This window comes from Ylistrum balloti, unplaced genomic scaffold (genome assembly GCF_031769215.1).
Source record: "Ylistrum balloti isolate Yb309-2 unplaced genomic scaffold, AGI_CSIRO_Ybal_v1 Utg369668, whole genome shotgun sequence".
Taxonomy (NCBI): Eukaryota; Metazoa; Mollusca; class Bivalvia; order Pectinida; family Pectinidae; genus Ylistrum; species Ylistrum balloti.
The window spans coordinates 331,048-465,447 of record NW_026781915.1 but is presented as its reverse complement, the minus strand read 5'-3'; the positions used below and the strand labels follow the sequence as shown (position 1 = coordinate 465,447).

Sequence of the window (134,400 nt, the reverse complement as noted above, 5' to 3'; positions counted from 1 at the left end):
TTTAAAAACTGTGTAAGACAGATAACTTCGTTTTTTTTCACAGCGTGCGAAATCAAGAAAAAAACAGCACGAGAAATCGACAATACATGCACGAGAAATCGACAATACATGTAGGTTTTAAATAACGCGTTTAGGGAACGTTCATGTGACTGTTGCCATTGTACAGCACGTATTCAATTAATATAGTTAATTGGAAGTAATATCAAAATTTTGGAAATAGGATACCACAAAACTGAGTTATCTCCCTTCCAATGCACAACAGGATAAACAAACATTTATGTATTTAATAGTCATTGAAGTAACATCCATAACTGACTTCGGTAACTATTTGGAAATACAACATGCTAACAGAACAATACTTGTCGAAGCTTGACAATATACTTGCTTCCCTTGAAACCGACAATGATATATTTTTATTTAAAACTGAAACACATACATTGTATATAAGGCGCCTCCCCATTTAAAACACGAAGTTGAAAATGTTATGATGGGATGGGATAATGTAGGATAGATTAAGTTTTTAAAGAGTAAGAATCCATACACGGGTAAGATGGTTGGGTTATAATTTAGGCTAAGTGTTTATAGGGAATGATGTGTTAATTCTAATTTGTTATATGCTGAGAAAAAAAAATAGAGAGAAATTAATTTGTCTATTCTATCATCTATACAATTATGTACATTTTGTTTTATCACGATATTGGAGTATAGAGTTAGGTGAGAGATGGTACAGAGAATGGTGTGTGTGTGGCTAGAGATGTTACTTTTTTTTTATCTGACAACGCTCACACCACATTTAAAGTCATATATAAGGTGTTAATAACGAGTACAATCTGTGATCACTAGATCGGTATTATGTCAGTATCTGTGGTTCATTGGACTTGTGAGGGATTTCAATAATGTTTCTCTAACTTTAAATATCATGATGTTTGGTTGTTGAACAAGTGAATCTCAAACAAGAATCCGACTAAATGATCAGTCCATTTCCGTTGGACCAAGAGGATTCTGATTGGACACATACATAACATTGTTGGAGAGTACTGTCTGACAGATATTTCCGTCGACGGAATTTCGCTGCAGTGAATGTACATCTCTGGCAACTGAATAGCGGTCACTAGAAGTAACCGGCTCTATTTGTAATTGTATGTTTTCATTTATCTGGTTTGTATTTATTTACTTATTTATTTGGAATTTGGATTTGTTTTTATTATTTGTAACTTATCTTGCCTTAGCCTTTTGTGACCGTTCATTTAAATCACATATAAGATTAATACAATTTGTATGAAGTTTGACTCTAATTGTCCAAAGAAAACTCAAGTAATCACACCAATCCAATCCCAAGCAAGTACCTTTGGTGAGGTCATTGTACGAAAACAAATCATCTATTTATAGTAACAGTGACATTGACCTTAGATCTTCAAACCTGAACAGCAGTCCCAAGCAAGTCCCTTTGGTAAGTAAGCACTGCATGATGTTTGATTGTAATTGTTTAAATAAAACTCAAGTTGTCGCATGAAAACCAATCTCCTATATATGGTAACACTAACCTTGACCTTTGACCTTCAAACCTCAAAAGTAATCAATAGGAAGTACTTATGGTAAGGAAGTACTGCAGTTTGATGTTGATCGATCAAAAGGAACTTAAGTTATAATGAAAAAAAAACAATTTCCTATTTATAGTAACGGGGACCTTGACCTGTGACCTTTGGACCTGAAAAGCACTCCAAAGCAAGAAATTCTAATTAGAAAGCACTGTAACAAGTTTGAGATAGCTTGATCATAGTGTACTCAAGTTTTTTTTTTGCCAAAGAAATATTTATCTTAACATTGACCTTAATTTTGACTTTCGGAGCTGAAAAGCAATTCAAAGCAAACACTTTTGGTAAGAAAGCGCTGTGTGAAGTTTGAGGTTGATCGGTCAAAGGGAACTCAAGTTATCGCGAAAAAACCTTTGTGTGGACGACGGCGCCAACGACATCGTAATACTAATATGTCGCCTTTGGCAGACGACACAAAAATTCAGCCGAACAGGTACATGAAACTGATGTGGAATAGGTTATCAGAAGAACCATTACGAATATCTGACGCTAAACTTTAAATAAAAGTAATGTAATTTGCTACAGATTTGCAGAATATAAATTGATAAAGTTAAACAATACAAATAAAAACTATCAAATTAATCAAAATGTGAGATCACGATGATTTTTATCAAAATAGATTTGTTTTCTGTGTTTTGATATCTGATTGAGCCCTTGCAAATGTTGTCGTCTGCGACAATTTTTTAACCTTCCAATGCATGATAAAAAATTAAAGCAATTCATTCAACATGCACAAGTTCTTGAAAATGCAGACTTGGATTCCATGGGGCAATGAACTGATTTGCTCTGGAGATAGATTCATGCACTGCTTCAATGCTTAACTAAACATAGTCTGGCGGACGGGACTTTAAACGGTAGCCCATGTGAGGACTGTCCATCTTTGCACGATAGAGACCCCTCTGTAGGGAAGAAGAGCGGGCGTTATAACGCTGACCCAGAAATTTAGAGAATAGGGTTAAGATAAAATACATAATTCATTGAAGTATTCGATGGACATTACATAATACTCAATAAAAGCTGCATAGGCCCCATCCAACCATATACACCATTGACAGGTTATGACACTATTAGGACTAGGAGCCGTCTTTTTTACTGACAGACAGACGGTTCTGGTCCATTAAGGGGATGCAGGTCGCCAGTCACGTCGCAAGAATATCGCCATTCGTCGTCAAGGCAACGCCTAGAGATAAGGCGAGTCATGTAACCAAGCAAGCAATTAAAATGAAACCAGTGAAATCCACAGCTGGCCGTGAGAAATCAACATTACATCAATAAAAATTAAAATGCTTCTAAAATTCAATATTTATCCCGCTTAAAATTCAACGACATTACAAATCGTTAACGAATGACGTCAAAATTTCATCACTGTTTTAGTAATTCTCAACCACTTACAGTGACAATTGCAGCATCAAGCAGATTGATCGAAACACAAACTGAATCAAAGTTGTATCAAAATTAATTAAGCTCGGAAGATATAGTGAAAGAAAAATCAGCAAGGCCTCATCAGTGACCAGTGAAAAATCTCTAAGCATGGCCTCATCAGGAACCAGTGAAAACTGTCTCAGTATGGCCTCATCAGGAACCAGTGAAAACTGTCTCAGTATGGCCTCATCAGGAACCAGTGAAAACTGTCTCAGCATGGCCTCATCAGGAACCAGTGAAAACTGTCTCAGTATGGCCTCATCAGTAACCAGTGAAAACTGTCTCAGCATGGCCTCATCAGTAACCAGTGAAAACTGTCTCAGCATGGCCTCATCAGGAACCAGTGAAAACTGTCTCAGCATGGCCTCATCAGGAACCAGTGAAAACTGTCTCAGCAAGGCCTCATCAGGAACCAGTGAAAACTGTCTCAGTATGGCCTCATCAGGAACCAGTGAAAACTGTCTCAGTATGGCCTCATCAGTAACCAGTGAAAACTGTCTCAGCATGGCCTCATCAGGAACCAGTGAAAATTGTCTCAGTATGGCCTCATCAGGAACCAGTGAAAACTGTCTCAGTATGGCCTCATCAGGAACCAGTGAAAACTGTCTCAGTATGGCCTCATCAGTAACCAGTGAAAACTGTCTCAGCATGGCCTCATCAGGAACCAGTGAAAACTGTCTCAGCATGGCCTCATCAGGAACCAGTGAAAACTGTCTCAGCATGGCCTCATCAGGAACCAGTGAAAACTGTCTCAGCATGGCCTCATCAGGAACCAGTGAAAACTGTCTCAGTATGGCCTCATCAGTAACTAGTGAAAACTATCTCAGCATGGCCTCATCAGGAACCAGTGAAAACTGTCTCAGTATGGCCTCATCAGTAACTAGTGAAAACTATCTCAGCATGGCCTCATCAGGAACCAGTGAAAACTGTCTCAGTATGGCCTCATCAGTAACCAGTGAAAACTGTCTCAGTATGGCCTCATCAGTAACCAGTGAAAACTGTCTCAGTATGGCTTATGCGTAATCATGCAACTTAGAATTTGTCCATCAATGATTTATAGTTTTCATACAAATGCAAATAATTAGGGAATTGTTCCCGCAGTAATATCCGCTGACACTTGTCTATTAATCTTTTAACATATTTCTGATATGTAACTAGAGAAACATTTAACATTGGCGAATCACTACTGTCATGTAGTAGATTGACAACGATAAATCAGATACACATATTTCACTAACCCAGTATTATCATATTATATAGAGCTAAAGAGAAAACAATCTCCCGTTTCCTTAGCCATGGTAACAAAGGAAGGCAGATAACTTCATATATCTTTTACGACTTTTGCAAAATCTTTGATTTATTGCATGAAACAGAGGATATTTCATTCTCGAATGTCTCTCTGGATTCATAAGTATTAACAAACATACTGCACTTTGTATTGATCCTGTGATTTATCCTTGTTCTAACTGTACGGAAACGCCTGGGTTAAGCATGCGAGGGTCTCCGGCCATAAATCTCCCGCACTTCCGGACCTCACCGATGGGAGTCGTCTATGTTACTGGCTAATTCTGAGTTGGAGATGTATATATGAGTGTGCGTTAATCAATTGATGGGCATCTCCAGTGTTTTTATTCAGGATCTGTGAACATATGCGTTATTACTAGATCAGTGTCGTGGGAGTACATTTATTTCTTAAGAATGCGTCAGAATTTTTGGATCGTTTTGTAGTTAATCCCACTCGTGGTCTTTGTCAAGCTTAACTGGTTTAGTGTGAGTTTATTACCAAAGGTCAGGAGTTGGCAAATAAAATTGAAATTTGAGACGTTCTTCAACGGAAGCAAGTTTAATAGGTAATGCGAGTAAATGCTTTGGGATTACGAAGTGATAAGCTCATTTTCCGTACACATATTTCTTAAAACAGACTGTCATGGGAGGAGCGGTGTACTGATGATCGGCATGTATTTTCATATGACATATAAAGACATATCGGCATTCATACTCAACTATCAGCAAAAAAACCGTCACTGTCTAGGCATTGGGTAAGACACTTATGGGACTGGGGGGATATGTTTATCTTGCTTGCTGACATCCCCGTCTGTAACTGGCACTCGTTTGATTGCTGGGTCAGAACGTGTTGTCTACTTGGTGCCGTGGGGAGCAAACGTATTCATGACGTTGATTTGTCTAAAACAATGGCGTCAGTTCATTTTCTTCTTGCGTAACAAGACGATAATGTTTTGGAAGGTACTCAGCCACAAGGGACAAGTTGCTATAAAGCCTGATTACTTTTCTGATGACTTATTCAACTTAATTTTCAATTTTAATCTTCCTCTTAAATATGGAGTATAAATGGAACTTTTTTTTGTATCTTTGAGCGTTGATTTAATATCACCGCACTTATTAATTTAGTTTCGATGTTGAATTACTATGCAAATATTATTGATCCTCATTCATATAAAAAGAGCCTGATGGAGCATACATAGTTTCTATCCTAATACTGGCGATTTATACAAAAGCATGTTTGTACCTCCCTTATTAGTGAAAATGTTGATTTGAATTCATTTTAACATTTTTAAGCATTTTGATTTACGAATAAAAAAACAGAGAGGATTCGTTTCACACAAACTGATTTGAATGGCGTCTTCGAATCAAGGAACGTCTTGTATAACCGATGACATTTTTTGTTCTTTTTCAAATGTTGTCATGACAATACATTTTTAAAAGTTGCACGCGTATTCAAGCCCATTTGTTACTATAACATACTATACTATATACTTGTCATTCTTTAGATCGCACGCCAACTAACATTCTGTAAGGGTTTCTTTATTGCACTGCAGGGAGTGTTTTAGAAATTCACACAGCTTATCTTGTAAATATACGATTCAGCGTAGAGAAATCTCACCACAAGCAGAAAATTGAATAGCAAAGAGATTTAGAAATAGTATGAAATCTTCAACTCTAATTGAAATTTAATGTCTTGCCAGTGTAAAATAAAACCAGTTAAACAAGACCAGGTTGGATAACTTATCGTGTCAACATAAACATGTCTTATATCAGCACAACCCAAAATACTGGAAAATAGAAATATGTCATCATTATTTGTAATACCTAACCTTAGCTATTTATAGCACTAAAGACATGCCAAACAAGGACTGCAACACGTTTGTATTCCGCTCGTGCCATATTAAACTTTAACGGGCCTATTCTGAAATACAAACTCATGTCATTCAATTAATTCTTTATCGCAGTGAAATATTGATTTGAAAGTCATCTGCCTTTTTTAACGTAAAGAAAATTTGAAGATTTGACGTCTAAAATTGATTTTATGATTCCGAATAGCTAGCGAGGGACCCGTGGAAGTTCGCTATCAGTACACGATAACACGATGTTTTGGGACACTTTATAGAAGATGAAAGATAGGGTTCTCCCTGAAACTGTTATCGATCCCTTTGTGTTCCTTACTAGGTGGCATTGGACTCTTTCAGTAGTAACCTCAATAACACTACCAGAGTTTACTCTAAATTTCGTTTACTACCGACTAAATTAAAGACATGACGATACCATTATTACGGAATAAAGGATGATGATGATGTAAAATCGTAGGCTTCCGAACATCATAAGTGTTACTTTATGGTTTGAGTGTGCAACACAACGTCAGCGTTAAAATGAGATGTTTTGCTGGTATTTTAGTTTTAAAACTGCTTAAATTAGCAAGCATTCAGAGTTCATATATTCATTTTAATGCGAAATTGGAAGTTTCACTTGGATTATCAGTACAAACACCAAACCTGGATTTAGGTTGATAACGTTCAGGTGTTTTGACCAGTATATGTCAAACATCAGCTGACCTCCGAATTATTATCACTGTATCTACAAATAAATCAACCACTGAAGACTTTAATCTGGAGCTACCGCACTTATAAGGCCAATTCACCCTCTCATCTAGATTTCGACAAATAGTTCGATCAAATTTTGACTGTTCTCAGTCGTCTCCTAGGTTTTGACAGTGCCCCGAAAAACGAAACAGCAGTATACTTTAGTACTGATATGCGTGTCTTTTGTATAATAATCATTATCAGCTATAAATACAAAAATATTGTTTCTATATATATCCAGTTAAAGAAACATTTATAGAAAGACACTGAAAAGCGGGCGTAAGCATGTAGTGGTAAATACAAAGCTTTATTTCCACCATCAGAAGACTTCAATAAATTAATCATTTGTGGTTTGCTCGTCTTCTTTTCATTCTGAACTGTTTACTCTGTCTACACAAGACGCAATTATATGCGAAATTTTCTACAAAATCCTAATTGTAATCATCCTTACTGCTACACTACATGTGGTCATGCAAATAGAGACTTGTGATTCCACATGCAAATCCTACATCATTACAGGGTATAGAACGAGTCAGGACTTGGTACCAGTCGGAATGTAATCAAAGATTGATCGCAAATCCTTCTCCACTACAGCTTTCCCGTATCTTGACAAACTGAATTGGCGCATGCCTTATATTAGTTGCGCTGGTAAACACCCTCAAAATGTCAATTCATTTTCTATGCCATGCTTTTCGTAATTGTTCGTCCATAGTGTAATCGAAAATATAACGGTATCATAGGGCAGAAAAAATGTCCTATTACAAAAGTATATTTAACGGATGCTTTCTACCTTTGGAGGCTTGTGTTTCTTATTGAAACGGATGGGTGTGTGTGCTACCGCGATTGTGACCTTGGGCAAGGGCAAGACACTTTACCTACGTGATCTGAATGACATGAGATGTGCCTCCCGCATGTTGCTCAGTGAGGTAGTCACCAGTGAGTACAAGGAGAACCCGACTCAAAATGACCGTGACTGTTAACGGGCCGATAAAACAAGCAGACAATCTTTCACGCGTTTGTCTCCTTTAACATCATTGAAGTGTCGTAGCGAAAGGTCGCAAGCTGCATCTAAGTACATAAAAGGCTTACATAAAAGGTTAGACACATAAATCAAGAAGTCATTTACAGGATGTACGCGTGAAATAATAAACAAAAAACACAACCATGACTATTACAGCCCCCTTCCGAAACGACCTGTCGCTAATTCCTAGCAAGTCTCTGGTTACCTCATGAAAGATAGATAATAGAATGATGAGTTTGATGGCACGTGTGCAACACTGTCACACGTGAATAGCACGACACGAGTCGCGGAAAGAGGCGAAGAAACGCCTCACAAGCCTTTCCTACACCCTGCTCGATCTGTAACTAACACAATCAATATACCAATCATATTTTTTGTCTGACAGACATAAATAAGGACAGTCTCTGGTGTTGTTATTTTGTCGTCGCATAACATTCCTGTGTAGCACTAACAGGAAGAAACAGGAAAAAAGAAAGTCGATAATTGTCATGTTTTGGATCGGTAGACTGTCATTGTAATCAGACTTACATGTTTACAATAAAGTATTACAGCGTGGGCGACATCACGTGTAACTACGCAAGCTCAAAATTCACGTGTTTGGCTTACTGGAAATGTCATATGAACATTTTACAACAAGGATGCTGCTTAAATTAGTTTATTTATCTTAGAAACAAAAGATCCTGTATGTCTCGCAAACGTTTTTATACAATAGTCTCACTGGAAACATAGATTGTAACACCAAGTTATATAATGATAGAAAAATTTTCAGTGCTGCAGTGAGTGACATCGAATATCGTCAGAAATTTTTGCGATTTTCGTTTCAAGGATTTCCGAGTACATGTGTCCTTTGTTTACACACTCACGTCTTTAAATCAGTTGTGGATTTTCTTTATTAACATGCCAGTGATCTCAGTAATGTCTTTGTTATGGTAGCGGAACAAAATAAGATGGAAAACCATCTTCCAAATATCCCCCTTGAGTCCTTGCTATATAAAACCACTGGCTTGTAAATCCAAGCAAGTAACAGCAGGTTGAGAACGAGGTAAACAGTAATGGAGCCACCAAGCATACTAAAGAGCATAAAATACGTCAAACTACAAAACGCACAATTTTGACGCCGTACAGCTTCCCCGTCATTTTCTTCAACCAGCATCTTCTGAAACCCCGAGTTTTTCTATCAGTTGCCGACATCTTGTACGAAAATCGCGATATTGGAAACAAGTCGTTGGATATCGAACAGCGACATGTAAACACTATCGGTTGGGAATCCACACCAAGGAAATTGAAATCACCACACAAACAAATTATCCTGGACATTTATATTCGTGGATAAATATAGCTCAATAAATCAACTTTAACAGTTCGTAGACAAATAAATAAGATTACCAACGTAATCACCGAAAATGAATCCCCACGAAAATTAATGATTTTATAGCAACTTTTCGGTTAATGTTAAATTGACCAGTTTAAATATGTGGCTAACTGAACCATATTATATGAAAGGATAAATTAGAACACGTCGATGGAGAAGCCACTCCTCTGTCAGCTATATTCATGTTGTAGCAGTGGTTGCTTGCAATTTGGAAGCAACGAGCTCGGAGAAAACGATAGGGGTATTTCTGTAAAGGAGGAATGTGTGATATTAGCTTCTGTTGTAAAATAATTCCACTCTTTGTTGGCAGGTTCGACTTTCATTAACTGTCGAGTTGTTATGCTGCTGTGGCTATTTCTGTTCTGACTGAAGCCTCAGAACCAGTTTCCAAAGGAAACGAAGGTTTGAGTTGACTCTACCGGAAGTTTTCAGGGCCCGAGGAAGCGAATATAATGTACAGCGCAATAGAAATGAACCTTGTTTTCTAGGCAAATATTCACAGTCAAGTTTATCATTAAGTTCAATATTTCAAGCCTAATGTGTGTTGTTTAATTATCATGTATTTTCTGTCAATTACCTTCTGTAAACTTATATTGTCAGGCACTATTTAGATAATAATTATCCTGCTTTCATGCTTTTGTACTCTTATGTGCACTGAGCTGTCCGTCAGTCTGTCTTTTTTTCCCGTCTTGTACAATGCGAGTTAATTTTCAGATCATATCTGAATTTGTAGTATGTGTTATAATAGCCTTATATTGTGCATGTATATTGTATCCTTATGTATTTAAGTGTTAGACTTATTAGCTGTTAGGCATTAAGTGAACAATACAATAAATACAATACAATACAATACAAGACAATACAATACAATATGGTAGCAGTACACAGTTTCTCGGTGTGGCCATGGGTGATTTTTTTGCTCATTAGATTACCCCATTATAAAGGTTTTAATTAAAAATGAAAAAAAAAAATCCTTGCTAAAATTGGTCCTATCATGTTAAAGTGGACAATGTGGGGTTTCATAGGATAATATTTTAGCTTTGTGTTGGAGATTACTATTTGGGCAGTCTGGAAAAACTAGCTTTACAGGAAGTGAAATTTTCATAGTGTTTACATGTGGTCATGTTATGAAGAATTTCCGAGTTGGAATTTGCTGAAATGTAAGTACTTTGTTACCATGACAGTGTTGTTGATTGTAAGATAGGTGTTTAGAATTAAATTTCTCCTAGAAAGTTGTAGTGTTGGATTGGAATTAGAAGTATTTTTGCATTTTTAGCATTTTTTCAGTAGGTAACCATGTCAATCAAATGTCAGAAATCAGAGGAATTTTTTTTTTACACAAATTTCATCTCTCTACTGTTAATGTAATTGTTATACAGTTTATAAATATATATACATGTAATGATGTATTTTTCATAACCAATCTGCTATACCTGTATATCTCAAACATGACAAATAATTTCAGGAAAAATGCAAATTAACTGTTTACTGCTACCTATAGTTCGAGCATGGTAGACCCCTATCTGAACAGTGTATCCGGTAGGTTTTTGTAATGCCGCTGTCCTCAGTTTCGATTACGCCATCTTTCAAGGAGTAAGTAAAGTTACATCCTGGAATCAACAAATTTCCAACAGAGACAGACAAGGCCCTGTTATGGAGATAAGATGATAACTGAACAACATGTGTGAGAGAAGACAGATCGATGCCTGTTTTAGGCTTATCTCTAACTTAAAACATGGACTTCCATTGTACTTATATAAAACATTTTCATTTTAGATAAAAAAATGAATAAAATCATTACCCTAAACTTCATCTGAGACAATAAGCTTAAATCCATCATTGTACAATTTACCTGTGTGCGTTCAACCAAATCAATATTATTCATCACATATCACAAAGGTAACAGCATGCCCGCAACTGCTGTTACCATTTGTTGTGTTATATGAGATGAATAACAGTCATATTGTAAAGTACATAGAGGATGCTTTTGGCTTGCTTAGTTCACCTCTGAGAATGTATTTTCACCGTGTTCTCCCACAATGAATCATGACATTTCTTCCCCTGTCTATATGTTTCAGCTAATGGATTTGAATGATAAAAATAGTTTTTGAAGCGATGTTTTATCAATATTGTAAGAAGTTAGGATGTGGTAATATGTGGCAAAAGAGATGTATTTCTCCATTGAAAGGTGTTCTTAAATCAATTTTAATCAAGAAATGTGATGGTGAAGTAATCGCGAAAAGAAGGACTTATCTATAGAACAGGATATCGTATTCCAAGTCAACATATAAGTGTGTTCTACATATCGGATCAATATTCTTTCTAATTGGAAATGTCTTTCTCATCACCCACGCGTGGAATTCGTAAAAGTGCGCTGAATGTTTAATGAACTAAAGTGTCTTTATTTAACATGAAGTAGCACCACCATCTTCAAAACAGAGCAAGTGTATGTTGTATCAGCTAGCATTACTACTTTTCTGTTCTTGAAATAAATTAAGTTAAATATTTTTATTAGTTTTGTTTTTGTTTTGACCGTATAAAGTTTTAATTGAAACAGGACTATCTACTATATACTGCATTTTTCTATTAGGACAGTAATAGGTAACATGTTAAACAGTTACTGGTAACATATAAAACAGTTACAGGAAACTTATAGAACAGTTCAATGTAACATATAGAGCAGTTACAGGTAACATATAGAACATTTAGAAGTAACATGTTAAACAGTTACAGGTAACATTTAGGACAGATACAGGTAACATATAGAACAGTTACAGGTAACATTAGGATAGAACAGTAACATATAGAACAGTTACAGGTAACATATAGAACAGTACACATGTAGGACAGATACAGGTAACATATAGAACAGTTACAGGTAACATATAGAACAGTTACAGGTAACATGTAGGACAGATACATGTAACATATAGAACAGTTACAGGTAACATTTAGAACAGTTACAGGTAACATGTAGGACAGATACATGTAACATATAGAACAGATACAGGTAACATTTAGAACAGTTAAATGTAACATATAGACCAGTTACTGGTAACATTTAGAACAGTTACAGGTAACATGTAGGACAGATACATGTAACATATAGAACAGATACAGGTAACATATAGAACAGTTACAGGTAACATATAGAACAGTTACAGGTAACATTTAGAACAGTTACAGGTAACATATAGCATATAGAACGGTTACCAGTAACATGTAAAATACTAACATGTAACATGTAGAACAGTTACAGGTAACATAAAGAACAGTTACAGGTAAAATATAGAACAGTTACAGGTAACATATAGAACAGTTGCAGGTAACATGTAGAACAGTTACAGGTAACATATAGAACGGTTACCAGTAACATGTAAAATACTAACATGTAACATGTACAACAGTTACAGGTAACATATAGAACAGTTACAGGTAACACATAGAACAGTTACAGGTAACATGTAGGACAGATACAGGTAACATATAGAACAGTTACAGGTAACATATAGAACAGTTACAGGTAACATGTAGGACAGATACATGTAACATATAGAACAGTTACAGGTAACATTTAGAACAGTTACAGGTAACATGTAGGACAGATACATGTAACATATAGAACAGATACAGGTAACATTTAGAACAGTTAAATGTAACATATAGACCAGTTACAGGTAACATGTAGGACAGATACAGGTAACATATATAACAGATACAGGTAATATTTAGAACAGTTACAGGTATCAAATAGAACAGTTACAGGTAGCATTTAGAACAGTTACAGGTAACATATAGAACGGTTACCAGTAACATGTAAAATACTAACATGTAACATGTAGAACAGTTACAGGTAAAATATAGAACAGTTACAGGTAACATATAGAACAGTTGCAGGTAACATGTAGAACAGTTACAGGTAACATTTAGAACAGTTACAGGTAACATATAGAACGGTTACCAGTAACATGTAAAATACTAACATGTAACATGTACAACAGTTACAGGTAACATATAGAACAGTTACAGGTAACATATAGAACAGTTACAGGTATTATATACAACGGTTACCAGTAACATGTAAAATACTAACATGTAACATGTAGAACAGTTACAGGTAACATAAAGAACAGTTACAGGTAAAATATAAAACAGTTACAGGTAACATGCGCGGCTAGAGTATAAAAACAACAATGGATGGCATCACAGCCATGTTTCATATTGATTATAATGATAATTCATCTGGACATGCAACATTGTTATTGATAATACTGTCAAGGTATTTCTCATTTATCATTTTACAAGTTTGACGTCTGATCGTTGGGTGCCGTCTTGATCCCTGTTTGTGTGACAGAAGCCACTCCATATTGTAGTAGATGTCCGCTAACCTGTTGTAAACATCATTCAGTTATTCGGCATTCTACAAGTTGAATCTAGACATCATCTTCAATGCTTTCTATAATGCCTAATATCTTTGTGTTTGAATCAATCGCCAGAACAATCCTGAATATTTCTACTTTCAGACCGTAATTGCATACCTGGCCTTGTCTTCCCAGTTTCTCTAATTACCTATGTTTTTATTTAGTTTAGACAATAATTTACTAAATATTCAACAATATAACACGTACATGTTTTACATATGGTATAAGATAACAAGCTTTGACCTTGTATTACATCCTTTACGTTGTTTCTGTTGTAGTTAATTTCAGATTAAACATGATCTTGTCCTTCCTTTGACTGTGCATGGTTTCCCTATTCATCTATGGTGTTGTTGAGTTGATTTGAAACAAGTTACACATCAGCTGGTTTTCCTCAGTTTTAGTGTGATTCATTCTCCATTATCAGTTATTCAAGTTTCGTCTTCTACATTTCTTTGGTGGTATTGTTACTGTCATCTAGTGTATTTACCCAGAAAGTCTCCGGGGGTGTTGGTAGAAATGTCACTGCTGTATTTACCCAGGGGGTCTCCGGGAGTGTTGGTAGAAATGTCACTGCTGTATTTACCCAGGAGGATCTCCGGGAGTGTTGGTAGAAATGTCACTGCTGTATTTATCCAGGGGGGTCTCTGGGAGTGTTGGTAGAAATGTCACTGCTGTATTTACCCAGGGGGTCTCCGGGAGTGTTGGTAGAAATGTCACTGCTGTATTTACCCAGGGGTCTCCGGGAGTGTTGGTAGAAATGTTACTGCTGTATTTACCCAGGGGATCTCCGGGAGTGTTGGTAGAAATGTCACTGCTGTATTTACCCAGGAGGTCTCCGGGAGTGTTGGTAGAAATCTCACTGCTGTATTTACCCAGGAGGTCTCTGGGAGTGTTGGTAGAAATTTCACTGCTGTATTTACCCAAGTGGTCTCCAGGAGTGTTGGTAGAAATGTCACTGCTGTATTTACCCAGGGGGTCTCCGGAAGTGTTGGTAGAAATGTCACTGCTGTATTTACCCAGGGGGTCTCCGGGGGTGTTGGTAGAAATGTCACTGCTGTATTTACCTAGGGGGTCTCCGGAAGTGTTGGTAGAAATGTCACTGCTGTATTTACCTAGGGGGTCTCCGGAAGTGTTGGTAGAAATGTCACTGCTGTATTTACCTAGGGGGTCTCCGGAAGTGTTGGTAGAAATGTCACTGCTGTATTTACCTAGGGGGTCTCCGGAAGTGTTGGTAGAAATGTCACTGCTGTATTTACCTAGGGGGTCTCCGGAAGTGTTGGTAGAAATGTCACTGCTGTATTTACCTAGGGGGTCTCCGGAAGTGTTGGTAGAAATGTCACTGCTGTATTTACCTAGGGGGTCTCCGGAAGTGTTGGTAGAAATGTCACTGCTGTATTTACCTAGGGGGTCTCCGGAGGTGTTGGTAGAAATGTCACTGCTGTATTTACCCAGGGGGTCTCCGGAAGTGTTGGTAGAAATGTCACTGCTGTATTTACCTAGGGGGTCTCCGGGGGTGTTGGTAGAAATGTCACTGCTGTATTTACCTAGGGGGTCTCCGGAAGTGTTGGTAGAAATGTCACTGCTGTATTTACCTAGGGGGTCTCCGGAAGTGTTGGTAGAAATGTCACTGCTGTATTTACCTAGGGGGTCTCCGGAAGTGTTGGTAGAAATGTCACTGCTGTATTTACCTAGGGGGTCTCCGGAAGTGTTGGTAGAAATGTCACTGCTGTATTTACCTAGGGGGTCTCCGGAAGTGTTGGTAGAAATGTCACTGCTGTATTTACCTAGGGGGTCTCCGGAAGTGTTGGTAGAAATGTCACTGCTGTATTTACCCAGGGGGTCTCCGGGAGTGTTGGTAGAAATGTCACTGCTGTATTTACCCAGGGGGTCTCCGGGAGAGTTGGTAGAAATGTCACTGCTGTATTTACCCAGGGGATCTCCGGGAGTGTTGGTAGAAATGTCACTGCTGTATTTACCCAGGAGGTCTCCGGGAGTGTTGGTAGAAATCTCACTGCTGTATTTACCCAGGGGGTCTCCGGGAGTGTTGGTAGAAATGTCACTGCTGTATTTACCCAGGGGATCTCCGGGAGTGTTGGTAGAAATGTCACTGCTGTATTTACCCAGGAGGTCTCTGGGAGTGTTGGTAGAAATTTCACTGCTGTATTTACCCAAGTGGTCTCCAGGAGTGTTGGTAGAAATGTCACTGCTGTATTTACCCAGGGGGTCTCCGGAGGTGTTGGTAGAAATGTCACTGCTGTATTTACCCAGGGGGTCTCCGGGAGTGTTGGTAGAAATGTCACTGCTGTATTTACCTAGGGGGTCTCCGGAGGTGTTGGTAGAAATGTCGCTGCTGTATTTACCTAGGGGGTCTCCGGAGGTGTTGGTAGAAATGTCACTGCTGTATTTACCTAGGGGGTCTCCGGAGGTGTTGGTAGAAATGTCACTGCTGTATTTACCTAGGGGGTCTCCGGAGGTGTTGGTAGAAATGTCACTGCTGTATTTACCTAGGGGGTCTCCGGAGGTGTTGGTAGAAATGTCACTGCTGTATTTACCTAGGGGGTCTCCGGAGGTGTTGGTAGAAATGTCACTGCTGTATTTACCTAGGGGGTCTCCGGAGGTGTTGGTAGAAATGTCACTGCTGTATTTACCTAGGGGGTCTCCGGAGGTGTTGGTAGAAATGTCACTGCTGTATTTACCTAGGGGGTCTCCGGGAGTGTTGGTAGAAATGTCACTGCTGTATTTACCCAGGGGGTCTCCGGGAGTGTTGGTAGAAATGTCGGGGTTAAAAAAATACACTTGTACTTATTCTTAGATTATCTAATGTATGAAAATTACGAAGTTTATCTAATTTTGAGACTGCTGCACCTCCCTGTCTAGATCTTCTTTTGATCACTTTGGATTTTCCTTAGTCGCCTCCCAGGCTTCAAAATTTATTCCCTTGGCATCACTGAAAAGTCCTACAAGGACAAAACAGCTGTATGATGCAGTTTAATTCATTTTTTGGCTCTACTATATATCACTATTGATTATGAAAAGGTGCTCGTCATTTGTGTGCCTTTTGTACAATCTCTATCAAGTTGGGATAGCCGTAGCATATTTGTAAAATTCTTGATTGCAAGGGTATTGGCGATCACGCGTCTTGGTGATAGACAGAAATCGACACTAGTTTTAATGGAAATAACGCATGCATTTGTACAGTCACGATATATTGACGGATTTTTAATATGTATTTGGGGATTAGGTAAGGTGCCCTAACCGTGATCTCTCTTCGTTTTAATACGGCTATGTATATTCAATACAAAACATTTTACAATTAAAGAAGTTGCGTTTCTTTATACTTTCAGTATATTTTTCTCATAATCGAATTGAAAGTAGTTTGTTATTTTGGATCTTGTTTGTACTTCAAACTTCAAACAGACCTGTTCCTACCAAACCTGTTCGTGGTGGATGGAAATATTGGAACGGTTGATTCATGCCGAAACAACTGAAGCATTTCACTATTGAAAGCAGTAAGACAACGTTTTTTTGATTTGCATTGCCTTAAACAAAATGGCCTTACAGATTTTTTTCCTTTGACGAAGACGTCAGTAAAGCAAATATATGATTCAAGATTGTACAAATGACCATAACTCGTATATATTTGGGGATTCAATTTTGTTGTGTCTTAATCTACCCTCCTTAGACAAGGAACTGATGCTTCGGACAAACGTTAGTATTCAATATGAAAAACGGACATGACTTTGTGTAAAGTACGACATTGGATCCGATTTATGTACCTGATATTTTGCTTTACCGGGACGTTGAATCATTCAGTAAATGTATGTGATATGCACTGGGGACATGCGTTATTACCAGAATGAACAAAGGGTCATAACTCTGTTTAAAATGGAACCAGTGACTTGACTTCAGTGGCACTCGGAAGTGTAGACGAGTAGCAACTTCAGCTTAATACACGTTCCAACTTAGAATAGTGCTTTTGTTATACTACAACAAAATTTGAATTATGAAATCGATAGAATAAGAGAGAATGTGCCCTGTTTGAATGATGAAGGCACTTCACTGTGTGTAGAGATCACCGAGTGTACGAATCTACGTTCAAATCGCTTTGTTTCGTGAATTCTTCTTTCCGATTTAAAACGCTCCTCTCATAAAGACGTCTTTCACGAGTCCATTTTTATGATTTTAATTACGGTTCATCACCGAAATTGTTCACGCACTTGTAATTATGAATATCAGAATTCACATATTTAATGGTAACTGCCGAGTGGTCGGTAACAGGGGCGGTGAGTACAGTGTGTAATATGCACACAATTAAATCTGCCAAACCTACGTTTTCACTATCGATAGCTACAAAAACATCACTTTAATCTCTCAGAGTAAACCATGAAGGAGGATTAGATGTCAACTCCTCAAAACTGGTGTATGTTCATCCGATAAGCGGCGCTTGACTGCCTTTCGTACCCGTACATGTGTATTGTTCAAAGAGAAAAAATAAATATTTGAATGGCCATTAATCAAACGACCCAGCGATTTAAAGCTATAGATCTTACACCAGGATGATCAGATATGACTGGGGCGTGTGTTATCTCCCGTGACCTCGATATCAACCTAAGCCTTGCTTTCTCAAAAATGCAATAAATCATCTGAACCACGGTGCACATGTAAGTACTTACCCAAAAATCAATCGTATAAGCATGGGTTAGAATAACGATTACAATTTGTGATGTCAGTTCTGACCTCGCAATATCGATTTTTGATAACATGCTCGATTCCGTTATCTCGATATGTTATGGTGCCGCTTACCTCTGCATAACGATGTGTGACAGTTTTCATGACATCGATCTCGATGTCTGATATCACCCCTAACTTCGACATATCGAGATGTGGTATCATGGCTTGTCTATCTCGGTTTGTCATTGCAATCCGGACTTCGACATAATCTAGTTATAAGACAATCTCTAATTTCACTTCAGACTTCGTCACGTGAAGGATCCTCGTTCACGAGATGAAATAAGACATCTAATTTTCATTTAATTGATTTTCATATAAGTATATGTGACATTTTTCTGGCATAGCTATGTATATAGACGTCTGATATAAACCCATACTTTGACCCGTATATTTGCTGTTTTATATATGACCAAGACATCTCAGTTTTGGCCAACTTGATAACACCAGTCAATATTAAAATCTTAGGGGGGGGGGTGTGTATTTATTAACCAAGATATAAATATTAACTAGCCATATTTCTTAGTTCCAGGGATAAATGCTAACAAGTTATTATCCCAATTTGTTATTTCTATCCAGGGATAAATGCTAACTAGTTATTATCCCAATTTGTTAGTTCTATCCAGGGATAAATGCTAACAAGTTATTATCCCAATTTGTTATTTCTATCCAGGGATAAATGCTAACTAGTTATTATCCCAATTTGTTAGTTCTATCCGGGAATAAATGCTAACTAGTTATTATCCCAATTTGTTAGTTCTATCCAGGGATAAATGCTAACTAGTTATTATCCCAATTTGTTAGTTCTATCCGGGAATAAATGCTAACTAGTTATTATCCCAATTTGTTAGTTCTATCCGGGGATAAATGCTAACAAGTTATTATCCCAATTTGTTAGTTCTATCCAGGGATAAATGCTAACAAGTTATTATCCCAATTTGTTAGTTCTATCCGGGAATAAATGCTAACTAGTTATTATCCCAATTTGTTAGTTCTATCCAGGGATAAATGCAAACAAGTTATTATCCCAATTTGTTAGTTCTATCCAGGGGATTGATTATAACTAGTTACTAGCCCGATTTGTTAGTTATATTACTACTAAACTTCTTATCATTCAGATTCTGAATTTTGTTCAGTCCCTAGTTGTGTTTTGCATGGGCTTATTAACATTTGTCGTTTATTATAATAGTTCACAACTGTTTAAGTAAATTAGAAAGATAGATACGGAGAGTACATTTAAGAAAATAACTTCCAAGATTAAGCACTGTGACTTCTATATCTTCCATTTTTTTTATTCTAGATACGCCAGGGATTACGATCACTTTCGTTCTCTGCACCCATGAAACATGTCGTGGCAAAATTGAAGGTGAAAACGAAGTAATGTGATTGGTTCCAGGAGAAAAAAACCTGACCAATCACAGGCTGATAACCTCCTTTTGAAGATAACAATGTCGCGACACCAAACTCCAAAGCCATTTCTGTATACCGTCATGCAACCTCGAGATTCGTTTGATAATTGTACATCAAAGGATAATACTGGTCTTTTCGTCTTGTCCTCAAGGTGTCACACATGGAACCTACAATTTTGCCATGACATGTTCCAGGGGTGCAGAAAACGAAGCTCACGGTGATCGTAACCCCTCGATTATCGAGGATGACTCTGTTATAAATTCATATTGACTCCAGACAGTGTGTTTGTGATACCTTCATTGTGATACAATATACGGATCTGATTAAAAAGAGATTACGGTTTTTATAAAAGTATCCCAAACATTTTTTCCTGTTACATTTGAGTCCAACACAGCTTTGCTGAATATCAGTTTCGTTATAAAACTATAAACTGTGACACTAGCTCCACACGCAATCAATACCCAACTAATCCTATCTAATGTAGGTTCGAACAGCCCGTATAATGTATAACGGAGTAATGCTCAGAGATCAATGAGAAAGATAAACAATGTCCCTTCAGTCCACGTAACAACATCGATCTATACAGATTATCTTCCAGCCTTACATAAACCGTCCCATCACATATATGTTCTCTTCGTGTAGGTTACCTTGTCATGCTCCTCCCACATTCCCTTGTCACAATCTTCTTGTACTCCCTAGTCATACTCTCTGGTCAAATTCCCTCGTCACAGCCCTGTCACATTCCCTCAAAACACTTGTTACCACACGTCACACTAGCTGTTGTCACACTCCGTCAAAGTCCCTTATCATACTCTTCTGCCACGCATTATCACATTCCCTCGCCATTTTCCCCCGTCACACTCCTGCCAGTTTTTCTCGTCACATTCAATCGTCACATCATGATATATTCTATAGTCACACTGTTGTCAAGCTCTTACGTCATCCTCCTTCGTCACACTTATGTTACACTTCCCTTCAAAATCCTGCCACAGTCCCTCACAATAATACCCTGTTACACTCTTGCCACAGTCCCTCACCATAATACCCCGTCACTCTATTGCCACAGTCCCTCACCATAATACCCCGTCACACTCCTGCCACAGTCCCTCACCATAATACCCCGTCACTCTATTGCCACAGTACCTCACCATAATACCCCGTCACTCTATTGCCACAGTCCCTCACCATAATACCCCGTCACACTCCTGCCACAGTACCTCACCATAATACCCCGTCACTCTACTGCCACAGTATCTCACCATAATACCCCGTCACTCTATTGCCACAGTCCCTCACCATAATACCCCGTCACTCTACTGCCACAGTATCTCACCATAATACCCTGTCGCACTCCTGCCACAGTCCCTTACCATAATACTCCGTCACTCTACTGCCACAATCCCTCAGCATAATACCCAGTCACACTCTTTTCCAAATCCCTCGTCACTCTTTCTCATCATACACCCTTCTAATTCTCCCTCACGCTTCCTTGTCATTTAACCCCTCAAACTCCTTTTACGTTACTCGTCACGTGACGAGTACGACATACATAATTGTCTCGCGTTCATATTGACTCTTCCTCACAGGGTTACCACCGACCATTTCAGATAAAACTCGACGACAGAGATATATCATTGTAAGTAAACATTGTCATATCTTTCACATGCACGTGTCCACTTTTTCTCAACTCTAAGATTTGTCCGGAGCGACACGAAAATCTTGTCAACTAAACAGAAACACAATGCACTTATTGTTCAGTGCTTAGTGATAAGATATGTGAGAGACGACCGAATCTAATCTACAAGAGAACGTGTTATTGGTGACGATAATAAACCAATGGCGTGTTTATCTACACACGAGTCCGGCCACATTATCATAGAGCACGGCGCCAAGCTTTATAATATCTAGTTTATCAGATTCCATAAGTTGTATGGTAGATCTACAATATACAGTGGCCATATCCCCAACATATATATATATAGATCGGACTTACACCCTTCCCTCTCGACCCCCACCCCTCCTCAACAGGCCCTCCTAAACCTTGAAAATATTTTGTTATGGGCACCGTGTGCTGCAGATTTTCTATATAAAATACAAGACAACCAGAACATCCGTGTCTAAGACACATCGTGTAAACCTTTTCAGTACACGTGGGGTCCGTTCTCGGGGTTCCACGTGCTACACTCCATGGGTACCATAGGTACGTACCTCTTATCACGACAATGTTCTGATCTGGTTTTGACAAATTGGTACTTATTCGTGAAAATATGTGTTAACGATAACAGATTTATAGACTTGTTTGATCTCCAGAACATATAGAGAGACTGCTACTATCGGTGTTGAGGAGCACAAATGTCAATCAAATTTTCAAAAAAAAAAAAAAAAAAATTTCTACACGGAAGTTTTTATATTATTTACCATTATAAACGATGGGTTCCCCTCAGGAACCCCCTGTCAATCGAACTATAAGATTACTACCCGAAGAAATTGATAATGGATTTTTTCTTCGTCCGTTTTCGTTCATTTGTGTAATACATTGAGTGGCGATTAAGCAAATGAACACTATTATGGAAAGTTTATAAGATAACATACGACGGAGATCCAGTGCGGTAAATCCATGTGAAACTCGGTGGTAATCTCAGGAATGCCTTTAATAGCAACACGTTAATGTTTAAACATGACAATAAATCAATTTTGTAACCTGTTGTTGTAACGTCAATCCTAGTAATTAACTCGTTAATGGCGAGGATTGAGTCGTTGTTCGGAATCTGCATCATGACCATTTACAATAAACAATTACTTTTTATATAACAGAGTGGGAAAAACAGATGATCGACGTGTGAAGCACGACGGGAGACGTTTCAGAACTTTCTCATTTCTTTTTCAGAATGAACCACCAAGAAGACCTCGGTTTTTATCAGTGTGTTGACATGTTCATACAAACGTGTACATCTAACCGAACCAAAATGTCACTTTGATAAATTATTTGTGATACTAATTCCTTACTGTTATACATATATTGATGTCACATGGTCTAATCTCCATCAAAATGTACTCACCATTACTTCAAGAATAAAAGGGAAGTAAACTAATTTCAGACAGAAGATGTAACTCCGTTTCGGAATATTTCTACCAATAACACAAACTATAACGCAGAGTATATAGACAGAAATCGGCATGTTATTTTTCTATTTTGTCTCAAGCGTTTCGAAAAATATACATCAAATTTGAAATAAAGAAGTGATTTTCAAAATAAAAAAAAATAACCATTATTTTAATACTGACCGTCATACATACACATACATGAAAACTTCTACACAAATTGTCAAATCGTCATTAATTCGTTAATAAATTTAATTCAAAATTCGTTCAGAATTTATCATTTATTTATTTCCGGTTAATTAAGTTGAAATGTCTTTGGCGATAATTAATTTGGATCATATCTGATCATTTATAGAAGGGTATTGTGAATCACCGTCTGTTGATTAAGTAGCCTGTCCTTTTTAATGGTTAGGTAAGCCGACTGAACAATGTCCAGTAAAGGTAGACGTTTTGGGTATAATTTTCTGTAACAAAATATAATTTTCTGTTTTACTATTTAATGTTTCCTATAATACCACTGTCTACTATTGATACGTGTACTTTTTAATTCTGGAATTTGTCAACATAACTTAATCCGAATTATTTTTGGTATCATTGGTAACTAAACACAACACCGTCATTGCAGAGTTTTAGAACCCATCCATCTAAGGACGTGTCAACGGCTATAATTACCCAGAATACCCCTGTAAATCCATCTAAGGACGTGTCAACGAATATAATTGAACCGAATACCACTGTAAATCCATCTAAGGACGTGTCAACGGCTATAATTACTCAGAATACCCCTGTAAATCCATCTAAGGACGTGTCAACGACTATAATTACCCAGAATACCACAGTAAATCCATCTAAGGTAGTGTCAATGGTTATAATTTCACAGAATACCACAGTAAATCCATCTTACGACGTGTCAACGGCTATAATTACCCAGAATACCACAGTAAATCCATCTAAGGACGTGTCAACGGCTATAATTTCCCAGAATACCCCTTTAAATCCATCTAAGGTAGTGTCAATGGTTATAATTACCCAGAATACCACAGTAAATCCATCTTACGACGTGTCAACGGCTATAATTATCCAGAATACCCATGTAAATCCATCTAAGGACGTGTCAACGACTATAATTTCCCAGAATACCCCTCTAAATCCATCTAAGGTAGTGTCAGTGATTATAATTACCCAGAATACCACAGTAAATCCATCTTACGACGTATCAACGGCTATAATTACCCACAATACCACAGTAAATCCATCTAAGAACGTGTCGGCGGCTATAATTACCCAGAATACCACTAAGAACGTGTCAACAGCTGTGATTTTTTTTTCAGAATACCACTTCCTAATATTAAAATCTATACATCAATTCACTTGTTGGCGATGTAAGTATCTTAATAGCAAGCATAGATTTGTTGGTGGCAGCTATTTTTCGCTGTGTCCGTGTATTTGTGAATTTGCCACTCTGAGGTGGCAGAAAACGAAAAGGTTACTTGGTTTCAACTCCCACACAAAACATACCCCCAGACACAAGATCATAAACGTAATGAGCTTCACCTCTCGTCACTGGTTGTGAAATTATAGTTAATTAAATCTCACTCCGTTATACCTTTCAGCATCACAAAATCACACGTCCCAGAACCGCAGACAATCAGACATTAAACTGACTTCAGTATCACACGACGAAACTGTATGGCATAATGTCACACCATGGAGTAATTGGTATTCGGTTTTCTTCTTCAGCACGCCTGATTTAACGCCATGTTTTCATCCGCTTGATTTGACATCTCCTGCAATCATGTCTCATTACCCACCATTAGCCTTCATGTAATTAGTCTTCATCTCGGGCGTTGTTTTCCTGCCTAGACCAACCGGGCGTGATGTCAAACGCTCAACTAATGTTGTGTAATTACCTCCACCTACAGTCTATAAAGGCATTGGGTTTACGTGAATAAATAGTTTGTAAAATGGTTTCCAGGATTTTCTTGATATAGTCGAAGGAATACCTGGTCGAAGCTATATCGAGGAACACTGGTTCGTCATGTAGCCTCCTGAAAATAGTGATCCATTACCAAGTTTCCGGGAACATTCGATCCAACACATCTTCTCGAGAAACACTTATTCAAAGACAAAGTTTCTGGGAACTTTTGCTATCCGACCTAGTTTTTTGGGAACTATAGGTCCATGGCAGCCTCCGGTTAAACACTACCAGTCATGGTCATGATTTGGTTCCCATTGTCATTTGCTGGCTGTCTTCGGGAATCTCTGACCTGATACAAAGCAGTGTTATTGGTACCTTAGCTATTTGGTATGTCATTGTTTTAAGATATCATCCCTGTGTACAGCTATCTTACTGGTGTTTTCAATAGTTGTCAATAGCCCTGATCCTTCAGGTAGTCTCCAACTTTGACCAACATGCTGTAGCACCCACCCGGGTGGCCTGATTCCTCATAAACACCTATAAGGAGACATGACTTACACTTATAGATGACACAGCCAAACCCTGTTGCACTGTCCCGACCTACCATCACCGTGCTGTCTTGACGGGTACATGTGTACCGTTTGTTGCTTAGACTAATCCCTAACGCCCGTATGGAAGAGGGATCCACGAACCCGTCCAGAATAGCCTGAATCTCCGAGGATGTGACATCAAATGCTGGTGATGCCGCCCAACGTCGGCCGTCCTGTCCTACAATAGCCGCCCTGTTGACATGTCCGCTCTCCAGGAAAACGTTAGCCACATATTCCCGCCACGAACACGGCATCTTTGGAGTGGGAGCACAATCACGGCCAAACAACGAACATGGAAAGAAAAGATTGAAACCCTGTTAGTAATGGCAAAATATTTATGTAAATCAATAGAGCGTTACTAGAAAAGCCCCTTTCAGATACAAATTGATTGTCGATATTATGAGTGACACCTACAGCTCGACTATTGTCAGTGTGCCCAATAAACATTCTCCGGTAACACGCAAGGTATTCACCCACTCAACATATATCTGCCATTAAGCATGCCGTGGCCGTTGGGAAAGCAAACACCACCGACACAATACGTATACATTACTTACATTAGTGGATACGGGAGAAAGGGGACGTAACTCCGCCTTCATAAGCCGCGCTCTGTTGGTTCCGTACATAATTTCACTTGTTGGATAAGTCGTGAATTTCACCAATTATTTCATTATATACACAAACACAGACCGCAAGGTAAATGAAGTACATATTACAACAATGAGGTTTTTGTGCGGATTCATTTCTGAAGATTTGACTGATATAAGATTTTTTGAATATCAATGAAGGCTATTGTATTGCGGGGTTATTGTCATTATCCGCATTATGTGCCGTTTTTATGTCTAGTTGAACATCTGATCGCGCTGGCATATTTGCATGCATACTTAATCAGCCATTAAACTGTATATTTGTTCTAGAATGGACTACAAAAGGACCTACAAAATGTGACAAAACACAGCTGAACACACCAATGTTTGGTATGTTTAAGTTACAATCACAGAGAACATCTGCATTTATACACGTGTATGCCTTTGAAATCATAAATCGGTAGATATACACATTGCAACATATTGTGTACATTATAATGTTATACCTGATAAGGATTGTAGCAATAGCAAACACGTCTTTCACTCTATCATCAAAAAATACTCTGTCACCAGGTATAGACGGTATTGAGAGTTCAAACCCTGTAACAGACTACCAACGAAGGACAGGTGTGTTTCATATATATATATATACACACACACATGTAAAACCATATTACTTGTGAAATCAGTTGATATTATCTGTAAACAAATTAAACCGATTAGTGTACATCTGAACAGTGGTGTAAGCACACATACATATATATATATACACACAATCGGTGTTTAATCATACCTTTGATTAAATATAGAACCCAATTATACGGTTCTGATTAATTATTCGTGGTCAATTATTCCCTCGATCAGTTGTCAGTGGCGACGTCTGACTAAGATTCAAGTTCAATTTTATTTCATTCCGTATGCAAAAGCACATAAGATTGACAATACACATACAAATCCAACATGCTGTGTTAAAATGTTTACATTTTACACGCATGAGTAACCAATCCATTTACGCAGTCATCCATATCACCGTTAGAAGCCGAGAGCATTAAATATATTTTTATGTTTAGTGTATGGGATGACGCAACACGTCTCAAAGTAAACACAATAAAAGTATTTACATGGCACCTCAGTACTTGCCTGCTTACAGAAACAAAATGGATTGTACCATATTACTCAATCAGTATTATCTTGCAGAAATCTCTATGTACAGTGTTAGTTTCTAAGGAATTCTATGATTCACTTTTTTCTTTTCTATATTTTAGAATTATTTTTTAAAAAATTCAGCATGACAGTGTTAAATAACAATGTTGTTAACGAGATAATACTCTAACTCATAACATGCTTGAAATCTGTGCTGTTACTGTGAATTATATCAAAATGTGAGCCCCTGAAATCCGAAACTTCACCTGACACTTTATTAGACAATGGTGAATTAGCAAATGATTGGAATTTGTCGTCTACATCCCAATAGTTATTAATGTATTTACAACACAATCGATTTCTACCTGTCCTATTGTGACAAACTATTTTCATGGTTAGATCTGGCGCATAAAATTTTCATGTTGACGGAACTTGTTTCTGATAAATTGTCTTCACAAAAAAATAAAAACTGCAGTATGAATCATGTCTATCTCATTACAGTGACCTATAGGGCTTGTTAATTCACTCACCGTAACACTGCTTTGTAATGAGTAATTTCCTTTACTATTTGAAAACGCTTTCCCTTCGTCCTGATCCTATCAATACAGTTCCTGACAAATAGTCTTATTGGTTATTTAACTTTATGTTATGTTGCTATGGACAACATACATGTAGCTCTTGGTGTAATAGCTATTCAAAGACTGGAGTTTATTAGAGTTTTTGTGTTGTTTTTAAGTAAGCTCTAATTACAAGTGTTTATTTCAACTTTCACCCCGGGTTGTTGTTTGTTGTAAGTCAACCATAACACCTTGAAAACATTAGTTCAGTCCTCAATGTTTCGTTGCCATTATCGTGTTTTTTTCATATTTGGCGAATATCCGTCCCTCTGCACACTTGTATCATTGTCGACCAGTAGGTTTTACCTAACATCCAGGGTACATTTTACCTAACAATGATGTTTTACTCTACGACAAGGATACAAATTATCTAATTACCTGGTGGCGTATTTACTTTTCAGTTGACGACCGTAATTTTTCCTGGCGGCTATGATGTGTCCCAACACTTGAATTATACCTGACAAAAAGGGTGATTTCATCATCTCGGAATATGTTGAAAGAATTATATCTGACAACCAGGGTGATTTTACCATCTCGGAATATGACGTATCAATTATATCTGACAACCAGGGTGATTTTACTATCTCGGAATATGTTATATGAATTATACCTGACAACCAGGGTGATTTTACCATCTCAGAATATGATGTATCAATTATATCTGACAACCAGGGTGATTTTATCAACTCGGAATATGTTGTATGAATTATATCTGACAACCAGGGTGATTTTATCAACTCGGAATATGATGTATTAATTATATCTGACGACCAGGGTGATTTTACCATCTCGGGACTCCTCATACTTATCATCAGGGATTTTTACCTGATAACTAGAATACCTATTACCAAATAACCATTGTCCCTTTTACCTACAATTCGGCTTCGCTGGAAACAGGAATGTTCTTATCTCACCACTTATGTATACCCAACATTTAGGATACTTTATACCTGACGTCATAGACTCACCTCAAGACCTTCGTACTAAATTTACCTGATAACCAAATTGCATGACGCACAGATCTGATCTGATAAGCAGGTTATCACCTGATAACAACGAAGTCTACATAACTCCTCGGTCTGGTACATTTTACATTTGTTGTATGAAGTGTAAACAGGAGCATCACTTGGTATGTAATGATATGTATCATATAAGTCACACACAATCTAACCAGACCACACACCAGGATATTATAATTCATTATCGGTAAATCAAGTCTCAAATGTGTTAATTAAAACCCTATTATAACGCATGACCAGGGTTAGTGCGACTTATAGTTTAAAGGTATCTTATTGTATTGAGAATCATATTAATAATCATACCGGCCTCCGGGCCATCAGTTAAATAGAATCACTTAAGCAATTATTTGGTTTGTATAGAAAATGACGATGAAAGGGAACGCACAATAGGAAGTGTGCAGACTGTATCATCAGACACTAGACTGCTTGTAAACCATTTTTCGTAAACACAGGGTTAATCGGAGAGAAGAGGTGATGCACAAGAGATCAATGTAAGTGCTGGATGTACATGAGATAAATCTGAGTGCTGGTGTACACGAGATAAATCTGAGTGCTGGTGTACACGAGATAAATCTGAGTGCTGGTGTACACGAGATAAATCTAAGTGATAGATGAACACGAAATAAATCTGAGTGATAGATGAACACGAGATAAATCTGGGTGATAGATGAACACGAGATAAATCTGAGTGCTGGTGTACACGAGATAAATCTGAGTGCTGGTGTACACGAGATAAATCTAAGTGATAAATGAACACGAAATAAATCTGAGTGATAGATGAACACGAAATAAATCTGGGTGATAGATGAACACGAGATAAATCTGAGTGGTGGATGAACACGAGATAAATCTGAGTGATAAATGAACACGAAATAAATCTGAGTGATAAATGAACACGAGATAAATCTGAGTGATAAATGAACACGAAATAAATCTGAGTGGTGGATGTACACGAGATAAATCTGAGTGCTGGTGTACACGAGATAAATCTGAGTGATAGATGAACACGAGATAAATCTGAGTGGTGGATGTACACGAGATAAATCTGAGTGATAGATGAACACGAAATAAATCTGAGTGATAGATGAACACGAGATAAATCTGAGTGATAGATGTACACGAGATAAATCTGAGTGATAGATGAACACGAAATAAATCTGAGTGATAGATGAACACGAGATAAATCTGGGTGATAGATGTACACGAGATAAATCTGGGTGATAGATGTACACGAGATAAATCTGAGTGATAGATGAACACGAGATAAATCTGAGTGATAGATGTACACGAGATAAATCTGAGTGATAGATGAACACGAAATAAATCTGAGTGATAGATGAACACGAGATAAATCTGGGTGATAGATGTACACGAGATAAATCTGGGTGATAGATGTACACGAGATAAATCTGAGTGGTGGATGAACACGAGATAAATCTGAGTGATAGATGTACACGAGATAAATCTGTGTGATAGATGTACACAAGATAAATCTGAGTGGTGGATGTACACGAGATAAATCTGGGTGATAGATGTACACAAGATAAATCTGAGTGGTGGACGAACGTGAGATAAATCTGAGTGGTATATGTACACGAGATAAATCTGGGTGATAGATGTACACAAGATAAATCTGAGTGGTGGATGAACGTGAGATAAATCTGAGTGGTATATGTACACGAGATAAATCTGGGTGATAGATGTACACGAGATAAATCTGAGTGGTGGATGTACACGAGATAAATCTGAGTGGTGGATGTACACGAGATAAATCTGAGTGGTGGATATACCCATGATACACGGAATTATATAAATGATCCAAATATCAAAGTGTGAAAAAGTGCGGGAAACATGAGCATAGTGTTTGACGTAGGGTAGTTACAGTATGACGTTACGCTTGACAACAAGCAAGTGGCATTTTGAATTTGACGAGATACGCAACATTTAATCTTTTTAGCTGTTTACTGCGAATAATCGCGAAAAAGGATGTGTTCACACCGAAGATTTGCTGCAGGTTATGGTTTGTTTTATTACCGTTTAAAAATACACGATTTAAATCATATACAACTCTAGGACAGAGTCAGCATCCATGATTAATTTATTGAATTTTGAGTCATTATTATGAGAATACTGTATTATAATGTTCGTTAGTACTTTGTTTGCTTTAGAAACAGCAGTGTCTTGTTTTTCTATACTGAGGAAATAACAGTGAACACAAACGTTCAACAGAAAATAGTATCGTATGTTTGTATGCAGTACAATGATAGTTCTACCGGAAACGATGATCCGATAATAAATAAATAAAAAAAACAGACTCCATTTTTACCTTTTCGACCTCCTTTGAACCCGTGGGGCGTCACCAATCTCTTAACCAGTTTGATATCAGCACTACTTTGTAAATTGGCGAGCTCTGCGCCGTTAGAATAAACGTCTCCGTGACCCGGATTGTGTCTCATGTCGCTGTCTGGCGCGACCCTCTGTCCCGGGGCCAGTGTCGCCCCGTGACGACAGAAGACAGGTCTTGTAGGGACAAACCCACATATCACACCGCCAACACAAGGTTACCCTATCTTCTGTGTCATCCATATTTCATGTACCTACATTGACTTGGTTTTTTGTTGAGAATCGTGTGGAACAATACACGATTAAAATCATTCATAAGTTTTGTTTATTACTGGTAAATTTGAACGGCTCGTTAGGCAATCTGCAACCTGACGATTACTTGATTCAAATGCCATGTGCCGTGTTTTACTGTATAACGGATGAAAGACTGCCACATATACATACAGTTGTCGGGAGTGTGGGGATTTGTTTGACAAGCGGTGATTGATTTGTCTGAACACACAGTTATATAACTGTCAGATTCTGTCTACAGCAGATGGGGACAGTCCTGTCTTTACCAAGGAAAGAAACTTGCCTACATGTATCATGGCAAAGGTGACCTTCAACAAACGGCAATTCAATATTTTTTTCAACTCGCATCACTCAAACTTATATATATATATTATATATACAAATCGTAACCTGGTTCCTGACACTGATTTCGTTTCTCATAGAATACACGACAGTATATTACAGGACTAAAGATACGCAGATGCTTCACAAGGGAAGACGTACTTGCTGATGAACACCCGAGAACGACACTTAAGAATATTTACGAGCACAATTTATATCTCAAAGCTTATCCGAACGAGATTTCCTCGCCAGAGTTAATGTTTTATCATAACACGACTGGTAGAAATCAATTTTCTACGGGCCACGCAACATATTGGGGCTCCGAAACGTTTTTACTCCGTGACGAACAAATAACAGATAAAATAATAAAAATAGAAATAAAATAGATAAATACAGATAAAGAAAACTACAAATCCATACTGATGTTTATTGTCATTGTTATCTATGTAATCTTCCCAAATCTCGTGCAAGTCTCGCCAACCGAGAATCTTATTTTATTAGTTTATTTCTGTTCTGTTCGGGATGGGGTGCATACATGTGTCTGGTAAAAATGGTATTAATCTCCTGTTTATGGCTATTCTGTTCGGGATGGGGTACATACATGTTGTCTGGTAAGAATTGATATGAATTTCCTGTTTATGTCTGTTCTGTTAGGGATTGTGTACGGACTTTTAAAAGAAATGTTTCTTAGCTTTTTCCGGAGAGTCGACAAGGAAATGACATATCCTACATTCGTATATCCACGCACGTGACCCTTAGATGTGTCGCTCTAAATAGATTTGTTCCTGATCCGACCGTTACGAAACTCTATTATGTCTATAAGATGTCGCGTGTAGGCTGGATCACTGTTACATCTATTCAATACTCGTCCCATTGTGCTATAATTCAGGTATTCGTGTTTCAATCTTCTGAGGTCAAACTTAAACGACACATGTTTATAAATAGTCTCCTGTTATAGAAGAAGGAAGGAGACACTTTAAAATGTAGCTGGTCTATTTGTGCTCAAGACAATACGATAAAGAGCAATGATATTTACAGTCTGATAGCTTCTGTCTGGTAGCTTTAAATGTGGGAATTCGCACATGAATGTAAATATATAAAACAATGTTATTCCAAGCCCGAGCCATTGTCCCAGGCCCGAATTCGTACAACTTAGAACTTCTTCCTTATAAAACAAAACTTGTCCTTAGTAATTGTGGACGTTGAAAAGTAAAACGACTGGTCATGCCACATGTGGTATGGTTCTGATTCACTCGATAACCTGTTGTCACGCCATTGTTACACACTGTGGTCTACATTGATAAGCAAATTCAAGGAAATGCAGGAAACAAGGGAAACGAGGTGATTACTGGGCAGGTTTCTTAGACTGGTAACCATCACGGAACCAACATATCAAAAACTGTACAATTCGCGACAGCCTAGCAATCCATGCCATTTACTGGTAAATAGACAGAGACCATTCTCAGACATCTACTCACTCATTTAGAATCCCTAGAGAAGCAAAAATTTATGCTAGGCAGTGACATAACTTTTCAGAGAAAACGCCATTCTTGTTCATAAAAAAGATCACGGTACAAATATTTCATTTTTTTACGTTTTCCAGGTCCCATTTTATGGATTCATGAAACGGTGTTTTTTAGAAGCATGCGATACGATATTTAAATGACAACACAGCTAGAATATTGTAATAGTCAATACTTTGTCCTGCTCCCAGTAAGTATGCGCTCATAAAAGCCAGATTGTTGCAAGATGTGTCTAAATCTTGACGGAAGAAGGAAACTCATAGCAACTAGTTCCTGTCTGTATCATTTAAAATGTCGGAAGATACATGTCTCGCATCTAAAATACTCTAAGGTAAATAAAATCATCCAGGAATCGTCGACAAAAGAATAGGCTAAAGTTGTTGACTTTGAAATGTGATGAAAATAAAATATCAGAATTAAATAAATATAATAGTACGTTGCTATTTCTATGTGACAAAGCAGCGGTCTACATTGTCAGGCGCTTACACCGTAGTGTAAGCCCTTAGCTCAAGGAGTGGAGGGTATGAAATTGGAGTTAAAAACCTAATAATGATGGGAGTCCCCTGTGGTTTATTCCCGCCCTGCCTGTACCATTGACGGTAAATATAGTCAACCAAATGTACGTTTATATCATACGTAGGCATGGATAAGAGAAAACAGTAGAAAAAGGGAATACTGGTCACTGTACCCGATATCCCTGGTCACTGTACCCGATATTCCTGGTCACTGTACGCGATATCCCAAGCCACTGAACCCGATATCCCTGGTCACTGTACCCGATATCCCTGGTCACTGTACCCGACATCCCTGGTCGCTGGACCCGACATCCTGGTCACTGTACCCGATATCCCTGGTCACTGTACCCTATACCCCTGGTCACTGTACCCGATATCCCTGGTCACTGTACCCGTCATCCTGGTCACTATACCCGATATCCCTGGTCACTGTTCCCCGACATCCCTGGTCACTGTACCCGATATCCTTGGTCACTGTACCCGATATCCCTGGTCACTGTACCCTATATCCCTGGTCACTGTACCCGATATCCCTGGTCACTGTACCCGACATCCTGGTCACTATACCCGTTATCCCTGGTCACTGTTCCCCGACATCCCTGGTCACTATGCCCGATATCCCTAGTCACTGTACCCGATATCCTTGGTCACTGTACCCGATATCCCTGGTCACTGTACCCTATATCCCTGGTCACTGGACCCGACATCCTGGTCACTGTACTCGATATCCCTGGTCACTGTACCCGACATCCCTGGTCACTATGCCCGATATCCCTGGTCACTGTACCCGATATCCCTGCTCACTGTACCCGATATCCTTGGTCACTGTACCCGATATCCCTGGTCACTGTACCCTATATCCCTGGTCACTGGACCCGACATCCCTGGTCACTGTACTCCGCCATCCATGGTCATTGTACCTCGATATCTTTGACCTCTCTACTCCGACATTCTCTCATACCTTGGTCACTGTACTCGGACACCCATTGAACATGCCCTGGTCACTATACTCTGCCATCCCTGGTCACTGGTCCCTGACATATTTTGCCTCTCTACCCCGACATTCTCTCATACCTTGGTCACTGTACTCGGACACCCATTGAACATGCCCTGGTCACTATACTCTGCCATCCCTGGTCACTGGTCCCTGACATATTTTGCCTCTCTACCCCGACATTCTCTCATACCTTGGTCACTGTACTCGGACACCCATTGAACATGCCCTGGTCACTATACTCTGCCATCCCTGGTCACTGGACCCGACATCCCTGGTCACTGTACTCCGCCATCCATGGTCATTGTACCTCGATATCTTTGACCTCTCTACCCCGACATTCTCTCACGCCTTGGTCACTCTACCCCGACATCTTTGACCTCTCTACCCCGACATTCTCTCATGCCCTTGTCACTGTACCCCGACATCTTTGACCTCTCTACCCCGACATTCTCTCACGCCTTGGTCACTCTACCCCGACATCTTTGACCTCTCTACCCCGACATTCTCATGCCCTGGTCACTGTACCCCGACATCTTTGACCTCTCTACCCCGACATTCTCTCATGCCCTTGTCACTATACCCCGACATTTTTGACCTCTCTACCCCGGCATTCTCTAACGCCCTGTACTCCGACACCTCCCTGAACATGAACCCTGGTTACTATACAAGCGAGATACTTACGTCCAAAATGCTGTCAACAGTTTCTGGTGTCGCCATTGTTTCTCAGTTGATTTAGAGTTGGTGTAAGCTTCAGACGTCTGCGTGCCTTGACAGCCAAAACTTCTCTTCTACATATTCCTCATAGATAATTGCCATTCACATTTACTTTCTTTCTTGTTCGAAAAAAGCATATTTGACGACAAAGAAAACGTTGGGGACACTGTACGTGCTTATAAACATCTGTTGGCGATTCTTGACTTACTTGTATGTCTGACATGCAACTAATGTTGTTTAAACGACAACACAGCAGGCGTGTGTACGGTTAACACATAAGGCCCTGGCATCTACATAATGACTCCCCTGATATAATTAAGTATTTCTCTTTTGAAAAGTCGATAATCACCCGCATACAAATTTATTTTAAAGTTAAATACGTTGAGAGGGAGAAGTGTTTACATTGCTTGTAAAGAACTTGAGACACAAATGGGTCTATGATTGAATATCAATCATGCTAGCGCCGTGGCGGTTTACCTCCCTCTCCACAACCTAATCCAATTGGAGAACGATGCCAAACGATCGGGACCTGAACTATTTACTGTAGAGTTGGTAAACTGTAGGATATCAACCAGGTATGACAATATCGATCTGCCGTTAACAGGTAAATATCAGAAAAAAATAAATATAAAAAGTCAATGCCAAAAATATATTCGTGCATTTGTAATTTAAATGCATATATTGACAGCTTCTAAAAAGAGATACATTGATCCACGACTGAATAGCTGTGGATGTTTGTGATTATGTGAGTGGGACACCAGTTTGTGTACTAGTCATTTAATTATATCGATTTATCATGATTTAAGTTAGTATAAAACGCACTGTTAAGATAGAGAACATTAGACGGTTTGGTGAATTCGGTATATAATTAACTGATGTGCCGGTGTGTAAGATGGTCGGTATATAATAGACTGTTGTGTCGGTGCGTAAGATGGTCGGTATATAATTGACTGACGTGTCGGTGTGTAAGATGGTCGGTATATAATTGACTGACGTGTCGATGTGTAAGAGGGTCGGTATATAATTGACTGACGTGTCGGTGTGTAAGAGGGTCGGTATATAATTGACTGACGTGTCGGTGTGTAAGATGGTCGGTATATAATTGACTGACGTGTCGGTATGTAAGATGGTCGGTATATAATTGACTGTTGTGTCGGTGTGTAAGAGGATCGGTATATAATTGACTGACGTGTCGGTGTGTAAGAGGGTCGGTATATAATTGACTGACGTGTCGGTGTGTAAGAGGATCGGTATATAATTGACTGACGTGTCGGTGTGTAAGAGGGTCGGTATATAATTGACTGACGTGTCGGTATGTAAGACGGTCGGTATATAATTGACTGTTGTGTCGGTATGTAAGAGGGTCGGTATATAATTGACTGACGTGTCGGTATGTAAGAGGATCGGTATATAATTGACTGACGTGTCGGTGTGTAAGAGGATCGGTATATAATTGACTGACGTGTCGGTATGTAAGAGGGTCGGTATATAATTGACTGACGTGTCGGTATGTAAGAGGGTCGGTATATAATTGACTGACGTGTCGGTATGTAAGAGGGTCGGTATATAATTGACAGACGTGTCGGTATGTAAGAGGGTCGGTATATAATTGACTGACGTGTCGGTATGTAAGAGGGTCGGTATATAATTGACTGACGTGTCGGTATGTAAGAGGGTCGGTATATAATTGACTGACGTGTCGGTGTGTGTATATAATTGACTGACGTGTCGGTATGTATATATAATTGACTGACGTGTCGGTATGTAAGATGGTCGGTATATAATTGACTGACGTGTCGGTGTGTAAGAGGGTCGGTATATAATTGACTGACGTGTCGGTGTGTAAGATGGTCGGTATATAATTGATTGACGTGTCGGTGTGTAAGATGGTCGGTATATAATTGACTGACGTGTCGGTATGTAAGAGGATCGGTATATAATTGATTGACGTGTCGGTGTGTAAGATGGTCGGTATATAATTGACTGACGTGTCGGTGTGTAAGATCGTAGGTTTATAATTGACTGACGTGTCGATGGGTAAGAGGGTCGGTATATAATTGACTGACGTGTCGATGGGTAAGAGGGTCGGTATATAATTGACTGACGTGTCGGTATGTAAGAGGATCGGTATATAATTGACTGACGTGTCGGTGTGTAAGATCGTCGGTTTATAATTGACTGACGTGTCGATGGGTAAGAGGGTCGGTATATAATTGACTGACGTGTCGGTGTGTAAGAGGATCGGTATATAATTGACTGACGTGTCGGTATGTAAGATGGTCGGTATATAATTGACTGACGTGTCGGTATGTAAGATGGTCGGTATATAATTGACTGACGTGTCGGTATGTAAGATGGTCGGTATATAATTGACTGACGTGTCGGTATGTAAGAGGGTCGGTATATAATTGACTGACGTGTCGGTATGTAAGATGGTCGGTATATAATTGACTGACGTGTCGGTATGTAAGAGGGTCGGTATATAATTGACTGACGTGTCGGTATGTAAGACGGTCGGTATATAATTGACTGACGTGTCGGTATGTAAGAGGGTCGGTATATAATTGACTGACGTGTCGGTATGTAAGAGGGTCGGTATATAATTGACTGACGTGTCGGTATGTAAGACGGTCGGTATATAATTGACTGTTGTGTCGGTATGTAAGAGGGTCGGTATATAATTGACTGACGTGTCGGTATGTAAGAGGGTCGGTATATAATTGACTGACGTGTCGGTGTGTAAGATCGTCGGTATATAATTGACTGATGTGTCGGTGTGTAAGATGGTCGGTATATAATTGACTGACGTGTCGGTGTGTAAGATCGTCGGTTTATAATTGACTGACGTGTCGATGTGTAAGAGGGTCGGTATATAATTGACTGACGTGTCGGTATGTAAGAGGGTCGGTATATAATTGACTGACGTGTCGGTGTGTAAGATCGTCGGTATATAATTGACTGACGTGTCGGTGTGTAAGAGGGTCGGTATATAATTGACTGACGTGTCGGTATGTAAGATGGTCGGTATATAATTGACTGACGTGTCGGTATGTAAGAGGGTCGGTATATAATTGACTGACGTGTCGGTGTGTAAGATGGTCGCTATATAATTGACTGACGTGTCGGTATGTAAGATGGTCGGTAGATTGATTTGTTGGTATGTAATAATCACTATTGAAGAACACTCATCAACCAACGCTTTGAATGAAAGAAAACCAGGACTCTTAATGGATATTCTCAACATTCATAGTTTTATCGGGTGGAACTCTTTTATGTCCAGTGTCAGCATTCTACCCGTTTTGTCCAGTTAAGACAAGGAAATCCGAGATATGAAATTCATTCAAAAAAGGCTTTATTATGAGAGATATGAAAACATTACAGTTTTTCTATTTCCGTTTGTCTTATTCCTAGGCCCACTCCTGTAAGACTTGGTGACGCAAGAGTCGAGTGATTGGTAGAACTAATTGATTACGTCATGGGATGTATCTCCCACGTATACCTTACATAAAAACTAACCTCTAGAGTCGGTGTGCTGGTCGATCGAGCTATTTTTAGACCATTAACAGCTTAATCGTTTGTTACATAAAAAGACAAAATGGTAGAGTACACTCCCATGACAGCATCGCAACCACAACTCCTACTTCTAGCATCACAGATGCCATAAGCCTTAGCAACACAGATAACATAAGGCTTATACCACAACATGACATGACAACAACAACTCCTACTTCTAGCATCACAGATACCATAAACCTTATACTACAGCATGACAACAACTCCTACTTCTAGCATCACAGATACCATAAGCATTATACTACAGCATGACATGACAACAACAACTCCTACTTCTAGCATCACAGATACCATAAACATTATGTTACAGCATGACAACAACTCCTACTTCTAGCATCACAGATAGTATAAGCATTATGCTACAGCATGACATGACAACAACAACTCCTATTTCTAGCATCACAGATACCATAAGCATTATGCTACAGCATGACATGACAACAACAACTCCTATTCTAGCATCACAGATACCATAAGCATTATGCTACAGCATGACATGACAACAACAACAACTACTTCTAGCATCACAGATACCATAAGCATTATGCTACAGCAGATAACAACAACTCCTACTTCTAGCAACACAGATATCGTAAGCCTTATACTACAGCATGACGTGACGACCACAACTCCTACTTCTAGCATCACAGATACCATAAGCATTTTACTACAGCATGACATGACAACCACAACTCCTACTTCTAGCATCACAGATGCCATAAGCCCTTGCAACACAGATAACATAAGGCTTATACCACAACATGACATGACAACAACAACTCCTACTTCTAGCATCACAGATGACATAAGCCTTAGCAACACAGATAACATAAGGCTTATACCACAACATGACATGACAACAACAACTCATACTTCTAGCATCACAGATAGCATAAGCATGACAACAACTCCTACTTCTAGCATCACAGATACCATAAGCATTATGCTACAGCATGACAACAACTCCTACTTCTAGCATCACAAATACCATAAGCATTATACTACAGCATGACATGACAACAACAACTCCTACTTCTAGCATCACAGATACCATAAGCATTATGTTACAGCATGACAACAACTCCTACTTCTAGCATCACAGATAGCAGCAGCATGGCAACAACTCCTACTTCTAGCATCACAGATACCATAAGCATTATACTACAGCATGACATGACAACAACAACTCCTACTTCTAGCATCACAGATAGCATAAGCATTATACTACAGCATGACAACAACTCCTACCTCTAACATCACAGATATCATAAGCCTTATACCACAACATGACGTGACAACAGTAACTCCTACCTCTAACATCACAGATACCATAAGCCTTATGCCACAACATGACAACAACTCCTACTTCTAGCAACACAGATATCGTAAGCCTTATACTACAGCATGACGTGACGACCACAACTCCTACTTCTAGCATCACAGATACCATCAGCCTTATACTACAGCATGACATGACAACCACAGCTCCTACTTCTAGCATCACAGATGACATAAGCCTTAGCAACACAGATAACATAAGGCTTATACCACAACATGACATGACAACAACTCCTACTTCTAGCATCACAGATACCATAAGCATTATGCTACAGCATGACAACAACTCCTACTTCTAGCATCACAGATACCATAAGCATTATACTACAGCATGACATGACAACAACAACTCCTACTTCTAGCATCACAGATACCATAAGGATTATGTTACAGCATGACAACTACTCCTACTTCTAGCATCACAGATACCATAAGCATTATACTACAGCATGACATGACAACAACAACTCCTACTTCTAGCATCACAGATAGCATAAGCATTATACTACAGCATGACAACAACTCCTACCTCTAACATCACAGATATCATAAGCCTTATACCACAACATGACGTGACAACAGTAACTCCTACCTCTAACATCACAGATACCATAAGCCTTATGCCAAAACATGACAACAACTCCTACTTCTAGCATCATAGATACCATCAGCCTTATACTACAGCATGACATGACAACAACAACTCCTACTTCTAGCATCACAGATACCATAAGCATTATGTTACAGCATGACAACAACTCCTACTTCTAGCATCACAGATAGCATAAGCATGGCAACAACTCCTACTTCTAGCATCACAGATACCATAAGCATTATATTACAGCATGACATGACAACAACAACTCCTACTTCTAGCATCACAGATAGCATAAGCATTATACTACAGCATGACAAAAACTCCTACTTCTAGCATCACAGATACCATAAGCATGGCAACAACTCCTACTTCTACCATCACAGACACCATAAGCATTATACTACAGCATGACATGACAACAACAACTCCTACTTCTAGCATCACAGATACCATAAGCATTATCTTACACCATGACAACAACTCCTACTTCTAGCATCACCGATAGCATAAGCATGGCAACAACTCCTACTTCTAGCATCACAGATACCATAAGCATTATACTACAGCATGACATGACAACAACAACTCCTACTTCTAGCATCACAGATAGCATAAGTATTATACTACAGCAGGACAACAACTCCTACTTCTAGCATCACAGATAGCATAAGCATGACAACAACTCCTACTTCTAGCAAAATAGATATCATAAGACAACAACTCCTACTTCTAGCATCACAGATACCATAAGCATTATACTACAGCATGACATGACAACAACAACTCCTACTTCTAGCATCACAGATAGCATAAGCATTATACTACAGCATGACAACAACTCCTACCTCTAACATCACAGATATCATAAGCCTTATACCACAACATGACGTGACAACAGTAACTCCTACCTCTAACATCACAGATACCATAAGCCTTATGCCACAACATGACAACAACTCCTACTTCTAGCAACACAGATATCGTAAGCCTTATACTACAGCATGACGTGACGACCACAACTCCTAATTCTAGCATCACAGATACCATCAGCCTTATACTACAGCATGACATGACAACCACAACTCCTACTTCTAGCATCACAGATGACATCAGCCTTAGCAACACAGATAACATAAGGCTTATACCACAACATGACATGACAACAACAACTCCTACTTCTAGCATCACAGATACCATAAGCATTATGCTACAGCATGATAACAACTCCTACTTCTAGCATCACAGATACCATAAGCATTATACTACAGCATGACATGACAACAACAACTCCTACTTCTAGCATCACAGATAGCATAAGCATTATACTACAGCATGACAACAACTCCTACTTCTAACATCAGAGATATCATAAGCCTTATACCACAACATGACGTGACAACAGTAACTCCTACCTCTAACATCACAGATACCATAAGCCTTATGCCACAACATGACAACAACTCCTACTTCTAGCATCACAGATACCATAAGCATTATACTACAGCATGACATGACAACAACAACTCCTACTTTTAGCATCACAGATACCATAAGCATTATGTTACAGCATGACAACAACTCCTACTTCTAGCATCACAGATAGCAGCAGCATGGCAACAACTCCTACTTCTAGCATCACAGATACCATAAGCATTATACTACAGCATGACATGACAACAACAACTCCTACTTCTAGCATCACAGATAGCATAAGCATTATACTACAGCATGACAACAACTCCTACCTCTAACATCACAGATATCATAAGCCTTATACCACAACATGACGTGACAACAGTAACTCCTACCTCTAACATCACAGATACCATAAGCCTTATGCCACAACATGACAACAACTCCTACTTCTAGCAACACAGATATCGTAAGCCTTATACTACAGCATGACGTGACGACCACAACTCCTACTTCTAGCATCACAGATACCATCAGCCTTATACTACAGCATGACATGACAACCACAGCTCCTACTTCTAGCATCACAGATGACATAAGCCTTAGCAACACAGATAACATAAGGCTTATACCACAACATGACATGACAACAACAACTCCTACTTCTAGCATCACAGATACCATAAGCATTATGCTACAGCATGACAACAACTCCTACTTCTAGCATCACAGATACCATAAGCATTATACTACAGCATGCCATGACAACAACAACTCCTACTTCTAGCATCACAGATACCATAAACATTATGTTACAGCATGACAACTACTCCTACTTCTAGCATCACAGATACCATAAGCATTATACTACAGCATGACATGACAACAACAACTCCTACTTCTAGCATCACAGATAGCATAAGCATTATACTACAGCATGACAACAGTAACTCCTACCTCTAACATCACAGATATCATAAGCCTTATACCACAACATGACGTGACAACAGTAACTCCTACCTCTAACATCACATATACCATAAGCCTTATGCCACAACATGACAACAACTCCTACTTCTAGCAACACAGATATCGTAAGCCTTATACTACAGCATGACGTGACGACCACAACTCCTACTTCTAGCATCACAGATATCATAAGCATGACAACAACTCCTACTTCTAGCATCACAGATACCATAAGCATTATGCTACAATATGACATGACAACAACAACTCCTACTTCTAGCATCACAGATAGCATAAGCATTATACTACAGCATGACAACAACTCCTACCTCTAACATCACAGATATCATAAGCCTTATACCACAACATGACGTGACAACAGTAACTCCTACCTCTAACATCACAGATACCATAAGCCTTATGCCACAACATGACAACAACTCCTACTTCTAGCAACACAGATATCGTAAGCCTTATACTACAGCATGACGTGACGACCACAACTCCTACTTCTAGCATCACAGATACCATCAGCCTTATACTACAGCATGACATGACAACCACAGCTCCTACTTCTAGCATCACAGATGACATAAGCCTTAGCAACACAGATAACATAAGGCTTATACCACAACATGACATGACAACAACAACTCCTACTTCTAGCATCACAGATACCATAAGCATTATGCTACAGCATGACAACAACTCCTACTTCTAGCATCACAGATACCATAAGCATTATACTACAGCATGACATGACAACAACAACTCCTACTTCTAGCATCACAGATACCATAAGGATTATGTTACAGCATGACAACTACTCCTACTTCTAGCATCACAGATACCATAAGCATTATACTACAGCATGACATGACAACAACAACTCCTACTTCTAGCATCACAGATACCATAAGCATTATACTACAGCATGACAACAACTCCTACCTCTAACATCACAGATATCATAAGCCTTATACCACAACATGCCGTGACAACAGTAACTCCTACCTCTAACATCACAGATACCATAAGCCTTATGCCACAACATGACAACAACTCCTACTTCTAACAACACAGATATCATAAGCCTTATACTACAGCATGACGTGACGACCACAACTCCTACTTCTAGCATCAGAGATATCATAAGCCTTATACCATAACATGACGTGACAACAGTAACTCCTACCTCTAACATCACAGATACCATAAGCCTTATGCCACAACATGACAACAACTCCTACTTCTAGCAATATAGATATCATAAGACAACAACTCCTAATTCTAGCATCACAGATACCATAAGCATTATGCTACAATATGACATGACAACAACAACTCCTACTTCTAGCATCACAGACACCATCAGCCTTATACTACAGCATGACAACAACTCCTACTTCTAGCACAGATGACATAAGCCTTAGCAACACAGATAACATAAGGCTTATACCACAACATGACATGACAACAACAACTCCTACTTCTAGCATCACAGATACCATAAGCATTATGCAACAGCATGACAACAACTCCTACTTCTAGCATCACAGACACCATAAGCATTATACTACAGCATGACATGACAACAACAACTCCTACTTCTAGCATCACAGATACCATAAGCATTATCTTACAGCATGACAGCAACTCCTACTTCTAGCATCACCGATAGCATAAGCATGGCAACAACTCCTACTTCTAGCATCACAGATAGCATAAGTATTATACTACAGCAGGACAACAACTCCTACTTCAAGCATCACAGATAGCATAAGCATGACAACAACTCCTACTTCTAGCAACATAGATATCATAAGACAACAACTCCTACTTCTAGCATCACAGATACCATAAGCATTATACTACAGCATGACATGACAACAACAACTCCTACTTCTAGCATCACAGATAGCATAAGCATTATACTACAGCATGACAACAACTCCTACCTCTAACATCACAGATATCATAAGCCTTATACCACAACATGACGTGACAACAGTAACTCCTACCTCTAACATCACAGATACCATAAGCCTTATGCCACAACATGACAACAACTCCTACTTCTAGCAACACAGATATCGTAAGCCTTATACTACAGCATGACGTGACGACCACAACTCCTAATTCTAGCATCACAGATACCATCAGCCTTACACTACAGCATGACATGACAACCACAACTCCTACTTCTAGCATCACAGATGACATCAGCCTTAGCAACACAGATAACATCAGGCTTATACCACAACATGACATGACAACAACAACTCCTACTTCTAGCATCACAGATACCATAAGCATTATGCTACAGCATGACAACAAATCCTACTTCTAGCATCACAGATACCATAAGCATTATACTACAGCATGACATGACAACAACAACTCCTACTTCTAGCATCACAGATACCATAAGCATTATGTTACAGCATGACAACAACTCCTACTTCTAGCATCACAGATAGCATAAGCATGGCAACAACTCCTACTTCTAGCATCACAGATACCATAAGCATTATACTACAGCATGACATGACAACAACAACTCCTACTTCTAGCATCACAGATACCATAAGCATTATACTACAGCATGACAACAACTCCTACCTCTAACATCACAGATATCATAAGCCTTATACCACAACATGACGTGACAACAGTAACTCCTACCTCTAACATCACAGATACCATAAGCCTTATGCCACAACATGACAACAACTCCTACTTCTAGCAACACAGATATCGTAAGCCTTATACTACAGCATGACGTGACGACCACAACTCCTACTTCTAGCATCACAGATACCATCAGCCTTATACTACAGCATGACATGACAACCACAGCTCCTACTTCTAGCATCACAGATGACATAAGCCTTAGCAACACAGATAACATAAGGCTTATACCACAACATGACATGACAACAACAACTCCTACTTCTAGCATCACAGATACCATAAGCATTATGCTACAGCATGACAACAACTCCTACTTCTAGCATCACAGATACCATAAGCATTATACTACAGCATGACATGACAACAACAACTCCTACTTCTAGCATCACAGATACCATAAGGATTATGTTACAGCATGACAACTCCTCCTACTTCTAGCATCACAGATATCATAAGCATTATACTACAGCATGACATGACAACAACAACTCCTACTTCTAGCATCACAAATAGCATAAGCATTATACTACAGCATGACAACAACTCCTACCTCTAACATCACAGATATCATAAGCCTTATACCACAACATGACGTGACAACAGTAACTCCTACCTCTAACATCACAGATACCATAAGCCTTATGCCACAACATGACAACAACTCCTACTTCTAGCAACACAGATATCGTAAGCCTTATACTACAGCATGACGTGACGACCACAACTCCTACTTCTAGCATCACAGATACCATAAGCATTATGTTACAGCATGACAACAACTCCTACTTCTAGCATCACAGATATCATAAGCATGACAACAACTCCTACTTCTAGCATCACAGATACCATAAGCATTATGCTACAATATGACATGACAACAACAACTCCTACTTCTAGCATCACAGACACCATCAGCCTTATACTACAGCATGACATGACAACAACAACTCCTACTTCTAGCATCACAGATACCATAAGCATTATGTTACAGCATGACAACAACTCCTACTTCTAGCATCACAGATAGCATAAGCATGACAACAACTCCTACTTCTAGCATCACAGATACCATAAGCATTATATTACAGCATGACATGACAACAACAACTCCTACTTCTAGCATCACAGATAGCATAAGCATTATACTACAGCATGACAACAACTCCTACTTCTAGCATCACAGATACCATAAGCATGGCAACAACTCCTACTTCTTGCATCACAGATACCATAAGCATTATACTACAGCATGACATGACAACAACAACTCCTACTTCTAGCATCACAGATAGCATAAGCATTATACTACAGCATGACAACAACTCCTACTTCTAGCATCACAGATACCATAAGCATGGCAACAACTCCTACTTCTAGCATCACAGATACCATAAGCATTATACTACAGCATGACATGACAACAACAACTCCTACATGACAACAACAACTTCTAGCATCACAGATAGCATAAGCATTATACTACAGCATGACAACAACTCCTACTTCTAGCATCACAGATACCATAAGCATGGCAACAACTCCTACTTCTAGCATCACAGATACCATAAGCATTATACTACAGCATGACATGACAACAACAACTCCTACTTCTAGCATCACAGATACCATAAGCATTATACTACAGCATGACAACAACTCCTACCTCTAACATCACAGATATCATAAGCCTTATACCACAACATGACGTGACAACAGTAACTCCTACCTCTAACATCACAGATACCATAAGCCTTATGCCACAACATGACAACAACTCCTACTTCTAGCAACACAGATATCGTAAGCCTTATACTACAGCATGACGTGACGACCACAACTCCTACTTCTAGCATCACAGATATCATAAGCATGACAACAACTCCTACTTCTAGCATCACAGATACCATAAGCATTATGCTACAATATGACATGACAACAACAACTCCTACTTCTAGCATCACAGACACCATCAGCCTTATACTACAGCATGACATGACAACAACAACTCCTACTTCTAGCATCACAGATACCATAAGCATTATGTTACAGCATGACAACAACTCCTACTTCTAGCATCACAGATACCATAAGCATGACAACAACTCCTACTTATAGTATCACAGATACCATAAGCATTATACTACAGCATGACAACAACTCCTACCTCAAACATCACAGATATCATAAGCCTTATACCACAACATGACGTGACAACAGTAACTCCTACCTCTAACATCACAGATACCATAAGCCTTATGCCACAACATGACAACAACTCCTACTTCTAGCAATATAGATATCATAAGACAACAACTCCTAATTCTAGCATCACAGATACCATAAGCATTATGCTACAATATGACATGACAACAACAACTCCTACTTCCAGCATCACAGACACCATCAGCCTTATACTACAGCATGACATGACAACCACAACTCCTACTTCTAGCATCACAGATGACATCAGCCTTAGCAACACAGATAACATAAGGCTTATACCACAACATGACATGACAACAACAACTCCTACTTCTAGCATCACAGATACCATAAGCATGGCAACAACTCCTACTTCTAGCATCACAGATACCATAAGCATTATACTACAGCATGACATGACAACAACAACTCCTACTTCTAGCATCACAGATACCATAAGCATTATGTTACAGCATGACAACAACTCCTACTTCTAGCATCACAGATAGCATAAGCATGGCAACAACTCCTACTTCTAGCATCACAGATACCATAAGCATTATACTACAGCATGACATGACAACAACAACTCCTACTTCTAGCATCACAGATAGCATAAGCATTATACTACAGCATGACAACAACTCCTACCTCTAACATCACAGATATCATAAGCCTTATACCACAACATGACGTGACAACAGTAACTCCTACCTCTAACATCACATATACCATAAGCCTTATGCCACAACATGACAACAACTCCTACTTCTAGCATCACAGATACCATCAGCCTTATACTACAGCATGACATGACAACCACAGCTCCTACTTCTAGCATCACAGATGACATAAGCCTTAGCAACACAGATAACATAAGGCTTATACCACAACATGACATGACAACAACAACTCCTACTTCTAGCATCACAGATACCATAAGCATTATGCTACAGCATGACAACAACTCCTACTTCTAGCATCACAGATACCATAAGCATTATACTACAGCATGACATGACAACAACAACTCCTACTTCTAGCATCACAGATACCATAAGGATTATGTTACAGCATGACAACTACTCCTACTTCTAGCATCACAGATATCATAAGCATTATACTACAGCATGACATGACAACAACAACTCCTACTTCTAGCATCACAAATAGCATAAGCATTATACTACAGCATGACAACAACTCCTACCTCTAACATCACAGATATCATAAGCCTTATACCACAACATGACGTGACAACAGTAACTCCTACCTCTAACATCACAGATACCATAAGCCTTATGCCACAACATGACAACAACTCCTACTTCTAGCAACACAGATATCGTAAGCCTTATACTACAGCATGACGTGACGACCACAACTCCTACTTCTAGCATCACAGATACCATAAGCATTATGTTACAGCATGCCAACAACTCCTACTTCTAGCATCACAGATATCATAAGCATGACAACAACTCCTACTTCTAGCATCACAGATACCATAAGCATTATGCTACAATATGACATGACAACAACAACTCCTACTTCTAGCATCACAGACACCATCAGCCTTATACTACAGCATGACATGACAACAACAACTCCTACTTCTAGCATCACAGATACCATAAGCATTATGTTACAGCATGACAACAACTCCTACTTCTAGCATCACAGATAGCATAAGCATGACAACAACTCCTACTTCTAGCATCACAGATACCATAAGCATTATATTACAGCATGACATGACAACAACAACTCCTACTTCTAGCATCACAGATAGCATAAGCATTATACTACAGCATGACAACAACTCCTACTTCTAGCATCACAGATACCATAAGCATGGCAACAACTCCTACTTCTTGCATCACAGATACCATAAGCATTATACTACAGCATGACATGACAACAACAACTCCTACTTCTAGCATCACAGATAGCATAAGCATTATACTACAGCATGACAACAACTCCTACTTCTAGCATCACAGATACCATAAGCATGGCAACAACTCCTACTTCTAGCATCACAGATACCATAAGCATTATACTACAGCATGACATGACAACAACAACTCCTACTTCTAGCATCACAGATAGCATAAGCATTATACTACAGCATGACAACAACTCCTACTTCTAGCATCACAGATACCATAAGCATGGCAACAACTCCTACTTCTAGCATCACAGATACCATAAGCATTATACTACAGCATGACATGACAACAACAACTCCTACTTCTAGCATCACAGATAGCATAAGCATTATACTACAGCATGACAACAACTCCTACCTCTAACATCACAGATATCATAAGCCTTATACCACAACATGACGTGACAACAGTAACTCCTACCTCTAACATCACAGATACCATAAGCCTTATGCCACAACATGACAACAACTCCTACTTCTAGCATCATAGATACCATCAGCCTTATACTACAACATGACATGACAACAACAACTCCTACTTCTAGCATCACAGATACCATAAGCATTATGTTACAGCATGACAACAACTCCTACTTCTAGCATCACAGATAGCATAAGCATGGCAACAACTCCTACTTCTAGCATCACAGATACCATAAGCATTATATTACAGCATGACATGACAACAACAACTCCTACTTCTAGCATCACAGATAGCATAAGCATTATACTACAGCATGACAACAACTCCTACTTCTAGCATCACAGATACCATAAGCATGGCAACAACTCCTACTTCTAGCATCACAGATACCATAAGCATTATACTACAGCATGACATGACAACAACAACTCCTACTTCTAGCAGCACAGATAGCATAAGCATTATACTACAGCATGACAACAACTCCTACTTCTAGCATCACAGATACCATAAGCATGGCAACAACTCCTACTTCTAGCATCACAGATACCATAAGCATTATACTACAGCATGACATGACAACAACAACTCCTACTTCTAGCATCACAGATAGCATAAGCATTATACTACAGCATGACAACAACTCCTACCTCTAACATCACAGATATCATAAGCCTTATACCACAACATGACGTGACAATAGTAACTCCTACCTCTAACATCACAGATACCATAAGCCTTATGCCACAACATGACAACAACTCCTACTTCTAGCATCATAGATACCATAAGCATTATACTACAGCATGACATGACAACAACAACTTCTACTTCTAGCATCACAGATAGATTAAGCATTATACAACAGCATGACAACAACTCCTACTTCTAGCATCACAGATAGCATAAGCATTATACTACAGCATGACAACAACTCCTACTTCTAGCATCACAGATAGCATAAGCATTATACTACAGCATGACAACAACTCCTACTTCTAGCATCACAGATACCATAAGCATGGCAACAACTCCTACTTCTAGCATCACAGATACCATAAGCATTATACTACAGCATGACATGACAACAACAACTCCTACTTCTAGCATCACAGATAGCATAAGCATTATACTACAGCATGACAACAACTCCTACCTCTAACATCACAGATATCATAAGCCTTATACCACAACATGACGTGACAATAGTAACTCCTACCTCTAACATCACAGATACCATAAGCCTTATGCCACAACATGACAACAATTCCTACTTCTAGCATCATAGATACCATAAGCATTATACTACAGCATGACATGACAACAACAACTTCTACTTCTAGCATCACAGATAGATTAAGCATTATACAACAGCATGACAACAACTCCTACTTCTAGCATCACAGATAGCATAAGCATTATACTACAGCATGACAACAACTCCTACTTCTAGCATCACAGATAGCATAAGCATTATACTACAGCATGACAACAACTCCTACTTCTAGCATCACAGATACCATAAGTCTAATACTACAGCATGACATGACAACAGGAATTTAAACTTTAATTCCAGTAAAACAGACATCATGGGCTTCGTACTAAAGTATAATGTGACAACAGGCATTCGAATTTTAAGTCCGGTATCGCACGTTTTAATTAAAAAGAAAACAAGTGAATGCATTCCGATAAATCTTATTGCTGTTTCGGTGGACTGATGTCAAACGAATACGCTTCACTCAAACAAGATAGCATTGACCAAATTACCGTTTTAATTACTTCCCTCAGCCATCAGATGTTCACATTATGTATTTTTTTGTGTTATTTCAAAAGGACAAAGTAAAAACACGCATACATACCGTTTTATTCATCATATCCAACTTGAGTATAACAATTTTGGGTAAATCGACAAAATCGATTACTGTTGATGGAACTACACCGGTTCATACAGCTACTTTGGTGCGACCATACCAAGAACTCTTTCTCGAGAAAAAAGCTGTTCATTCTCAGATATCACTCCCATGTCAAAAATTCGAAACATATTTTTCTGATGTTGCAGGACTTAAAAGGTAAAATAAAAGCAAATAATAATGTAGCTTTACGCAATAATTCCTTTTTTTTTAACGTACATGAGTTCTTAACACAAAATTTCTCGGTAACTCTACTCTGAAAACTCTACTAAAGGTCCTCATTCCGACATTTCAGGACATTGTAGAAGTCTTGCATATATTGTATATCTGTCTTCCCTATAGATCCTCGAACAATGTCAAGGAAAAATGACCTGATTGCTGAAGAGAATAAAAAGCTGAGCGATTGCTAAGATGAAATCTGACTATTGAAAATATATACAGGTGAATTTTTTTTATCTGGATGCCGTTATGGGCTTATTTCATTTTATTTGAAGAGATCACAGATATCCCTGATGTTTTAATTCTTGTGTACTTGTATCATCCACAAGATGGCGCGTATATTGCTTTCTATTTTAAAGACAAATGTATCTGATTTGAATATGTGGATATGCAATACAACTGGTGTAGATTTGTATTTTTAAGGACGTGAACGGTCGAACCTGACATTCTTTGTCTTTTTAAACTTTAACCTGATAGAGGAGATGTCAATTTGTTGGAGGGTTAAGTTCCAGCATATGTCATTATTTGAAACGAAGCCATTATTAGAATCTTGATCAGATTTAAGCAGGAGTATGGTTTCATAAAGATGGGTTCACATTAATATCTAAACACATAACACCCCCTCACACATGCTGGTAGGCTAAACAGTACTCGTCTCTGGTAGCTGATCTGATGAAAAATGCTCTCAATTTCGATTTCCTATTCGGTATTTTGAAGCAGCACTTTAAAACAGCTACAAGTTGTTGAAATATTCATGATTGGGGAAACCATGTCTGACAATCGAGCAGAGAGATAAAGGCAAATTTGTGGTTTTTTAAATGTATTACAAATACATGGTGTTATATTCTAATTGAAAAAAGCGTACGTTCATAAGGTCTGTGCATTTGATCTAATTTACCTCAAAAGGTTCGGTATCTGTATCGCCAGTAGATAAACTCTCTGTAAAGTACGTGTTGAGGTGCTCACCATTGGAATATAATGTCCATGCTAACAGGCACGCTCACTTCACGGTGGACACAGAACAAAATATATCGGCTATGAAATAAAACGACTATGCTTACACAGTTAGAAGAGATGTTGATAGATAAAGTTGGAGTAGATCAGCTATGCTGATATGAAACAGATTTGCTAATAGACAAAGTTGGAATATATCGGCTATGCTAATATAAGATGGCTATGCTGTTAAACACAGTTAAAAGAGATGCTTATAGATATAGTTGGAATAGATCAGCTATGATAATATAAAACAACGATGTTTTTAGATACAGATGGAATAGATCGGCTATAGTATTGTAATATCAAACGACTATGCTTATAGATACAATTGGAATAGATCGGCTATGCTGGTAGAGACGATGGAACTGATCGGTCATTATTATGTTGTGGTTGGTCGGCGCATTGGTAACGCATTCGTTTTTTACCCTTGTGTCCGTGGTTCATTTCCCGGAACGAGAAGATATGGGGTCAACTGCCCGACCACGTGGGTATTCCCGGGGTACTGCGGTTTCCTCTGATAGTAAGACCCCTCGAGCGCTTCCATCCGGGCCAACAATAGAAGTTGATATAAGCGGACAGCTTATTTCACATTTCTTGTAAAATGATTGAAGTTTATATGATATAAGATATCTTAACACGTAGATCTAGCATTGGAACGATATTCATAGAATATTGGAAGTAGATTACAAAATTTATAATGATACTTTTATAAAGCACACGTCTGACCGGAGTGGATGGTCTACAGGTTATGTCAGACTAGCGAGCTATCTATGTCTTCGATCATTAAACAGGATAAGTCTGATACCATCTAGTCTTTAATTAGAAATCAATTCTACCCCTCTTAATCACCAGACATTTTTTCTTTTTTTTTTTTTACTGCAAAGAAACCAGGGTAACGATAGGATTATTCTGCGAAATCAATTCCTAGCCTGGTAACGCTAACAGCCTGTCTTTCAGTCGTTGATAATGAATCTTTGTCTCATCGTTACGCTCGTGCTAGCTATACAGAGTCTTGATCGTTAAAGTTTTCTTAGCAGTTTTGGACCTTGTGTTGTCGTCAGTGTTAATTTTGTGTAGTTGAAAGCTCTCACAAAAGATGGGACGATTTTTACGTTGCATTTGAATGTTACGTATACGAAGCGATCATTTATTGACTTTCAGACAAAAACCAACAACATTAATTCTACAAGAGTAGAAGACACAGGCCTAGATATTTGGTATTGGTATAATGTCACCAAAGCGATGCATGATTTTGGGAAGCAACAAATTGAGAAAAGAAAAAAAAGAAGCCAATCAAATCCCTAATCCTTTGAAACAGACACGAAACAATGCCCCACAACTAGATAACTACTGTATTTTCTATGTTTTCATCTGAGAGATCTCGCGAGTTCAAAAGAGGAATGATGTTTTCATCATGGCTGTCAAGTTAAGTGTTGTCTCCACGTTAATTCATTAAACTTAACAATATTTTAGTTACGTAAACACTGCAGGTTGCCTGTTTGAAAATTGGGCCCCGTTACCTCAAGGGATTGGTTCGTTTAATAGGTATGTAACGAGTTTAACTCCTGGCCAGAAAATAAAGGAGTTAGGATAACGATATAGAGGATCTGGCCCCACTTGTATAAAACATCTCAACTTGAGATATCCTCAAGTCGAGATTTTCCTCAGCTGATATCTCCTCAAAAACGGCTTGTATAAAATTTTCTCTAGGAACAGGAGGAAGCCATCGGCTAGGATGTCCTGAAATTCCTTGAGGAATTTTCATACAAGATATCTTCAAGGAGAGATATTAGCTGAGGAAAATCTGGGCTTGATGAAATCTGAAATTGAGATATTTTATACAAGTGGGGCCTGAAGTGGTAAGTCAATATATCAAAAAGCTTTTATAATGAAAGGTGAATCTGTATATTCAACATTGAGTTGAATTGATATACATGTATTCATCTTGAAAAGGATTCTTCGTGGGTACGTGTCATAACCAATTCGATAGCTCTTTCGCACTACCTGGAAACGATTACGAAATAATGTATACCTGTGATATCTTTGATGATAAAAAAGAAATTGCGAGAGTGCTTCAAGGTCAACATTACGCTTATCTTCTCCGAGTAAAAAATGTCATCATTGCGGTCGACCAAGCTCTAAATATGGAATCCATTGTATTGGCTTCTCTATTTCTTATATATTCGGTGGAACCCTCGGTTCTTGAAAAAATTAACTTTTTATATGTCTTTGAACTTTTTAAACTCAATTTTTGGGCTACTCATTCATGCCATTATTGTTATCATTTTATTACAAAATAGAAAATAGAAGATCTTTAATGACTCTGTGATCTGTAATGAAGTGTTGTGACTATCCCGATACCAGGAGAGCGATTTTGTATTAAACGTTATAAAAAGAACGAAGTAAAAGGTTATTCCCTTCCCTACACCCTCCTTTAAATTCATTCTATTTCCTCATTTTACTTTCTTTGTCCGCCGAAAAGCCATAATAGTGGACGTTAAGTCATGACAACATAATGTTTATCATTTAACATGGTAATTTTTCTTAAATTGGAGATCGTTAAAGTTTGTAATTTATGATTAAAACAGTTACCCGTCATCACGCTGTTAAACAATAGACCTGGTCAAATCAGGGCAATGATAAAGGATAACCTTTAACCGTCTTATAAAAACGCCAATTAGAATAACAATTTGCCAGCAGAATCATAATCCAAACTCAAATCTTGGCCAATCTAAGTAAGATATCTTACATTCCCAAATGAACATACACTTAACACTAAGCTAAAGAGCATCAATTACGTCCCACTTATATCACACGATGAGATAATTTTAACGACCATTAAGCATTCCATCAACATGTATCTCTAGAAACCATGTGATATTTGTCGACATCTTGTACGGAATTCGTGACATTGAGAATAAGCCCCTTGATATTGAATCAAAAGCGACATGTCAAACACATAGGTTTGGAATGGAAGAATGTTGCTCTGAAGAAAATGGAATATTTATGATACCGCTGATCACATCAAACTAGAATAAGGGGAGGTATGTTCTGTCAACCATCTTACAACTGATCAGACTAAAACTGTTAGAGTTTTACACCAGCAAAGAATAAAACTAGACAGGAAAGTTAGGTTTTGAGCAGATCAGATCAGACGAAATCTAAGGGAAGTGACCTCTGTTTACTACCTCACTAAAAAGACTAAGATATACAGATCAGACAGATCAACCTTGACGTTCAATGGCATTTATGTTCATATGAAATTTCGGAATACCGCGATTTTGCTTCTTAATTTAACGACATGGATCAACACCATTAATAATTACATATAATGCGAGTGTCACCAGTCCGCTTGTCGCGGACGCTGCACTCCCAGATTTGGCGGCAAAACAATTTGCAGATTGGATGGTCCACACCACCACCACACTCGTGTTTCCATGACGGCAGGCGATCGATCACGAGCAACTTCCCGCGCTGGATTCGTAGGCCGCCAGACGGGAGAGGGATCCGTCTTTGTGCAGGTATTCGGTAGCCGTCTGCTCTATCAGCCATTTTCTGCATTGTCCGTGATGTGACGACAGGATTAGTTCTAAGGAATAACATTTTATTGTTACCAACGACCATGGAACAGGTAAGAGAGTTTGAGTTCGATCACAGACTGCATTCACAGAGAGATGACATGTGGCTTCTAAATGTTGATACAAACTGTAAACAACTCTGTCGGATATACCGATTATTTTTGTAGAGAAAAATCAATAGGTATATAGAAAGATCACCAAAAGACCGTACCTGTACAAAGGTAACCAAGGGGAATGTTGCCTTCTGTTACAGCAGATACTTAGCGAGTGTCTATTAGATGTGTTTTGAACTCTGCTTAGACAAGGATGAGATTTAATATAAATCGTTTGCGAACGACAGATTATGTTTCAGTTCTGTGAATATACTGACTTTAAATAGCGCTTTGTTCTTATTTCGTGAAATTATGCTCGCATGGTCTGGAATGCTATCCTGTTCAATTTGAAATGGCCGTACACGTTTTAACGTAGTGACATGCTGACTTTCAGATCAGAAGTCGCTGTTTCGTAAATTATTCATCTGCTGTCCAACAGATGGCAGACTTCACTTCGTATACTCGCTACTATCAATTGTCCAATGCAAGTAAGTTGTAGCGGCAGGTGTATTGAATATTCAGACTTCCGGTTTAACGATAAAACTCACGACAGGTCGTGCGCTGATCTCTCACCTATCCTATCTTGTCAAATTTGACATCGATAAGATGTCATCATGAAAAAAAATAAACTTAATACGATAGGTTGAACAGAAACATTCCGCTTTTTTAAAATGATATCTCTAACCAGATTCATGATGCACACAGATTTCCGACCAACACCTATACGGAGCACGGTGTGGGGATCTGTACTCGTCAGGTATCACCTTCACCAACATGCTTTGTCAACCAATGCATTATGTTTACACAATGTAACCACCACACGTGGGATTTAATATCACTTATATCTTGATACGTAGAGGAATCGCAAATTTGTTCTTCAGATTATAACACATGAACAAGGTTCATGATTGATTTGATTGTAGAAGTGAATGTTCACGGAAACATGCTGTATTGACCAGGACATAGATCATGATATGTGACTAGAATGAAGAGGATGGTGTGTAAATAGAAATGAGAGGAGGGTGTGTAAATAGAAATGAGAGGATGGTGTGTGAATAGAATGAAGAAGATGGTGTGTGACTAGAATGGAGAAGCTGGTGTGTGACTAGAATATAAAAGATGGTGTGTGACTAGAATGGAGAAGATGGTGTGTGACTAGAATGGAGAAGATGGTGTGTCACTAGAATGGAGAAGATGGTGTGTCACTAGAATGGATATGGTGGTGTGTGACCAGAATGGAGAAGATGGTGTGTGAATAGAATGAAGAAGATGATGTGTGAATAGAATGAAGAAGATGGTGTGTGACTAGAATGGAGAAGATGGTGTGTGACTAGAATGGAGAAGATGGTGTGTGACTAGAATGGAGAAGATGGTGTGTCACTAGAATGGATATGGTGGTGTGTGACCAGAATGGAGAAGATGGTGTGTGACTAGAATGGAGATGGTGGTGTGTGAATAGAATGGCGATGGTGGTGTGTGAATAGAATGGAGATGGTGGTGTGTGACTAGAATGGAGATGGTGGTGTGTGACTAGAATGGAGAAGATGGTGTGTGACTAGAATGGAGATGGTGGTGTGTGAATAGAATGGAGATGGTGGTGTGTGACTAGAATGGAGATGGTGGTGTGTGAATAGAATGGAGATGGTGGTGTGTGACTATAATGGAGATGGTGGTGTGTGACTAGAAGTGAGATGGTGGTGTGTGAATAGAATGGAGAAGATTGTGTGACTAGAATGGAGATGGTGGTGTGTTGATAGAATGGAGATGGTGGTGTGTGACTAGAATGGAGATGGTGGTGTGTGACTAGAATGGAGATGGTGGTATGTTGATAGAATGGAGATGGTGGTGTGTGACTAGAATGGAGATGGTGGTGTGTTGATAGAATGGAGATGGTAGTGTGTGACTAGAATGGAGATGGTGGTGTGTTGATAGAATGGAGATGGTAGTGTGTGACTAGAATGGAGATGGTGGTGTGTTGATAGAATGGAGATGGTAGTGTGTGACTAGAATGGAGATGGTGGTGTGTGACTAGAATGGAGATGGTAGTGTGTGACTAGAATGGTGATGATGGTGTGTGACTAGAATGGAGAAGATGGTGTGTGACTGGAATGGTGATGATGGTGTGTTACTAGAATGGAGAAGATGGTGTGTGACTAGAATGGAAAAGATGGTGTGTGACTAGAATGGTGATGATGGTGTGTGACTAGAATGGAGAAGATGGTGTGTGACTAGAATGGTGATGATGGTGTGTTACTAGAATGGAGAAGATGGTGTGTGACTAGAATGGAAAAGATGGTGTGTCACTAGAATGGTGATGATGGTGTGTGACTAGAATGGTGATGATGGTGTGTGACTAGAATGGAAAAGATGGTGTGTGACTAGAATGGAGAAGATGATGTGTGACTAGAATGGCGATGATGGTGTGTGACTAGAATGGAGAAGATGGTGTGTGAATAGAATGTAGATGAAGACCTTTGACTACGATGGAGATGACGTTGTGTGACTGGAATCATTAAGATCGTTGTATAAGGTATGGTGATGATTTGATATTAGGGAAACATCTAAGTGTGATTTACGACAAGATTTTACTTCATGTGACTTGTTTGTGAGCTTTGACAAAATGCATGTTGCTAAGGTAGTAAAATATATGCCAGTGGACCAGAAAGAAACGTCATCCTCCGGGTTTGTTTGACTTGATCTTGTAACTAATAGGATCTTTATCCTGATCCCCTTGTCTTTATAGTTATTCGTATCAAATTAGCATCTCACATTTTCCGCCAGTAGAGTTTCCACTCAACATATCAGGATTTGTGTGATAAAGCTTGTTGGAGACTCGCCTGCAGTAAACACTGGGATTTGTCACCTCTGTGATAGCATCAGGCTAAGTTACCACGAGTCTCACTCCATGTCTTAGTGATAGAAATTCGATTAACTGATGCCATGCTATGTCTGATTATTCAATATCACAACTGATAATGGTGCTTTAGAACCACTACAAACTAGTTACATACTGTGTTCTGTATAGAGTTTAAGTAATATCTTTGATGTAACACTAAGTGTAATTTTTATGACCGATGGTGTTTTGCCATCATATCAATATTTTGATAAGTAATAGTCTATTTCCTAATATCTAAAGGTTATATGATATATTCGACATTTATTTGCAATTTTATCACTCTTGTCTTCTTCATGGTTTCATTCCAGAACCTTTGATAAAAAGATATTTCCTTTGCCTGATATTCTTGTCCAAATAACCACAGAAATATCCCCGTTGTCTGGTATTATTTCTAAATTGTCACAGAAATATCCCCGTTGTCTGGTATTATTCCTAAATTGTCACAGAAATATCCCCGTTGTCTGGTATTATTCCTAAATTGTCACAGAAATATCCCCGTTGTCTGGTATAATTCCTAAATTATCACAGAAATATCCCCGTTGTCTGGTATTATTCCTAAATCATCACAGAAATATTCCCGTTGTCTGGTATTATTCCTTAATTATCACAGAAATATCCCCGTTGTCTGGTATTATTCCTTAATTATCACAGAAATATCCCCGTTGTCTGGTATTATTCCTTAATAGTCACAGAAATATCCCCGTTGTCTGGTATTATTCCTAAATTATCACAGAAATATCCCCGTTGTCTGGTATTATTCCTTAATTATCACAGAAATATCCCCGTTGTCTGGTATAATTCCTAAATTATCACAGAAATATCCCCGTTGTCTGGTATTATTCCTTAATAGTCACAGAAGTATCCCCGTTGTCTGTTATTATTCCTAAATTATCACAGAAATATCCCCGTTGTCTGGTATAATTCCTAAATTATCACAGAAATATCCCCGTTGTCTGGTATAATTCCTAAATTATCACAGAAATATCCCCGTTGTCTGGTATTATTCCTAAATTATCACAGAAATATCCCCGTTGTCTGGTATTATTCCTAAATTATCACAGAAATATCCCCGTTGTCTGGTATTATTCCTAAATTATCACAGAAATATCCCCGTTGTCTGGTATTATTCCTAAATCATCACAGAAATATCCCCGTTTTCTGGTATTATTCCTTAATTATCACAGAAATATCCCCGTTGTCTGGTATTATTCCTTAATAGTCACAGAAATATCCCCGTTGTCTGGTATTATTCCTTTATAGTCACAGAAATATCCCCGTTGTCTGGTATTATTCCTTTATAGTCACAGAAATATCCCCGTTGTCTGGTATTATTCCTAAATTATCACAGAAATATCCCCGTTGTCTGGTATTATTCCTTTATAGTCACAGAAATATCCCCGTTGTCTGGTATTATTCCTAAATAGTCACAGAAATATCCCCGTTGTCTGGTATTATTCCTTTATAGTCACAGAAATATCCCCGTTGTCTGGTATTATTCCTTAATTATCACAGAAATATCCCCGTTGTCTGGTATTATTCCTTTATAGTCACAGAAATATCCCCGTTGTCTGGTATTATTCCTTTATAGTCACAGAAATATCCCTGTTGTCTGGTATTATTCCTAAATTATCACAGAAATACCCCCGTTGTCTGGTATTATTCCTTAATTATCACAGAAATATCCCTGTTGTCTGGTATTATTCCTTTATAGTCACAGAAATATCCCCGTTGTCTGGTATTATTCCTTTATAGTCACAGAAATATCCCCGTTGTCTGGTATTATTCCTAAATAATAACAGAGATATCTCTGTTGTCTCGTATTATTCCTGAACAATCACATAAATATCTCTGTTGTCTGGTATTTTTCCTAAACAATAACAAAGGTATCTAACTATAAACGATTGGTAATAACCCTATACCATGCTAAACGTGAGATGCCTCGTTTTGCACATGTTTGTTGATGTAGTTCTGTATTGGATTCTCCATCAGATAACCACCTCGGTTGTTTAATATCATCAGTAGTTGTAGATTAGTGGTAATAACACTACACCAGACACCTCCCCGAGGGCACTGAGGAACGCTCGCTAAACTTTATTTTGCGATGGTAAAGATTGTGGTGTGCAGAAGACATGCAATTATTGGCCATGACATCATGCAAGAAAATGACCTTTACTCAAGGACGTGCCGGTCGAAGATATAAAGCTTGCGGAGTTTATTAATAATAAACAACTAGTTTCCATAACAACAAGGATTTACAATACAATAAGTTCTAATTACTCGAGATAAGCGAAGGATCTTTTTAGGAGTGGTTAGTTTATCTATTTACAACCTATGTGCCAGAAGCCATCAACTATTAAAAGCTCCCTTTTCAAGTAATTATCGTTGCATAGCGTATTCAAAGCTGATAGTGAATGTTATTTAACACAACTGCTGGGCGGTATTCATTAACAAATTTTACTACCTCATCGAGATAACGAAGTTCATTTTTGTTTGTCAACCATGGCATGTTAAGGAAGAAACTTGGCAAACGACATTCGTGAAAACACACATTACGCTGTCTCTAACTGTAATCCAATAAGTAGGCAACACTACCTTTCAATGAGAACACATGTCGTTACATTTGACAAAGTAGAAGAGAAATTTATCGCATTATTGTTTTATTATCGGCGTTAGAACTTGGTTGCCTGCTGGAAATATTAAATAGGAAATCCTCCTGATGTTTCTAAACAGTGAAGGTGAAATGGTAATGTATTTGATTACTTTCTAATAGGTCTGGATTAGAGAAACGTTTTACTGATAGTCTAGCTCTGTACTTGTGGGCGATTTGATGATACTTATCTAAATCAAGTCGATAATTCTGGACTTGATGGTCATTTGTTTGTTGTTAGCTGAAGTGCCAGTGAGGTTATCGTATAAAGGATACGTCGTCTATCCGTCAAATTATTGAAAATTGTAAGCAACGGAGTACGTTCGTTGGCATACAAGGTCACAGGGGATAAATACGTTAAAAAGTATCAGAGTCTTTACATTTTGCCAATAGGTACCTGAGAGGAATGCTAGTAAACAAACTCATATAGATCACCTCGAGATCTTTCCGAGGTTACAGGGGTAAAGAGGTTAAAAACCTTTAAGATTGATCTTAGGTTCCAAAGTTTCTTCTTGAAAAATACAATAAATGAATAAAAATGCCTTGACATATTTCCAATGTCACAGGGGTCAAACAGGTTGAAAACTTAATAATATTCATCTCTTGTTCCTTATGATCAAGATTCAAGGTCACAGACATAAGTGATGATAGAAATATTTTAGAAACAGGCTTGGGGTTCAAGTTGCAAGTAGGTACCTGAGATGGAGAGCAACATATTTTCCTTAAGTAAATGACCTACTAGTTCACAGAGGTGTGCACAATATGACATATAGGTATCACTGTCATTTGAAATGTACATTGACACCTTTCAAAAGCGTTAGGAAACACATAATGATAATTTTGACATTCTTCGTTTAAAAATCGCAGCGAGAGATACAGGACCTCTTGGCCTCATGTTGTTAGAAAACACACTGATGTATCAAATAAGTAATGATACTGATTAAGCTGGACTGCAAGACCATTAAATGGTTCTTGCTGGCGTTTTGGACTATAACGCAAACCCAGGACTGGCCTACAGACATTTTTAAATCAAAGTTTAAAATCAAATGTAAATGATCTAGATATAATGATGATGGCGTTAGATCGGAAGGACAAGTAATGGTTCGTTACTTTTAACTTATGTTGATATTTCGGCCTGGAAACTAACGGATAACATGGCGCTTGACAGGAAGTCCATTTAATGTTTCGTAACTCCTGAAGAATTGTTGGTGTTTAGACTAGAAGCAAACGAAAATTGACTGCCCTAATGACGGTTCGTAGAACAGAAATTGTACTGATCAAACGTGACTGGAGGGTCTTCTATGATTATAAAAATTAATATCCGCTGTAACCAACCGATCGAAGTCACTGTACACTTAACTAATCTGGCCACTTACTGACATATGCCATATCACACAGAAAATGTTTTGTGAGAAATACATGTCTTTTTCAAACCATTCTAGGTTGTTAGGCGCCATTAGGTTGCCAGTAAGTTATAGATTTTTTTGAAAGCTGAAGTTTTAGCTTGAGCCTGGAGGTTTTTTTAAAAAAATGAATGTCTTTGTAATAGCAACGTTGTCAGACAAAATAAGACATCACTCTTCCTACTGTAGATGTACGTAATATCAGGTGTAAGTTAGTTTCACAGTCAAGGGCACTTAGATTTTACTTTAAGTATAACGTAATCATATTGGTCCAAACAAGTTCTACGTTTTATCGTAAAAGTGGAGTTAAGAAAACAGGTTCGAAACAATTCCATTTTATGTCAATATCATGTCAACGAAGATTAGCCCCAGCGCCAAATTATTATTATAAATAAGCTTTACAAACTCATCTCTTCTGGAGAACCAACAAATATTATCGAACCAATCTGATTCTATTGCGTCTGTGAAACTTTGTTAATTAGGTATTGGTGCGTTTTGCTGCCTTATTCTGCTACACGTGCATTAAAACAAATCACTCTCTCACTATATCCGTTTTCTATGGTTTCTGTATGATTATCAACGGCACTTAATTTGATTTTAAAACGTCGGTAACCACCGACTGATAAATATAAGGCTTCTTCATCTTGTTCCAACATGATTAACTCGCACAATAAAATGATTACGTAACGCGTCACTTTCAAGTTAGGAGCTGTTTGAATATAAACTTACGTCATTATCCTATTACTAACACGTCTCTATACCGATATCAGGCTACAATAGATTTTAAATATTAAGTACCAGTCATAATTGTAGACTTCTCGTTTAAGATGAAATATATTTTTCTTTTATTGTATACGTCCAAATTATTTTGACAGTTCATTGACAACAACGAACATTACTGTATTCAGAAATAATTTTATTGTATACTAATATACGTAATACTTATAGGGCTATTTATAGTTATTCGTTACACAGAGTTGTCGGTCCTTATCCTTATCTCAGAACAAGAATAATTTAAAATAAGTAATATATATATGTGTGTGTGTAATTTTGATGATTTTATACAGATTTAAGGATAAAAGTGTCGATTTATCTACAAGGATGGGCCAGACTCGTCTAGGCCATAATGAAACAACAGCAGAAAGGAAGACAAATGTGTCAGTAGAGTAGATTTCCATGAGATGAATTTAGAACCTCGTTTTAGTACATTATAATCAAACATTGTGTCGTTAATCATGTTTGTCTGGCATGTGATTTCAAACCTTTGGCATTTGTCTAGACTCGGCATTTATCGGAGAATTAACGCCGTCGATGTTGTTCCCCGGAAGTCTATAGATAATTAAATAATTTGTAAACAGCACTGACTGCGAATTGAAGGAGAAAGTCACTCTTCGGCAAAATGAATTGATCGTTCATATGAAAATCATTAGTTTGATATCTGAGGAATTATTTTGACATTTAAGGCTTGATGGATTGAAAATGTCCAAACTGGCAGTCAACCAGAAGCAGATTGAATAGTGACTTAATACTCATCCAGATAATTCTATTTTGCGTGTTGAAGTGTTGAAAATGTCCTTCTATTGCCTGTCTCTCTTCTACAGCCCCATACTGTAACAGACAGGCTTCCGATCAATTGTACTGTATACCAAGCGATAAGGGAGAGATGGCCCCACATACTTAAGTTTTACTCTCCGTTTTAGTCTGCTGTCTGATCAGGAACTATCGGGACAACATGCAATAAGTTATAGACACATCATACCACCGATCAAACATAAAGGAATGAAATGTTTTCATATCAATTGGCACAGTTCCCGAGTGGCATATGTACAACCGACCTTCCTACCCCCAACAATACCACATGCCGGTACGCATGAACATCATGGACTATATTTCATTGAATTTCGACAAGTGCTTTTTGTCATGGAAACGTTGATGTTTGGATAAGTCATAAGTCATTTTTAACGATTCTCTTTTATGTTATGATTTAGGTTTGCAGTCAAACGTGGCCAGCGACACTTGTGGAAATTTCTACATAATTACATACCTATGTAAAGTTGCGTTAATACTTGATCAACACTTCTTTTATTAGGTATAGTGACAATGCGCGATCGTTTGTGCCACCTTTCAGTATCGCAGCTGATATGAACTCCAAAGCCACTCCAAAGAAGACACTAATGTCTACTCTCCGGGCTTGTTGGTGGTATGAAGTGAAGTTCGTTAACGTACGGATAAGGTATACACACCAGATTCCCTATCAACATCCGGTCACTAGGACTGGCGAGAACAACCACAATAACAACAATGGCATGCAAATATGACAAATGAATGGCGTGAGGGAAGATACCGGAGGCCATTGTTATAAGGTCCTTGCCTCTTTTCACCGTGCCTCTCCCTTGGTGTACTCTGATTGGTCTGAAAACCACAGATATCCGTTTCATGGAACGGTATATGCAATGAAACCGCCAAAAGACGTTCAGGCGAATAGCACCTTTCACAGCTGTTCTGGTCTTGTATGACCCGTCAGAATAATCCATATATGTGCGTGAAGTGAAGGAAGCAACATAGAAAATAAATTTAATTTTAAATACAGGACAAATTAAAAAAAAAACAAAAAAATGTACATTTGATTGAATTATAACGTTGCATGCAGAGCTACAGCAAAGACAAAACATTTATTTTTTTCTGTTTTAACCAATTAAATTACCAAGTTAACTTGTCCGATGCTTAGACGTCAAGAAAATGAATAATGAAATTGTTTAAAGGCCAAGTTCCTATTACGTATAAAAGTAATGCTCTTTCCGACCCACACATTGTTCCTTTGTTTCCTGGCATAAATAATGTTACCAACTCCAATCTATCTTGTTTACACAATAAGTCGTTTCTTGCGAAATCGGAAACGTGAAGCTTTCAGGAAAATAACAAGCCTAGCAATAGCACAAACACAAGAAATAAATCCCTATCAGAACATCAGGTGCCGAAGAAGGATCTCACTTAATATAGAAACGATAGTTAAGGGGATATGGGGAACTTGATTCCCATGGAGTTGGAGGACTGGTGAGTTCGGTAAAAGTAATCTTGTAGAGAAGCACTGTAGATGTTAACTACATATTACAATATATACATGTATATAGGAGAAGCTTTTGAATTAAAGATAATTCTAAATCTCCTTTTTCTAATTTTATTCCAACTTTGATTACAGATCTTGAAGAGGCACTATCTACACATAAAGTAACACTGAGCAAGGAACGAGCTGAGGGAGACAAGATGTAACGAATTTCTACAACACTGTTTTTACCTGGAATAGAAACATGACGGAGACAAGGTTTTATGTAATCACGAAATACTATACAAAGTGACTTTGGTAAAGGTTCCATTACATAACCGAAACCTCACTGACTAAAGCATCATCAGTGCTATGTTTGCTGTTTGGTACATTTAATACCGGTTAATAACTGCAAGATGGGAGAGTTTCTTGGCATTAAATGGAATCTTTGTTCATTTTTTGTGATCGAAATGTATACCATTTACTAGTGGTGATTGACTGCAAAATAGAGAAGAGTTTCTTAGCTTTTATTGCAGTCTTGATGCATGTTTTGTGTTTTGAAATTTACAACGTAAATCTCTGACCAACTATGTCCAGCAGAGATGATTCCATGCATGGTGATCCTGACCACTCATCCACGGTGCTCCTTCCCCCGGATAGAGTGGACAGATCAGACGCTGTTCCTATGTTAACTTGTGACGCAGAAGACGATCGTGACGGAGACCGGAAGTCGGAAGGATTTCTAACTATTACCCGGAAGTACGTACCGACGATGAAGCTGCAGAAGCCAGCATGTAGCACGGTGCGCAAATTTCTGCTATTGATTGTGGGATGTGTGCTCGTCGGGCTGTCGTTAATCCTTATGGTCACCGGAACCATCAGATTCCACCAGTGCCAGAATCACAAGGTAATTCAATTTTGTCGCGTTGTGATTAATTCCACGAGGCATTCAAAAGAAAATGACACCAGTAATTGGCACTTTATAAAGACCTCGAGTCCAAATTGTGTTTAACACTGCGTTGGTGAGATATCAATGAAGATTTAGATCCATATAGTAGAATCCATCATGGTATATCAAGCAAAGTCGAGAATTTTCTAGAGCTTTTCTTCGACGGTAGAAAGGCCATGGTAAGAGTACAATTTAGCGGCGTATGTGTATTTGTTCTCATTTTGAAGTTGTATTACTTTTAAAAGTTAGGCATGTGTTAGCCATATGGTCCGTTTAGGTGATCGTACAAACGAACGTAACGCCATGCTCTTTGATTTCAAATCACAATATTGATTCATGTTTGGCACAGGTGCATCATATTGATATAAATTTAGACACTGGCTAATAGAATTGTGAGGAGTTGATGTTGTCTATGTTATTGTGTAATACACCCGTATGTTTATGGAAAAATCATTGTGATCGATATACTGAGTGAGTGTGCTTTCCATACACATATTATCTTCACGATTCTTGATTGAGATCTGTCCTGTTTTAGATTTAGACGTGTCAGTGACGCCATTTGGATTGATAACCTGTCCTTGTTTTATCAGAAACCCCGTCCCATATCTGTATACATAATTAATACCTCTATCACATCATATACCATCACCTCAATTCTGTTCTTAAGATGAAATTATTACTAAACTCTTCATTTTTATCGCGATTCCTCTTCCGTGCCATCCTGTCCTGTCGACGTTAGCTCTTCATGGACTCCGACCTTTGATCCATCCCAAAGGTTGTCCTTCCATAACTACACTGAACAGCCTGCTTAAGTATCCTTGTTTACCTCATATTCTTCATATTCTTGATACACTTAACTTTTAACAACACAAACATCAGGGACCTTCTCAAACTGAATTCACCAGGATACACTTAACTTTTAACAACTCAAACATCAGGGACCTTCTAAAACTGAATTCACCAGGATACACTTAACTTTTAACAACTCAAACATCAGGGACCTTCTAAAACTGAATTCACCAGGATACACTTAACTTTTAACAACTCAAACATCATGGACCTTCTCAAACTGAATTCACCAGGATACACTTAACTTTTAACAACTCTAAAATCAGGGACCTTCTCAAACTGAATTCACCAGGATACACTTAACTTTTAACAACTCAAACATCACGGACCTTCTCAAACTGAATTCACCAGGATACACTTAATTTTTAACAACTCAAAAATCAGGGACCTTCTCAAACTGAATTCACCTAACGCAAAGGAACATCGCTTGACAAAGAAGCAACTCTGGCTACAGACACTTCATTCACTTACTGACAAAACCAAAATATAACACAACTACGTTTTAATACTAATGAAATCCTCAATTTCACATTCTAAGGTTTAACTATGAGGACTCAAAAGAATATAAGCATCTCGTTTGGGAGGGCTGTTTCGTGGTGATCCAGAGAATGTGTCGTGTGTTATTTGTTGGTTACATATAGACTGTAGGGGCAGGGAGAATTCCAGAAGAACTGTGTGCACAATTACGTGTCTGTAGAGTATCCGAACTTCTAGACTCTTTGGCAACGCATCAGTTTACAATATATCAGCAGATCTTGCTTGTTCAGTTTCCCTTCAGCGTCCTCTGATCCGATTGGTCCAATAGCTACGCATGAAGTGAAAGCATGTTAACTTTCTTTGTAACGTTATGTTTTCTATTTAACAAACACAATTAAGTACCCCCAATAGACCATTGCCCTTCTCTTGTTACGTTGTCCATAGAAAAATAGCCGTTTCATTGTCCAAAGAAATGAGATCAAACTAAAATAAATTTGGTCAAAGCGGTGGGTACTTTGTGGGAATAAATGGATTTCCCAGTAGCAACACGCGAGTAAGTAACAGACAGTGGAAGTAATAATAATGTTAAAACGAAAGGCACATAGCCTAATAGTGGTTTATTACAAGCATGGATCAAATGAATCGCTTCTTTGTGAACAGACTAAAAAAAAAAAAAAAAAAACCGAAAGGACATGCGCGGTGTCGAAAAAGATAATGTACGATGTAAACAGAACGCAATAAGAAGTATCTATATGTACAGCAAATGTATTGGTATGTCAAACCCTATTACCCAACAAATATACCAGACTTATAGGAATCTTTGGTGTCGTGTTAGATTAATTTTATAAGCAAAAGCGTACTAAAGAAACCGAAATCCTGACTTGGCTTTTATCGGCATGAATGACCTAGCCATTTTACTTCACAGTTCAATCCAAATTATTTACATTACATTTTAACACAGGCAACCAGCTGTCTCAGAAATGGTATACAATGACGATGCCAATGACAACTGCTTTATTCTCATAAACGTTTAAATGTGAGAATACATATAAACAAGTCGTTGACAATAATACATGGCTGGACATGATAGACAGGATAAATAATGTCATTGTTATCCACAATGGATTTAGCCAATGGTACCAGCTCACGTTGTGTTACATAATTGAATAATGTATAAGAATTAATTGCACTTGGCCTTTTATAACGATACCTGGATATATTTTCTATTATTTTATATATTGACTGTCGAGTACCATTAGACAAATAATGAACTTCGTCGCCAATTTCTCTTAGATAACACAAATTACAAGATCTATTTTCTCTTGGTACATTGGACCATCTACCACATTCAATTGGTAGCTTTGTATGACATGTTCTAAATCTACAATAAGATCTGGCTAATTTTGGAGGGAGAAGAAGTAAATACTTTACTATACAAACTTCATTTTTATACATTCTGTAATTAATTCCTTTCAGGGAAGTAAAACAATAATTTCTCCAGTTTGATATGAACTCTTCTAGTTTATATAATATGGTACTCTTTAGCCGATATACACTTGAACACACTTGACTGCTGTATGTGTGTATCAAACTGCATTCGGTAATAAATATACTTTTCACATACTTTACCAATGAAAGTTCATAGTGAGATAAAATTGCTAACAGATCGTTACTGAAATAATTCTGGTCATTTTTGTCATTTTTAGCCCCAAATCCGGCCATTCTTACTTTAACATTGATATCGAGCGAGAACCTACCAAATTCTTGGTATATCATAAAATTTGAGGTAGACGTTTTAACTTTAAGTATGTGTTTGCAAAATTTTAAATGTAAATCTTCAATAAGTTCATTATTACAGAGAATCCATACTTAACATCACATATGATACGCAGAATGCAATGTTGGAAAACACACGTCGGAGCATACAACACACATCGCAAACTACGTTTTGAAATTAAACAAGCACGTCAATCAAGTAGATTTCTCACAAAGGAAAAGATTACCAAGACAACGATCTCATAAAAATTACAATAATCCTAAAACAGGTGTCACGCTAATATTCATTCATCCTGACAAAAAAATCCTTCTCGGCATCGTTACACAAATAAAAGCCAAAACTGGATACACTTTATGGCAAATTCCTTATTTTATTTTGAAAGCGTATGCTGTATATTCAATCAGAACTGTAGGATTCCTAAGTAGTTTGAAAACAAAGTAGGTTCACGTAAAGTACATGTTCATCATGTCTTTCCAAATGGGATCCACACGACATCAACCAGATTAACCAAACTGATAACATACAATACAGGGAAGCTTCCGGATTACCCACGTACTTGCAGCGTTAGTGAGATTTGTTGATGTTCGTTAGGAAGCATTGAGCATGGTAAACCTTTTACATATGTAAAAGCTTTTGTTTAAAGAGATCTTTCTATACCAGCATTATCGTGTTCATGTCTCTGGCGAAGCGACGTGTTTCTGAATGAAAGCAATTTCGCTATGATGTTACCAAAATGTCTAGTGTCGATAACGCGCTATATTTCCATTTTTTTTTTCATAATGTTGGAAAAGACTGGTTTGTCAAATCGGATATGATCATATTTAGATAAAGTTCCAAATGAGTCAATCACAATAAGATTATTTCGTTTGTTAATGTCTTTTTTTAAGAATAATAAATTTCGAACATTGAATTACATTCATTCATTTATTCAGACAGACAGACATAGTCTTGCGGTTGAAGGGTTTCGTACACATACCTAGGGTTGAGTAAGAGTATCATTTAATGAATAGATATAAATGACAGATTTGTGGAACATAGTGCTGACGATATTTCTGTTTAGCTGCCTGATGAGCTGAGACCACGTGATTCCATCGACGAAGTAATGGTTTAAAAACTCATGGGAGAACGTGCACCACACGTCCTTCATGATTTACTGGCAGCTTTGTCTCAAGAAATAGCTACTTTCTGATTTAATTGCCAGCTAGGGATAAGAGGCACATGTATTTTTCAATTTAATGTATAGATTGAAAAGTCGTTGATGGCAGGTTTTGACGACTATGCAGAGCTGTATAGCTATAATTGTCATCGATCACGAATACACAAGCTTCTCTATGTCAGAGGTGTTGTGTACTGTTAATGGTGAATATTTCACGTCAGGTAAAGGTTATAGTATAGTTAGGGTTGAGCACTTTACCTGCAGTAAGGTTAGTGGTGAATTCCTAACGTCAGGGAAAGGTTATAGTATCGTTAGGGGTGAACACGTAACCTGTAGTAAAGTTAGTGGTGGAAACCGAACGTCAGGGGAAAAGTTATAGTATAGTTAGGGGTGAACACGTAACCTGTATTAGGTTAGTTGTGAATTCCTAACGTCAGGGAAAGGTCATAGTATTGTTAGGGGTGAACACTTTACCTGCAGTTAAGTTAGTGGTGAATACCTTGGTAAAGGTTATAGTTAGTTGGGGGTGGGTACTTAATGTCAGGTGAAGGTCAAAGTATTGTTAGGGGTGAACATTTTACCTGAGGTAAAGTATTGCGGAAAATGGTCATTGATAAAAAGCTAACTGGTCCTTCTATGATATCAAACGGTCACTAGGAAGTACCTATCATTAGTTGGAAAAGTAATGCACTGTCTTTAGGAAATACATAGATAACAATAGTCAACGTCCTTAGTGAATAACGTTTATGTATCTTGATATCACTATCTTACTTTATACGTGTTTTAAGTGAAACGTAATATTTTGTATGCAAGATAATGTGTTCTTTCCATGGTGCTCATGTGTTCCCGGCCAAGTGTTAAAGTGAACTTTACTGATACTGGGAATTAGACATAAATTTACCATCACGAAATGTGTTTTGAAATATTTACCACTTGGAGGGAAATTTTAATACTGTAGAATATTAATATTTTCTATTTTTTCAGAAATCTTGCTCATAGCCATTATTTTTTATTACAGGGATCTTCCGTCTGGGATAACCAGTTCCTTGGAACTCACTTTGGTAAGTACGTGTATCGTCTGTGAACTCGGTTTGTATATCAGTATCTCCCGTCCTGTAGGGAATCTTAAGTGTGCAGGAATCGGTTCCTCCGGTAACACTTTGGTAAGAACATCAGTGGTCCCTAGTCAATTGAGGTCTGTAGTCGGTTTCAGTCACATCCTTTGAACTCATTTAGATAAATAATGACATGTATATATTGGAACATGATATTTTGCTCTCAAAAACTTGAATTTATCTTTGATGTTACTCATTGGAGAACTAAACCGTGCATCAATCACATCTTATTTAAGGGAATACAGTGTTGTTGAACTTAACGGTATCGTCTCTGGATTTGGTATATAATACTTCCGTTCTACTTTGTTTCTATGTGGTATGGGAGAAGGCCGTGCCAAACTGATTCAAATTTACACAAAATCATAAAAATAGACCACCTCCATGTGTAACCATTATTGCTTTGGTAATTTCTGATTTTAATTCTGTAGTGGACCTGGTGTCGCTCAACAATTTTGCTCTGGAGAAGGTCACCGCTCAGACATCGACCAACATTGCGGCATCTGATGGGGATTCCAAGTTTGCCGTAGATGGCGATATCAACACGTGTTCAGAAACAGGTAAATGTTCACTGCTTCAGAAATAACATACATTTCTCATGCTGGATGTTAAATGTCTTTCATGACGATGTTCAGATGTGTTGCTCAGTTTACTGAGGATGTTGTAATTGCCGACGGCTTTTCTCATTGTAGACGAGGAAATTCATCCTATCTGGGAGGTTGATCTTGGCACCGTTCGACCCGTTGGTGACGTCATGATCCACGGCCGTGTAGGATTCGGTAAAACTCGTTTTATGATACTTGATTATTAAACATTCGCCATTAAAACTTCAGATGGAATGACGACGTTTATGAGAGATTCATGAAGAAATCATATAATGACCTTTTTTTCGTTGTAGATTTCCACGATATGTTCGTGTACATCAGAAACACCAATTCCAGCGGTGATCGTCAGGTGTGCTTCAGTCATCCCGAACCGCTTAACAGTCACGTGCTCGTCACTAACTGTCGTCAGGACCTTAGTGGCAGGTATGTATGGTAGACAGTCATCATTTTCGATATTCTATATAATATTCCTTTCAACAGCAACATGTAGTCCAGAAATGGTGTTGATAGCGGAAACGTTCCTATTCCTTCAACAAATATCCGATATATTATGTCGCATTAAGTGACCAAATCGCCGCCATTTTGTTATAGATATTTTATTTGTATTTTAGATACGTAACGGTGGAAATGACTTCAAAAGACCGTACTCCTAACGTACGCCTGGTGCTGTGTGAGGTCATCATCACACAAAGGTAGTGTGTGCGCATGTGGCAATGGCGCTGAAAAACCGGATGACGTCAGAGGTGTGATTTGTGAAAAGTGTTTTTGAAAGTGTGTTCATTAATACGCACAAATTAATGCAGTTGGAACTAATTTCATTTGTATTGCCAAAATATTGACCAGGTGTTAAGTCCAGTAGAGCATTGATTAAGACACGGCAGCACTATTTGGACTGAAAGGACGCGGATGATGTGATATTACAGAGAATATAACTGAAGGACACTCATCATTAGAGAGATGGTTGTCTAAGAAATCTCTGGTTGATGTACTTTTATCGACTAGACTAGAGTGTTTAGTCCAGTTTTGTATTTTGTACGAATTAGATACGTATGCGCTGGACAATCATTTGCTGTGTATTGTTTGTATACGTCCACCATTTTGGTTGAACCATTGTTTTTTACTGTGCATACGTATTCCGCAAAAAGCACGCTTCATCAATCCTACCCCTCGCCAAGAGACAGGGTGTGTTCAGACACAGGACTGCGAGTCTCTTCCATACGGAAATTTTACCACCACAAATGGTAAACATGATCAAATTTGTCAGTATTGTGGTATGTACAATGACATTTGATGTCGGGAACAGAATGATTGGATAAAACCTAATCTAAAATATCAGCGGTTACAGGTGGAATGATGGTGTTGTGTTTGGTTAACAGCTCATTATTTTTAATCATCTTTTGAATGGGAAATAAAGCTATATTTACACAGATCATACGTCTTTATTTGTCAGGTATTACAATGATACAGTAACAATGTTTAAGTACATTGGTATACAGTAACAATGTTTAAGTACATTGGTATACAGTAACAATGTTTAAGTATATTGATATACAGTAACAATGTTTAAGTATTTTGATAAACAGTAACAATGTTTAAGTATATCAGTAGTCTGTCGGCGAAGACAGCTCTAAGTTTTGGCCGAGATATCTTAATATGCCATGGTTGTCTGTTGGTCGAGATATTTCAACATATATTGGTTTGACTTCGGAGGAGATATCCCTTGTCTGTGGGTCGAAATATCTCAATATCCCTGGTTGCCTTGGGTAGATATGTCTCAATATCCCTGGTTGTCTTGGGCCGAAATATCTCAATATCGGTGTTTTGTCTGTCGGTCGAAATATCTCAATATAGAAATGATGCGGACTTTCTTTTTATAGAGGTGTACTCTGCCCTACGTCAGACATCTTGCTACCAAAATGTCGGAAGTCTTGTGTTGTGGTCACTACAGACAACAGCTATACTTTCCCATGGGCAGGTTGACCAACGTATTTGGTATGCATCATGAGTAATTTGGTTCGCACTTTCAAATATTGCAACAATTGTCCGCCTCAGGGGAAATTGAATCATCCGATCCTCTTGTCAGGACAATATTCTGTACCGTATATCTTCTCAGTTATGCAGATAACTTAAACTATATATACGTAGTTTTGACACGGAAAACAGCATTTTACTTTATCTATCATCCAGTATGATAGTTTAAAGTAGAACAAAAATCAATTGTACACAAATACATCAAATTTTACTTCTACATCAATATATATTGAATTGCCTCTTATCGTAAATCGTCGTAAATTTACACCATGTAAAACCAAATGCATTGAATTGGTAAGCTTTACTTTTATTACTTTTATTTCAACCACCGCTTCTTGACACTGTTTATTTATTCACTTTCATTAAAAACAAAACAATAAAAAAAAATTTAACCCGCGGAAGATCAAGATCAGAACTGAGTGTCCGATCACATAGTGTTGCGCCTCCGCAGCAGAAGAGTTCCATCTTTACTTTGATGACTTTAGTAATTTCTTGGTGCCATACTATTTCTGATATATACGCCCGTTTGTTAGTGTTGCTTGCTACCATGACAACGACAATGTCGGCGGTCTATCTTGACGCTTAAACGGCCGATTTGCACAGACTTGGTCCACTCCAAGCAAATGTCGAAAATTAAACACCTAAAGTATTAAAACATTAAAGGAATGGTTGTAACAATTTTGTTGGCAATTGTACCATTTTCACGTTCACCACTGATAACAGTGGTAGACATCGAGTGCAATTGTAGAAAACTCTACCGACCGATGCTACTAACGAAAATAGCACAGAAGGCGATGGACAATCCCAGTATATTTATCAATTAAGCTCCTAAATTGATCCACTAATTGATATCTCCAACCTATTGTAACCCAAACTGTTGTTGGAATCAGAAATCTGGGATAGATCTGTTTGGGTTTCTTCATTGAGATACTTTCTGTACATAAAAGGAATTGATAATATCATTCAGCACATACCAATCCTGATGGTATATTTGAATTTTACCAATCTGGCGCACACCAACAAACCAAATTTTAGGGCTGACGAAGGGTATGTCAGGAGCAAAAATCTAGATATATATATTAATGCAGAAACACCATTATGTTGATAATAGTATAGCTGTGTGTGATATTGGTTAAAACAGCACTCAAGTAATCTTGTAAAATATCTGTGGCTTTAATGAGAATATATAATCTAAATCCAGAACACAGCTCTCTTATATCAAGATAATCTTAAGAAATTATGAAATGTTTGATTTTTTACTCACTACTTGCCTCCGAAAGGGACAATCACCGCGTATATTTGTATATGCAGACTGAATTACGATGGAAATCACACATATACAGTAGGTGATTTGTACTGTTTCTGGAAAATCCGGTTCATAAAAAGACAATAGGAGGCAAAATTATAGCTTCAGTTTGTATAGCTGTGCAGTTATACTTATCAAACGTGTAAGTTTTCGGTATCTCTCCATAACACTTATAAGAACATATAACATCTTATGAAACTCACGTCACAAAAATTATTGTGCGTGTCAATCCTAATAAATGTATAATATGTTTACATAACACAATGTATATTAAATTATTCAACAATATCACACATAAATTAAAACAATATTGACATTGTAGGGAACAATCAAGTTTATTAACCTGATTGCAAATTGCAGGTTTATTGACATTTAACAATTGAATTTTACGGTGATTAAAAATATTTCCCATTTAAATTTACATGATCTGTTAACGAGTTCTCGCGGTACGGCAGATATATATATATATAGCAAATGAAAGTTTTCTTTTCGTGAATATATTTGGCGTGCTCTATCCTGGTATGGTATGATTAGCCCGTAATGACGAGACTGTGATGGCAGATCCTGTTTATCCTGTACTCGCGAGACAACAAAGACACGCGACAAATAACATACAGAGTTGCTACGTTTGTTGATCTCAACATCACACCACGTAGATTTCGTATCGATCGAGAATGATTTCTTTAGTTTTTTTAACTGTCGATGCGGTGCACTACCAGCAGTAAAACTCATTTAGAATTTACAGGGACAGTGACACTGACGACAAGACTGATATTTTGCTATTTTCTTTGACAACGTATTGGCTTTGGAATTGGTTTCGAAAAAAATTTGAATACATCGAACTAATTTTCTTAAGATCTATAAACTGGTCGTGTTTTCGTTTCCCGTCAGTCCGCTGGGAAGGCGCCACCGTGTAGTATTTCGCCATTGGTTATTTTGCGGTTCACCATGGCAACCAATCCTGAACATACATAGGACAAAACCTAACAATTTTTTTTTGGTTTCAAGTTCTAGACAATACCTTGATATAGTGCTCTTAACTTAGAGCTCGTTTGAAATCCAGTATGGCGGTTACAGATACGTTCTTGCAAATTTATTTTTAACTTGCGATCGGATTTTATTGATTATCCTAGACTTCTATTTATATAGTATCTATACATACATGTTAGTGTTTGGTGCTGAATCTCCCCCTTTTCATCTTTGTTTTAAATATTTTCAGGTAAAATTAAGAAAACATCCTATAAAGCCAAAATTATTGTCATCTTTAAAAATTAATATTTCTGGGGTATAAATCCATTATCGCCACCTTTTTATATCACATCAAGATTTAATATGACTACGTTATAATACCAACAGGTCAGGAAATAGTAATGATGTGATTGACTTATAAGATGGCAATAAAAATGAGCCAACATACATTGACATCTATACTGTCTAAAATGGCACATATTGAGTAAACGCACAAATAATATCGTCAAATACACACTAAGTAAATTTCATATGAATATACAAGTACAGAATGAGTTCACGTGCATTGAAATACAGTGACACTTTCATATGGAACGTGTCAAAATGCAGTGATATGTATGATGACAAACAGGTAGGCTGAAAAGGCATAAAGAGAAAACGAAATTAACTTTCATGGCAATAAGGTAAACCTTTTGGCTTCAATGTCGTGTGGCTTAGGAGAAATCTGGGATCAAACCAAAGTAAAGAAATCTCGTTAGCCTTAACTTTTTAAGGAATCATATTGAAACAAAACTGTTAGATTTACGTCTTGTATTTGAGTATAAAAAATCAGGCAAATTAATGCAGCGAGAAAAATAGCATCAGTTGTCCGAATTATACAAAGGATCGTTTTCTTACATGTGATGATCGTGTGAAATTTTTCCTAAGGGTATCAGCATATCCATCTTGTAGTGTCTGTCTCCTATACAGCATTTTGGGGAATTAACGTTAATATCTAGTTGATGGACAACTAAACAGCTTAGAACTAGAACCAGGAATGTTCATTCCAAATGCTTTAAGGTTAGCCCTGATCTGACGACTATGCTGATTGGTCCAATAATTTTAAAGCAATCAGAGAAGCTGTCTCATCGATGGTAGTAATAAACAATACTCAACACCATGGTGATGCGTCGTTTGACAGAGAGCCGCTGTTCAATGACTACAATGCACAACCATTTATTAAACCTTTGATAAAAACGAAATCATATCAAGGGAAAGTGACGTACATTTCAAGGGGAAGTGACGTACATTTCAAGGGGAAGTGACGTACATATCAAGGGAAAGTGACGTACATTTCAAGGGGAAGTGACGTACATTTCAAGGGGAAGTGACGTACATATCAAGGGGAAGTGACGTACATATCAAGGGAAAGTGACGTACATTTCAAGGGGAAGTGACGTACATTTCAAGGGGAAGTGACGTACATATCAAGGGGAAGTGACGTACATATCAAGGGAAGTGACGTACATATCAAGGGAAAGTGACGTACACATCAAGGGAAGTGACGTACATATCAAGGGAAAGTGACGTACATATCAAGGGGAAGTGACGTACATATCAAGGGGAAGTGACGTAAATATCAGGGGTTCTTCCCTGCATGTTAATGATTCTTTTAAAAATCGAGGTATTCACAGAGGCTTTGAAATGTAGTTTTGAAACCAATGTGTCCTTGGAGTCCTCTTATCCCTACTCTCTGCATGCCTAAGGTGTCACAAGTAAGTTATATCATTAGTAACATGTGTGAATGTTACACAATCTACTTTAATATCATAGTAATACAAGCATAAATCTAGTGACGTTATTTCCGATGTATTCGAACCTATCTTCATATTCAAACTTTCGTATAATAGAACTTATCTAAGTTTAATGATAAAGTGATCTCTCCAATTAAATCAAAGATAGGTTAACTTAACTTGTACCTAGCTGTAATTCATTAACACGTATGGTCAATTCGTTTGATTTCAATCTTATACATTGTAGGTTTAATTTGAAGATAACTTCAAAATTGTATATATGTTGAAACGACCGTCCATATACTTCTCATGGGTCCATGATGACCTCTTACAAACCATGAAGTACGCAACCTAGTCTAGAGGCTAAATCGTCACCTTACCTGGATTGTCTGTCTACCCGAGGTTGTCATCAATCAAATATTCCAGCCACGTTAGATGGATTCGATGATTACTTTGTAAAACATGAGTACATGTTTATATCCCTACAAATAGTGTTCCCTTTACGTCATATCAACAAACGGCTTCTGAAACAGCTGTTCGGAAATACTGTGAAGTATTCCGAAAACGTTAAAAAAAAACGATTTCCGCGTTATCGATGCAGTGTGGAGAATGTGATTCAAGTGTTTTATTTCTGAGCTGTAGGTAGCGTGGGAGGAGCCTAATGTGGTTTGTTAATAGAAGGTCTACTCAGAGGTTTTGGTAAGGTAGCATGCTGACCGATATCCACGGAATCAAGATATTATCTAAAATTCTCCGACAGCATCGCCAAAGGCATCATCCTTTCAATCAGCACGAAGCATTTAGGTCAGATATGGAGTCATTTAACAAAAAGTGTTTATAGTCTGTGCGTCGGGTAAAAACGCGAAAAACAGACAAGCACAGAAAAAACGGACTGGAAAACCCGGATATAGTACATTAATGTTTATGATGACTCCTGGCGAGCTGACAATCACTTATGTTGGAGCTGTAGATGTCTTAACGACACAGATGTCACAACATCAAACACATAAATGTTGACTTTCTGTGCGGATTGAAAGTGTTCGTCATGGAGACAGGACCGACAGCTCGTGGTGTTGTGTGTATTTTATTGGAGTTGGTTTTCTTATTGACAGCTTGTACGGGACTACCTCTACCCTTAAGGAATCTTCCAAAAATAGCCAGTGTGTTACGTCAGGATGTGACAGGGGAACTCAAGACCTTGATCAGGAATTGGGAGTTAGACTTTGTCCGACGACTAGACGGACTCGCCACAGGAAAGATTCCGGAACTGTCGAGGGACACCGTCGGTGAGACAAGAATACTGTACAATATAACTCCATGTAACATATCAAAGATTAATGAATCTGGTGCTTATGTATTCCATAAAGGTGAAATTCATGACATTTTTTTCATAAATGCTCTGTAATGGAACGAATGATCAATATTCTATGATGATTTAGACAAAACAGTTTGAGAAAAAACAAAATTTCAAAACTGTCCAGTAAGTCTGTTTGAATTCGAAAGTAATGAGACACAAACTCCGGTAATTTAAAACAAAGAAATACAGAGAAGTGACATCGATGTCATTACATGGCTAAAGATGTCTAGTTACTGAAAACATCGATATCGTTGTCAGGCTAATGAGAACGCCGATATCGATGTCTAGTTACCAAGAACATCAATATCGTTGTCATGTTGAATAGGAAGCCGAAACCGTTGTCTAGGTATTAAGAATATCGGCATCGTTGCTTGGTTGTATGAGAAAGCCGATATCATAACTACGATAACAAAGGTTACCATTATATCTGGTTCCTTGAAATATCAACATACCTAGTCAGTAAGAATATCTGAAAATGAGGATTTTGACAAGACAGCTCATGAATTACAGGTAATCAGATAAAATGGTTAATGGAACTAATGGTCGATGATTCTATTCCATACTTTCAGTTTTGGCAGGCGAGTATGATACACATACATGTCCTGACTGTTAGTAAGTAGGAAGATAGATTATAAGGTTTCCTTAACACCAGACCCTTGTAATTAACTGATTACTGTCATAGGATACACGGGTAAATAACATCTAATGTTAAATTCTCATGTCATAAGAATGTTATGGCAGGTGTCTGCTGGTACGTCTGAGATCTGGCAGTGAAAAAAAACATTCTGTAGAAATCAGCCGATTGAAAATAAAGGTAAATTGTCAAAAAGCAATGTTGAGTGGACAGTGAAAAAATCATTCTGTAGAAATCAGCCGATTTTAAAAATGAAGGGAAATTGATAAACCGCAATGTTTAGTGGACAATCTCAATGTAAATACTCAAATAACGCTAGAAAGTATGGAACATATATGTATGTCTTGTTGGCAGTATGGAAATCTATTTATATCAATTACGCGATTAGGCAGAACCTTATCTCTCTAAATGGACAGAGTTTGACTGCCCAAGGGTTGCATACGATGGCTTGGTGGATGGTGTCTGTTTTCGCTGTGGTCGCGTTTTGCGGCTTGGTTGAACCGAAAGCTACCACCATAGAAAAACGTGAGTTTTAACGGACTGACTTCATTACATTTTGAAATATGTATTTACAAACAATAGCGATTAAGAACAGTTGCAAACGTGGGAACGTTTTGTACTCAATTAACAAACAGTCGTACAAGTCTGACACGCGTAAAATATAGACAATAACAGATAAACGAGTTACTGAAAGAATGCAATTCATAATAGAAAAAATTATACGGTTTGACTTCGGATACCACTTTTCTATTATGGCAGTTAAACGTTAATTGACAATTTCTTTCACGATATTTCAACGGATTACATATGAGTGAGACTTTCCTTGTCGCCATGTTTGGTAGCGCTTTACTCTCTGAGAAACTATTTTACCAGTGTAAATAGATTCGTTACAATTTAAAAAATAATTAATTCTGTAACAAAAGACCAACTAATATTTCACCGCTTTTTTTCCTCTGGAATTTGGGCAGTTAGGAAATGATGTCTGTCCATAGTTTATTAATGAAAAAGAACTTACATGTGTTTGCTGTTATATTAGCATCCGGTGTTTACTTTTCATGCTTGTGCAATGCTATTTATCTTACGTCTATGTTCTATTCATTTATAATAATAAAACAATCTATTCAGGTTAAACAGTTTAAAAAGGTCAACGTGATCGACTCTGATTGGTCTGTATGTAATGACCTTCACCTAATAATAAACCAGCGAGACGGTAACATTTTTCTTTTATTAGTGAAACAGAAATAGACGACACCCTCTTTTTCAGTAAGTCCAGGAAATGACTTGTGTTTCTAAGAATCATTATTCAACGCGACCTCTTTCTACTCTCCTTATCTCTGCTTAACAACTTCTCCCTACAAGTATGCCTCAGAAAGGCAAGATAAATAAAATCGTAGTTTCTGGTCTGTAATATATATGTCCGGCTTGTGACATTACTCTGTAACACATGTTAGTCAGTGTGACCTTACTTCAGTACGTAACACCATTCAACAATAGACAACATCTGGAATATGTACTAATTTGTGTAGGAGGTCTTGAATATGACTTGATTCCACGAATGAATCCGAAATATGAACTTATTCAATTATCACTTATTGATATGAATTTGATTTAAACGTATTTTTATTTTCATCTGTGTTGTAGAAAAGGAATTGGATTAAAGTTGTCAAACTTATTCACAGCTCTGTCACAATAACATTATATAATATGTTTACTAACTTATTCACAGCTCTGTCCCAATAACATTATGTAGTATGCTGACAAACTTATTCACAGCTCTGTCCCAGTAACATTATATAATATGTTTACTTATTCAAAGTCCTGTCCCAATAACATTATATAATATATTGACAAACTTATTCACAGCTCTGTCCCAGTAACATTATATAATATATTGACAAACTTATTCACAGCTCTGTCTCAATATCATTATGTAGTACGTGGACAAACTTATTCATAGCTCTGTCCCAGTAACATTATATAATATGTTGACAAACTTATTCACAGTTCTGTCCCAATAACATTATATAATATGTTGACTTACTTATTCAAAGTCCCGCCCCAATAACATTACATGTATGTAATATATTGACAAACTTATTCACAGCTCTGTCACAATATCATTATGTAGTACGTGGACAAACTTATTCATAGCTCTGTCCCAAAAACATTATGTAACATTATATAATATGTTTACTAACTTATTCACAGCTCTGTCCCAATAACATTATATAATATGTTTACTAACTTATTCACAGCTCTGTCCCAATAACATTATATAATATGTTTACTAACTTATTCACAGCTCCGTCCCGATATCATTATGTAGAACGTGGACAAACTTATTCACAGTTCTGTCCCAATAACATTATATAATATGTTGACTTACTTATTCAAAGTCCCGCCCCAATAACATTACATGTATGTAATATATTGACAAACTTATTCACAGCTCTGTCTCTATAACATTATATGATATGTTGACAAAGTCCTGTTCCAATAACATTATATAATACGTTGACAAACTTATCCAAAGTCTTGTCCCAATGACGTAATACAACAAGAATATATATAATTCACTTTATTCCATCAGTACATTGGAATGTGACGTTATTCACCAGCAGATTTCGAACGTTACCTCACTATCGTAGTGCAACATCCGTTTGACTGTATTCTGTCATGTTATCCTAAATGTATCGTCCTTTCTTTCATACACTTCAGAAACAACCTCACTTTTCATGTGACCTGATTTCACATTAAGATTTTGAATGTGACCTAATTCCACCATGAGCTTTGGTGTGTAACCTAATTACGTCAGTACATCTTGAATATGACTAACTTATGAAATTAAAATGGCCATTCAGAATGCAATTTAGAATGTGACCTCGCGCATCAGTACGTTTGGAATGTGACCTCACACATAAATATGTCTACAATGTGACCTCATTTCGGGCCCGTCAGTACGTCTACAATGTGACCCTGTTCCTACAGTTCGTCTGAAGTGGCACTCTTTCGCAATTGCATATGATATCCAGCTGTCAGTACACTTATAATCTGTAAACTTATTTCGTGACTGAAGTAAACCGAGCCTGGGACGGCCTGATGTAGAGTGACCAGTCACTCATAGTCATATTGGTTATTTCTGTTCTAGAACACTCTATAATAGATTTCGCACGGATTTTAATGTTTGAAAAAAGCGAGAAGTTTGGCTGTAACGCAACATATAATGTGCCTGATAATAGTATAAGACACACATGGTCTTTATTTACGTGTATCATCCAATCAAACTTATTGAAAACTTATAGCAATAACTTGTTAATTCTACAAATAAAATCATAAAATCCCTCGTTTCCGTAAAGTTGATATTAATAAATTATCAGCTCGAACTCAAATTCTAACATCGGTATGTTTCCCTTGCAGGCTCCAGTGTTTGCTATGGTGACCTCGGCTGTTTCAGTACTGGGACGCCTTTCTTTAGCCAGTACAGGCCCATCAACTTCCTACCGGCACGTCCAGACCAGATCGACACACGTTTCCTATTGTATACCCGTGGGAACAGGAACACGGTCCACTACCTCAACCCTAACGATGTCAATAGTATAACCAATTCTCCATTTTCCGGAACTAGGCAAACGAAGTTCGTCACACATGGATTCTTGGAAAACGGACAAGTCGTTTGGTTACACGTGAGTTAAAGTTCATTAGAAAGATGATGAGTTCTTAAATGCTATTAAAGATCGAAATCATTAACATTAAGTGTGATTTTTTCTTCTTTTGTACATCAATTTTGTAAATAATCGTAGATGCTTCAGTTTTTCATTTCAGTAATATTTTCTGTGTGTTTGACAGGATATAAAGAATGAGTTTCTGAAGGCCGGTGATTACAATGTAATCATTGTGGGTTGGGGTGGCGGATCGGGGCTGCCGTACACTCAGGCTACCTCTAACACCCGCGTGGTGGGAGCTGAGATTGCCCGAATGATCCATCTTTTACAGGTATGACATTTATTACAATTATAAATAAAATTCAATAATTCGGATAACGGTTGTTTTTTAAATGAAATACTCTTTATATTTGAAAGCTCGTTTCTGTAAACAGGGTGTTCATACATGTCAAATACATGTGGTTATTGCTATTGTTTAAAGAATGGTTGTAAACGGAATAATAGTTAGCAGTGTTGTATGTGTTTTAAGTCTGCACGCGTAGGTGGTGAAGATGACAACACAATTGATGTCGGTAACTTCCAATTGGGTGAGCAATTCTTCATGACATTATTGCTTGTTAAAGTAATCCTTTAGTTTTGTCAAACGTTACCAACGCTGACAACAGACTCTACGATACATGCAACTGACAGGTAAGGCGGGATTGGTAGTTAGGAGAAGTTTTTGGTATGTGGAGATCGAATATTTCCAAAGACGTTCTGCTTGAGACAAATGTACATTTGGCAATATTGCAGAATAAATTGTGTACTGTAGGGGGCATGCTATATTTCTTTAACACTGATCACTGCAGATTCAGATATCAGTTCGGATTATTGGTGTCGTCCTTCTAACTAGTTTGAACGCAATATTTAATAAAGATGGATGGTTCCTTGTAATTCAGTCGGAAAGGGCTATGGTAAATATGGTAAATTCTCTGTGTCCAGAAAACATATAAAAACTTAAAAAACTGGAAAACACGATGAGCTGTAAAACAAGTTTTACAGCTCATCGTGTTTTCCAGTTTTTTAAAGTTTATATATATATATACACACAGTTCATTTACATCTCGGCCTAATGATACCTTCGACAGAATGGGTATGGACGCTTTTTTTATGTGATACCTGTTTAAGCAAGGACATGGGGAAATATGTGAAAGAAATTTGCCTTACGCAATACATATATTTTTCGATTATCTTCCCCAGCCATCGTGCAACAATGTGAAATGCAATCATTACGACGAATCCCGCATCATCGCGTAATTATTAAACAATAACAGAAACCGTGTTGTTATTTATTTCTAAACTGCCCGCAGAAAGCATTAGGTGGACATCTGTCACGTCTGATGGCATATGTATCTTAATATTTGTGATTCCTATCAGATATACAAGTAATGTATTATATGGACATTATATGACGTGTACAGTCTTGTTCTGATATGTAATTAAGAATTTATCAGTGACATGCGCTTATAAATATCCGTAAGTCACAACCTGACAACATTACAGATGTCAGCTCGATGTGTTTTTATCATAATTTATCATGATTCTTTTTTTCACTTACGAAGAACAGAGAAGATATCAATGACCTGCTCGTAACGACACCAAATAGCTCAAAGCGTGTCTCTAAAACTTCCAATTTAATTCATCACACTTGAAGATGTCTTTTCATAATCCAATAAAACCCCATTATAATTCCTTTTAGCAACATCGCAGAGCCCATCCCAGCGACATGCACGTAATAGGCCATAGTTTAGGGGCTCACGTGGCGGGCTACGCCGGCGCAAGGACACAAAACCTCGGCAGAATTACAGGTAAGAAAACATCCTTTTGAAACCGTTTCCTTGCTATTCTCTGAAACCTGAAAAGGTAAATTAGACCTATATCATGTAATGTCCTGTATAATATTATCAGGTCGGTAAGCTGAACTTTTGAGTTTATCAAATTCTTTATGAGGTGCAATATTTTTCACTGAGTTCAACTAATACACATATTAATTATTAGTTATGAGTTATATTGCTGGCATCTCCCATCCTATAGTTTTAATCATCAACAGGGTTAGATCCTGCTGATCCGTACTTCCAGTATACTGACCCGGAAGTAAGACTCGACCACACCGACGCCATGTTTGTTGATGTCATCCATACTGACGGGGAGAGCATCCTTAAGCTTGGTAAGTAAATTATCACCTACAGAGACAGAGAATGCATCATTAATCGGTGAATGTATATTGTCTTACTCCGGGGAAGATAGCTCCGTCTAACGAAAACAGAGACAATTTTAAGCTGTGTGCATTCATCTTTAATCTTTGTAGATATATTGTTCCACAAATGGAAAGGAAAAGCATCATGCAGCAGGCCTCAAAAACATACATAGCCTCCTGTAGCAGGCCACAAAAACATACATAGTATCCTGCAGCTGGCCACAAAAACATACGTAGCATTCTGCAACTGGCCACAAAAAATACAAAGCATCCTGCAGCCTGCCACAAAAAATACAAAGCATCCTGCAGCCTGCCACAAAAACGTACATAGTATCCTGCAGCTGGCCACAAAAACGTACATAGTATCCTGCAGCTGGCCACAAAAACGTGCATAGTATCCTGCAGCTGGCCACAAAAACGTACATAGTATCCTGCAGCTGGCCACAAAAACGTACATAGTATCCTGCAGCTGGCCACAAAAACGTACATAGTATCCTGCAGCTGGCCACAAAAACTTCGATAGCATCCTCCAGCTGCCACAAAAATGGCACAGCATCATCCATCTGGCCGCAAAAACAAGCATAACATCCTCCAGTTGGCCACAAAAACAAACATAGCATCCTCCAGCTGGCCGCAAAAAGAGACTGATGTAGTATTTTGTTTTAATCTAGTAGGATTATTGTCACAAAAAGAGACAGTATCTTATAACTCGGTAACTGCTAGTGTATATTGCCACTCATAAGGACAAGGCGCGGACACTAAACAGTGATAATTATTTAAGTATAGTGAAGTTTCGTAGAATTTCAAAACATATACGGAAGAATACCCAAGGTTCAAAATCATACAAATCTTCATTGATATTTATACAACAGCACTTACTTTCTAAACATTGTCGTAATATCTATCTTTGATAATTATTGATAATCTCGATTATTCTCGATTTCAAGAATTAAGTTTGAAACGACATCAGTTCTATATTCTGTCCTTATCTCACGATGAAGAAGACATAATGAGAGTATGTCTCTCTTACATTACCAGGTTTTGGTATGATGGAGCCCTGTGGTCACGTGGATTACTTCCCAAATAATGGCGAGAACCAACCTGGCTGTAGCAAAGACGTCATCGAAAACGTCAAATATGAGGGCGGTTTGTACAATGGTAAATCATTTTACGTCTAATTCGAGGGCGACCTGTACAATGGTAAATCCTTTTACGTTATATTCGAGGGCGACCTGTACAATGGTAAATCCTTTTACGTCTAATTCGAGGGCGACCTGTACAATGGTAAATCATTTTACGTCTAATTCGAGGGCGACCTTTACAATGGTAAATCCTTTTACGTCTAATTCGAGGGCGACCTTTACAATGGTAAATCATTTTACGTCAAATTCGAGGGCGACCTTTACAATGGTAAATCATTTTACGTCAAATTCGAGGGCGACCTTTACAATGGTAAATCCTTTTACGTTATATTCGAGGGCGACCTGTACAATGGTAAATCCTTTTACGTCTAATTCGAGGGCGACCTTTACAATGACGAGTAAAGATAACGTCAAATTCGAGGGCGACTTGTACAATGGTAAATCCTTTTACGTCTAATTCGAGGGCGACCTTTACAATGACGAGTAAAGATAACGTCAAATTCGAGGGCGACTTGTACAATGACAAATACTGATAAAGTCAGATTCAAGGGCGATTTATACAGGTCATTGCTTCAATGAATTTATTTTTATTTTATTGTTATAAAGCCAAAAAGAGGTGATTTTTCTAGGCTTTTCAAAAGTGTGACGTCGGAGAGACACCAGTTTTTTTCTTTGAGTTCTTGGCACTTTCGTAGCAGCCGTCATAAAAACGACAAGAAAATTATAGTTCCATCTACAGATTTCTATGGGTGGTATAATTCAATCTGTCCGTAAAATCTAATTCACTATGTCAATTTATTAGTGGCGGAAGGTACAACAAAGTAGCGAACACCGTTATCTAGTCCCCACCATAACATTTTAATTAAACGTGTGACTCAGTTTGACTGTCCATCATCGTAATCAGAATTGGAATAACTTGTTGGTGACAATTTGGTGCAGGGGACGTGTTTGTATTAATAGCGATTGATGAAGTAGATACAGCATTGACTCGCGTAACTTGCAATGGGCCACAGCAGACGACACGTTTGAAATGTCGTGTTCCTTACATAAGCTGCTTCACGATCCTAACTAGGAATCACTTTGATGTGCAGTGAAAGATTTAGCTTGAATTGAGGTGTCAGTTAATTTCACACGTCAGACGATAATTTAACTTTTTCATCAAAAGATATTGGGTAGTTTACAGACTAGGTCTTTTAATCAGCTTGTTTTTCATTAAATATTTTCCATTACTGGTTTTGGGGGATGAGTGTTTTCTGCTGTGTATTACTTCATTCTGTTATGAAGCCAATCTGGTCATGCAAGGTCTTTAATTTAAATCATGTATGTTTTGGATATAGGTGGTAAAGAGTTCCTAGCTTGTAACCATCTACGGTCGTACAAGTACTTCAACGAGTCCATCAACAGCGCATGTCCGTGGCAGGGTTACAGGTGTGACAGTTTCGACAACTTTAAGGTATGGTTTGTAGGTCAGATTAAAAGAATATTATGAATTTGATAAACTTCAACGATTTCATTGATTATGCTTGTTTTCGAAATACATTTAAACGATCATTTAACGAACCATGTCGCCAATACCAGCAATGGTTTGGGTCTTTTTGTCTGTTGATGATGATATGAAAGTTTCTATATAAAATACATACATCTAGTGTAACAATAGATATAACGTGGTTTTCATTACGATTTCAGATATAAAATGATATTTTCTAAATAGTATGTTTATTAAACAATTGGACTAATGTTTCATTATCTCCAATCAGCGAGGAGCGTGCATGCCTTGTTCTAGTGGTGGGTGTGGCTACATGGGTCTCCATGCCGACCGGGTAAAGCCGCCACCTGGAACGCATAATGTCAAGTATTACCTTGAGACCGGAAGTGATGCTCCTTTTTGCAGTTCGTAGATCTTGCCTACTTACCGAACATTACATTTCCGGTTAAAAATAACACATTGAGGGTTGTTACTACATGGTAGTTTACGTAGTAGAATTGATAAATGTGATGTATTTATCAACATTAATTTAAAACCGGAAAAATGTAAAATATTTATTTGAGATCCGAAGTACGTGAATACTACCTAAAACATTTGTCCATTAATGTCTATCTACCTGTATTTTCATATAATTGAACTACTGTTGCGTTGGACCTACATGTATACTTCTAACTTAGAATATATATGCTAATGTTGTGTTTCGACTCGCATACAATGAATGAATAAAATAAATTTCGTTTCTCATTGTTAGGGTACCATTACTCCGTACGAATGTCGTTTGGCAACCCGAGCGGAGCTCAGACTTGGTCCGGTCATTTGTTCGCATCCATCCACGGCACGAGCGGTCAGCTGCAAAATATGCAACTGACTACTGAGTAAGTACGGGCTACCTGATAGAAAGTGCTGAGAGCCTTTGTTTTTATACTCATGTCTCTCTGTTTATATCGTTTTCTAAATTTCAGGATCGTTGAAAGTATAGTACAATCTGCTGTCGGTATACGATAGGAACTTTTCTCGCGAAAATTGAAGTTACTTGCAAAAAAAAAAAAAAAAAAAATTCAAAATTAGAAATATTTATGTTTCAAGTGTTTAAAACGTTCCTTAAAAACAGTTATCGTCACAAGGTCACGTCTATCCTGTAAAAGATACGCTATATCGCCTATTGCGATTTAGATATAAACACATCCGTTCCTTTTCGTTTTTATTTTACAGTTAGGACATGCCGATCAGTTATATTGCAGACAGTTATGCAATCAACATTGTCGATAGAATCATTTACGTAGGCAGACTTCCTTACAACAAACGACATAATTGCCCCATGGTTCTCTTAACAGTGATGAATGACACATTTTACAGTAAGAAAGAATACATCAAATATATGACTCAAACATTGAAGGGGTTTCCGAAGTGGCATAAAAAGCAAATGATTATGACAGTTTCTGTGCTGGTATTAGGTTTATGGATTCTGAAATGAAAAATGTCCATTAAATTCCAGTCATTTGATAATCAAGGATGTTGCGTCATTTTATGAAAAAAATTAGAAAAAATCCTAGTCTTAATAATTCAAGACAGAAATATCAAATATCACGTGATAGTTACATGGTTGAGAATGTATATGCCATGCTAGAATATCTAGTTTGTTAGTACTATTGAAATAGGAGATAAACAATGATGACATTTGTGTCAAAAATTGCATCTATCACCTTTTGTTGAAATGTTCTGAAAACTACAAATATACTTTCGTCGGTTAAAAACGTCGTAAGATATTTCTGAATGGTTTACGATCCTGTGCTAAATGATAGTAATTACGAATTTTGTTGGAAGGAACTAAAAGTAGCCGAGACTGATATGATGTGCTTTTCCAAAATGGTGAGTATTAAACCTAAAAAAAACATGATTTGCTTGTTTGAACAAAATATTGTTTTTAATTCATTGCGCTTCATTAAAATGTATGGTAATCACTCGTCAAACCATTTACAATAATTTGATTGATATCATTAGTATTTGGCGCACTGATTTTGTGGAAATGTCATTTAAAGTTATATATCTCATATGAACACCACTTTATGTAAGGTATGTCTTGTAATTCTTCATCGCCTGGATTTTTTTCTATGAACTGATTTCGGCATAGTTAACGATGTTGAGTAGTGTTTCCAAGATATATCCGCCTTTAGTTTGACCCTAAACAGAATTATTGTGTTTTTCTTGGTAATGGCGGTGATGGGGTGTAAATATCGGTGTTGAGAGCGGAGCTGTTCCCTTGTTCAAATTGCACAGGCTTTACAATCTTCTAAAGAGGGGAAGCTAGAAGTGAAGGAAGGGTTTTGTTTCCATAACATATGCGATATTTACATAAGATCTTTCAGTATTTCGATTACTAAGAATGACTAAGAAATCGAACTTTTCTTTAACCAGTTTGAATTTCAATATTAGGGTAAACATTGATATTTCTCAAAAAAAAAGAAGAAGAGGATAGATGGTGATGAGATGATATTTTGCCCGCTTTGGCAAGGAGAACGAGTTTTGATCAAATGTCTCCATGCACAAAGTGCATCTTGCATGTGAAGGCTATCTATAACAAGACCATCTACTGACAAAAAGGGAAGGTTTCTCAATGTATAATCATTGCTTTAGTCGCCAGGGTTCGGTATAGGTGTCTGATATTTCTTGAAGCACTTCGCACACATACCAATTTCGTGCCTATCATTACAACATTATCATCTGCCATTAAAACCTGGATCGACCATTTGTACGGGAAAATCTATTAGTTCTGACGGATTTATTGGCCTTACCATCCCTCTTAGAAACAACGTTACAATCGCTACCACTTATCTTTCCATGTAACAATACTGATATACAATGGTGTGGATCTATACACCATTATCGTACTACACATGATGGTACATGTATAAATGGCTAATTGTCTAACATCCATCCCCTGGACCGTACCTCAAATTCACAAACGTTTTAAGAGGTTCCAGAGAGAAAAAACCTACTGCAATGTATTTCTAATGAGATCTTAAAAACCATACAGTGCATATATAAAACAACTGCGGCATTAAAGTGTCTATGCCGTTGATATTGCACTAAACATGATATACATTGCAAGCTTTAAAAATATAAATATCTTAGCATGGACCCCTCACTTTCATTACAGATTTTAGGGATAATTTATCTCTAAAAGATACATTCGGAAACCCGAATAATGACGAAACATATGTTTCCAATCAATGCGCACATAGCAGTGGTGTCTGCGAAGTCCACTATCACCCAACTAAACATTGAGGGTATCTTACTTCGAACCCTACAGGTCGTAGGGGATACATAGAGACTGATATTTTACATAGAGTATATTTTACTGCGCAAGCACGTTGTAGATTTTGGCCATTACATAAAGCCTCTTCAGACAGAACTTCTCTTATCACTTTCAGTCCGGTTTCGATACAGCCGGGAACGACGTTTGGTTTTGTTGTGACGTCACCGACTAATCTTGGAAGGGTCATGGATGTTGACGTTAAATGGGAACATCACCGTAACTTACTGAACCCGTTGTCATGGAATCCTTTTAACCTACGTCATCCGTCTGTGTACGTGTCCCGGGTAGATGTCGTACACGGAGAGTCCAACTCACAGTAAGTATAGTATAAGGTTATATCTATAATTAACACTGTCGTTAAATCATTGATGATGTATGATTTACAAACAAAAACATACGGGCCAGGGCCCAGTTCTGTTAGTAGTGGTAACCAGTGGTTAGTGAAAGTTTCCAGATATGAATCGAATTTGGGAACATTTATTTACCATTTCACAGCTATCGATTTCTTGAGCCAGGTTAGAATGATATAATATAATTGTTTTCAATGTAAAAAAAGTGGCAACAATTTGATTTTTTCACTATCTTCTGGTTGACTCTACCGGGGCTTGAAAGTCTGTTGCACTATATTTTTAAGGGTGTGTTGTGTTTGGAGTATAGTGAGATGCTTTATAGTTTAGATAGTGTCGTCAATAACATTTTTTTTATCACAAATTTAAACAGCTCCGGTTTGTAAGTGACGCTGACTGTCAACTTCAATTTGTTCCGAGAAAATTCCAATTCAAAAGGGAATACGACACAAATGTATTTCTTCCTGGTCTCACTGTATCGACACTGATTAAAATTTGAATTTGAAGGCAATATCAGACAAAATCTGCATGTACGCAAGAGTTGAGCTAGAAGATTCGTTCTAGAGAGTTAGTCCATACCGAAGACCAGTAACGAGTGATATCAACAATCCTTTGTAACCATCCATTCCATTTGACTTGGTCTAAAGACTTCGGAAAATAAGTTCTATTTATTAGAAGTACAATCTTCCATAAGTTCTGTTATGTCGTTACATAAACCTCGGACTTTTGCTTTAAAGGTTAATTGTTGTCAATGGGAAATAAATGGTTAAATATATCGTAATATAATGACAAATCTGGTCAATGTGTCTTTGTGACAACTAGATACGAAATGTTCAAGCTGACAACTATAATGACAAATCTGGTCAATGTGTCTTTGTGACAACTAGATACGAACTGTTCAAGCTGACAACTATAATGACAAATCTGGTCAATGTGTCTTTGTGACAACTAGATACGAAATGTTCAAGCTGACAACTATAATGACAAATCTGGTCAATGTGTCTTTGTGACAACTAGATACGAACTGTTCAAGCTGACAACTATATTGACAAATCTGGTCAATGTGTCTTTGTGACAACTAGATACGAAATGTTCAAGCTGACAACTATATTGACAAATCTGGTCAATGTGTCTTTGTGACAACTAGATACGAACTGTTCAAGCTGACAACTATAATGACAAATCTGGTCAATGTGTCTTTGTGACAACTGGATACGAAATGTTCAAGCTGACAAATATGATCACGTATGTATATTTGAAAAACAGAAAAACCGGAGTAATAATCTATCTTTTATCTTTTTTACTATCATGATCGTATGATAAGATTTCAATCAAAAGACGGATATCTTATAACTGTTCATATTTTTTTTCAATATTGTTTGTATCGCAGGAATTTGTTATCGTTTTCAGGTTCAGTCTGTGTGGTGCAACTAAGAACACGAATATTGAAACTCAGGGGACGATGAATTTCGCTTATACCTGTTGATAATACCCATGCTGCTGTGTTACCAAACTTAAGCCAATAACGTTTTGTCATTATATCTTATATATCGAGGGTATTTTTTTCAACAAGATAATATTATTGGAACCTGAAACTTCCGTGAAATTAATAAAACCGTTGTTAACAGTCTGATTTCATCGTTAAATGTATTGTGTTTATGTAATCCGTGTTTACTGCTGGAAATCTGTGCTGGAACACTACTTAGCTAGCACTAAGAAAAATACAAAGACGAATCGATTACAAAGTGGTCACAATTCTCCATGACAGATCTCTTCCTCCTCACGAAACGATTTGGCGCTGAAGCAGAATATCCAAGCTGCGATGTATGACGCTGTCATTCTCTTACCTTACACAACGAGTAACATTCATCATTTGATTCCAAAACACTACCCATTTCTAATGTTGATGCAGTTTTATTGGAAATTCGCAAAAAGTTACCTTCCATTTTTATTACACATCTCTCATGTAGACTATGAAACAATATAGTTTGATATACTTGTCTGATACTAGAGGTCAAGAACATGATAAATAACGCGAAAGAAAAAAATGTTTTTGAGTTTTACCGTGGATGTTATCCTTAGTATTAAATTATTTCAGCAGAGCCATATATTACGGTCACTGTCGACAAACGAAATTGTTGAAAAAACAATTAACAAAGATATTGCAGTGATTTTTTTTTAATTTCCAGATAGTGGATAACAAGAGAAAAATGTCGCCTATTTGATCACTGTTTGATGGACATCATACTGTTCAGTTTACTCTAGGCATAAGTCAAAGAAGAATACTCGATTACTTTCAGGATTAGAAGGCGTATCTTTGTAGATGTAGAATTCATCTTAGGTATATATTGTTGATTGAAATGAAATTCAAAAACTAGTACCAGTATCATCCATTTCAAGGCTTGGCGGTCGGGTGGCGAAGTGGTATAGCACTCGCCTTTCATATAGCCGCCGGTGGTTCGATTCCTCGACTAGGCGTAAAAAGGGGTCACCTGTCTGACGTATTTTTTTCATGGGTACACCGCTTTCCTCCCACGGTAGGGTAATTCGCGCGCTTACGTCCGCGTCGACAGGAATGGTTTGCATAAGTTAAAATAACTTATTTGGGAAAGGTTATATGATAGATTAAGTGTGTAAGAACACAAGCAACATTACATACTCCACTTTACACGAAACCTTGTGCGACGAGTTTGACATAATAGAAATTCTAACGATAAAATGATAATTACAAAGTTTCCTTAACAGTGTCAGTAGTTGAAGAAGATATATCGCTATGTTGTCCCTTCAGAATACAAAGTCAACGTTAGAATATATAGAACGGCCACACAATGGTTCACCTTGACAAATAAGAACCTGAAAATGGTTGTCAAGAAGATCGGTAAGCCGGTACTCTACCTATGCCTTGACGGGTTTTCAACTTACGTAAGATGTCGTAAACTATTCAGAATCGGAAGTTAAACCAATGCAGCCGAAATGTTTCCAGAAGCTAACCCTCGTCGAAAGCAATTTCTAATTTCTGGTAAAGAGGAACTCCCAATTGCTTAAGAAATGGAGAACTAATCTCGTTTGGAGACAGGGTATGAGAACTAAATACGAGACAGCATTTGTTTATTTTGTTATCGAATGACCTTCACCAGCCAACGACTCAACAAAAAATTCTCCATCTCGAATACACGCAAGTCAAAAGAAGTCTAAAGAAGTGGGTAATACTGTGATATCGTATACGTAACTATTCTGGCAGTGACCTTGAAACTGTACAATAAGATTACGTAACGACTGCACCGTGACACGTATACCGAGTATACCACATATCAAGTGCTAATCAACTTACATTGAACGCAAAGAAGCCCCGATTGCTGTCTGAATATCTAACGTTATATTAATACGTTATAGTAGATGGCATGTTTTCAATAATTCCAAGAAAATGACATACTCAATAATCATTTGAATGTTTCAATACGATATCTGATTCCCTAGAGATGCCGACATTTCAGTAAGATACTGCGTCATATATTTATATATTTAACGCTAACCTTAAACGATTCACGCAGTTTTAAGAAAAGCAAAAGCATTCGATTGGGAATCAACTGAGAAAACGACAATCTCTTAAAAAATTTATTTTACACACGGCACGGGTGTAACTATTTAAACATCTTTAATTATGTCATTAATTTGGAGGTAATTGAATTCTCAGTGAGAAACAACATCCCAGAAGGAAATTTTATTTGTGCTATATTTATACGCCTGAAACTCCCATCCATCACATTAATCGAATATCCCTCTCGGAAAGGCGACATTATTTTAACGGAAACGAATAAATTCACAGTCCGTGCAATCAAGGTGTGTTTCTGGAAGGAAATGGATGTGTTGTTATACGTGAATTTACTTAAAGTTTGCAGCAGCGAGAGATGTGTCAGCATCAAACAACCACGAAAACACGTGACTAAAGCAACATTCGTTATAAGCATGAAAGCGTAAATTTCATTAAGGGCAATGGTATAAGGTACGGAGGAGAAGTAAGGGAGACAATTCATGGTCGATTTCTTACAACATTGTCTTACGCCATTGCTCCCCAACAGATGAGTGGGCCGACTGTAGCATTTCCAAGTTCTTCACGTTTGCCTAGATATTTCAGAGGGAATAGAAGAAAACCAACACACACATCAACAGCTGCGAAGAATAGTAATCTACCGACAAACGTACATGCATCAGAGTTTGTTTCGTCACAGGCAGTGCTTACATCACAAGATTGCATGCAAGGTCATTAGGGTATATATGAATGCAAGATCCTGGCTATATTGCTTAAAGTCGAATATATCCTTTTATAATGTCATATTCACATTGTAATGATTTTATTTTATTCTGTATCAATAGAGATAGCTGAATGTTTAAATTTTGAACTTTGCCTTTAAACAATTTGCCATTTGTTTGGGTACAACATGCCGGTAAGGTTGGTGACTCAGGTGAGTAAATGATAGTCAATCTGATCGAGAGAGACTTGTTTTCTCTCTCTCTGTATTCTTTATGAAGATATTCCAAAACATATCAAAGGCCCTACCGTCGCGTTTCCTGTTTCTGTTCGTTCATCTCCTGTTTACAACAAAGGTAATACTCATGTCATAACTACGTAGCTGTTGACGCCAAATATATCTAACATAATATGAAGAAGAAACCTAATGCGCAAACTGTTGCCAATCAGCGCGTCTTCATTGCTAGTGTAGTGTACTTACCGTATTACTGCAACACTTTTCGTTTGGTTTGGTTAGGGATCTAGGCTTACGCATGTACTGATGTATTCCTTAATGCGCAATGCAGATAAAGTGTAATATTTGGTGTTTAAGTTTGTTTTATTGGGATGTTAAACACATGTTTATACCAATATCCTGCTTTGTGTCGTTTTACATGAAATTATTTCGCTACAGTTTAAAATGAACTATTTTGAAGCGAAAACATGTTTGTTACTTTAAAACCTTATTGAAATCAAATTTGATTGTTTATCTAGGTATTCAGTACTCTAAATTAGTGCATTAATGATTTAAATAGTCACAAAATAAATAGTTGGAATGAAAGACAGAGACCAAGAAACAAAATTAGCACCGATATATTTTTGGGAAGAACAGAGTAAAATGGGAAATTGGGGGGATGAACGTATATACACAGTATCAAATCAAGTACCGACTATATGATAGATTAGAATGGACAGGGGGTCTTATCTTTATATTATTATTTTACCAATATTTATTAACAAATGTTATACATAATAATCTTCAATCGGTGGCAATAACATAAATGATATTAAAAGCATACTCTTTATGAGGGAAAGAGTTCGTATACATGAAAGTAATATCGTAACCATGAATATGCTTTTCTTGAAGAACAATATGTTTTTTTACACTATGAGGATGCTACAGAACTGATGAATTCATAGCTAATATATAAAAACGCGTTAGAAGAAGAAGTTGATGTAATAGTACGAGACTTACGAAGATAAACCAAGTGTAGATAGTATCTAACTAATGTGTTTAGCGCATCACAAAGCGGTTCATAGTGAAAAATATTCAGCAGCTATATATAGAAGGAGGTAGGTATAGAGAGTAGGTATGTAGGTAGGAAGGTAGGTGGGTAGGTAGGTAGTAGGTAGGTAGGTAGGTGGGTAGGTAGGTAGTAGGTAGTAATGTAGGTAGGTAGGTAGGTAGTAGGTAGGAATGTAGGTAGGTAGGTAGTAGGTAGGAATGTAGGTAAGTAGGTAGGTAATAGGTAGGAATGTAGGTAGGTAGGTAGGTAAGAAATATGCTGCTAGACAGCATAGGACAGGGATCATGAAGAAAGGTAAGAAGTGAGTAAGTAGGGTAATAGGAAGTATAATAACTATAAGCAGTTGAATGATTGTGTAGTTAAAAGTCAAAGTTGGAAACGTTAGATACAGTGATATTATATTGTAAGGAGAACGAAGGTAAAGGAAGTAAGCGCAGGGAAAAGGATTCAGGTAAACTGCGTAGAGGGAAACGGTTGCGACATGGAGGAAGGTGACAAACTCCTTTGCACAGAAATTTACATGGCAATATTCTACAGGGTTTCTACAAATATCGACAACACATGCCGTAAAATGGACGTTCCAAATTCAAATTCAAACACATCAACACACGTGAGAAAAGTCTCGTGAGATTCAAAAGGACCAGTCACTATATTCCAGAAGCGTTAATGATATCGTGACTTCTGTAATATGTGATATCTGTGCTGATGATGTTTGTAATATAGTGATTGGCCCACTTGAAAATCACGCGACATTTTTGTCGTTCTAAAAATATACGACATCTTAATATCCGGATTAGGTTTCCGTTTTATAATATCCCGGGCTAATTTCCTTCTTTTCAAGCGAGGCCAAAACAGATGATTGGTCCGACGGTGAGATTTGCAGCTTCCGCAACATTACCTTGGAGAGGGAACACAACATTCAGTAAGGTCAGAGAAGACGAGAGGCTCGCAATGTTTAGCGACCGCAAAAGTCATGGCAACAAGTGGAATAAATAGTACGAGCATGACATATTAAGGTATCATCTCTAATATTTTGCTTTTACAAACAAATTTTACCCAATTGATCTTAATATGAAAGTTAAGATAAAGATATTTTTTCTTATGCATTAAATTACCTGAAACACAATGTCAAATAATTAATTCCTGAAAAGAAAATCATCTGTTAAAAATAGAAAACAACAGTTTTCAGTTATAATTAACACCGAATAAAATTGCTCTTAATGAAATCATATATTAATTTATTTCAATATTAATTTGATCCGTAATTATTTGATTATGTTAAAATATTATTCTTAAGTAGCACTGAATAAAAATTAAATTTGTTAAAGTATAATGATACGATTTTACTTTGTTTCTATTGATATATGAAAGAAGAAAGGCAACATTAAACGATACTGATCTCTACATAGTAATTTCTATATCAATATTGATAATGTATTGTCCCTTACGTATTGAATGCGATATAGTTACAACTTACTGGTACTGCGCCCACATACCGGATGTAGTCTTACTTATTACCGAAAATTGTCTTTGTCTCGACACATATAGAAATCAAACAAGCGAACTATACTGCCACTTATCGGATGTAGTAATTATAAAACCATATACAGAAAGTCGTCATTTTCTCGGAACATATCGAGTTTTGTCGTACTCTACTGCAGCCTACCGGATGTAGTAATTATAATTCAACAAACCGGAAGTAATAATTGATTTCAAGCACACTTAGATTTAATAGTGGTCGGAAATCGATCTACCGGATGTAGTAATTATAATTTCGGAAGTTTTCATTGTCTCGAAGTCCGGGAATTGATAGCCATACAGTGTTACTCCGTATATCATTATGATACCACATACCGGACGTTACTATTGTTTCGGTAATGACAGACAACTAGTATCGTACAGCTGTTTCTAAGAAGTAAGCAATACGTTTTTTATTCCTATCTTTCCATCTTCTGTTATCAATTTTGAAACCGTAACTGAAAGGAACAGCGTTCGTGAAATACGACCATTGATTAATAATAAAATAATGTCATTAGTGAAATCTCAATACATGATTAATATGTAAATTTACAATAAGTATACAGCATATACAGTATAATGATATCTCTCCTTTTTATCCACACAAGTCTTTCATGAATGATCCGTTTTTGACAATTCAACGGCGAAGTATTTGAAGAATTTGAAAACGAACTCGTTATGAAAACAGAACAACAGCCCCTTTCTTATTGACGAGAAATTAAATACAGTTCACCGTGTATACATATTTTTTTTAACTAATTAAAGTCAGCACGTATAAAAGAAATTGTCTCTGAATAGTAACTTTTATCTGATGTTGAATCGGAATGAGAAATAGAACATAAATTAGATATCTTACCTGTGTCACCAGCACAGAACGCTCGTAGAGGAAGATCGGGTTTGTATGTTATGTTACCAAAATCTTTTCTAATAGTGTTGTCATTGATGTCACAGTTACACCTGTCTTCTGGGCCTCCAGCGCAGCTGTGATCCATTCCGCATGCGCACATGTGGCTTCCGGGTTCTCCACCTGGGAAGTAGCTGGCGGCGGCGGAAGCGTCGTAAGACCTGTGACTAGTTCTGTTGATGAAGTAGGTGGTATAACTCGGATATAACTGGGAGCTGTATGGGTTGTGGATGACTGCGCCCTTACATTCCCACTCCACGTACTGAGAACAATTAGCCGACGCATCAACCATCATGGCCGCTTCCGCAAACGGCATGTACGGATTTCCGTTACCATATTCGGGAATAATCCTATACGACCCAGCGCCCTCGTAACCGCTCACAAAGTGGGTGCGCATCTCGCTATGTTCTGGAAAAGATGAAAAAAGTCACCTTCCTTAAAAATGTACATTTTATGATCATGTCATCTTCATTCGAATTATAATGAATAGTTAAGCTAACAGAGGTATCATCCTTACCCACATATTTCTCAGATAGATGACGATCCAACTAACTTAGCTCTAATCCCCCATCTTCGTTTTTAGAAGTTTCATCATAAACATATTGAACCTCGCCGTCGCAAGTTTACTAATTCCAAGTATAAGGACTTCAAATCTATAGTTTGCATCAATCACTTAAGGTTTGTAAATGCTTTGGTGAATTTATAATCATTCGTTGTTTTTACTTTTTAGAATATATTCGCCGCATTTGAAAAGGTACAACACTTGACATATCTCAATAGAATAGGAAGTATATTTTACTTGTGGTTTTATGTTTCGAAATGCAAACAAGACCTCCTATTTAAGATCGAGAAAGCGACGGCAATGTATGAACAAAAAGAGAAATTATCTATAGAGAATGGAAAAAATATAAAAAAAAATGAGAACAATAATCACAGTGTACAATGTATATCCATATGAATACTAAGTATATGTAGGTATGTATTTAATTAGATAATTTATAATTTCGTTATGCCTTGAAAATTATAATATTAACTGGCACATAAAATATTTAAAGGATATCTACAGTATTTTGCGCAGTAAATTCTGAACGTTGATAAACTTCGACGAAGAGCCTTGAACTTGTTGATTCCTGTAAAAGCCCGTGAAAGAATTTGCAGGCTATATATATATATATATATATATATATTTTGTTTTTACATTTTTGTCACTATTCTTTCAGGGAAGTATGAAGTACATTAATGATGTGTTCAGGACAGTCATATATACCAAGGATTGTGACCCCGACGCCATTCTCCAGTTCCATATCACAGAACACTTCATAACCGATATCCTCTTCTCCAGGTTCAACGTCTGACAGGCGTATTTCAACAAAGGTTGAGTCAATTAGCCCCCGAACAGCAAGATCGCTGCAGTGTCTCGCTGGAAAGAATTAACACGGTCTTTTACATAAACCAATTATCACACAAAATGCTAAGTAGCTGAAGGATTATTCTTAAGAGAAGTAATATTTTGTGAGAACATCACAACAGAGGACTGCAAATATAATTTGGTACAAAATAGGTGTAAAGACTAGATTATATGTATAAATGCAATAAAACAAATGCTGTGTTAAAAGAGTCTTTGGGTTAAGTTTAGAAATGTTATGTTAGATCATTATAGATAATACACGTTGCTTATTGTTTAAACATGTTTCTAAATCTACCGGTAAGGTAGTTCTAATTTGTCAGTGATTATTTTTTGGCCGGTTTTATAAACCGATATCTTAACAAGACGTAAACGTCAGACCCTTTTATCTCCTAATGGAGGAAGTGATATTAAGACAGAAAAACGCACTAGATTAGCACCACCCAAAAATAAATTTAATTAAAATAATTAACGTAAGCGAGTGTGTCCTTAAGATTTATCAGCAACCCTATAGACTCTCTTCTTTCAGATTTATTAATTAATTTCAGCCTGAATATATCTAGATCACATCGATGATCAGTTTCACTTTATAGAGAAATATGTGTTATCAAAACAAAGTGCTACTGTTTCATTTTGTCTTGATAAATACAGTTAGCATATTGGATTATCATTGAGATATTATTTGACAGGATTAGAAGATCTAAAACATATCAATTAAACAAACCGAATGGCCGGCATGCATAAGTGTGGCAAGCTTCTGAGGACACATTGCTGTTGAGACAAGGTGCTGTCAGATTGCCATATGAGGTCTCGTTACACAAACGAGATCTCTCCCTCACACCACCACCACACGTCGTAGAACACATGCTCCAAGAGGACCAATCCATCCATTCTCCCGGAACTGAAATCCAATAAACAGTAAAGTTACGAAATATTTTTGATGTATTGAGGTGTTTAACGAAATCATATTTAAATTGTTAATTAAGATTAATTTCTTCCTTAAGAAATAAAAACGAACTTGTCTTTCATTATTTATTAAAGATATGTTTATAACTTTCGATGCTCGCGAAAATGGCCTACATTTCTCTGAATATTGAAGTCACATGGATTTCTTTATTTCCCTCAGAAAAAAAATCTTTAAATGAAAAATACATACACAGGTATATAAATATTAATATAATATTATATTTCGAACTTTAAAAATACCTTTTCGGACATTTCATTTTTAGATTAAACATCTATTTTAACAGCTTTTCAATAGGAATGCTTTAATGTTCATGGTTACAATGAAATACTATATTAAAATTTCATTAAACGAGGTTTTGAGAGTGTAATTGAAATAATGTCTCCGAATCATTTCATCTTTTTTTCTTTTTGCATGGGATCATCTGTAATTTCGAGTTTTCTATTTTACTATAAGTTGATTTATTAAATTGTATCCTATCGACAAAACATTAACACGGTATTGTTACTGCCTCATAATATATTTACTTTGTCAGCTATAATAAGACGTGCCATTAGTAGAGAGGGTTATCTTATGTCCTAAACAGACCATAGAGTTTACATTTAATATTGATGTGTTAATCATCATTACATCAATCATAAATGCAATGTGAATAATACTTCCTCTGGTTTCCTCTGCCTCCTACACCCGCCGTTAGACGGACAGATGTCAAGTGTACAGTCAGAGCGTACTACTTTTTAAAAAAAAAACCACGTGGAACCCTCAGAAACCACTTGGGGTATTGACCAATCACATCGGCGATGAAACAAAACCTACCGTGCATTATTATATACTTATATTAATATATTGCATAACAATCCCAAACTTCTCACTTTTTGTTAGTCCGAAGGATTCCGACTATCTAACATCGATTTTGTTTTTGTCTTGGTCGAGAACGATAGTAAGAATTCCTATCTATGTAAAAACGCCAGATTCTGGCGATCCCAGCACAGGTCGAAACCCAGGCAATGTTGTATATAGATTTCAATAATGCGATAGTAATAAGTCATACGTCGATGGAAAGATAAATAGTTTTTCTACTGACTTGCGTGTGTGTCAAAATTGTTAAATGTTGTAAACTAAGTATTTTCTCTCATTTCTCCAAACAACTTACCTTCCAGCATATTGACAATTGCCGCCACTATGAGGGGTATAGAGTTGTGACAGTAAGTAAACCTACCGTAAAGTAAACTCCCGCGAGATTGACAGTGGTACATTACAAGAGCAACTCCAAAACGATTCCGCTTAGTGGTTGGCATTGTAAATATGCTGGAGGGTAAAGTTATTTGGAGAGTGGAAATACTTTGATTACAACATTTAACTGCTTTGACACACATGCAAGTCGGAGGGAAAATATTTATCTTTCCATCGATGTTTCATTTATAACTACCGCGCTGACGTAAACTATATAAAGCATAGCCTGAATGCCAACCCTTATCGGGGTCGGTAGAATTTTTCATATAGGAAGGAATTGTCCGCAACCAAAACAAAAATTTTATCGCGGATAGATAGTCGCATCCCTTCGGACTAGTTTGTGTTTGACGCCATTTCATGAGGGATATTAAGTCCTAATACCACATACCACAATTTCAGAACAAAAGGAACCATAAAATGAGAAACGTCAGTGTGTTGTTTTAATTCGGCAGAACAAGATTTCGTGAATAACATATTAATCTAGGAAAGAAAAAAACAAATGACGGTAGCCCAGTTAGGTCAAACGTGCGGCTTTTCAATTGTTTTAAAAATAGCACCAGCTTAATCGGGAAATTTTACACTAGATAAAATCATTAACTAATCAACTGTGCAAAAAAAGAAATTTGAGACAAAATTAGTGGTGGTTTGGGATGAACAAAGATCAATATAAGTAAGGAGGAGGTGACGTCACTGCCGATTTATTTGGTCAATTACAGAGAATAGTTAATGACACCAAGAGGTGTCGAAGAATCCCGTGTCCCCATCTGTTACGCTCTGGCTCCAAACAAGACAGTCCGGCACATTGTCTAACGTCTAGTGTCAGAGGAAATACAAACCAGAATAATTACGGCATTGTGTTCTCTCAATCCGACTTTTAACTTCATACTTTTTCGATGTCGACAGTGTAAATACAGAAATACAAAAGTGACAATGAGCCGGCAAAAGGGCCAACTACTGTCAGATTTACATCATACATCAGCATTTTAACAGCAAATATCAAAGCCGAGTTAATGTGCATAGCAAAGCGTGAAAGCAAGAAATTGGGAACCAGATAGAAATTTGGATCGAAGACATCATATGAGGGTGCACGGAGGTATTACATTGAACAGTAGGAGGATAATGAGGCTACAAGTTTAATATAAAGGAAAACAAAATATTAACATGTCACCGCACAAAACACGGCGATGAAAAATATCTGAAAAACAAAATCGAAATATTTCATGAATATTTAAATCTTAATGTAATTATTTACAATTTATTTGCTATATTTTGTAGGTTACCCACTCAAAAACAGGTACGAAATAATAAGCCAATGTGCAAAATGCAAGAAAACCAAACAAAACGTACTGATTTAATCACGTTATTGAACTAATTATTTTACTTGCTTTTGAAAAATATCGAATCTTCTTAGCTAATATTGCATAAGTGTCAACAATCAAGCGTTTTTCTGATTCAGATCAAACATCAAACCTTACTCGGACACAAGTTCGTTGAACAAATTTGATCCTCGTTATCAACTCCTTGACATGGATTGCCGCCATAATATGGACCATCACATGTCCGGTTCCGGTTTTGCAGTCCTCCGCCACAGGTGACGCTACATTCGCCCCAATCGCTCCAGCTCAGCCAGATACCATTGACTGTAAAGGAAATAACACAACCGTGATACATGTAATGATGCTAGCCTATAGCCAGATCAATTAGATTCTACATAGTTAGCATTTAAATATGTTTTGACTCTTTAGTTAGTGGTATTACCGCAATGGTGCACGTTAGATGACATACTTCAGGAGATGCCCTTACAAACCACGAGACTGACTTGATATGAGGTACTCTTTTTTGAGGAGTCTTTTATGTATCTGTTTACAGTATTTGTATCAATACTTATGGAACTCTTTAGTTAGTGGTATTACCGCAATGGTGCACGTTAGATGATATTAAATGAGAAAGCTAATTCATCACTCATGATTGGACGGATAGCGCCTGAATAAACTGTGTGTACATACTTCAGGATATGCCCTTACAAACCACGAGACTGACTTGATATGAGGTACTCTTTTTTGAGGAGTCTTTTATGTATCTGTTTACAGTATTTGTATCAATACTTATGGAACTGAGTGTTTCAGTCTTGTCTGGTGCAAAGTTTATCAATACGTATTGGGGAAAAGGTGTATTGCAGTCGTGCATCTGATTGTAGGTGAGTCAAATACATGTGCGGAAAGTTATTTGTATTACAGCCTTTTATATGATTGCAGGCGTTTTAATAATCACGTGGACCGTTGAAAGTTTTGAGTATTATGTCTAGTTTTAGGCGTATCAATACTTTCGCGAACAGTTGTGTGTTACAGGGTCGTACATTCCGTGTCTCTCTAAGATTACACACTATATAGATATTTTGTTGATCATGACTGGAGAACATGTATATTGAAACTCTGTTTATTAAGTGATTTTTCGTACATGTCATGTTGTAAGTGTATCAATGCTTACTAGGACAGTTGTGCATGTTACAATCACGTGTCTGGTTGTATTCGCCCACACAATCAGCACCACCGTACAGTGGGTCATTACACTGACGTGTCCGTATCTGGCTCCCTCCTCCACACGTGGTACTGCATGGACCCCACATAGTCCACTCCAGAAAGAAACCGTCGACTGTAATGTATATCACTTTAAGAACGGCGGCATATAACTTATTTTCATACAGAAATTCAACAAAGTTGATTACATTTTTACAATTAAAATAATAAAAAGCAAAAGCCCATTTATTTTTATTCATTAATTTAAATTGATATAATAATACAGAATTAATACGAACAAATTACATTAATTGTAGCAGTAACAGTTGAAAATCATTACAGATACATCGATAAGTTTTTATATCAAAGTTGTCAAAATGTCTTTATATGAAATATTTAAATACTTCTCTATTTAAACATATCGTAAATATGATGATATGATTATCAAACACTTTCGATTTTAAATCTCAGTTTTATCAACATAAGGCACATTATTTCAGATTGGATGTCAATGTCAATTAAAAAGTTTAGAAACAATTAATCCAATTAGTCAATATACTTTAATACTATCGATACAAATATTTCTTTTCATTCCATTAATTATCTGGAAAAAAGTAATCATAATACATAAATATCAATGGTTAGATAATAGTCAAACTTACTTTAAAATGAAATTATTACAATAGAGACAATAGAGTATTTGATTTACAAAATTCTTTATCTGTTAAAGAATATATATTTTTATAATTACATTCTACATTAAAAAAAAGAGCCAAACAAGGCTACTAGTACCACTTACTAACTACCCGTGGTAATAGTTTCCTCAGTGGCCATTACAAAAGGAAAAATACGATGAAGGAGGCATATCATGGATGTTAGTAGTGAAGATGTTTGTGCAGCGTATGAGGAGTGTGAACAACCAGAGTGATTTAAGTATGGTAATAGGGGAAAATGCAGTGCCAGTATGATAATTGGAGGCAAGGACATAAGTTCGGGAAAGAGTCGTGCACATGAACGGATATATGTGCAAAACCCCATCCCAACATTCCAAAGCTTTGAAGAGCATATAAATCTGAAAAAAGAAGAAAACAAAAGTGGAATCCATCGGTTCTGACCAGGGCAGTTTTGTGTGTTACAGTCCTGGTAGTCGACCCAGGGATCGGAACAGTTAGCACCACCATAGTAGGGACCGTCACAGTCTCTGTAACGGTAACGACCGCCTCCGCCGCATGTCACATTGCACTGGCCCCACTCCATCCATGCCATAAACACACCATCAACTGATACAAAACCATCATTAAAGTGAAAAACAGTTATACAAGTTCATGAATAATGATAGGTAGTTTCTATGGCGATGCGGAAACCGCTGCAAATGTTATACAATTATATAAAGATATTTTAAAGGCAGTTATTCCTTACTGATTTAAGATTTTTTTTTAGTTTTGTAATGTTTCGCGGATGTTCCACAAATACCTTTAAGAGACAAATATATAAGTAATTATTGAGAAGTATACACATACAGCGAATCCAACTTACTCGGGCATTCCTGTGTGTTACACTCGGTGTTGTCCTCATATTTGCCTTCACAGTCCGCTCCACCATGAAAAGGTCCATCACATGATCTATTTCGCCACTTTTCTCCACCACCGCACGTGACGTTACACGAAAACCAGTCTGACCAATCGGTAAAGATGCCGTCGACTGTGAATATTTCGAAAATATATGATCATTGCATTATGATGTAATGAAATATGTCAATGCTTAAACTGGTTTAGTTTTAAAATAAAATTATTATCGGAACGAAATATAATAATTCTCACATACTTCATATGGTGATCCCAAGGTAAACAGAGCTGGGATAAAACTATCCCACACATTGATAAATGTTCATAAACGTGTAAAGACACATGTCCCAGATTTCAGATATACTGTTATGAAAACTAGGATGCAGGAAGTATCTTGTGGTATTCGTATAAAGTAAAATGCTTACTTGGACACTCCTGCATATTGCAGTCTCTGGAACTCTCATAGTCGTCCAGACAGTCTGTCCCGCCATGATAGGGACCGTCGCACGTGCGATTACGCCACTGGATGCCACCTCCACAAGTTACGTTACAATGATACCAGTCACTCCAGGATGTGAAAACGCCGTCCACTGAAACACCGTAGGCGTCAGGAATGAAGAAAACGACAGAATAATGATAAAATATTCGCTGTAAGAAATGTTGAATGCTAAGAACACCACTCAAGTATAAACTGATCACATCTAAGGAAAGAAAAGCCATTACCCCCTTCCTGCAAGGGTTATCATTCCGCAGAGCTCATAACCTGTAAAGATGAAGATTAGTTTAACACCGATTGCTTTGGAAACATACCATTGTTTCATTTACACACCTTACTGGCTATACAGTTCGTAATATAAAGTTAGTTATAATATTTATTGTATCGAAAACATTCACCAATACAGATTTGTTTCCTTTATAAAATAATAGTTGTAAAATATTACTTACGAAATAAAACACAATAAGAAAATGTATTTGACACAAAAGTACCTACCTGGACAGAAGTGAGTGCTGCAGTCTTTGGTTTCTTGGTCCGGGCCGGTACAGTTCGGTCCCCCGTAGAACGGTCCATATTCATCTCGGTACCGCGAGTGGTTTCCTCCACCACAGGTCACGCTACATTCATCCCAGTCAGACCAGTCCAGCCAGATACAGTCGACTACATGACAGATAACATAGGTATGAGTAAACACCTATGTCTATAAGGTAACTGAGAAACAGACTAGTCTGTGCTAACGTGGTTGTGTCATTGGGCAGGAAATTTCACATTTAATGCCTTGCATGACATGCAACGGGTCTTCTGTATGTCACACGCTACTATAAGAAGACTCAAAATGGCTATGACCGTTCAATGGGTGATACCTCTCAAAACAACCAATCGACAACATGTAACTTATACACCTGCATTCCAGGTACTCGTGCAGATGCATGTAGTCATAATAACCCTACCTTTGTATCTCTGCTTATTTTGTTTCATACATACGCGTTAAGATTTAATACCAGGTAAAACGCACATAATTTTACTCATGGTTTCTAGAAGGACGAAACAACTGTATGGCACAGTTTGCTTCATTTTGCAGCTCTGATTCTAAATTTGATTGGTATTAAATGCACTATTCACTGTGTATTTTATACAACCTTTTTTCTACAGAAGACTTATTCGACGGTGTATAAACAAATATGTTACACTTTGTACATTTGTAGTAAGAAGTCAGTATCTTATACATACTTGGACATTCTTGCTCGTTGCAGACCTGGAAATCGTCATTACTGCCTTGACAATCCTCGCCGCCATAGAAAGGGCCATGACAATCACGTGACCGCATTTGTTCTCCGCCTCCGCACGTGACATTGCACATGCCCCAGTTTCCCCAACTCTCCCAAACACCGGCAACTGACAAAGTACAATTTAAGGATTTACCTGTTTGATCTATCTAGCACCAAGTTTATGGCTGAATATTTGATATTTCCAATTTGTGCCTTATCAAATATTGAATTAGAAATAGGCTGACAAATACTTTTTGTATGAAATACTATAACATGATATCTCAATGCAATTTTCATATATACATCAATTCAAAATTTGCTGACTATCTAAACCATACTTTAACGATAGTCACTGCTCCCAGAATGTGTTTGTAAGTTTATAGATAATGTAATAAGGCAATGGAATGAATTATGTTCACCAACCTCTTTCCATTTGTCCTATATAAAGATTATGAGGTGACAGTCAGGCACCAGTCACACTGATGCATAATTTAATTAATTTTTCTCACCTGGACATGGCCTCGGGTAGCAGTCCTGACTGCTATTTGTAGGTCCACTACAGTTTGCCCCTCCGTAAAAGGGGCCGATACAGCCCCTGTCACGCCATTGTGTGCCATTAGCGCAAGTGACGCTGCACTCTCCCCAAGTGCCCCACAATTCCCATACACCGTCAACTGTAGAAAATCAGTTAACATAACATAAGATAGTAAATACATTAATATGGTCGTATTAAGTTCTTTTTCAATCAGTAGCATTGCAAATCTTTTACCCATTGACAATATTCTTGCAATCGACAAAAAATAAACATTTTTAACACCAATATCTAATTTCAATACTTATCAATAAGTTTTTAACTCATTGGGTACATCGTAGATTCAGAGTTATAACACTTACTGGGACATTCATGGGAATTACACCCTTCGGTCTGGTTGTATTGTCCTTCACACAGTTTTCCGCCGTACATAGTTCCCACACATTCCCGTTCTCGGGTTCGATTGCCACCTCCACATGTGAGACTACACTCAGACCAGTCCATCCACTCCGTGAAGTTACCGTCGACTGAAAGCATTGATAGCAATTAGAAAAAAAGAGAAAAGCCGTATAAAGTACGACCCGATAATTACTTGGTTCCGTTTAAACGTTATTAGTGAATAGATTCGGCATTAAGTACTCCGAACAGCAAAAAATATATTGAAATGTAAGGAAATTAGTGAACAGTCGAGAAGACTAGAATATTTAAAGTATAATATCATTAAAACACAACAACGGAGGACTATAAAACTACATAATATTATAGTTATTTAGAGAGATACTCTACTTCTAAATCAGGTCATGAATTAGAAAAGGAAGAGAGTTGAAGAAGGGATATTTAGAGATTTCATAGCATTTAAAGTCTAAAAGAAGAAGCACTATCATGCAAAAGATAATGTAAGATAATGTAAAATAATGTAAAATAATGTAAGATAATGTAAGATAATGTAAGATAATGTAAAAGTTGAAAATATTTAAAAAACAAAATCTGTAAGAGAGTCTAAAAAATATATATAAACTTACATAGCAAAATTTGATAAGAGATAAGAATTTAATTACTCTCTGTGATTTGATTAAGCTATCGGCTGGAAAATGGGAAGTAAATAAATTCTTTCCTTTTTTGTGATGTTTCATGTGTAGAATATTAAGAATTGTGTCATTAAGTAGTCATAAATATAAACGAATTAAATAAACTTTTTCTAAAATATTGGTATGGTTTTATCTGTAAATATTGACAGTTGGTGTGGATTCGTCTATAAGAAGAGATGGTTGGTGTGGAATTTCCTATAAATACAAATGCTTGGTATAGGTTTTCATAGAGATAAAGCCTGTTGGTATTAGTTGGTTGAATAATACAGACAATTAGTTAGGGTTTTGTCTATAAAAGGAAGCGGTCAGTTTGTATGAGTTTTCCTATAATTTTCAACGATTGGTATGGGTTTCTTATAAGTAAAGACAAGTGGTTTGGTTGTTCCTCTATAAATATGGACGGTTTGTATGAGGTTTTCTTGTAAATATGGACCGTTTCAATGGATAACCGTTGTCGACCGTTGAAAGGCCATACAAGTGAACTTAACACCCGTTAAGATAATAAGATAAATGTATTCTTATCAATATGAAATGCTGCTTTTGGTTGTCCTATAGACCTATGTGATCTTATAAGGGTTTAGGATGACACAGAGATGTACAGCACCAGGACATGGTCGTAAGTTACAGTCCCCAACGTCAGTCCACGACCCGGAACAGTTCAATCCACCATTGTACGGCCCGTCACATGTTCGTTCACGCAGACGCAGTCCGTCTCCACAGCTCTCGGAACATGCACCCCACTCCATCCATTCGTTGAATAGACCATCAACTAAAAGCAGGATATATACTGAACAATGATATAACGAAACAATTTTTATGCTTTACACTTGATAATCCGCACTGAACTCTTCGATTCGTGACCGCAAAATCAAATCAGGGAGACTAAATGTATCACTAGGAAAGTAGATGAGCCTGAGAAATCAAATATTTTCACAATCATACGAAGAAATCGAAAATTTCTGTTTTGTGGTGGTATAAGATCGTATTTAAATCATTTTGCGACACGTGGACAGTTCAGTCGGTAATGTTGTGTAAAGTGGAGTTGTGAACTGTGTCTTTATAATTACACAGTGATAGCTTAGTACAGTATATGTCTTGTGGTACTAGGGACATGGACTATGCAACGCGTGTTTATACATTTTGTTACAAAGCATCCGAAGCAAACTACGGGTCACTATGTTCTAAACAAGCGGATATAAACCTGCAATTAAATTATAATTCTAACTGACGAGCTATGTCAGGTTAACTTGGAAACAAACCATACTGATCTATCTATCTCGTCACATTCTGAAAAATATTAACAAAGCATACTTTAACAATAGGTAACAACAGTAACAATAATGATCACTATTAAGTACTTGATGCAAGTTATGATAATATGTCACATACTTATATAACAGCATTTGGCTCTGATTGACCATTAAAGAGTACAGTTTATCAAGGAATTAATATGATGCTTAAAGTTTTTATTTTAAGTTCTTTTTTGTTTAAATCTAATGATATATGGTAGTTACATGTTTATATATTTCATGTGGATTTTAAAACTTTATCACAATAATAGATGACATAGTTATTCTTACTGGGGCAGTCTTGCTCATTACATGGAGCAAACTCTTCTGGCGGTCCGGTACAATTGGACCCACCATGCGCACCAAAGGAACAAATACGATAGCGGTATTTGGTTCCGCCTCCACATGTTTGGGTACATACGTCCCACATCGACCACAAACTCCAGTCCCCGTCCACTGAAACATAGGAACCGCAAATTAAATACAAATTTCAATCGTTTGCCTTTAGAAAAGATATCATAGTCCCTCAATCATATTTCAACGGAGTTAAAATAGATGACATATTTCCATTCTATTTTCACTCTCCCGTTTCGTTTTAGGTAAACCAGGTGGAAGTATATCAACCTTTACACATCCATTTGGTAAAGCGTATGAATACACTTCAGGCGGTCAAGGTGAGACGTTTACGAAAACTAATCCTGGTAGATAAAAATCTAATATTTATAGTCTATGATCCATTAGCCTATATATCAATATTATGCCAAACTGGAGTATGTGAACCTGTATACCTCAACTGACAGTGATTCAGCTTGTCTAAATCTAGATATCTTTCATGTAAACAACACTGGACACCGGTCGTTTTCGGTATCAATATACTGATATATTCGAGGTCGTTCTATGTAAACTAACGGGCGCCATTTCATATCAACTATATATCCCATCTGGTTATAGTTTATTGTTGAAGTATACACGATTTTGGATTGAGTTATCTAGTCAATGAGGTGTAGATTTTCGTATAAATTACCTGGACAGGGTTCGATGTTACAGTTTCTGACCTCTGAATCGTCACCTTGACAATCCAGACCCCCAAAGTAGGGACCAAAGCAAGTCCTGCTTCTAACCTCTTGGGCGCCACCACAGCTCACTGGGCATTGAGACCAACCCGTCCATGATGTATAGATACCGTCCACTGCGAAAGATTGAGAAACACAGTAAGTATAACTATGTAGCCGAGGAAGTAGTGAGGATATTGTCGTTCAACGAAAGAGACCAGACAAGTGTGAAAAAGGTCAAATTGTTAACATATTTCAATAGTTACAGTTTGAAGTAAGGTAAGACGCGTTTTCGTTATAGTTTGATAACTAATGGCACAGGATGTCAACAGACTGAATTTGATAAAGAATATGGAAAATGTTTGCTGCACTGATTGTGATTTTAAAGTGTGATATAAAGACATTTGAAATTTTCTATGCTGTTTATTTGTCGCTAACTATCTATTCTGTTTCTTTTTGCGATGTGAAGCTGGATCTATTTGATGCCCGCTTATATGCTAGTTTTTACTTTTTGTTCATTGATCTCATTTGAAGGCATTATATCATTTATATTGATCAAGATTTACATGTCGTATGTCATCGAATAAACAGAAGAAAGTTACTCTTCCGGAACACCTGGTCTTATTCTCCTTCGGTTTTTTCAGGAGTCTCTGTGTATTGTTCATAATTTCCATTGTTTTGTAGATTTTGAGTTTGTTGTCTGTTGATATTCGTTTTTACATAAAGAAACATTTGGTGTTAGATAACATTAGCTAGCATATTGTAAACTTAATTTAGCGCAATGACTTCATCTCGAAAAGCTCAATATAAGATAAGCACTTAAACTTGTACATTTAACGTTAATAGTTATTCATATTGAACGTTAGCTGTTCCATGACATACCTGGACAGTTTGCTTGGAAACATCTATCAGATTCTTGCCAATCTCCAGTACAGTTTTTTCCACCGTCTGAAGGACCGTCACACTGACGTTCTCGATATTTAGTTCCAAATCCACAGGTGACGTCACATGCTGACCATGTAGCCCATGGCAGCCATACGCCATCAGCTATAAATTACAACTAACACACTTCCGGTGGCTGCATCTTCTATTTAACATGCCAGTCCAAATTTCCTTGTTTGGTATTATGATTTTTTTTACTGTCATGAAGCCAATCATTTAAAGCAAAGCAACGACTACATATTCAACAATAATCATTTTGGAATTCATTTGATTTCAATCAATTTTAATAATATTGATGATAAAACATTCTGTTGTCATTTAAGTATTATCCTTTTTGTTTCACAGTATCTCTTGAAGACAGTAATCAGAATTCCAAATTGATTATTGGTATCAGTCTACAAAGATGTGAATCAATATCTATATAGAATAGTAAGCAGATCTATATGCTGTCTATAAAGAGTGGATAGTTATAAGCAGCTAGGCATGTTGTCTAAGAAGCCGAGTGATAATATATAGCAATTCTATTGAAGCACTACAATATTTATGATATAGGAATACAACATGCAATATTCAGATATGACCATGTTGAATATCACCAATATAGTTTTTTAACAACCCTAAATTTACGTAATTTGTACAGGTAAATTTAGGGTAATGTACACCAAGCAAACATGGCTACATTTTCAGGTACCTGCAGGCCTGAGAACACGGTAATATACCATCAACATGGTGGTAGAGATATGTATGTTATTTGCAATAATCAGTCATGGTTATCTTTGAACAAAAATGTTTATTGGACGAACCCTGGATTTCTGCTATTTTCTGTAGTTACATCAAATTTGACCTTGCCTGACAGGTTATGATCAGCATTCAAGCTAACCGTTAATACTTGTCATATCTATCATAACAAAATTGTAAATCACACTGAAAACAACCACAGTAATGTTATTTAGAGATACAACGTTTAGTACAGCGATGAAGGACTTCAGCATCCATATGCTAAGGAGAAAATCATTATTTTAACTTTAGAAACTCGTCTGATTTGGATCAATGCATCGAAAATTCGTTGTAAGATCCATTTAGACTTAGCCATGACTGAATAGCAGTTTAAACATAAGCCGCACAGTAGTATAAAGTTGACAAGAGAGATACGTTATACAAGATCAGGAGAGTACAGAGTTACGAAAATAAATAACTGTGTCAGTAACTTCGCCTTACCCGGACAGTTGGAGGGGTTACAGAACATAGTCTCATCCGTCGATCCTTCGCACTCCGACCCGTTGTGGAACGGACCGATACATTCTCTCTGACGGTGCTTGCTGCCACGCCCACAAGAGTGAGAACAATCTGTCCAATCCGACCAGGTGTCCCACACACCGTCCACTGTTCGTTTGGGGAAAGTCATAGAATATGAATTGATAACAAATCCATAGCGACTACCTCATGGTAATCTATTTTTTATATAACAACTCTGTTTTGAGCATTTTTCTTTCTTAAACTTACGATATTGTTTGTGCAACGACGAGTAACAAAATATGAGGCGAGTTATAGAAAATAAAATGTCCATTTCTACAACATATTTTTGTGTGATTTAAGCTAAGTATGATCAGAACAGACTTACAGGAGTTTAGCGCAGATTTTTTTCTTCCAAGACTGTACACAATATAGAACTTTATAGGACTGCGAATGCACCAGCGTACACATTACTTTCTCTTACCTGGGCAGAAGAAGGAATTACAAAGTCGCATAGCGTCATGTGGTCCTTCACAATTGGCACCACCGTGGAATGGTCCGTTACACGTGCGGTTGCGCGTTTGCGTACCATTGTTGCACGTGAGACTACAGTCGGTCCAGTTAGACCACATCTCCCAGATACCGTCAACTGCATAAAACATTTTAACGTCAACTAGTCATCAACTCTCACTGATTAATCACACATCCAAAATCAAAATATAGACATTCGAGTTACTCTGAACTAACACCGAACTGAAGATATTACATCACATGATTTCAAATTCAAAGAAACATCAAGACGTACATAATTGTTCAAGGTAACTGCATGATTAATTTCGGGAAAGATTTTTATTTCTTATTTAGTCACGTAAAATAATTCATCTTTAGAAGAACAGCTATTTAATTGGTATCAATGGTATTCAATGTATAAAGACGATGTAAAATGTTTCCCGTCGCACTTACTGGGACATTCCTGTGTATTACAATCGTCGACCTCCATATCGGTTCCGTTACATGGCGAACCGCCATATAACGGTTCTACACAGTCACGTGTTCGCCACGTCATGCCTCCTCCACAGCTGACATTACACGTGGTCCAGTTGGACCATAACTCCCAGAATCCGTCCACTACAAAAAAATGGGTCAAATCCAAACCAAACGGGTAAGGGGTCAAATAGAACGAAATCACACGTGGTATATCACACATCAAACGTGTCGATAGGAGTGTATTGATGGAGGAAGTAATCGTGATACGGGCGAACAACCCATGCTCTTTGGCATTCTTCAGACACTTTTTATACCACACATAGCACCTGTAACATGGAGTAAAAGATAAACTTGTAAAATAGGGAGGTTTTATAAGAATTCTGTACTATCTATTAACCATCTTATTTTGTCTTCCTCACAAAATACTTTCGGAGTATATTTTCTATGTTTTCCATGTTACAGGTGACTGTGGGACATTGATTTGAGTATGAATATCACACGTCATGCGGAAAGAGGAGTCACACTGCGGAGTAAAAGCTTGGATCACTGCAAATCTGAGAAAGAGTTGTGTCTACCTCGATATATCCGGTATGCGCCGTCACCCACGCTTCTCTACTTGATCATACTATTTAATGTAGCTTAATCAAGACAGTATTAGATGTATTTGAAACAAACGTCACTTGCTCTTTTATATGTCGTTATTCTTTTGAACGTGCCCTTCGTACATTTACACTGAGTCAACGTGCAGATATGTAGACTAACATGATTCATGAAAATGTTTTAACAACTTTTGTTGTCGCATCAAGATGATTAAGTAGATGGCGCTTTAGGCTACGTTGTACCGGCTGACACCGAGGCAATGGATCAGACACAGATACCGACCTGGGCAATTATGCGTGTTGCATTCTTGTTCCTGTGTTTCTTCGCCGGTACAGTTGTCGCCACCATAATAGGGCCCTTCGCACGTACGCTCTCGGTCCTGTAAACCTCCCCCACAAGTCACACTGCACATCGTCCAGTTTGACCACACCGTCCAGACTCCGTTGACTGAAGATAGTTTGTACCGTTAGTATAGGAAGCTTTCTAACATAAATTATATTGCGGAGAAATGCAAACCACACTATACCGGTCACTTGAAAGATATCATGATCCTTATGTATGTCTATTGGTCGAAATTTAAAAACAATTGATTTTTAACTTGCTATTTGACTTACTTGGACAATTATGCATGTTACAATCTCTCGGCTCCATTGATGGACCTTCACATTCGGCACCTTGGAAGAAGGGTCCTTCACAGTCTCTGTAGCGTCTTTGTCCACCACCTCCACACGTGACATTGCACGTGTCCCATTCAGACCATTCCTTCCATACACCGTCAACTGAGACAAAGAATACTCATTGATACTGAACGTTTTGTTTTGTGTCACTATTTGAATAACCAATGAATGTTGATCAGGCCTAATTCATACACATAATACATTTCTATATTAAGTGTTAAAACATTTGAATGAAGTTATATTATTTCTATTTCTTTATTTTCTTACCTGGACAACTCAATGATACGCAGACCTCCTTCTCATAGAAAGCTCCTGTACAGTTTTCTCCTTCGTGAAAGGGGCCAAAACAGGTTCTGTGTCGGTCACGTGTTCCGTTGGCACAGGTGACAGAACAGTCGCTCCATTCCTCCCAGGTATTGAAGATACCGTCGACTGGAAAAACAGATGATGTCTCCGTATAAATTTTTCTTTTGTTCACATTTTGTCCTTTTTATATCGAAAATGATTTTCAATTATGCTTTTGGTGACATGTTGGTATTTTCTTGTTGTTTTGTATTAAATGGAACTTTTTACTTGTGTGTATTTTGTACAATCATTGATACACATGTACAAACAAGACATCTTGGTTATTGTAACACAGTTTTCGTATGAATGAAGAATCATTTGTTTATAATAATACAACGTGTAATTTAATGTAAAGACACAAGGCAGATCTTTACTTCGTTTTCGCCACTACTGTTGCGTCAAATACAGAGAGACGAATCTTGTCTAAAATTTACAGAAAACCCTATACTTATATCTTTGCGAATAGGTTAGCTGTATGGTGTGGCTGAGTACGCAAAAAACATGGTGTAAGAAATTCTGCTGATCTAGAAAGTGTACATATTTTAGTCAAAAATTTGTATATAGGGAAATTTAAGTTAAAGCATTCAAATAAGGAAGAACATATAAAAGAGGAACATAGCAGTAAAGAAACGGAAGCTTCAATTTCAGTTTCTGAAGTGTACACATTCATTCCTACATGACTTACTTGGACAGGGAAAGTCATTGCACACCCTGGTTTGGTTGGCAGGTCCGGGGCAGTCCAATCCGCCGTGAAGAGGGTCGTCACACTCACGTGACCTATTGGAGCTTCCAGTGCCGCATGTTACAGAACAGTCAGACCACATGGTCCACTGTTTCCAGGAACCATCCACTGTTGATAATAACAGAAAGCATTACTAAGAAATATTGCAATATTGAAATGAATCGCTAGAGTTAATCGCTCTATCCCTGACGATTTTTAAGTCATAACGAAAACACAGTCCAATAACTGATAGGGATCCAAATAAACTCAATAATTCATTGTATTAATACATCTTAATGTGTGGGGAAATGGAGAAATAATATAGAAACTCTGACAAAGAAATTTAAAGGACAACACTTTAAAAAAACAAACAAAATAAAGATACAAGACAATCCATAAACAGAGATATATAAGAGAAAATTTATCGCCAAAAAATGTCATTTAGAATCATTTGGAATATCATACGACATGAAACCGTAAGTTTTTTTAAAAAAGGACAATCAATGATCTTTTCACCGATCGCAGTGTAAAGCGATGACAGTTCTGACATATATGTATTTAGTATATATGTGTTTAGTAAAGTACCTGGACACGAGAAAGCATTACAGACTTCACTCTCTGATGGCACGCCTGGACATCCTGCACCGCCATGTAGCGGCTCATTACACGTGCGATTCCTGTATCTCGTGCCGTAGCCACATGTAGACGTGCATGAACTCCACTCGTTCCAGGGTTCGTATTGTCCATCCACTGTTCAAAATTAACGATAAATTGATAATGACATAGAAGTGTTAAGTACTGTAGCAGCTAAAGATGAGGTAGAGAAGCTAATTTATTATAGATACTTATATACCGAAGTTTACTTTAAAAAATACAAAGCAAAAAGGACAACTTAGCACGTGTTTGCTATGATCCTTCAAAAATGTTTCCTACCTGGACATTCGCGAGGAAAGCAATCTCTGTTCTCTTGTTTTGGACCTTCACAGGGTTTTCCGTCGTAAAGAGGTTCATTGCAGACCCTTGTCCGGAATTGTGTTCCATTTTCACACGTCACAGAGCATAATGACCAATCAGACCAAGTCAACCAATAGCCATCCACTGTATTGGTAATGTTCCATTAGTCAACCAATCAGAAACTCAGAAACATCCCCATCGTGTTTAGCGCCCAACCCAGTCAAAGACGGTAAGCAATGTGTACATAAATGCAAACACAAATCATAACATTCCAAAACTCACGTGGAAATTATAGACGGGAGCGCTATGCCACACGACGCTATATGCTGCATCGCCAGTTCTTGGATAGAATAAATACTGTGGGTAAGCGTGCGCGGAAGGAGGAGGAAACCACAAGCAAGATCCGCCATAACGATAAATTAGTGGATAGAAGTTTGGATGAGGTAAACGTGTCGGTGATGTCTAGAAGATATGACTATGCTGACCCCGCTGTTGAGCATTGTTTGCATTTGCATCATAAGGGCATTCACATTATGTGTAGAGAATTCCAACGCATAAAACATTAACACATAACATAAATGTCGTAAAATTATAAAATAACTGAAAAGTCATATCTTCTTCTCAAATATGAAACTGAAGGATGTATTGACAAAAATATTTCACGATAGGATACGGGATAGGTAGATAAGTCAAGGTTATATGATGTGAAGAAAGCTTTGGATGGGACACGATTGTGCTGATGCTGAAATCATGAGTACCACTGCACGGCCTTGTATTGCAGGGCTGCGTCTGGGGCGCACTGCCTATACATGGAGCGGGATTATATAAACACAGGCGAGATCGAGCTTGTGAGCCTCCTCCACACTCGACACTACACGCGGACCATTCACTCCAAAGAACCACTGCAACAGCAAGAGCGAGGTTAGGCCGAGTTCGCTTACGTCGCAGATGCCGTTAATCACCTTGCGGTGATTGAGGAGGGGTAAGAGAGATGAGGTATCATTTCAGATTTCATCTAAACACATTTATAAACGACAATTTTTAAAATTGATTTACAGCACATCATACGTTTATCAGACGAATCCCGGTGCATTCGTGTTTCTTAGTAGAGAGTTATTCATTCACATCAGAACTCACAAAGTCAGAACATGGCAGACCAACGATTAATATTTGAGGACAAGAAAGAGTTATCGGTGTTGTATGTCAAGTTTTATCGATGGTTAAATGAAGTAAACAAAGAGCATAACGCCAAGGTTTCTAAAGTGCAATCTCATACTAAATAAGGGTAGGATGAATGCATACATCAGCGTTAAGCAAATATATGTTGCTAATTGAAGGGACCTCGTAATAGTTTAACAAAAGATATACGGATTGCTTAAATCTCATTGTAAGTTGCAAGTTTGGTTCTTACGAAGAATCATACAAACCATTAATGGCTATTGTTTTTGAAACATAATGTCGCATTTTCTCCCTTTCCAAAGGACAAATAAGGTAGAATAGAAATAACTCGCTAGACTAAATAGATAAAAAAAATAATACAAATGGTAAATCTGGCTTCAACATGTCTTTCCATGCGGAAGACATGTTTGCAACAAAAGCCATTACAAATTCCGACATTTTAGTGACATACATTTGTACACTAATATGTTTTCAAGAACATGAAGAAATAAAAATAGGAAGACCATCACAAATGTTATACTATGGTAGAAGCTGAAAGTCTTCATGAAATACTGTCATCAACCACAATCTCCTGACAATATTCATTTTTCACATTAAAGAAGAAATTTGATGTATCCGTACTCAACAATAAAATTATAATGATTTCAAAATACAAAGGTGATACCTCTGATTGATGAAAAAATATTTCTATTTAAATCAAACGTAATAAAAATGGCTGCTTATCTTGCAGCCTGATCTGCACATTGTACTACATTATTGTCTGTATTTGTAACAGATAACAGATGTATTTCAGCACGTTGAGTAATTTAACCGAGGGGAATTCAGTATTTTATTATAAAATAACTGAAAACATATTTCATGTTTAGATTTGTGATTTATCTAAACATTTTATTTCTGAAATAATAAACAAAACTAAATGAATACGTTCTGATATATTTCTCAAACGAAGCGTTGGTCATACTTCGTCTGACAAAGTCTTTGTTACATATACTTATGTGTCAAAATATGACGCAAGACTCTCGCACTATAAGTAAGAAATTACAGCGTGTGTAAGTCTTTAAGTTTTATATTAAGTTGTAGGATAAATATAATCGTTTAAATTTCGTCTTCAAATATAGTTTAACTAGGGCCATAATGACAAAGGTCTCGCAAAAGTGTTGTCTGTTTTTGTTTGTTTACTTGGTTTGTTTTTCGTGTCAAATCATTGTCTATTTTCTACGGCGCTGGTCATTTATTTTCGATATTTAGGTAGTAGTCATTGTTTTAAAAAATGAATATAAATATTATGAGAATGCGTACCTGGACACATAATCTCGGTACAGGGTTTGTATTGAATATCTTCTCCTGGGCAAGGCGCTCCTCCGTGATTAGGCGGCGGGTAGTCACATGTCCGAGTTCTTGTTCTTATTCCATCTTCGCACGTGACTGAGCATACGCTCCATTCCACCCAAAGAGCCCACGCACCTTTCACTATTACAATACGATAAGTGTTACTAACCACAATGATAATAATAAGTCGACAGATTGTACATACGTCAAAAATAAATAGATGATATATTTCGTTTGTGATATTATCATAAAAGCGTTCAACGACATCCATCTATTGTCGTTGTCATCATTGTTTCACTGAGAACCAATGTAGATGAGCTATTCTTAAAGGAATTATGACAATCTCACAAAATGTATGTGGCCCGTACATGTTTGTGTCGTTCAACGATGAATTTTACAACAAAAATAACAGAAGAATCATATCGCTTTAACATCAATCCTATTATACTGCAATCTAAGTGACACAGTTTATTGTGTCATGGAATGTGAATTAACATATGGATAGTATTGTCCACGTGACAACAAACCTCTACACTTGACCCCGGCTGACCCCGGGCAGTCGTCTGTCATCTGCCGTGGACATTCCTGGAGAAATCTTTCATCTCCTTCGCATGATGCAGTCAGGAAGTTAGAGGCGTCTTCTACCTCCTCGTATGAAGAGTTCTTTACAACTGCAATATATCAACATATCAAAACATCCAAGTCCTCCAGAGAAAAGTTACACAAATTATGAGGCTGTAAGTAAGAGAGTGCATTTTGAAAACGGACTTAAAAATAAACATTGAAACGTTATAATATATATAATTTGGTAATTAAATATGATATTACACTAAATGGAACAGTAGCTATGATCTTAATCAAAGGTGTATTTCACGCCAACTCTTACGGATAGGTGTTACAGAATTCGTGTCGTCAAGACGGTCTGGGAGTTCTCATATCGAGACAATGTTATTGACAATTGAAGAAATTCAAAGGAATAAATATGAATAGTCTTGGTTAATGAGAAAAGAGTAAACTCAACAGTACTACCTGTCGAGAAGCATTTTTTACCAATGCAGTATACGATATTCTGTTAAAGGCATTCAACGATACTTTTTGTATGTAATTTTCGCTTCAATGACATAAATATGTACGATATATGTGATTGTATGAAAGTAATATGACAAGTTGGATTTATAGTTACACCTCAGGTCTTGCGCTTCTTTGTTATATCCCTTGACTGACTTAATCAAGAGTATTTGAGTGTATAGGTAACCTACTAATCGAGTAGTACACGTTTGTGTTTTTAAGCTTCCCCAAGATAACAGAAACATATGTTGAACAGATAAGGATTTGACTACAAATGGTCTAGAAAAAGGTGGCATTGATAAGAGATAAACATGTATATAGCCTACTTTCTAGTGACAATAATAGTCAGTAGTATCATACCAGCGAATGCCCCCAGAAATCCATTCTGTCTACACACTATTTCGGCAGATGTCATGTTCCAATTATCCTCACAAATTGGGTAGAACATCCGAGTCATCGAATTCCACATCTCCACACGACCTTCCCCGAATTCAATACCATTGACAAGCCGCACAGCGCCTGTAATAAGAAATGATCGGTGAACTTATTCTGTGTGCTTTGAAACGTGATTAAAATGATCTGATCAGTTTTATAATATTATAAATGCATGTACAGCATTGTCAATTATATGTGAACAAAGGCAATTCATAGTTACACTAAAGGCTCACTTACTTTGGCAAACGATGCCTTCACAGGTACCATACTGGATTGCGTCCCCTTTGCAGTAACGATCCACGCCCGGTACACCATTGTGTAAACACGTTCTTGATCTTTCCTTGGTGCCACGCCCACAAGTGTGGTTAGTGGAGCAATCACTCCACTCTCCCCAGTTATCCCAAACTGTTGAAAACAACAAAACAAAATCATGTACCATCTTACATTTGGAGGTTATTGCAGTTACAGGGACAGCCTTATTATTTGTGATTCCGTAACCAGAAAACCTTCTTCGTTACAGTCCCCTGCTTAGCCAATTTCTCTACGTTGCTTTTCCCTGTCTTGACAGTGTTCTTTATGGTGTTTCCCTGCATCGACTGTCTACATTGTGATTTTCATATAGAAAAAAACTCCCTATACCAAACATTGATGTCCGCCTTCCCCATTCCAGTCCATTATCAAAGCAATATCCCCGTAGCAGTCCCTTAACCAGAATATATTCCCATTACAGCTCTTTATCCAATCACTCTCCACATTGCAGACTATTTCAACTAAATTTAACAAAAATCAAGAAACAAAAAAGAAACTCCGTCGGAGTTCACAGAGCTAGAAATCTTCCAATTATTGCAGTCCCTTACCAAGACAGATTCACCATTACCACATGTCTGAATATTTTCTTCAGATAAGTAACATGTTGAACAGAAGTTCTTAATTCACAACTCTTCCTTGACAGTAGAATCGCATCCGTAGTGCGACGAAAACTAGTGGATTTCCAGATTGAGAACCATACAGGAAAAGAATAAAACAGGTTTTCAGAAACCTTTCAGAGAAGACATCGCGGCCAAGCCACCATTACAGCTATGAAACTTCATAAAATGTTCGATAATATCCTTGTCCATCAAAAGAATGCACCGCTTAAAGAGAACGTCGCGGAATGTGCCAAACAATATCGGACACAAGGAATGGGAAAAGTGAGATTTGGTGTCCGAGTGGGTGAACACCAGAAAGACATGAAAACTAAAGAATGCTGAAATTCACCAGATCGGAGTGGAAACAATCTCAGATCTACAGTGTCAGAACTAACAGATAATGTCAAACAGCACAATCATTTCACTGACTGTTACAATTCTACAGTAATTGTATGCAAAACAACTTTTTAAGCGGCAAGATAAGGAGGCCATCTGGATACGTTGTAGTGAGCCGGTATTTAATGGAGATCGCCAATTCGACCTTTTCACTGTAATGGTAACGCGGTCTCGTCACTTTCCACCTCAGTGAGCATTAGAATATACTTGTCAATAAGTCGTGTGACTATATAACCATCTGTTACACTGTATGCCTCAGAGCAAATACGCTTCACACATTTGTTTGATGACTATGTATATTCACACATGATTTTTTTCATTCCGATATAAGAACTTCTATTCACCCTCCATTACTATCCTTTACCCATACAAATCCCCACAGCATTTCTTTAAACAGACGAACTTCCCATAGCAGTCTTATAACTTAAACACTAATACATTGCGTGTCTAACATTTTACCTTTAGGACTGCACGCCTAGACGTTCCTTCTTATTATGAACGCTTAATACATATTGCAGTCTTACTTGGACATTTCTTAAATGGACAAAATCCAAAGTCTTCTTCAGGCCCAAAACAGTGCCTGGCGTCCACGGACGTGTCGGTCTCCTTGTCCATACATTGGCGAATACGATGTCGTCTGCTGTTTCCACAAGTGGCTGAACACGTGCCCCAATCCGACCAATCAGACCACTCTATAGGGTGAGCTGACAATAGATACAGTGAAATTGATACAAACTTTCTTGTGCAAAAAATACATGTTACTTAAGGTAAATACGTTTTCAAAGGAATGGCATATGACGTTAAACGTCTTGATAAACACCTGATGAAGAGGGTTTGAAATGATAAATTGATTCGATTTAAAGTCTATTAGATAAACAGAGACGATGACTTTTCCTTAGATCTTTTAAGTATACGGAATATGTTGTCCACGGGGCATATCATCTAAAAGAAGCGTAGAGATGCTACAGATAATTTATAGAATACCTCTGACGTCACAGTTGGTACCGGTCCATCCGTCTGCACAGAGACACAGGTATGTCCTTTCTCCACTGATAGTTTGGGTGTCGAGACAACGACCGCCATTCTGACATGGGAAATTTCCACAGGGACCAACGGCTTTCTAGGTTGGAATAAGATCACAACTGACATTTGGGCATACATTCAGTACTAAAATCTGTTTGTATTGTAATAATACATTGAAACATACAATAATGTATTTGACTATAACATTATCTAAAACTGATTTATACTAAGCTGGTCTAGTTGATTGTTAAACAATTGTTACTTGTAAGAGGGGGACAAAACATCACAGGAGGAAACTAAGCACTTCCATGTTAGAATATTGTGTTTGAACTTATCACAGCTCTCTAAAGAAACATGACCAACCGGAAAATAAATCATGTTTGAACCAAAGGAAGGGCACTAGGTTAGTAAGTAAGGTAATAAGATTAGTGAGTTAGGTCGCAAGGATAGTAACTTGGTCACAAGGTTAGTGAGTTAGAGCACAACGTTAGAAAGTTATGACCCAAGGCAAGTAAGTTATGGGACTAAGTTAGTAAGTTAAGACATGAGGTTAGTAAGTTATGGCACAAAGTTTATAAGTTAATGCCTAAGGTCAGTAAGTTAGGGCACAAGGTTAGTAAGTTAGAGTACAAGGTAAATAAGTTATGACACTAAGTTTGGAAACAAGGTTAGTAAGTTAAGACACATAATAAGTACGTTAGGGCTCAAGGTAAAGTAGTTATGGCACTAAGTTAGGGCACAAAGTTAATAAGTTAAAGCACTAAATAGGTAAGTTATGACCGAAGGTAAGTTAGTAAGATCACTTATGCTAGGGCACTAGGATAGCTTATCAGGGTTCTTAACTATCATGTTATGACCCTTACATTTGATCAATTTCATTGGCGGATGAATCTGAAGTAATATAATTGTTTAGTTAAGAAACGGCTTTACTGAAAATGCATTCGTTTCATCTTTTTTTTAAGTGACAAGGTTTACTTGTCGTTATGAACTGTCATTCATTCCTGTATTATTCTGAGGAGTAAATTACGTATCATTCTTTGACCGATTATAAAAGGAAGCTTATATATCGTTATTTGACACTAATATATCCATTTCGTATGGCGATGTGTAGCGTCTTTGTATTAAATATCAAATTGCATTTTGTTCATGCTTTCCATGTCATGAATCCATTCTGATATCAAATACAAGTTATCAGAGTCCTGCCTACAGTAGAATGTGATACAAACGAAATATCATGCCTATACCCAAACAGTAGTAAATAAAGATATCTGTTTACTCTCAAAAGCCGCCGTTTATGAATATTTTATTACGCAGAAGAAAAGTAGATTAAATAATTGGGATTGTTTGTTGAGAGAGGTAAGGGATATATGTGTATATCTGTTTGTTGTTATTTTGATATTATCGATTCGTACCGTGGTTCGTCGGTATTTCTCGTCATTAATTAATCTTATTGCGAACACCTATGTGCGCTCGGTGCGGTTTGTTTGCGTGTGATGCCAATATGGAAAAGAGGGCGTCTAATTGGCTAATCGATAACACACTACGGGGTTTTCACAAAACAACGAAAGGGCTACAAGCGACTGCGCCATAACAGAAAGTCTATTGCAACAGCCTTGAAACTATCATTCTGTTTACAGACAATTAATATAAAGAGAAAATGCATAATACGGCAATTGCTACCACGGGGACACTGTGGTTGTGACATGTTTTTAGAAAATTGAAACTTAGTGGAGATGTAGGAAGATTAAATGTATTTAGTTAAAATTTTCAGTTTGACCCTGTATGACCTTTTAATATTGTTGACCCTGTATGACCTTTTAATATTATTTCTCACCAAAATATTTTTTTAAGGGACCAACTTGGCACATTAACAAATTTGAAATCGATATGATAGACAATTTGTAGTTGATGGCCACGGAGGTCTGTTATATTTCTTGAGGAAATCGTGGATATCTCTAACTACGTCTTATATTACGACTAAGTGAGAATGATTTCACTTGCTTTAAACTATACCACAAGGAAGAATCAAAACAGTCTTAAAATAGAAGTAAAATTCTTTTAAGCCGGTCATTGACACGTTGTTATGAAGCTTCTTGTCAGCTGGAGAAAATGCCAATTTCGTAAACCTGTAGACGTGTAATTTCTGGTGACAGCCCTCCAGAATCAAGGGTGACAGGGTATTTGAAAGGGTTATCATGGAAAAAGACCTTATATCAATCAAATTTTATCGATGGTGATGTTCTACGTTATGTTGGAAATTTATTTGGGCCATATTCGATTGCAAAATTGATTTTTTTTTATATATTTTTAGAACAGATCAATGATGAGGAAGTTTCATGTGATTTTAGCATATTTCACGATCTAAGCAGATCGTGATACAGGTTGACCTGATGAAATTGAGAAATTTGGCTAAAATGGCAATCGTTTTGCTTCGTATGTTACGCTGGCAACTAATGAAAACTTGTCTCAGTATGATCAGTATTGTAGTGTAATTTTAAGCGATTAAAAAAGACATATCAAAACAAACACTGCGGTAGGTAAGAATCACTGAGGAACCCATAAGGCATTGCTGAAGTGCTTTTCTGATAGTTCCACTCTCGGCACACTCTTCATCTATTACTGATAAATAAGAGGGAAAAAAACTTTCCGAATCATTAGAGAGCTAAGGAAGAGAAATAAAGGTGATAATTTCTGTTCAGGGAGAAGAAATGTCTTTCCAAGCAATGCACTTTGTTGATTTGAATATATCGTTAGATCTCATAAAAGCCTATGAAACATGTATCTGTGGACATTACCTGATGTTACCAAATCTTACATGCAGTATTGTATGATATCGATATGTCTTGATAGACATGCTTGTTCCTCACAAGATTAGGAAAATAAAAAGAATCTCACCTATTTCCTCAGACACGTACATGCTATCACGTACAGTGTATCGATACCTTGTGTGTTAACTCAGTATATATATATAGTACATCAGAGAATTAAATTACATTAAGAATTGGTACAGATATACACTTTATGAAAGTGAAGAGCGTGGCAGGTAAACAAGATGGTTCATGAATTATTTACCTATATGTAATACAATAGGGGTTCATCACAACAAAACCATTTATTACATATATATATATATATATATATAGGAATAAATGTATCGCCCGTCAGGCCTGAAAACGTTAGCAGAATACACGTTGATTTTGATTCTTTTCATATGTATATATATTGAATTGACGGTGGAACCTATTTTTTTATTTGACGGAAACTGTGCGCGCGCTTGTCGTAAGACGGAAAGAAAAACTATAGCAAAAGTATTTCATTCACAAGTAATTAGAATTATTCATCTTTGAGTTATTTGGCATCGTGTGTCTATTACGTCATATCTGGTAATGCAGTAGCCTTCCGAACATATCACTGTCCTTCCTGCCCCCACAAGCTTCAACACTGAAAATTATTTTCAATAAAAAGCAATATTGACCTTGACCCTGAAACTAAAAAATGTCAAAGATAATTTGATGCCTTACCAGTGTGTGAAGTTTGATGAGAATCGCTTGAGGAATGAAGGTGCTGTAGCGCTGACAAAATAATATCAATAACTTGAAATTCTCAAAGATATTTTGATGCTCGATATGTGTTTTAATTTTGATGAGAATCTCTCGAGGGATAAAGCAATCTTCTACAGACACGGACGGACAGGCGGACGGGCGGAGAAGAACTCTAGTATCCCCTTCCCCCGGGTTCATTGGTGGGGAACTGGAAATGTCTGACTTTATATTTATTTAATTTTTTTTAAACAACAAAACCCTTTATTTATGACAGAACAAATGCAAATTTTAGTTAGTGGTTTTCATTGTTAAAAGTATATATTTTGATATACAAACTAGAGTTTGTTTTATTTTTCTTTACACGATACAAATGTTGAAGGACAGAAAATTTTTAGCATATTGAAGTTTCGGTTCTTGCCCCACTTGAGCTTTGGAACTATGTTTTTACAGCAAAACGGCAGAAAGATTGAAATGAACAATAATGAATTGTATATAGATAGATATTTCCCCTAATTTCAGTAACAACAACATTATTCGATTTGTTCGAAAGTTAGCCTGTTTGTGACATGTACTCACCGAATCCAAAGAGAACGCATTCCGTAGGTGATACTCAGCGGTCGGCGTACTTGTGTTCTTCAGATCTTGGGGGTACTCGATTTGTGACGCGTCATTTAACTGACACGACCGGATACTGGCGTCAAAGTTAAAGGACTGGCACCGGATGTTGAGGAAGCACTCCATGGCACAGTGTGTCACCTGAAACTTGGTGCTAAACTCTTTGATAACATGATTCACCAATATCTTCCCCGGGAAGGAGAGTTCGTTATTCCGGGTAAATCTGGCCTTGACCACGCCATACTGTGCGGTAGTGGACACTGTCCCCAACCACACGGACACCACGAGACATAGAAGAATAGGTCTCGGTACCATTAGTTACTCTTTTCTCTATTTGTCAGTGGTTCCCTACGTCTACACGACTTGTTGTCTTTACTGTATCTAGCTGTATCGTCAGTATTCGTCTGGTCTAGATCAGCGGGGCCTGATTAATAATGAATGTAATTATCTACCTGTAGAACTTGGGTTTGATCAGATGCCAGTGATTTTAATACTGGACAGGTAAAGTCACAGGTAAGAAACGCAATCGAAGGATGTTAAATAAATGATGAGTTTCTTATTCCGTCAGAAAAGAGTAGTAATAACACGCCTGGGAGTAGAAGTAGGCAGGTAGATTGGTCTTGATGTTAAGAAGCGAGGCAAAGTAATCTCGGAGGGAAAGACAGGGGCAGAAACGGGAGAAAGAAGATAAGATATAGGATATCATAATCAAATTCCTTACCTTACAAAACAATGAATGTAACAGAAAAGTTGAAACAATCCAAATTGTGTTTTTGTTAATCAAGGAATCACTCAATGTACTGTTTCCGGATCACAATATTAACCGGATACTGTTGTCTCCCTCATATAAGGCCCTATTACAGTTGATACTGGTACGATAGTGCGGTACTTGGTCTGATTTGGTGCATAAATGATGCATACAACCACGATATATATGTAAGTCGGTGATAAAACGTACCTTGTCCTATAATTCTCAGAACTGAGATCAATCTTTACCGGACTACCAAATTACCTGGTGATAACAACGAACTGTCTAATGTTAGACACCTTCTACATATAGGGAGTTAGTAATTATGATTAATTATCATTAATTTAATTATATATAATATTTTTTTTTAGAAACAAGATGTAACATAGGGACGAAATCTTTATTTTACAAGATATCTTACATAACTGATGTGTATGAGGTGTATTTAACGTAGGGAAACCTGTACAGAAAATTAAGCGAGAAATCTTGAACAGTTTCGCGTTCATTTTCTATATATATATATGTAGATATCTTGTATGTTAGAAAGGGTATGCGAAATGTGTATATTATAAAAGATATCTTACATATTAAAATGATATTAAGGACCATCATTGTTCCCTGAATAAAGTAGGCTTTCCATAGAATTTACATGAATGACTGTACTGAATTGATAATCGAGT

The 134,400-nt window shown here is 37.4% G+C and overlaps 4 protein-coding genes across 4 annotated transcripts; 2 read left to right on the top strand and 2 right to left on the bottom strand.

Moving 5' to 3' along the window:
- Positions 1-25,315: 25,315 nt before the first annotated feature.
- On the bottom strand, positions 25,316-35,527 carry LOC132560346 (profilin-2-like). The gene is made up of 2 exons (XM_060225020.1): positions 35,492-35,527; positions 25,316-25,708 (listed from the first exon to the last, which is right to left on the bottom strand). Exons 1-2 carry the CDS (start codon positions 35,525-35,527, stop codon positions 25,316-25,318), a joined length of 429 nt encoding a protein of 142 aa, XP_060081003.1.
- Positions 35,528-68,059: 32,532 nt separating this feature from the next.
- LOC132561057 (uncharacterized) lies at positions 68,060-75,091 on the top strand. Its single transcript, XM_060225780.1, has 6 exons — positions 68,060-68,377; positions 73,697-73,739; positions 74,222-74,350; positions 74,483-74,569; positions 74,689-74,818; positions 75,007-75,091. Exons 1-6 carry the CDS (start codon positions 68,060-68,062, stop codon positions 75,089-75,091), a joined length of 792 nt encoding a protein of 263 aa, XP_060081763.1.
- Positions 75,092-81,518: 6,427 nt separating this feature from the next.
- Positions 81,519-96,139, top strand: LOC132561048 (pancreatic triacylglycerol lipase-like). The gene is made up of 11 exons (XM_060225768.1): positions 81,519-81,759; positions 85,882-86,147; positions 86,311-86,457; positions 87,865-87,973; positions 88,216-88,332; positions 89,401-89,520; positions 90,842-90,957; positions 91,262-91,394; positions 91,742-91,865; positions 94,422-94,622; positions 96,064-96,139. Exons 1-11 carry the CDS (start codon positions 81,519-81,521, stop codon positions 96,137-96,139), a joined length of 1,650 nt encoding a protein of 549 aa, XP_060081751.1.
- Positions 96,140-99,175: 3,036 nt separating this feature from the next.
- Positions 99,176-133,287, bottom strand: LOC132560928 (SCO-spondin-like). Its single transcript, XM_060225634.1, has 33 exons — positions 132,934-133,287; positions 128,777-128,912; positions 128,317-128,496; positions 126,726-126,893; positions 126,414-126,572; positions 125,513-125,656; positions 124,956-125,126; positions 122,457-122,621; positions 122,109-122,273; positions 121,488-121,652; positions 120,725-120,889; positions 120,395-120,559; positions 120,063-120,227; positions 119,157-119,321; positions 118,678-118,842; positions 118,179-118,343; positions 116,901-117,065; positions 115,991-116,155; positions 115,258-115,422; positions 114,282-114,446; positions 112,952-113,116; positions 112,567-112,731; positions 112,020-112,184; positions 111,285-111,449; positions 110,719-110,883; positions 110,265-110,429; positions 109,844-110,008; positions 108,700-108,864; positions 107,688-107,852; positions 104,740-104,916; positions 103,878-104,030; positions 102,563-103,018; positions 99,176-99,243 (listed from the first exon to the last, which is right to left on the bottom strand). Exons 1-33 carry the CDS (start codon positions 133,285-133,287, stop codon positions 99,176-99,178), a joined length of 5,796 nt encoding a protein of 1,931 aa, XP_060081617.1.
- Between the last annotated feature and the right edge of the window lie 1,113 nt (positions 133,288-134,400).

Bases quoted from the DNA above. Each gene is read 5' to 3' on its own strand.
- LOC132560346 (XM_060225020.1), bottom strand. From the start codon at position 35,527: ATGGCGACACCAGAAACTGTTGACAGCATTTTGGAC. The intron at 25,709-35,491 runs GTAAGTATCTCG...CCCACTCCAAAG, and splicing joins CTGTTGACAGCATTTTGGAC to ATGCCGTGTTCGTGGCGGGA.
- LOC132561057 (XM_060225780.1), top strand. From the start codon at position 68,060: ATGTCCAGCAGAGATGATTCCATGCATGGTGATCCTGACCACTCATCC. The intron at 73,740-74,221 runs GTAAGTACGTGT...TTAATTCTGTAG, and splicing joins GTTCCTTGGAACTCACTTTG to TGGACCTGGTGTCGCTCAAC. The intron at 74,351-74,482 runs GTAAATGTTCAC...TTCTCATTGTAG, and splicing joins CAACACGTGTTCAGAAACAG to ACGAGGAAATTCATCCTATC.
- LOC132561048 (XM_060225768.1), top strand. From the start codon at position 81,519: ATGGAGACAGGACCGACAGCTCGTGGTGTTGTGTGTATTTTATTGGAG. The intron at 91,395-91,741 runs GTTCGTAGATCT...TCTCATTGTTAG, and splicing joins AAGTGATGCTCCTTTTTGCA to GGTACCATTACTCCGTACGA. The intron at 91,866-94,421 runs GTAAGTACGGGC...TATCACTTTCAG, and splicing joins AATATGCAACTGACTACTGA to TCCGGTTTCGATACAGCCGG.
- LOC132560928 (XM_060225634.1), bottom strand. From the start codon at position 133,287: ATGGTACCGAGACCTATTCTTCTATGTCTCGTGGTGTCCGTGTGGTTG. The intron at 125,127-125,512 runs GTTTGTTGTCAC...GTATTGTAATAG, and splicing joins AGCCGGGGTCAAGTGTAGAG to TGAAAGGTGCGTGGGCTCTT. The intron at 120,890-121,487 runs GTAAGTCATGTA...CTGTTTTTCCAG, and splicing joins CAATGACTTTCCCTGTCCAA to TCGACGGTATCTTCAATACC.